We start from the raw sequence: 139236 nt of genomic DNA, 5'->3' as shown, positions 1-139236 counted from the left end.
TTCAAGCCCGCGTCGGGCTCTGTGCTAACAGCTCAGAGTTTGGAGCTGTCTTCAGATTCGGTATCTCCCTGTCTCTCTGACCCTCCCCTGCTCATGCTGTCCCCCTCTGTTTCTCAAAAATAAATAAAACATTTTGAAAAACAAAAATAAATAAGCATTAAAAAATAAATAAAAAATAAGTTTAAATTATTGACGGGGAAACGGATCGGTTCAAGGTCCTGTGCCCAGCGCGAGAGCATTGAGGGCTCTTCAGGCGTTAGTCTGGATCAGCAGCTAACCATAGAGAGCAGCCCAGGAGATTTGGGGGTGCCAGCCTTGGTCACCCCTCCGACCCTTGCCTGGCCTGCTTAGGAGTATCAGCACAATGCTACCTCCCCTCGATCTCTTTCCTTTTCTCACCATCTCTTACTGCCTTTGGGAGAAAGAAGTCGACTCCCTCACCGAGAACCTTGGTCCCCTGTCCCACGAGGAGATGACAGGCCTGGCATTTCTGGTGCTCATCTTTACACGATGCTCCCAGCAGACCCGTGGAGGCCCATCTGACTTCCCGGCTCGATTATGGGGTGTGAACCACTGGCACTGTTTGATGTGGCCCAAGTGGATGTGGGCATCTTGTCCCCACCCCCACTCCTGCCCCTGCCCTGGTGTTCTAACCCTGGTGGTGTGTATGGGGCGGGGATACGAAGAGAAGAGACGGCACAGAGCATTTTCTCAGGAGGTTGGGTTTTTATTCTACGTTATTGGTATGACAGGGGGTGGGGCCAAGACTCCGCCTCCACAATCCCCGAGGAAGAACAGTCAGCAGAATTATATACATCTAGAGACGGCTACTTAGGCTAGATCTTCTCGGGGACGCGGTGGGAAAGACACAGGCTCAGGCCACGGGGGCCAGGCCCACCTGGTTGTTCGCCCTGTCGAAGACGGCAAAGTACTGGCGGATGAAGACATCACCCAGGATCCAGAGCTCTCCGGAGGCGGTGGGGAGGTTCATGCCCTGCAGGCCGCTGACACAGCCCTGCTGGCTCTGCGGAAGAGGAGAAGGAAGCTGGAGATGGACAGGTCGCCGACTCGGCAGGGACGAGGCGCTGGGGACGGAGCCTCGAGCTGCGTGGGCCGCTGCTGCGAGGCACGCGCAAGGAGGGACGTCCTGGCTGGCGTCCGGGGCCAGAGCCGGCCTGTGTAAGCCACTCATGCTTCTATTGGTTTCCAGGGATTACTAGACATTATCCAGGGTTTCTGGCCGCGGTACAGACCCTGACATCAGCATCGGGGTGAGGGGTTTGGGGAAAACTCAGCTGCCGTGAAGGATTTTGGAGGCTCCAGTGACACAGCCTTTTCTCATTATTCTGATCCCATCCAGTGGCAGAGGAGATCAGCTGCTAGTCCTTTTCATTTACGAGGGCACCGGGCCACAACCTTGGCTGCACCCCAGAGTCACCTGGGGAGCTCTGGAAAACCCCACTGTTTAGGCCCCACCCACTACTAATGAAGCAGTGTGGAGCCTGGGGGACCGGCCCGCCCGGATATCAGCCCTTCTTGCTGTGTAGCATCGACCCACTGGGCCAAATGAGCTTTCCCCCTGGTGTCGTAACAGGCGAGGCGTGGTCCTGCGGCTCATTTCTACCAAGTAAAGGGTTTGTCACTTCACAAGCCCTGACCCTACGGAAGGTGTGGTTCTCATTTGCTCAACCCTGTTTGTACCTTTGATGTGGTTGGTCTGACTTGATCACCCTTACCACGCTCAGAGGATGGGGAAAGCTGACATCTCTAGTTTTTAGATGGGGAAACTGAGGCTGGGAGAGGTTGCAGCTGGCTTAGGCTCCGTGAGCTAGTCACTGACACCCAGGGATTGCACTCCGGTGTCTGACTAGAAACCCTCTTTTCCTGCCACCGGCCTTTGCCTCACTTTTGCCCTTTTGGGCGGGGGGGACGGGCGCTGCAACCATATTTTCATGCATGCGGCTATTTTAAATGTATTCTTTTTTCTCCAGAGGCTGTCCAGAGCTGATGTCAGCTTTCGCTTGTGGAAGCACACTTTCCCTCGTGCAAAAGCCAGGGGAGGGGGAGGGGGTGTGGCATGTGGCCACACCCTCTGCGGGCACATATAGGTGGCTGGCCCAGAGCCCCCTTACCTGCAGGATGTAGGCGCTGGGAGGCAAAGGATACTCGTAGCCATTGATGGTGAAGACGATGTCGGGCAGGTTGTTGATGGCTGAGCAGCTGATCACCATCTGGAAAGAGCAAAGGTTAGGAGGGCTTTGGTGTCTTCTGCGCGGCAGGCAGCCGCCACTTGGGTCTAGAACAGGGCCGTCTGACTCACCTGGCCGTTGGAGTTCTGGCTGGCTCCAATGTAGCTCTGGATGTTGGCAATGGCATTGGTTGGGCCAGTCAGCAGAGAGGTGCCTGTGTCAACGATGGCCTGGCAACCCCCATTGCAAGCGATGGACTCTCCGTTCATGGTAATGCTACATATGGGGGAAGACACGAGAAGGGTCCCCTGAGTCCCCAGGGGGCATATCTCCCCGAGGAGGAACCAGGTGGCCCCAGAGGGTCCCTCCTTCCATCCACTGGCCAACACGTAAAAGTCCAGCTTCTCCGTCATGCATTCAGTTACTCAAATATTGACAGAGTGCCTGCTCTGTGCTTGGCTGGGAGATGCAAAGCCAGACAGCCACATGGTTCCAGGCTGCAGGGAGCTCATGGTCTGGCTGGCAAGGTAGGTTATGATGGAGAAAGAGCTGGAAGAAGCGGACACGTGGGAGGGGAACTGCAGCATGGTCTGGGGGAGGGGGGTGGAGCCGAGCAAGGGGGGAGGCCTCTCAGGGAAGCAGACATCCAGAGGTGGTCAGCGGGGAGCATGGCAGAGATACAGAGCAGGGTCAGGAGGTAGAGGAAGTGACCGAGTTTTAGCCACTGGCTGCGGCAGGTGTAAGGCAACTGGTACGGGCCAGTCTGCCCAGGACAGTCCTGGTTTTAGTACCGCAAGCCTGGCATCCCAGGGAACTGGTCATTCTTGGGCAAACCTGTGTAGGTGGTCCCCTAGGAGGCCGGCGGGGTGATGGACAGCTGGGGAATGAGGCTGCTTGGGGGAGGGGAAGGCTCCAAAGGGGACAGTGGGAGGGAATACCCTGAAATTAGTCAGCCCCTTTGCCCTAGAGTGGGTGGAGTGAGTACCAGTTCGGGGGTCCCCTCCGTGCTGGGACCTGTGGATACGATGGCAGTAGATTGTCCTGTCTGTTAGACCGGAAGGAAAGTGGCTGTCTCATCCTTGCCACTTGTCGAGGGTGAGGAGTGGGGAGGGTCCCAGGCAGTTCGACTCCTCGAGCGAGGTGTCTTTCTTGGGATCTCTCTGGCTTGGCCAGCTCCTGCTTTCTCCTCCTGGGGTACATTTCCCTGTGCTGGCTGTTTGGCTGTTCCAGGGGGTTTCTAGAAAGCTTGGTTAACTAGGAATCTACACACAAAGGAGATCTAGGATCCTTGCCAGTGTTCTCACCTGTCCACGCTGATCTGCCAGTAACCCTCAACAGAAACAGGCACCCAGTTCAGATTTCCACTGTAGTAAGAAGAGTCGATGCCACCAAACATCACCACGCTGCCACTCTGGTCATTGCTATGGAAAGGGGTGGGGGAGGGGACAAGACAGGGATTCACCATTCATTAATTAACTGAGCATCTATCTGCTATGTGCGTTCTAAGAGCTACTGACCCTAGACCGAGTTCTTGGCAGTGCTGGAGCTGCGCTGAGGGTATATGACAGACAGGGTTTTTCTAATCCTTACACCAAGGGTAAGTGGTTGCTACTGTTATTTCCACTTTACAAGTGAGGAAACTGAGGCTCAAAGAAGTGAAGCAACTTGCTCAAGGTCCCACAGCAGGGGAATACCCAAACCAAGACTGGAGCCCAGGTCTTTCCGGTTCCGAAGTGTGTGGTTTCTACCTTCATTGCTTTGGGGACCTCAAGAGAACTGAATATAGGGGCGCCTGGGTGGCTCTGTTGGTTTAGAATCAGTTTAGCGTCTGACTCTTGGTCTTGGCTCAGGTCATGGTCTCCTGGTTTGTGAATTTGAGCTCTGAGCTGGGAGTGTGGAGTCTGCTTCGGATTCTGTCTCCCTCTCCCTCTCTCTCTACCCTTCCCCCACTCGCTCTCTCTGTCTTGCTCCCCAAATAAATAAATAAGCTTACAAAAAAAAAAATGAATGCATGACAATGTCTGCTCTTAAGGACTTGATAGTGTAGTTCATGGGTTCTCAGCCAGGGGGCAGTTTCCAATTTGCCAATGTCTGGGACATTTTTTTTGATTGTCATGATTCAGTGGTGGCCTTAAGGGGGTGCCACTGATCGCTAGCAGATAGAGGCCAGGGAAAGCGCTAAATATCCTGCAATGCACAGGACAGCCCCAACAGAAGGAATTATCTGGTCTTAAATGTCCATAGTGTGGTGATTGAGAAACCCTGATCTGGGGGAGAAATAAGAGGAAAGGAAACCCCTAAGTACCCATAAAGGCAGGCTGTGTTTAAGAGCCGACTTGAATATTCAGGGTCCAAGAGGAAAAACAGATGAATGGTTTCCTCCTGTTGTAAATTTCAGGGATCCTTGCGACCGGGACATTCTCTTTTTAAATCTCTGCAGTTTCCAGTTAGATAGGGAAGCAAAGGTGGGTGATGATAAGAAATTAACCATGAAAGAACTGGCCACAGATAAAATGGTCCCCACTCACCTAACCCCACCCCAGCTCCCTATAAACCTCTGACCATGCAACGCAATGCAGGGAGATTATACCGGAGCAGTTAACAGGTCAAGAAAAACATTGACCACGACCGATCCCCTCGAAAGAGAAGGATGTGTTGGAGGAAAGCTGAGTGTCTGGAAAACTGACGAGACTCTGATATTCTTGCATAAACCTCTGCTCAATCAAACGAACCCTTGGCTTATTCTTTACTCATTCTTAGAATACACTCAGAGCCACATCTGGAACCTAGATTTTGTTAACCAACAGAGGAAACTTGCATTCATCATTTAAAAGTTGCCTTGTTGAAGACACAAGTCCTATTTTCATTTTTGTCTTTTAAGTAGGCTCCACACCCAGTGCGGGGCCCAATGTGGGGCATGAACTCATGACCCCGAGATCGAGACTTGAGCCGAGACCAAGAGTTGGACCCGCAACTGACTGAGCCACCCAGGTGCCCCAATTTTCACTTTTTGCTGTGGAATGTTGGCCCCTGTTTTAAGTGGATGCACTTAACATGGTGGTCTGGTGGGGACCAGCTACTAGTGGGCTGGTGGTGGGAGCAAATGGCGACAGACATTTGACTGTGTAGGTCAAGGTGATAAAACTCACGCTGGTAAAGCAAGACCAGTGAAGGCAGCTCCTCAGGGAGGGCTTTGGCACCATTCTCGCCAAGATTTACCTCTTGAGAGTTAGACATCAACCTTTTGAATGCCTTGCTCACTGAGACCCTGTCCACCCCACCCAGCTCTGGACAGCCCCCTGCGGGGCCAGGTGGCCGTGACCCCCTCCCCCTGCCCAACTTACCCGCTCAGGTAGACTGAGAAGAGATCCTGGGAAACCAGACCCTCGTTCCACATGTTGTCAAAGACGGGTGTGGCCCCGGAGGCGGAGATCTGAGGGTAGGCCAGACCCAGGATGCCATCGAAGGGAGCGTAGTACAGGAAGGAGCCGGGCTCGGTCTCGCTCAGGCCGAAGATCTGGTTGGTGTCTGAGACGCCTCCGACCTGAATCAGGGGAAACCACCAAGTTTGCGGTCAGTGCGGGTTGGCTGAGCTCGGTGGGCGCCAGCCCTGGGCCCAGAGCGTCCCTGGTTCATTCTGAGTAGGACTTGGCTTCCGGTGTGGCAGGCGGGGAGGAAGGGAGTCCTGTCCCCGGGCGTGCTTATTATTCCTGTGGATGTAACCATTGCGACTGATCTCCAGATGGCCACAGTCTGGAGTGAGAATTTGCCGCGGAGCAGATGGTCACGGCGCGTGTGTGTGTGTCTGTGCATGCGCACGTACTAGCGCTCTAGCTTCTGATTGGATGCAAAGCGGACCCCAGACAAGTCAGAGCCCCTGACCCTGCTACATCTTGTGGGAGGGGCGGGGGATGTGCTTGTGAAGCTGTCCTGACTCAGGGGGGCTGCAGGTGGGGGGACGAGGAAAGGGAGGAGGTGCTGAAAGAGAACTGAGCTTTTGTGCCTTCTGCTCCTGGCCCCTACCTAGCATTCGACTTGGGGGTGCGGAGGTTGCCTTATGGCTCCGGGAAGCCACTCCCTCACCCGCTACTGCCCCACCTAGAGATGACATCTCTGCCACTTTCCCTTCCCGCATCGCCTCTCAGGTTACTTTTGTGATCACCGAGCCCCTCCCCCCCTCCCCCACCCTTGAACAAGCTGACTCTGGGGGGCGGGGTGCACTGCAGTCCCCAGGATCCCCGGAAGATGGCTCCAGGTGTGGGCAGGGTGAGGTGGCCAGCCAGCAGGGGCTCACCTGGACGGTGTCGTAGCCCAGGATGCCTGTCATGCTGCCGGTGCCATAGGCGATGGAGACTGGCTGGCTGGTGGCCTGGTAGGTGGAGGACTGCTGAGGGTTGAAGCGGTTGTGGTTGGCTGCGGGGGGGGGGGGGGCAAGAAGTAACAGTGTCAAGTTCGAAAAGCTGAGTGAGAGTCATGGGCCAAGAATGTCTTCGGTGGGGGTGGGGTGGGGTGTCTTGGTTCTGGGTGGGGCTTTGGAGGAGAAATGTAACCTTTGCCCCAGACTTTGGAGCCTAAGCATTCCCAGGTTCCACTTCTGTCTCGTTGGGCCAGTAGGGACCTGTTACTGATGGAAGGTCCCCAGCGGACCTCACGGTGCTCCCAAGGGCATCCAGGCTAACACTGAACAGAGCAGGCTCCTGGCTGTCCGAGGTGCCAAGCACTTTCAAATTCTCTCTGCTGGTGGATTGAGCTCTGTGAGGGCAGGGACCGGGCATGATTCACTCCATTGTCCCTGGGCACCCAGTGCTTGGCACCTAGTAGGTGCTCAGTAATGCCTGCCGAGTGAATCCCTGAGTGACTCTCCCAGGTTTGACAATGGACCTATTTGAAACCCCTGGGTGTTCAGGGCCCCAGGTCGGCTGGTGACCTGGCAGCCTGGGCAGGGCAGGGCCAGGCACTCACTGCAGGCAGGGCTGTTGCAGTAGACCGATGGCACCCACAGGTTGGAGGAGCCGGTGTCGAAGATGACGGTGAACTCCTGAGGGGGGGTGCCGATGCCGATGGTGCCGAAGTACTCCATCTGTCAGGGTGGGATGGAACAGCTCGCTGACCGCACTGGGGCTCCCCAGCCTGGCCTCCCCCTCCTCCTGGAAGTCTTCCCTGATTGCTCCTCTGTTACCCTCTGACTGTTCTCTTCGCACCATGAACACCCAACAATTATTGGCTGTCCCCTCGTTATTCAGCTCTTGTCTGGTATATCTGAGTCTCATAGTCCTAGAGAATGCACGTTCTCGGACAGGGGCGGACCTTTCCAGCACCCCCCCCCCCAAGTCTAGGCTGAAATGCTTTTTCATTAAATTGTTGATGGTGGGGGGTAAGCAAATCACCTCATGGTGGGCACCCCTCCAGACATCTGATTCCTAAATCTAGGTGTGTGTAGCCGGTTCAAGAAGGCACAGAGTCAGGATGGTTAATCTCGGTGGCAGCACCTTCTCCCTTCCCAGCTCTGTTCCAGCCCCGTGGGGCTTGCTGTTCTTTGATGATGACGTCAGGCTCATTCCCCTCGCAGGGCCTTTGCACTTGCTATTTCTTGTGCTGGGCACCTGTTTATTCTAGATCTTTCCTTGGCTGGCTCCTTCTCACCACTCAACTGTCACCTCTGCCAAGAGGCCCTCCCTGACCACTTTATCTAAATTTGCCCTTCCCTCCTGGTTCTCCTTCCTCTTACTCTGATTAGTTTTTCTTTGTGACTCTGGTCATTACCTGAATTATCTGAGATACTTATTTGTCTCTTATTTGTCTTTCCTACTAGAATATAAGCTCCAGGAACTTTGATTATCCACCATTGTTTCCTTACCTCCTTGCACAGAGCCTCTGGCACATAGTAGGTGCTTCATAAATATTTGCTAAGTGGGTAGGTGGACTAACTTTACCAAGCTCTTGCCAAAGGCCGGGCCCTGTGCTAAGTACTCCAAAAAAACCCCAAAACAAAACAAAACAAAACCAAACCCCAAAAACAAAAACCAACAAACCTTAAAAACCAAAAAAATTCCAAACATTACTGCATTAATTACTTGCCACAACCCCCAATGGTAGATATTAGTGGTTCTGTTTTACAGACAAGGACACTAAAGCTCACTCAGAAGTTAAAGGACTTGCCCAAGGTCACACGGCTGCTCAGGATTAAAGCCCAGCTTTGCACCAGGTCTGGCAGATTTCATAGGCTACGCCCTTAACGACAGGCAACCACGGCCCAGCGCCGTTGACGCTCGGGACACAATATCTACTAAAGGGCAGGGTGTTGCCATTGGGTCGCAGATGGAAGAGTCAGAGTGATCTTCCTGAAACTCGCATCGGATCGTGTCAGCCCTCCTGGTTAGGATGATTGAGTGGCCATTAGGATGTAGACCACTGGGGGACTCTGAGTTGACTCCAGTCTCCGACCCCTTGGTCCTCGATTGTGCCTCTTTCTCTAGCTCTCTGCTCTCCATGAACACTGACCTCCTGTCCTCAAATGCACTCTGTTCCCCACTGTCGCGAGGTCTGGCACATGCCGTCAGCCCTCTGGGACTCCCTTCTGTCCCCTGGAGACCCCCATGCTTCCTTCACTGCCTGCCCCGGCCACAGCCTCATAGCCTGAGACCCTCACTGAGCATCCCCCGGCCCGGTTGTGCTGTTCATGGTTTGCAAGGCTCCCTGACGACTGTCTGTCTCTTCCTCCTGGACCGTGACCTCCATGAGGACAGGGGCTGCGCGGGGCTTTGCTCGTTACGGCCGCCCCTGGGCCCAGCACAGACACGTAAAGACGTGCTCTGGATGTGTAAACACCAGATGAAAGGATGATATGGGGGAGAACAGCCCTGACGGTCACTTCCTGCCCTTCCCTGTGCCTCTGAGGTCCTGGGAGCAGAGCCCCAGTTTACTGCCTGCGAGTCCTGAGCGCTGGCCCGTCCTCGGAGCTGCCCGGCTGCCCGCCCCCGTACTCACATCCATGTAGTTCTCCAGGGGCTGGGCCGCTATCAGGGTGGCGTCCTCATTGGGGAAGTACTTGCTGGCTGGGTTGAAGCTGTGCGTCTTCAGGAAGTCCTTCAGGAGGCCATGCTCGATCAGGTTCTGCCTCAAGGACTTCTTCTTGACGAGGGGAACCCTGTGGCAGGACATTAGCAAATGGGCGGTTTAGAGGAGGCTGAGGAATGGGGCAGGGAGTCTGCTCGTGGGCTGCTGTGCAAGCCTTGGAAGGGCGAGGGAGCTGGCGCAAGGGAGGAGGGAGAAGCGAAGCCAGGGGGGGAGATGCTTCTCTTTTGGGCACGCCGAGGCAGGGAGGGGAGGTGGTTGCCCGGAGTCCCCCAGCCCCGTGCCCACGTCGGCAGGGCTGCCTCCCCAAGAAGGCAGAGCCAGACAAGAAGGGAGCCGGGAGCTGGTGGAGCAGAGTGGAGCCGGGTGAGGGAAGAGGGGAGGAAGAAAAATGTGAGGGGAGGAGGAAAAAAGAAGGCGACATGGCAGGCAGCAAAAGAAATAGCTGTTCTCGGTGCAGCGCGTGCCCGGACTCACTTGATGATGGTGCACTCGGAGAGCACCAGCAAGCCGAGCAACAGCAGCCACTTCATGGTTCTGGTGGGTCCCAATCTCCAGAGAAGGGTAGATCGGTGGAAGTGTGCCGCAGCAGGCAGGAGCTGGCCCTTATATACAGCCCCAGTCCTTGGGGATCAGCCTCATCACCCTCCTCGTCACCCCTTATCCCAACTCCAAACAGAAAAGTTCCTGATAAGACGGTCCCCGCCCCTGAGCTCCGTCCTGAGAAGTTTCCAGTGGAGTAGATTTCCACTGTAACCGTATCCTGCAGAGGCGATGGCCCTGCAGAGAGCAAGTTATGGAGTGGTGGCTTATTATTTCTTAAATAATGGAATTTGTTAAAACGTGACAATTTTGACAGAAGTGGTCTAACGTGCACGTAACGTGGAACAGATGTGGAGGAAGCGTGTTGCCCCCTGCTGTGCCCCCCTCCCCCACCGTGGCCCAGGGGGCTGGGGATCTCAGGGGACCGTGCCCCACTCGGCGATGGGCCGCATTCCTGTAGCTGCTACCCCCAAAACACATCCCTAAGGTCGGTGGTTCGGGACTCGGGACACATCTCTGCCCACACGTGTCCTCATGTGGGATTGTTGGGTTTCGAACTAGCCTCCGGGCCCTGCTGTGTTCTCGTTTCTCATGCAGCACAGAGGAAGAGGAGGGAGTGGGGCAAGTAGAAGAATGGGGCCTTCCTTTCCTGCAGGAAGCAAACTGGAAACAGGCTCGGTTTGTCATTGGAAGCTGGGCCCTTTGCTTTCTGCACCCCCTCTCTCCCTACTGCTCCTCTCTCATGCTCTCAAGTTGCTGGAAGCTTCTGCCGTGGAGGTCCCACCAGGGCTTGACTCTCCCAGGTGCTCCATGCGTAAAGCATGGCCAAATCAGCTACAGTAGAGCAAAGCTATCTGGGAAAATTCATACTAGCATGTGATTGGCTTCAAAGAGAATCTTCTTAGAAGATGCTTCCTGGGATGCCTGGTTAAGCGTCTGGCTCTTGATTTTGACTCAGGTCATGATTCCAGGGTCGTGGGATCAAGCCCCATGTTGGGCTCCGTGCTTAGTGTGTAGCCTGCTTAAGATTCTGTAGGTCTGTCTGTCTCTCTCCCTCAGGCCCTCCCCCTTCCCACTCCGGCTCCCTCTCTCCAAAGCAAAAAAAAAAAAAATTTTAAATAAAAATAAAAAAAGAACCGGATTACCAACCCATCAGATTTTCTACCTTGTGGGGTTTATTCAGTGGACGAAGCAGAGTGAAAACTTTGATTCAGAAATTATCGGGGAGGGACATATGAGAGAGGAAGGTTGCAAGCCCTGTCTGTGGGTCTTGTTTTGAAATCAGATGCCCTGGGCCACCCTTGGTTTTTCCAACATCAGGAGACGCAGATTCTGTGAAAGCTCCAAATGCCCCCCAGCGCCTCTGGATGATGGTGGAGGGGTGGGTGGTGTGGATCAAGGTGGTTGGTTAAGCACATCTGCATTTCACACTTACCGTTAAGACATCTATGTGGCCCAAGTGTGGATCCTTGCCTGGTATTTTCCATGTTCACCTCTGTTAGTACCTGCTTCCTCTCCTCTCCTTTTGATTCCCCTCCAGCTTGTCTCACTCTCACCTTTGGGCTGATTCTATGGGGAAACTGACAGTCCTCCGATGGTGGTCTGAGTTCTGGGAGCACCCGAATCCCGGCTCGAAGCTGCCACTCGGCGGGAGAAAGGGCGGGAGGGGGCGTGCAGGGGTGAGGGTGCTCATCAGGGCTCCCAAGGTAACCGGAGTCTTCCCCTAGTTGGTGGGTGGACGGGTGCTCATCATTATTCTTTATACTTTATGTATATGTTGTGTGTACCTGAAACCGTTCATAAATAACCTCTTAAAAAGGAAAGAAACAATGACTGAGTCTTTTTTTTTCTTTTTTCTTTTTTTAAGAACTGAGTCTTTTGCGCCTACTTTTCAACTTGGAAATGTGAGTGGGTGGCTGGGTGGTAGTGGGGAGAGTCAGGGGGCCCTCAGGACTGAGGCGTGGGGAGCGAGCCATGAAGATCGTGGTGCGTGTTTTATTCATCTTTCATTTTTCTCGATGGGTTATATGGTGCACAGAAGTGTTTAGCACGGTGTTTTCATTGACCCCAAGCAAGCTGGGCTTGGGTGAGAGCTGCTTGGGAATGAGGCTCGGAGCAGGGTCAGGATTCCATAAGTGGCCATTTTTGCCGTTCGAACCGCCATTCTGGTAATTTAGCGGCACCATCTGTGCGTTTCTCTCCCTCAGCAATTAGACGGGAGCTTAGACTTACTGACCTCTTACTTTTAGCTCACGATGTTAAGTAGTATTATGATCCCCATTTTATGGATGAGGAAACTGAGGCTCAGAGAAGTTGTGCCACTTGCCTGAGGGACACTGAGAGAGCAGGGGCTCAAATCCAGGCCTCTCTCACTTGTTTCCTGTGCCTTCAGCCTCCATCCCCTGACTGGGGTTTACTGAAGGCCATGGAGGAATTTTATGAAGAGTTCTGGATCCAGGGCCTGAGTTTGAATCCCAGCCCTGCCTCTGAACATCTGTGAGACCAGGGGCTAGTGATCCGGTCTCTCTGAGACTCAGTTTCCTCATCTGTAAAATGGGGATGATGGTCCCGCCACTTTCAGGGGATTGTAGTGAGGACTGAATGCAGAGTGCTAACCACCCACACGCTTACAGGGGCTAAAACGAAAGCCACGGTCAACCCCACGTGTTGGTGAGGGTGCTCAGCCCACCCTCGCAGGTCGGGATGCGAAATGTACGGGCCCTTTGGGAAATGGCTTAGCAGTTCCGTATAAAGTAAACACACACTTACCATTTGACCCAGCAGCCCCCCTCCTGGGTATTTCCTGAAAAGAATGAAAACCATGTGTTTTCACAAAGACCTGCACGCAGATGTTTATAACAGCTTTTTTTCATGATTGTCGAAAACCGGAAACGGCTCAGAAGTCCCTCAGCTGGTCGCTGGATACGCAGTTGGTGGTGCAGCCACATGATGGGAGAGAGCTCAGTGACAGGAACAATGAGCTGCTGGACAAACCTTACCAGCATTATGCCGAGCGAAGGCGGCCAGACTCGAAGGGCTAGCTCTGTATGATTCTTACATATACAACGTTCTGGAAAAGGCAAAAAAATAATGGCAACAGGAAACAGGTCAGAGGCCGGGAACAGGATGACTTAGGGGAGATGGAAATACTCTTCTCTCTAGATGGTACACTTGAAAAGGTATGCTTCCCTCTATGGCCACAGACGTAATGCACCTGACTTTACAGCAGGTGGCGTGTTCGGCCAGTGACAGTCACACGAGGGAGGTGGGGGGGCGTGTGTGTGAAAGGAAATTGGGTACTAGGTTCTGCCTGTGGAGGTCCCCTGGTGGGGACACGTGGCATTCATTTCAAATAAGATGTTGTAAGGGGCTCCTCCGTGGCTCAGTCAGCTAAGCGTCCACCTTTGGCTCAAGCTCATGAACTCGTGGCTCGTGAGTTTGAGCCCCATGTTGGGCTCTGCGCTGACAGCTCGGAGCCTGGAGCCTGCTTCGGATTCTGTGTCTCCCCCTCCCTCTCCCTCTGTTCCTCCCTCGCTTGCAAAAATAAATAAAGATTAAAAATATTTAAAAAATAGATTATATTAAAAAAAATAAGATGCTGTAATTCCATAAAAGGAAACACAAGCAAAAAGGATAATGCATTCTGCATCCCTACTTTCATTATGGCCCCTTGGAACAATGAGTAAAGTCTGTCACCATCTGCTTTTCTCCTCGTGATGAAGCTGGGCCACTGTGGCAAAGCTTTGAGGAGCCGAGTGAGGGCCACAAGCATTCCCCAGAGCCCCTGGCTGGTGGGCTCTTTCACGCCATCCTGGGGGTTGAGGGTGGGGTGGCCAGGTTCCATCTAGGAGGGGCAGATAGTGTCCAGGCTCTCTCCTGGGCATATGAGAGGGTTGTAGGGTTTAGCCCCCATGGGAATTTCAGACAGAGGAGAAATGTGTTTGGGAGGCAGAAGGAAAGCTCCTCAGGCAGGAGCCTGAAGGAGCCATTTACATACTTATTCAGCTCATTTTTATTATGCGCCTGCTACATGCTGGGTAGACATGTTGCAATGGCTGGGAGTATATCCTGCACAAAATGGAAACATGCCAAGCCTTTAAGGGGTTCGTGGTCAAGTCAAGAGAGGGCAGATGTTGGGGGGGGGGGCGCTGCTCTTTCCTTCCCACCTGGTAAGTCTTTGGAATGAACTCATGGGAAGCTCTTGGATTGGTGAAGATAATCGAGTCTGTCTTTCTTTCTTTCTTTCTTTCTTTCTTTCTTTCTTTCTTTCTTTCTTTCTTTCTAATGTTGATTTATTTTTGAGACAAAGAGACACAGAGCATGAGCAGGGGAGGGGCAGAGAGAGGGAGACACAGAATCCGAAGCAAGCTTCATGCTTGAGCTGTCAGCACAGAGCCTGATGCAGGGCCTGAACTCACGGATCATGAGTTCATGACCTGAGCCGAAGTTGGAAGCTTAACTGACAGCCATCCAGGTGCCCCTCAAGTCTTTCTATATTAGAGATTTTAATACTTGAGGGAGGCTGAAATTGAAGGCACCACTTCCCAGCTTATGATAGAGTCTATCATGACCCCCATTGATCCTTGCCCTCTGGTATCCATGCCCCTTGCAATCCCCTCCCTTGAATGTGTGCAGGACCTGTGACTTGCTTCTAGTCTGATCATCAGCCTGGGTCCCTCTGTGGCTGCCGGGTGGGGGGGGGGCAGGGGGAGCCAGGATACAGCAAAGCAGATGGGATGTCACTTTTATGATGACATTATGTGAGATCATCATTCTGTCTTTCCAGTAGACTCTTTGTATAGACCTTCCCTTGCTCACTCTGATGAGGCAAGGTGACCCGTGGAGGCGCCCAAAGAGTGAAGAACAGGGGGGTGGTCTCCAGTCACTAGCCAGCAAGGAACGGAGCCCCCCAGTCTGACAACCCACAAGGAACTGAATCCTGCCAACAACCTGTGAGCTGGGAAGTGGACCCTTCTCCGGTCGAAATTCAGATGAGACCACGTCCCTGGCAGACACCCTGGCCGTGGCTTTGTGAGAGACATGGAAACAGAGGACCAGCTGAGCCGAGCCTGGATGGCTGTCCCACAAAAGCCACGAGAGAACACATGTGAGCCATGTCAGGTCACTAAATTTACACTCATTTGTCACCGGCAATAGAAACTACTACAGGGTAGAAACCCACTTGAAAATTATACCAAGACCCACGTTGCCGCCTCTGCTCTTCTCCATTTGGGGCTGTTCCAGTTCCCTGCAGGGCCATTTCCTGCCCAGGCCACGTGAGCCACTGACGAGGAGGAAATTGACTACCTACGAACCTCCATCCTTACAATAAGGCTTGTGTTGGGGCGCCTGGGTGGCTTAGTCGGTTGGGCGTCCGACTTTCGCTTGGGTCATGATCTCGCAGTTCGTGGGTTCGAGCCCCGCGTTGGGCTCTGTGCTGTCAGCTCAGAGCCTGGAGCCTGTTTCAGTCTGTGACTCCCTCTCTCTCTGACTCTCCCCTGCTCACGCTGTCTCTCTCTCTCTCCTAGAAATAAATTAAAAAACATTAAAAAAAAAAACAATAAGGCTTGTGTTTCTATAGTTCTCCACGTTTCTCTCACTGCTTTGAGATACATGAGCTTTTAAAAATTATTACCCTCCCTTGCACTATCCCTACAGCCACAGTTCCGAAGGTTTAAGTGGTCAGCACAGCTTCATATAACCAATAGTGACACTATGAAGAGACCAGGGCCTGAGTCACAGAAGGCTCTTGTCTCAGGAGACCATTGCCCCGGGTCAGGCTCTGTGCACACCCCTCTCCCCCACCTGGTTCCTGCCTCTTGGTTAGAGCATAAAGTGGACCCTCTGTGATGGCCGCAGCCTCGGAAAAGTCCCCACGGGAACTCTCAGGAGGGAAAGTGGACCCCCCCCCTCCAGAACCTTCTGTTCTGCCTGAGGTCTGATCATCTGCCAGGGCCTGTCCGTGGCTGCCGGGCGGGGAGGGGAAGCCGGGTAATCAGCGTGCCACACTGGCCTGGTGGAAAGATTAGACAACGGTGTTTGCTTTGCCATTAGCCCAGCCTGGCACTTTGCTTTGAGGGGCACCAGGAACTGCATCACGAACGCCGGGCAGCCCCTGCCAAGAGCACAGGTGTTCAGAAATGTTCCGCGAACGTATCAAATCAAGCAATGGAACGAAATCTAAAGAACCCGATCGTGGTTCAGACTCAAAAGGAGCACTTAAGCATGATAAGTGTTATCGAGCTGTTGTGATAGGGCTTTGGGACGGCTATTCCCCTAGGGGCTTTCAATCTTCCGACAACGCCTGGCCACACACTGCCCCTCCCCAGTTCCAGAACCTGTGGAGTTTCTCTAGGGAAGGGCACAGGTTTTAAAATTAAGTCCATAATAGCATTTTTTTGGCCCAAGTATACAAATAGTACATGTCCCTTGCAGATTACTTAGAAGCAGACAAACATCTTAAAGCGATTTAACCCCCACCCAGAACTGTCCACCATTAATGTTGCAAATGAATCTATTTCTTTCTTACAAAATATACTGTCAGCTATGAGACAGGCTGTTTTGCAGCCTGCTTTAAAAAAAAAAACCCTAAATGTTCAAGTATTCACCAGGTGCTTTCTTGTAAGTTTACACCCTCATCGGAGAAACTTTTCTTGAAGCCTAAGGTGGCCACGGAAAGGTGCAGGTCCTAGGGAAGGGCTTGATAAAGCAAACAAACTGATGTAATCATGACCCAGAGCCAAGAAACAGAACATTACAAGTACCCGAGTTCCCTCAGGCTCCCTTCCAGATGCAAACCCTCCCCAAACACCATGTGTAATCACTGCTCTAACTTTAAACAGCAAAGATTAACTTGGCCTGTTTTTGTACTTTAGGGAAACAGCACCGTGTAACAGGCAGGCTCTGTGTCCAGCCCCTTTGCTCAAGATTTTGTTTGTAAGATTCACCCTGTATTGTGTGCAGGTGCAAATCAGCTCTTTTCTTTTAAAAAATGTATTTTTTTAAAGTTTATTTTTTGAAAGATCAAGCAGGGGAGCCGCAGAGAGAGAGGGAGACACAGAATCCAAAGCAGGCTCCAGGCTCTGAGCTGTCAGCACAGAGCCCGACGCAGGGCTCGAACCCACGAACTGTGAGATCATGACCCGAGCTGAAGTCCGATGCTTAACCGACTGAGCCACCCAGGCGCCCCCACAAATCAGCTATTTTCACTGCTGCATGTTGTGCCGTTGTGTAAATACACATTTTATTGGCCTTTTCTCTGGTTGCTGGCCATTTGGGGCAGCTTCCCTAGTGGGGTGCTTGGGTTCAATGGTGCTACCAGCATCCTGTGCATGCCTTTTGGCGAATCTATATGTGCATTTCTGTCGGGCGGGGACCCAGAGTGGACTTGCTAGGTCATAAAGAGGTTGCAGAATTTTGCGCTCCCACCGCCAGTGGGTGAGAGTCCCAGCTGCCCTGCATCCTGCCCGACACTTGGTAGGTCTGCCGTTTAATGGTAGTCACTCCAGGGGCGCCTGGGTGGCTTAGTCGGTTAAGCGTCCGACTTTCGCTTAGGTCATGATCTCACGGTTCGTGGGTTCGAGCCCCGCGTCGGGCTCTGTGCTGACAGCCAGCTCAGAGCCTGGAGCCTGTTTCAGAGTCTGTAACTCCCTCTCTCTCTGACCCTCCCCTGCTCACGCTGTCTCTCTCTCTCTCTCTCTCCTAGAAATAAATAAAAAATGTTTAAAAAAAATAAAATAAAAAATAAAATAGACCATAAACTCCACAAAGTTAGAGAGTGCCTGTTTTGTCACTCATATACTCCAANCCAGCTCAGAGCCTGGAGCCTGTTTCAGAGTCTGTAACTCCCTCTCTCTCTGACCCTCCCCTGCTCACGCTGTCTCTCTCTCTCTCTCTCCTAGAAATAAATAAAACATTTAAAAAAAAAATGGTAGTCACTCTGGTGGGCGTAAGGAGGTACTTTCTTGTGGTTTTAATGTGCATTTCCTGGTGAATAGTACCATGGAGCACCTTTTCATGTGCTTACTGGCCCCTTGCATGTCTTCTTTGAGGAAGTGCCTGCTCAAGTCTTTTGCTCATTAAAAAACATTTCGGTTGAGGGGGTCTGGGGGGCTCAGTCGGTTTAGCGACCGGCTCGTGATTTCAGCTCGGGTTGTGATCTCACGGTTCATGGGATTGAGCCCTGCCTGCAACAGGCTCTGCGCTGACAGCGTGAAGCCTGCTTGTGAGTCCCTCTCTCCTTCCCCCTCTTGTGCTCTCTCTCTCTCAAAATACATAAATAAATGTTAAAAAAAAAAAGAAAAGAAAAAGCAGGAAGTCCCTTCATTCTGGCCTTGGATGCTCCTTATCCATTAAAGAAAGTGAATTTCTAATTGTGTTTGGTTTGCAGACCTCCGAGGGCTGGCAGACAGCACATGGGAGAGAAGACTCTTGTCCCAACACGGTCCTTCTCCCTGGGGCAGGTGAGTCAAAGCCCCTTCCACCCAGACCAGACCCTGGGACAAGGAAGAAGCTCAGTGCCAGGGACAGTAAGGCATAGACGCCTGTGAGATGATGACAGTTAATGGGCATTAAGGCAGGTGCACTGTGGGAATTAAGTCTCATTTGAACAACCCTATGAGTTAGGTCCCCCTCCTCTTCCTCTCTTACTGGTAGGATGTGGAGAGGTTCAGTAACTTGCTCAAAGTTACACAGGTCACTTAGCTGGTGGAAGGGGGCAGGGCTGGGGTTCAAACCCAGGCTGTCTGGATCCTGAGCCCACACCAGTAAGCATTTACTGCTGCTTTCCCAGGAAGATGCTCACAACAGGCCCCCACCCAATTTCGAGCTTCCCTGGGGCCCAGCCGGGGTGGAGAGGGAGTTCTGCTCAGGCACGTGGAGTTGCTGACCACGGATAAGGCGACATACAGGTAGTGAGCTCTGCTCCACAGGAGGTATGCAAGCAGAAGCTAGGATACCACCCAGCCGCTGGTGCAGAATAGACATTCCATTCAGATGAATTAAGTGAACAGATACGTGAATGAGGAAGTGAGTTGCCACTGGACAGCAGGAGCCCGCTGACCTTCAGGGGCCAGGAGCACAGGGACCCTGACAGCCCCAGCTGTGTGGCCTTCGAGCAGCAAGGGCCTTGGACACCGTGGTCCAAGCTCTCGAGGACAGTCTCCTGGGATTTAGGGACATGCTCACGCGGAGTCCCGGGAGGGAAAGAGCGTGGTCCGGAGTTTCCACCCCTGCTTTGGGTACAATGCAAGGGAAGGGCTTGGGGGGAGGCAGACAGTTGGAATTGGGCAGGGCGAGGGTTAACCGGAGGCAGACAAGGAAATGTTTGGAACCTGGGGAGTGGGCTGGCAGAGGACTGGGTATTAACCAGGGTATGGAAAATTCTCGGGAACTGGAGCATAACCAAGGAGTGGCCTGAAGTCCCTCAGCGGAGATGAAGGGATTCTTAGGAAGCCCCTCTGCCCCGTCACAGCCCCTGATCCTCTACCGGGTGCGTCCCCTGAGCTGGGCCTGCCCCCGGCAGGCAGCGGAGACTCACTGGAGCTGGTGGCCTGGCGTGAACTCCTGCTGGGGACAGAGGTCAAGGTCGCTGATAATGAGTCCCGCCCCACAGGGCCCCCTCTCTTTTATCCTCCGAAATGTCTCATTACTCCTTGGCAAACACGCTTCTGGACCTGATCCTCTGTGCCTTTCCTGACCTGATTGAGGCCCTGTTCCTTCTGGCGGTGACCTGGGTCCTGGCTTCTGACCTGTGACTTTATCATGTTTGGTTATAGGGGCGGGAGCTGGGGAAATGGCCGGAGGGTATTTAAAACCCTTGACCTGGGCCTCGGGCTCCAGAGGAGAAAAGCCATTCTAGAAGGAGCTGGGGCACCGGCCACAGGGCCTGCAGCGGCTGTGCGGGGGTCCTGCCTTGGCCGGGGCGGGGGGGAGGTGCGCGGTGAGGCCGTGAATGCAAGCGGAAGCCTTTGCCCTCTTTCTACACCCTTTTATTGCTTTGCATCACCCGCCTTGGCCTGGTTCCCCAGCACCCAGATCCGCCACGAGTCCTTTGCCTGGTCCATCTCTTCATTCACCCCTTCGTCCCACGTGCTGGGCAGCAGGCCTGCCAGAGACAAATTAGCCGTGAATTTTGCCCTCATTGGATTCACATCTGAGTGGGAGGAATAAGATCTATGCTTAATCACTGAAGTAACAGGCAGAAAATGATTGTAATAGTTAACTAGAGCAGGATACTGAAAAGAGACGAGGGGCTAGAAGTCATTTAGACAAAGGAGCTCACTTCCAGGGAACATCTGGGAGTTCATCATGGAGGAGGTGGCTTTGGAGCTGTCTTTTTTGTGTGTGTGTTTATTTTTGAGAGAGAGAGAGTGAGCAGGGGAGGTACAGGGAAAGAGGGAGACACAGAATCGGAAGCAGGCTCCAGGCTCTGAGCTGTCAGCACAGAGTCCGACACAGGGCTTGAACCCACGAACCACCAGATCATGATCTGAGCCAAAGTCTGATGCTTAACTAACTGAGCCACTCAGGCAAACCTACATTTGAGCTGTCTTAGAGTAGTCTAAGGTCTGCTTCCCCTTCCCAGGGGGAATCAACTTTTTAAAAAATGTTTATTTCTATATTTTTGAGAGAGAGAGAGAGAGGGAGAGAGAGAGAACCCCAAGCAGGCTCTATGCTGTCAGTGCAGAGACTGATACAGGGCTCGATCCCATGAATCTCGAGATAGTGATCTGAGCTGAAATCAAGAGCTGGGCGTTTAACCGACTGAGCCACCCAGGCATCCAGGGGGAGTCAACTGTTTACAGGGATTTGAAACCTGCACAGAGTAGATGCTGGGTGATGGGTCAGCGCCCTGACAGACCCCCCGGAATGAGCGTTAGGTCGCTGGGAGAGGTGGAGGCGTCTTCGGAGCCGGTTGGGGGCTGGGAAGTCACCCTGCTGGTGTGCCTGCTCAGCCTGTGTGATGGGCGGTGGGGCCGCCCGCCTCTTCTCTCTGTCCTGTGCTGGCTCAGGTAAGGCACCTTCCCTTCCCCTGCAGTCTTGTGCTCTCCTGTCCCCAGCACCAAGCATCAACCTCTGCTTACATTTTGAAATCTTTTCTTTTGAAAATATTTCAAACGTACAGAAAAATTGCCAGACTCATACAGCAAGTTTCTGTATATACTTCACCTGGCTACAGCCCTTACTGACCTCTCAGCCTATTTACCTCCTCTCTCTCTCTCTCCCTACACACACGCGCGCTCTCACACACACACACACACACACACACACACAGAGCATTATTTTGCTTGAATAATTTGAGTCAGCTGCAGACATCATGACCCTTTACTCCTAAATCTTGAGTGTGTGCCTCCAGGGACGAAAGACATTTGCTTAGGTAACCACAGTACAATGATCATATTCAGGACACTTAGCAGTGACACGATACTATTCTCTGATACACAGGACGTGTTCAGATTTCATCAGCTGTCCCAAGATTGTCCCTTTCAGTGATTTTGTTTTTCCCTGACCCAGGATTCAATCCAGGATCGTGCATTAGTTTTGGTTGCCTGATCCCTTCACTCCCCTTCAGTCCGGAATGGCTGCTTAGCCTGCCTTTTGTTGTTTGTGACTTTGACAGTTTTTGAAGAGTACCGGCTGGTTTTGCAGAATGTACCTGGATTTGGGTTTGTCTGTTGTATTCTTATTTTGAGATTCAGGTTATGGTTTTTTGTGTGTTTTTGTTTGTTTTCTTTCTTTTCTTTTTTTTTTTTTTTTTTTAACCAGGAATGTCACAGGAGGTACTCTGGGTGCTAATCTGTCCCTCAATACGTGTTGGTGACTTTGGTTACTTGGTTAAGATGGCACCTGTGAGGCTCAATCGGTTAAGCCTCTGACTCATAGTTTCGGCTCCGGTCACAATCTCACAGTTTGTGGGTTTGAGCCCCGCATTGGGCTCCGCACTAGCAGTCCAGACCCTGCGTGGGATTCTCTCTCTCTCTCTCTCTCTCTCTGCCCATCACCCCCTCCCCAAAAATAAATAAATAAACTGAAAAAAAAAAAAAAAGGAGGCACCTGCCGACCAGATTGTCTACTGTGGCTCTCGAGCTGGGATGTCTAAGGTATTCTGTGGGGAGGTGCTTTGGGACTGTGTAAATATGCTCTTCCCCTTGAGACCTTCACCTGGGTTGAAGCATCCCATGAGGATTTGTGTCTGAATCAATTATTAAAGCAAGGGCTGCAAGGTGGTAATTTTCTTTTACATTTTTCAATCAGCAGTCTATGGTGAGGGATAGCCGTTCCATTTACCCTACATATTTATCTGTTTTTATTCATCGGTATGGACTCATAGATTCTTGTTTTATTCAGTGACTTATAATCTGTTATTATTCTTGTGGTTCAAGCCTCGCTGGACCTGGGTTTGGCCCCTAGGAACCCCTTTCAGCTGATGCCTGTATTCTTTTGACACATCCTAGCATTTTTTCGGTGTTTATCTATGAAATGGGCTGACTTAGTTCCCCCTCCCCCCTTTTCATATATTGACGTCTTAACCCCAGAATCCCCGAATGGGACTATTTGGAGACAGTTTCCTTAGACAGATGATTAAGATAAAATGAAGTTATATGGGTCGCCCTAATCCAACCTGACCAGTGTCCTTCTAAGAAGAGATTAGGACACAGGCACACACAGAGGAAAGACCATGTGAAGACACCAGAGGAAGGCGGCCACCTAAAAGCCATGGACAGAGGCCTCAGAACAGACCACCCTCGTGACAACACCTTGACCTCAGACTTCCGGCCTCCAGAACTGGGGGAAAATGAATTTCCGTTGTGTAAGCCGTTCAGTCCAGGAACGTGTTACAGCGGCCCAAGGAAACGGATCACAGCTGGCCAAGTCCACGCTTCTGGCTTTTGCAGAGCCCTGGATGCGGTGTTTTCTCAACGCTCGATTGACATAATGTTCACCCCCAGAATATGTAAGGAGCATCTATTCTGCTCCAGGCCCTAACTTAGGCACCGAGGAATCTATCAAGGAACAAGACAGTTCTGTGAACAAATCTCTCCTTCATGAATTTTCGCTGCAGGGAAGGTGACAGACAATCCCAAGAGGCATAGACAAATTGTGTAGTGTATGAAACGGTGACAGTGGAGAGAAGAGGGAACTGAAAGCATGCAGGGGACAAGGGCACAAGAGTGTCGGTGAGGGTTGACATTTTCTTTTATTTTTTAAATGTTGATTTATTTCTGAGAGAGAGAGCAGGGGAGGGGCAGAGAGAGAAGGAGAGAGAGGATCCAAAGCAGGCTCTGTGCTGTCAGAGCCCGATGTGGGGCTCAAACTCACTAACTGTGAGATCATGGCCTGAGCCAAAGCCTGACACTCAACCAACGGGGCCCCTCAGGAGCCGGTCTTTATGTGCCACTTTCAAACTTTTATTAACAAAACTTCCCTGGGAAAATATTTATAGCTAATAAATAATTTTTAGCTAAATATATATAGTTGGGATCTCCTTATCAAAGTCTTAGCAGGTCTAAAGGTGGGAGAGTTAGTATGACTGGGGTTTCATGTTGCCAAATAGCAATATTCAAGTAGCTGGAACCAAGCGGCAGGCAATGGGGAAGAGGAGGTGGAGAGTGTGTGCAATTCCTCTCTTGGCCACTAGGTGTCAGCACGTCACGGTCGGTTCCGGGTTGGCTTTTTCTACGGGAATGGACTTGTGGCAGTGTGCAGCCCCAGCAGAGGTATCATCTCTCTGTTGGCAGCGTTTCTCTTTCCTAGACTAATGCCTAGCTTTCCTCCCAATCTTAGTTTAAGGACAAAGCTCTAAAAAGATGGCATCAATTTACACTCTCACAAGAAGTGTTCAAGAGCTATCTTTTCCCTTTTTCTCTATATTCTCTCTCCCCAAAGGCTATACATCCCTTCCGTGTACAATCCATAGAGGATGAAGCAGGGGGTTGTGGGGGGTGGATTTTTGCTTTGAAGATCAGGATTTATGCCCCTGTTGGTGGCACAGGCTACACATACAGAGGCTCAAGGAAAGTTTGGTTCATTGAAAGACACCTTGGGGCGCCTGGGCAGCTCAGCCGGTGAAGCTTCCGACCTCGGCTCAGGTCATGATCTCATGGTTCGCGGGTTCAAGCCCTATATCGGGCTCTGTGCTGACAGCTCAGTGCCTGGACCTTGCTTCAGATGCTGTGTCTCCCTCTCTCTCTGCCCCTCCCCCATTTGTGCTCTGTGTCTCTCAAAAATAAATAAATGTTAAAAAAAAAAAGACACCAGCTCCGGCCTTGAGCTTAGGCTCATTTAGGGGAGCAAAGCCCCTTTACAGGTGATTGAAAGATCACTGATCCCGCACAGGTCTCCCACCGTGGAGGCAGCAGTGTGCGCTAGAGGGCAGCACTTACTAATTCATCTCTTCATTTATTCAGCGTGTATTTCCTGATGGCCTACTATGTGCCTGTCACTGGGAGTTGGAGCCAGAAGTTCAGAGACACCCCCCCCCCTTATCTGTACAATGGGCACAACATTCCCTGCCTTGCAGGAGGGTCATGGGGGAGACAGTGAGATAGCATATTCTTGCTCTTAATGGTGGTTTCTGTCCAACAGAGAAGTTCCATGAAGACTCACTTGGAAAATGAGTTTTACAAACTGTCCACTTGAGTCTCCATTAAGCCCATTTCTGGGTTTTTATTGTTTGTTTAAAAATAATACCGGGGCGCCTGGGTGGCTCGGTCAGTTAAGTGTCCAACTCTTGATTTGGACTCAAATCATGATCACGGGTTCATGAATTCGAGCCCCACATGGGGTTCTGTGCTGACAGTGTGGAGCCTGCTTGGGATTCTCTCTCTCACCCTCTCTCTCTGCACCTCCCCCACTCATACTCTTTCTCTCTCTCTCTCTCAAAATAAATAAATAAAATTTAAAAAATAAAAACAAGTAAAAGCAATATGAATTCTGGTCTCACTTTTTCCTCTGCATTCCCTTATGCTTTCCCTATGTGATCATAATCTTATTCCCTCGCAAAGGGTCTGGGACATAACAGTGGGCACACAGTGCATCTCACACAGATGGTAACTGCAGGGTTTGGGGCTACGTTTCAGGCTGGGGTGGCAATGCCAGCCCCTCCCCCCCAACCTTTCCCTGGCTCATGCAAGAGAAAGCCTGTCACTCCTCTGGCTTCCTACTAACACTTTGGTTGTTTTTGCCACCTGGCACTCACAGGTGGGTGTTATCATTTGTCTCTTTCTCCTTGTCGAACAGTGGGTTCCTAATCCAGCCCTTTTTAAAAAAGATGTTTATTTATTCATGAGACAGAGAGAGAGAAAGAGAGTGAGAGTGTGTGTGTGCACTCGCTAGAGTGGGGCAGAGGCAGAGAGGGAGAGAGAGAATCCCAAGCTGATATCGCGAAGCCCAGTGCAGGGCTTGATCTCATGAACCATGAGATCATGAGATCATGACCTGAGCAGAAATCAAAAGTCAGACATTTAACTGACCGACCAGACCACCCAGGTGCCCTGCTAATCCAGCCTTCTATCCCAGGGTCCCGCCACGGTGCCTGGCACATCGTAGGTGCTCAGTAAATATGTGGCAAAGGAAAAGATACCGAAAGAAGAAATGCCACTTTCTGTGCTGTTTGTCCCTTAGGAATAATGACAGTACCATGCATAGGGATAGGATGTCGTTTTCTACGTTATTACTCCTTTTGTCTGGGCCTCCCTCCCTCTGCCTTTTGATTCCTCCTGCCCTGTCTTGGGCCTCTGCCTGGGGGAGGGGGTCTCCAGGTGGCAAGAAGTGATGCCCCCACCCCCACTTCCCAAACCAAGGCAGCTCAAACCAAATGGTTTTATAGCTGTACCCCCCTGGAGGACACTCAGGATAGCAGGCTCTGGAAGGCTGAAGGCTTTGTGCACTCTAGGTCCCCTTTTACATGAGCGTCTGTCTCCCTAAAGAGGTCTTAGAGGCCAAGGGAGGGGTCCTGTTGGGCTTCTGAGGGGTGGGGAGGGCTCAGGGGTCCACGTGGGTCTGCCACTTGGGAAGCCGGACTGGAGAGGACCTCGTAGGTGGCAGAGAGTTGGTGGCTGGGGTCCTTTGCCCGCCTCGCTATAGGAGGCCCCGGTGGAAGCATCTTAGTTTAAAGGGCCTCATTCAGAACACTCCCCACCCCCCACCTGCTCCTGGCGCAGAAGGTCACTGCCAGGTCGTCCTTTGCAACCGAAAGAATAGAATCTATTTTTACTATCCTTTAACATCCCTCTGAATGAGGAGAGGGCGGATATTGGCGGCGTGCGTCGTCTTCGCTTCTGTCTAGAAACGCACCCCTGCCACTTCTTTTGGGAACCGCTCTCCGGCTGCTCAAGCTACGTGGTCCTATAAGACACTGTCAATCACACCCAGGGCACAGATGAGGCCACGTGACCAAGTCGAGCCAATCATGCCCGGGCCACAGTGATTAGTCCAGGGCTGGACACATGACCTGAGGTGGACCAATCAGAGCCTTCCCTGGTACCAGGCTGTTCTGTAAGGTTTCTTCCTTTCTGTTTGGAGACCTTAAGGCTGGGAAGTCGTGAGTCCGACCGCCCCCACCCAGGTCCTTCAGCTCAGGTTGAAGACTGAAAGAAACTTGTCAGAGGAAGAGACTCAAAGATGAAAGAAGGGAAACAGGGAGGGAGAGAAACAATGAGCTGATGGCTTTTGATTTCTTGGGTCACCGAGACCTCGACCTGCTCTGGTCCTTGAATCCTGGGGTCCCCAGTAGCCTTGCGGCTGGAGATGGGGCCCTCTCACTGGTGGTCCAGGCTGGATTCTGGAGTCCTGCTTGATTCGGATTCCTGCACACACACCCTCTCCCGCCCCCCACCCCCGACCCAAAGAGAGGCACTCGTTCATATTAGCACCGTGGAAAATGAGGTCTTTTATTCTCCACTGAGAGCAGGGCTTTGCATAGCAGAAGACACAGTTCAAGCTAGCCCCTGGGCAGGAATGCCCTGAGTGTGTGTGTGTGTGTGTGTGTGTGTGTGTGTGTGTGTGTGAGAGAGAGCATGCACGCCCACGTCTGGGGTGGGCATGGTTGCTTCCTGGAGCAGCCCCAGCATTCACACTGCCGGAGCCATGCCGATCCTGTTGTTTGCTCGATCGAAGACGGTGAAATACAACCTCAGGAAGACATCACCCAGGATCCAGGAGTCTGAGGTGAGCAAGCTGCCTCTGAGACTGTCAAAGCTGCTGAAGCAGGTGCTGTCAGGACCCTGGAAGAGACGGAAACGCTCACCAGGCAGCCCGAGCCCCCGCTTGCAGCCACCTTCAACAGCCAGAGCCTCTGCGCTGGATTCCCTTCGTCTCCTGTGAGCCAAGTGGCTCTTTGAGCAGCGGCAGAGGTGGGGTGCCCGCGCAGGAACCAGAACTGTCTGCGGTTCTCCCAGGCTGCCGGTTCTGATTCGCTCCGGCTGTTCCCTCCGCAAAGAATGCCTTTCCTTCTCCCCTCACCCCCACCGGCTCTTAAACCTGAGCTCAGCCCCTCCAGGCAGCCTTCCTAGGGACCCGAGGCGGGCCTTCTCTGGCCACTCAGGAGCATCTGCAATGACGCGGCTTGGCCTCCAGGGGGCCTTTCCTCCGGGCTGCTACCCGACGTTCCTCCAAGTCCCGGATCTGCGGACCTGCCCGGGGTTGTGGGCTCCTTACCTCCTGGATGTAGGCACTCGCTGGCACTGGGTAGTCGATGCCGTTGATGGTGAAGACGATGTCAGACAGAGTGTTGCTGGCATCGCAGTCAATTAGGTACTGTCAGAGAAAGAGAGAGAGAGAGAGAGAGAGAGAGAGGTTGGCCCAGCTGATTCTTCTACATATAGAAAGCCCGAGAGCCACCCTGCGGCAATGACCCTTCACCTCGCCGCTGTGGGACTCGTTGGCACCGATGATCTTCTGGATGTCTAGGATAACGTCAGGTGGACCAATCAGCAGCGAGGTTCCGGTATCAATAATGGCCTGGCAGCCACCATTACAAGCAATAACCTCCCCGTTCATGGAGATGCTGAGAGACAGGGGGATAAAGCAGGCTTGAGGATCACCTTGCGGGCTTCCTTCACTACCACCCTCTCCAGCACTCCTCTCCAGAACAGCCCTCAGCTCACGCCTGCCAGCTGTTGCCCTGTGTTCTGACCTACCAACCTTCTGTGACTTCCTTCAGTTCTTGAACGGACCAAACTCTCTTGTGCCTCAGGGCCTTTGCACATGCTGGCACCCCTTTCTAGAAGCACCCCCACTCCCTTTGGCTGATTCTCCTCCTCCTCCTGGTTCCAGCATCATTGTCACATTTTTAGGGGCGTCTTACTCCCACACTCAGTCAGGTCTCCTCTCTTGGTCATCTTGGCATACTTTCCCTCGTTTCGGGCATGTATCAAAGGGGTAAATCGTTATTTGTGTGACTTGTTTCCTATACATCTGCCCTGTTAGATGGTGAGCTCTGAAGGAGCAAGGTCTATCCTCAGTGCCTCCCTCGAGGGACCAGCACACAGCAGATGTCCAATATGTTTGTTGAATGAATGAATAAGTGAGTGAGGGACAATGAGAGGCCTGTATTCGGTGTGGGGCTCATGATGGGGCCCCCACAGTGAAGATGGAGGTTCTCCGGGGCAGCACGTGCTCAGAATGAGAGGAAGGGAGCCGCAGGAGGCTCTCCACCAGCCCCCAGCATGTGTGTGCAATGGCTGGGCAATGCCTGAGCTACCCTGGGGCGGGACAGGGGCTATGGAAGCTTCCAAAGGACATTTTAAGTGTTTGTCTGCTGGCATCACATAGAATCCCATCAGTCATTGCCTCCCTGTTCTCGGGCTGATTCCCAGCGTCCTGATGCTCGCTGTCAGGGCCTCTGCCCTACAGTGTGCCAGGATAGTGGGGGGGGGGGAGGGGAGAAGGGGAGGAGCTTTGTGTGATTTGCTCTCAGGCCTCCGGAATGGAGCTGGCCTCTCTCTAATGCTGGGGAGCTTCTCCCTAGCGGGACCGACCATCTTGGTTTGCTCAGGACGTCCCCTGTTTTCAAACTGACAGTCCCAAGCTCTTAGGGACCCCATTGATCCCAGGTGAAGCAGGGTAGTTGGCTGCCTGACCAGGACCCTGTTCAGATTGGTGGAGTTCTCTCGGATCCCCTTTCTACCTCAGCCTCCCCCACAGCAGGCGGGTGTAGACCTCCACCTGCTGCTTCTTCCCAGGGAGAGTTCGGCTCCCATGTCACGCGCGGGCGTCACTCGGGGCGGCCGTCATGCAGCCGGGCCTACCTGTCCATAGATAACTGCCAGTAGAGCTGTTTGGACACCGGTGCCCAGTTGAGGTCTCCGTTATAGTAGGAGTGGTCCACGCCGCCGAACATCACCACGCTGCCCTCCTCCTCCTTTCTGGGAGGGAGAGGAGGGGCTCATCATGAATGGAAATTAACCGGGGGCGGGGGGTGGGGATGCTCTTCTCAAGCTCAGCAACACCCAGGGCACTGCCTAAGGGCTCACTTGTCTACACCTCACAAAGCCCCATGGCATAGGCTCTCCTCTGCTTTCCCTTTTACAGACAGGGAGGTCGAGGCACGGGGAGGTTGAAGCCCGGCTGATGAAATGGTGAAGCTGGGTTCGAACCTGGACAACTGGCTCCGGGGCTGGCTCTGACCATCCCCCCCTGCAGACCCCCTTTAGTGATCAGAGCGCCCGGAAATGCAGTCGGAGGACGCGCTGGCCAGAGAGGTCTGGCCAGCGGTCTTTCAGAAAAGCTGAGTGTTCAGGCGCACACAGGGTGTGGCCACAGGGCCCCATGCTCGGCAAGGCCCTGCATCCCTGCCGTCCCTGTCTTGAAATTCCTAATCCTTGTCAAACAGCACGTTTGCATTTTGCACTGTTCCTGCAAGTTATGCAGCAGGTCCTGGGAGCACCCAAAAAATGTTAGTGAGGGAGGAAACTTCTCTGCCGATCCCTCTCCTTCCTTCCATAACAAGTCTTGCAGTTTCTTCCTCCAGCGTATACACCCTGACTCCTGCCCTGTTCTCCCTCTTCCCTCTACCTCCCCGGACCAAGCTGCCACCCTCTCTCTAAAGAGGCGGCTGCAGCCTCTTCCCCAGACTCCCTGCCTCCACCCCACGGCATCATTCCCAGGGTGAGCTTCCAAAAATGTACATTGGATCATGTCTCCTCCTTGCCTAACCCCCCCCCCCCCCCCCCCCCCCCCTCTCCCCTCTCTTAGAGCAAAACCCCAGGGGAGCCAAGGGGCGCCCGGGTGGCTCAGTTGGTTAAGTGTCCAACTTTGGCTCAGGTCATTCATGATCTTGAGGTTGGGGGGTTCGAGCCCTGCGTCGGGCTCTGTGCTGACAGCTCAGAGCCTGGAGCCTGCTTTGGATTTTGCATCTCCCTGTCTCTCTGCCCCTTCCCAACTTGTGCGCTCTCTCTCTCTCTCAAAAATAAAGAAATATTAAAAAAAAAAAAAAGGGGCGTCTGGGTGGCTTAGTTGGTTAAGCATCCGACTTTTGCTTAGGTCATGATCTTGCGGTTCATGGGTTCAAGCCCCACGTCGGGCTCTGTGCTGACTGCCAACTCAGAGCCTGGAGCCTGTTTCAGTCTGTGACTCCCTCTCTCTCTGACCCTCCCCTGCTCATGCTGTCTCTCTCTCTCCTAGAAATAAATAAAAAACATTAAAAAAAACCCACAACAACCAAAACCCAGGGGAGCCTGGCCCCCGCCTCTTTGCCAGAATTCCTTCCCATCCCCTCCTCCCCTGGGGCTCTGGCCACACTGGCCCCCTTGTTGGTCCTCGGGTGTCCCTCTGCCTGGAACTTGCCCCCCGGGTCTGGCCCTCTCCCATCACAGAGGTCTCAGCTCAGAGACGCCTTTGCTGTAGCCCATCTGCAACCATGCTCATCGCTGTCTGTTCTACCACCTTGTTTCGTTGCTGCCCCGGAACCAATGACTATCCGGAGGTGCCTTTTCCCTTTCTTTATGTACTTATTTCTTGGCAACCTCCTCGCCAGCCCATAGCAGGTGCTCCATCGAATGAATCTTCTCCTTTGACTGAGTCTCGTATTCCTGAGGCTCAGAGGGGTTTGGCAGCTCTGTTTTAGTTTAGGTATAGAGCTGGGGTTTGAACTCAGGCCCCTCTTGGAGTGCACAGCCTCCACCACACTCTCTGCTTCCTACACACATCTGCGGGTCAAACTCCGCCTTGGGTGGAGAAGACAGTCTGTCGACAAGGTCTTTCTCTAGTCTGGGCTTCTCCCCTGTCCCCGCCCTCCCCTAGACCCTCAAGTGGCCAGGGGACTTCAGCTTTTCCTGCTACTGAGGCCGGAGCCTGGAGATCTGCTGATGGCTTGACTACCCACCATGGGGGAGAATCCTACAGGCTGAGATCGAGTCCTGCCGTTGCGAGCACCTGCCTGGGCAACCGTATGCAAAGCTCCTCTCGGGGCCTTGGTGTCCCCATCTGTCACACGAGGTACTTGGACTGCAGGGGTCAGCCACGTTCTCTTGTCAAGGGCCAGATGATCATTACTGTAGACTTTGCAGGCCACGTGGTGTCTATTGTGACTGTTCAGCACTGCCCTTGTTGAGCAATGGCAGCCACGGACAAGGTGGAAACAAATGAGCCTGGTTGTGTGCCAATAAAACTTTATTTGCAAAAACAAGTGGCGGGCCACATACAGCCCCCAGGCCATAGTGTGCTGACCTCCGGACTAGGCTGTCTCTCAAGAAACTTTAGGATCAAGTTGTCTACGATTTTCATGTAACTCAAAGCATGTGACAGCTGATTTGGAAAAAGGCTTGTCCAGCCAGGACTTACTTGTTCAAGTAGAAGGCAAAGACCTCCTGAGAAATGAGACCCTGTTTCCACAAGTTGTCGAAGACGGGGATGGTCCCTCTGAGGCTGAGGCTGGGGTAGGCCAGGCCCAGGATGCCGTCGAAAACTGCGTATTCCATGAACCTGCCAGGCTCCTGCAGGCTCAGGCCGAACGCCTGGGCCACGTCGACGAGGCCCCCGAACTGTGGGAGAAGAGGGTGTTATGGGGGAAAGGTTTGGCACGTGGGGCCGGGCTGGGTGGATGTGGGCAGGGAGGAAAAGGGGTGGCTGTGCCCTGGGCGGACCTCGGATGGTTAGGACCCGCCAGAGCAGAGATACGGGCTCCGTTTGCGTGGCGCTGTGCATTTTAACCAACACCTGCCCCTCTGGGACATTGCGCCTTTTTCACAGGTGGGGACACTGAGACTCGAGTGGGACCAAATCGTTCCCACTTGAGGACAAAAGGAACAGAGAGGAGGGCAGACTTCTTATTGACCTTTCTGTGCTGTGACGACAGAAATGATGTGAATTCATTGCAACTCATTGTGGATTTTGTGTCCAACCAAGGGGAGAAGGCTATTATACTATGAAGCTGTCGGGGCTCCTGTGTAAATTCTGCCTGGGAAATATGCACGCACGTGTGTGTGTGTGTGTGTGTGTGTGTGTGTGTGTTCAGGTGCTTATCAGATTCTCAAAGGCCCCCAAGGGTAAGAACCCATTTCTCAGGACTCTCCCACTTCTGCAACCCCTGCTTTTTTGGCCTGGGAGCCCGGAGCACTCGGCTGCACCCAGAGCCCCCCTTTCAGTTCGCCTTCCCCCCGCCACCGCCTCCGTGTGAGCCCTGCTCTGCTTCCCAGCTCTGACACTGCTTACCAGGTGCCTGACCTTGGGAAAGGGACTCCCTCCCCCCGTGCCTCAGTTTCCCCTCTGTGTCACGGCAGTAACAGTGCCTGCCGTGTAAGGCTGGTACAGGATCAAACAAGGTATGACAAGGAACGCCCCCAGCACCGTGCCTGGCACAGTCCGAGAATATAAAAGTGGCCGGGTTTTCCCCGCCTCTCCCTGTCCCCCGCAAAACGAGCCTGGGGCTAACCAAGGGGAAAGGAGCCGCACATCCGCGCCCCTAAGCCCCTCCAGCGCGATGACCCGTTTTCTCGGTTAGCTAGTCTCGAAGTCTCTGTGCCAGCAGGGGTACTGGCCGTCTAGGGCACAGCCCCTCAGGGCAGGCAGTGGCTACCCCGGGGGACTTTGGGAAAGACAGGTGCTCCCGCCCGACCCTAAGCGAGTCCTCTGATCGCTCATCGCCCTCCCCCTGCCCCCGGCCAGCTGGCCTCAGCGCCCGGTTCCCACGTTACCCGGACGGTGTCGTAGGCGAGAAATCCTGACATCATGCCAGAGCCGTACTGGAGGTGGATGGACCGGTCCGAGACGCGGCAGGTGGAGGACCGCACAGGGTTGAAGACGTTGTGAGTAGCTGCAGACACAGGAGGCAAGCGTCCGTCAGTCTGCCAAGGACGGAGGACGGGGTGCTGGGGGCACGAGCCGGAAGGCTGCACTCACCGCAGGCAGGGCTAGAGCAGTAGATGGAGGGCACCCACAGGTCAGACGAGCCCGTGTCAAAGATGACCTTGAACTCCTGGGGGGGCGTTCCGATGCTGATGATGCCAACGTAGGCCAGCTGCAGGGGCCGGGAAGCGGGGGGTTAAGGCAGGCCGGGCTGCCCTGGTCCTCCCTGACTCCCAGGGTGCCTGCCTCCTTTGGGTGCCCCGTGTCTCCTGAAATCATCTTACACCTTACAGCCTCTCCTCAGGCCAGTGCCTCCGTTTGAAAAGCTCTTCAGTGTCCTCTGTAGCTCACTAAATCCTTTCCAGCCTTCAAGGCCGTGCTTGAGTGTTTCCTCCTCCAGGCAGCCCTCCTAGGTCACCCCAGGCCACTTTCTCTAAACTCAAGATGTATAATAGCAATACCATGCACTTGGCCCTTTAACTTGACATTCATTTACTTTTTTGTCTGTCTTCCAGGCTGGGCTACGCATCCTTGGAGAAGAGACAAGAACCTCCCACACTGGAGGCGCTCAATAAGTTTTTCACTGGTGTCATTCTAGAGATGGAACTTCCTCTGCCTGGGGAGTCAGACTTGGTTCACAGGGGGCTTCGTCATTTGATCAGACAGGACTCACCCTTCAACTATAGCTCAGTGATTTGCTTAGTTCAGAAAGAACAAAAGCCCCCAAGCCAAGGGCTGTGGTTCACAGGTGCCCAGTGACGTAGTGTTGGCACTGAAATGGATGGTTCCACTGGCCAAGCCACCTGGTCAGTGCCAGACCCGGTCACCACCAACCAAGTGTTGAGGTCATGAGTGCCTTCTCTTTTGTGAACGGGGTCCCTGTTCCCGGGCGTTTCTGTCTGTGGGAGCCCTGGCCCCGGCCTACCCCCACTCACACCTCCAGATGAGCCCCAGCACTTGGCCGGAGCTCCAGTAGGTCCCCCCACTGCACTCACATCCAGGTAGTTCCTCATGGGCACAAAATGTGTCGCCGAGTCCGGATCTGCGGAGTCATCAGACTTGTAGGCCAGGTTGTAGGGATGGCTCTCCAGGTAATCTTTCAGCTTGTCTTTCTCCCTGAGGTTTTCTCGCATGGACTTGACCCTTGTCAGAGGGATTCTGGAAGCCAGCGTGGGGGAAGAGAAACCGATGAGAGACGGCAGTGGCTTGCCCCGTGTTAGTTAAAGCTTAACTGCCACATCTTAACGCTGCCCATCAGGCTCCTGTGTATTTTCCAAGCATTTTTATGATGTCATCTCATTATCAGGACAGGCCACCCAATCCAACTGGAAGACCATGGCAAGAAACTTGGGTTTGAATACAGATTCTGTTGTGTAATATGGGGTAAGTCATATGGCCTTTCTGTGCCTCAGTTTCCCCACCTGCAAAAAGGTGGAATGATGATAATCCCCCCTACGTAGAACGTTTTGGGCGTTAAGCAAAAGGATGGCTATCATGCACCCGACTGCTAGGAGGTCTCGACAGTGGCAGCCATCTGTCATCTTACTGCGTCTCTGTCAAAGCAGCCCTGGTGGGGGAGGTGGAGTGGAAAACCTCATCATCGTTTTACAGGGAGTTTGTGACTTGGCTATGGTCACGCTGCTTGTTAGAGGCACAACTGGGCCTGCAAGGATCCTTCTTGATCTTTTTCCGGGTCTCAGCCAGAAGACAGGGGTTACGCAGGAAGTGAGGAGTTGGGGAAGAAATTAGGGAAATGAAGCGGGTAGAGAAATAAGAAAGACTCAAAATAGAAAAAAACAAAATACAGTGTTTTGCATTCACAGAGACATCCAAAGAGGCAGAGACAAATAAGAGAGACATATACATATGGAAAAGGAGAGAGAGCAGAGAGAAGACCTAGAAACAAATGCAGGAGAAATGCTATAGACAGAACCGTGCCTACAGTTGCACAGGTTGTGCACTGAGCAATCCAAGGAGCGCCATTCACATAGCTCGTATGACTGGCACCCCCTGGAGTCGTACAACCCCGCAGGCCTTCTCCAAGACACCTGGGGCTCCAAAGTGCAAATGGTAAGCTTCTGGTCAATAAAGGGAGACTTGAACTTTAAGACAGTCTGGGAATGATTAGATTCTCTTCTTTACCCATGGATGGGCAGGAGAATAAGAGGGCAAGAAAGAGCCCAGAAAGAGAGCTGATGCCACCTGACGTCCCTATACTTACGTGACTAGGCACTCTGAGAGGGCCACCAGCCCGAGGATTCCAAGCCACTTCATGCCTTCTCCTTGGGTTCTGAGCGTGCAATGGCCAGCAAGAGTTGTTTGTTATATATGCCTTCTCCTTGGGTTCTGAGCGTGCAATGGCCAGCAAGAGTTGCTTGTTATATATGCTCTGACCTGTCCCAGTTGTCCCCTTAAGGGCCACTAAGTGGACCTGATAAGAAATACAAACCTCCCGATAAGATCTTTATCCCATCAGTGTTTGTGAACAGGAGATTTAGAAAATGTACAGAATACAGAGATTTCTGGTGTAACCTCTTCCTTGGGGCTTGGCTGGAAAGAAAGAAAGAAAAAAGCCCAAACCACAAGATCTAACAAGGAGTGGAGACTCTTGCCGCTTGGAGATAAAGGTGCTGCTAATATGCGATAAAAACAAGCGCCAGGTGTTAACGCTTGACTTTTCTGATTTCTGCAGTTTCCCCAGGGGTTCTTGAGGTATGCATCGCTAGCCTCATGTGTAGAGGCGATCGCTAGGGGGTCAAATGTCACTGTGAAGACACTGAGGACAGCGCACTGGCATACAGGTGACTTGAGGTGATGGGATGGCACAGACCAAGGGCACGTAAGATGTCGCTCGGCTCCAGAGATTAGGCGAGAGCACTAGAATGATTTGCACCATTAAAAAAATTTTTTTAATGTTTATTTATTTTCGAGAGAGAGAGAAAGACAAAGCATGAGCAGCAGAGGGGCAGAGAGAGAGGGAGACACAGAATCCGAAGCAGGCTCCAGGCTCTGAGCTGTCAGCACAGAGCCTGATGCAGGGCTTGGACTTGTGAACCTCGAGATCATGACCTGAGCTGAAGTCGGACACTCAACTGACTGAGCCACCCAGGTGCCCCGGCACCATTTGAATATTAGAAAAAATGTGATGTATGCTTCCAAAAGATATTTTGTTCATAAACAAACATGTATTGAGGACCTGCCGTGTGCTGGGGTCTGGGCTGGGTGCTAGAAAGTCAAAGTCAAGTAAGACACAAGTGGTCCTTGCCTTCAGGGAGCGTGGTATCTGGGGCAGGGCTCACACACTCAAGGTCCAGGAGGTGAGGGAAATAGAAGGGCTCGACGGGGCATCCTATGCCCCACCACAAGGGGGCAGCCTCTACCCCGTTCCAACCAGCAGCTGTCATGTCTGACTGGTGATGCCAGGCCTGGCCAAGTTTTCAAGAGATGTCAGAAGCCTGGACATGTATGTGAAATCCTTATTTTCAAATGTTAGCAACTACTTTCTTTAAAAAACAACAACAACAACAACAACAAAAAACCAGACCCACAAACACAGTGTGAGCCAAACCTTAAGCGACTGTGTGCTGTAGGCGGCGCAGGTTTTTATTTCCAGCCCAGCAATGGGAGTAGAGCGCAGACCGAAGGGGTGTTCAATTCACATTGGTTAAATGAACAAGAGACCGAATGCCTCCCAGCCATGTTAGTTTTTTTTGCATTTTAAACTATTTATTCAAATTCAAGTTAGTTAACCCACCATGTAGCATTGGTTTCAGGAGTAGAACCCAGTGATTCATCACTTACATATAACACCCAGTGCTCATACCAACGAGTGCCCTCCTTAATGCCCATCACCCACTTAGCCCGCCCCGCCCCCACCCCTCCAGCAACCCTGTTTGTTCTCTGTATTTGAGAGTCTCCTTATGGTTTGCCTCCCTCTCTGTTTTTATCTTATTTTCCCTTCCCTTCCCCAATGTCCATCTGTTCAGTTTCTCTAAGTCCACATATGGGTGAAATCAGATGGTATTTGTCTTTCTCTGGCTTAATTCACTTAGCATAATACAGTCTGGTCCATCCACATTGTTGCAAATGGCAAGATTTCATTCTTTCTGATCTCTGAGTAGTACTCCAGTGTGTAGTACTCCAGTACTCCGCGAGTACTCCAGCACTCCAGTAGTACTCCAGTAGTGCTTACATCTTCTTAATCCATTCATCCATCAGTGGACATTCGGGCTCTTTCTATACCTTAGCTATTGCTGTTAGCATTGCTACAAACATTGGGGTGAACGCGCCCCTTCGAATCAGCATTTTTGTATTTTTTGGAATACCTAGCATTTGTTAAGAAAGACCAGCAGGGTCAGATCAACCAAGAAACTTACTAATAACCTCCATTTGCTGAGCACCAGACATAATTTCCCACGTGGATCCACGCCTTGAAACATTTTGCCTGCAGAGCCAAACACACAAAGAAACAATTACTTTTTAAGTTTGTCCATCAGAGAAACCAAAAAAAAAAAAAAAAAAAGCTTCAGCTTAGCCTGAAAAGAACAGGCAACTCATTAAACTGGTGGTGTTCCAGCCAAAGTGAAGGGAATGGAATTTTACAGCTGCTTCCAGGACACCAGGAGCTGGTGTTCGGTCTTCTGTGAGATCTGTCCGGGACTGACCCTTGAGTAGAACAATGGGACACTGGCCTGGTCCCCGGGCTGGGGTGGTAGATGGAGCGAGGGCATTGCATCTCACCCCTCAATTCTGCACATTGTTCAGATTTAGTTTTGGTGGCTCAGCCTTCTGGAAGGGATTTGACAGCACCTTGCAAATGACACACATATGCCCTTTTAAAATTTTTTTAATGTTTATTTATTTTTGAGAGAGAGAGAGAGACAGAGTGCGAGCAGGGGAGGGGCAGAAAGAGAGGGAGACACAGAATCCGAAGCAGGCTCCAGGTTCTGAGCTGTCAGCATGGAGCCTGAGGTGGGGCTTGAACCCATGATCCATGAGATCATGACCTGAGCCGAAGACGGACGCTTCACCGACTGAGCCACCCAGGCACCCCCACACATGCCCCTTTGTAATGTAGTGATTCTACTTCTAGGACCCTCACCCAAAGATACATTGGCAAAAAGCCTGTCAAATAATTCAAGTGAATTATTTGTGAAATGTAAAGATGGAGTTGGCTTTAGGGTACAATTCATGAATCGGGCATCGTCCAGTCCAAGCAAACGGGGGGGGGGGGGCAGGGGGAAGGGAGCCCCTGCGGAGTTGTACAAAATGCAGAGTTCTCCTACAAGTAGGTGAGGCAGGAAAATTCCCAGCAAAGGAAAAGATTCTTCCAGGCGAAGCTGCTTTCCCTTGAGGGGAAACTACTAGGTCTTATCTTGAAGATCACCTTATCTTCCTTTAGGGGATGGAGAGGGCCCATCAGAAAATTCCTGACTGATCAGTTAAGATGACATTTCTGGGAGAGGTTGAAACTACAGTTTGATTATGTATTAAGCCTCCACTGGGGACTTGGCCTAAATGATCCCTGTGATCATTTTGGGCCTGTGATTTTTAAATTTTTTTAAATGTTTATTTATTTTTGAGAGAGAGAGAGGGAGAGAGACAGAGCATGAGCAGGGAAGGGGCAGAGAAAGAGGGAGACACAGAATCTGAAGCAGGCTCCAGGCTCTGAGCTGTCAGCACAGAGCCCGAAGCGGGGTTCCAACCCACAAACTGTGAGATCGTGACCTGAGCCGAAGTTGGAAGCTTTGCCAACTGAGCCACCCAGGTGCCCCATGTGATTTTTTTTTAAAGTTAGATGTCTGCATAAGCCACATGGAGGTACTGCAATGTTATTTGGAATAGCAAAACATTAGCGGTATGTCCAAAGTGAGGGTCAAGGGGAGTGTGAATATGAGCTACAATGTAACCACACAACTGTGTATAACGCGGGTGGAAAAAAGAATCAGATGGGTGAGACCTTCGGGATATATTGTTTGTTGAAAAGAAAAAAGAGGAGGTAGAATAAAACAGTATATATAGCTTGTTGCTTTTACCTACACGTATATTGTCTATTTTAAATAAGAATTTGTGGAAAAGGAAACCCAAATCTAATAAGCATCATTACTAGTAGGGAAAGACAGGGACAGAAGTGAGATCTGTCTCGTTTTCCAGGATGGCTTTGCAACCATGTAAATGTTTTATAGAACCCACTGATCAAAAAGATGTCCCCCAAATTGAGGACAGACTGTGGCAAATGAACTCAGTGGCCCCCAAGTTGGTAACACAGCCACACAGGGTAAACTGTGACCTCAAGCTCCTTTAAAATGCAGAATTTTGACTCCACATTGACAGGGAGATATTTTCTAACATTTTTAAAAACTATTTATTTATTTATTTATTTTTAAAAATATTTTTATTTATTTCTAGGAGAGAGAGAGAGAGAGAGACAGCGTGAGCAGGGGAGGGTCAGAGAGAGAGGGAGTCACAGACTGAAACAGGCTCCAGGCTCTGAGCTGGCAGTCAGCACATAGCCCGACGCGGGGCTCGAACCCACGAACCGCGAGATCATGACCTAAGCGAAAGTCGGACGCTTAACCGACTAAGCCACCCAGGCGCCCCTAAAACTATTTATTTTTGAGAGAGAGATGGAGCGCAAGCAGGGGAGGGGCAGAGAGAGAGGGAGACACAGAATCCGAAGCAGGCTCTGGGCCCCGAGCTGTCAGCACAGAGCCCGACACGGGGCTCAAACTCCCCATCTGTGAGATCGTGACCTGAGCCGGAGTCAGACACCCAACCAGCTGAGCCCCCCAGGCGCCCCAAGGCCTTACCATCTTAAAGCTTGAATTGGAAGTCTCAGTTTGACCTAATTAATTATTTTTCTTTTTCTAACTAAATATATACAGTGGACCTGTGAATAATGTGGGGGGTTAGGGGTGCTGCGCCCCCCTCCAGGCTATTGAAAAGCCACATATAACCTCTGACTCCCCTCAAACTTCACTACAAATAGCCTACTGCTGACCAGAAGCCTTACTGGGAACGTAAGCAGCCGATTAACACATACTTTGTATGTTATCTGTATTATATCCTGTATTCTGACAACAGAATAAGCTTGAGAAGAGAAATTGTTGCTAAGAAGCTCATAAGGGAGAGAAAATACACTTACAGGCCTGCACTGCACGTATTAGAAAGGCTCTGTGTGTAAGTAGGCCTGCAGGGTTCAAACCCGTGTTATTCAATGACCAACTGTATTTCCCGGCTCTGGCGGGAAAAGTCCCTGATAGCAGAGATTGTCCTGAGGCCTGGCCTGTGGCCTCCAGATACCATTTACTACTTAGCAGAGGATCAGAGATTCTTGAAGAGATGCCTGATTCCAGGGCCAGGCCAAGAAATGCATAGGGTGAGCCTAGGATTTTCTCGAAGATCCAGAAGGTTGGTGGCCTCCAGAGATCACTGAAATCCTGTCCAAAGGCTCAGGAATCAATAGGAAGAGGCTTCCACCGGCCAAAAGGGGGACGCTTTGAGCATCACATTGACTCGATTGAAACAAACCAAGTGTACAAAAGGCCATGAGTTCCATATGATATTGTACAGCATCTAATTTGTCACCAAGAGGCATTGCTAGGGCACTGACTCGTCAGTCTGATCATTGACGGAGAAAGGGAAATAATCATTGATATTTATGCTATTTTTGTCCGAGTGAAGTAGATTTAGGGTAACTACAAATCATTGGCCAAGGAAAGGTCTTCTTTATTGAAGCATTCTAGAAATTAAATTCAGAAGGAATGGTAAAAGAAGTCGCTGCTTTGCAGCCCCTAATAAAACAATATATCTGGAGAAAAAGCATCTGTGGCTGTCGGACCATAAGAGAGGCAGAAGGCAGACGTTCGCAGTGGACTCACGAAGTTGAACGTCAGGACCCACTGATGAACCTTAGGGTGTATCCAAATGAGGCAGAGAGAGGGAAGGGGAGGTACAGTAAGAAATACATGGAGGGGCGCCTGGGTAGCTTAGTCGGTTAAGCGTCCGACTTTTGCTTAGGTCATGATCTCGCGGTTCGTGGGTTCTAGCCCCGAGTTGGGCTCTGTGCTGACTGCCAGCTCAGAGCCTGGAGCCTGTTTCAGTCTGTGACTCCCTCTCTCTCTGACCCTCCCCTGCTCACGCTGTCTCTCTCTCTCTCTATCTCCTAGAAATAAATAAAAACATTAAAAAAAAAAGAAATACGTGGAACTATCTATGAGGTATTGCAGAAAAAATATTTTATGTGAAGTCCTGATGTAACTCACCATCTTCAGGAAGTATGTAGATACACGGAGAAGGAGGCAATTATCTAAACCCAATACTTGGGTGGCACCTGGGTGACTCAGTCGGTTAAGTGTCCTTCTTCGGCTCAGGTCATGATCTCACGGGTCGTGGGTTTGAGACCGGCATTGGGCTCTGTGCTGACAGCCAGCTCGGAGCCTGGAGCCTGTTTTGGACTCTCTGTCTCCCTCTCTCTCTGACCCTCCCCTGCTCACGCTGTCTCTCTCTCTTTCAGAAATAAATAAAACATTAAAAAATTAAAAAAAATTAAACCCAATACTTGGGACTTTCTATAAGGTAAGCGACCCCTCCCACTTCCACTTTTTACACACAAAAAAGCATAGCGAGGGGAGACACTGCTATTTATTTGAAGTTTTAAGAGAAAACAACCAAATGCAGTGCATGTGTATGTCCTTTAGATCCTGATCCCGAATTCAAATCAATAAACCATTAAAAGGCACTTTGAGAGGGACACCTGGGTGGCTCGGTCAGTCAAGCGTTCGACTCTTGATTTCGACTCAGGTCATGATCTCACGGTTTGTGAGTTTAAGTCCCACATCCGGCTCTGTGCTGACAACATGGAGTCTGCTTGGGATTCTCTCTCTCCCTCTCTCTCTGCCCCTCCCACACTCAAGCTTGTGGTCTCTCTCTCAAAATAAATAAACTTAAAAAAATTATTCAAAAAAGGCATCTGGAGAGAACTAGGGAACTTCAAACACAGACTGGACATTAGATGATGTTAAAGTTATTGGTACTTTTGTTTGGGATAAAATAGCATTGTGGGTATATATATTTTAAAATTGCTTACCTCTTAGAGATGTACAATAAAGTCTTGAAGTGAAAAGGTAATCTGTGCCTTAAAATACACCAGCAAAAATGAATGAATAACCATATTTTTAAAAGTGAGGGTCTAGATAAAACAAAGATGTGCATAATTGCTATGGACTGAATTGTGTCCCCCTTCCTGCCCCCCAAATTCCCATTTTGGGGCCTAATGCCCAATATGATGGTGTTTGGAGTTGGGCTGGTTGGGGGGTAGGTTTATCATTTTATTTTATTTTTTTTTTCAAACAACTATTTAAAGTTTATTTTTATTTGAGAGAGAGAGAGAGGGCAAGCAGGGGAGGGACAGAGGGAGAGGCAGCATCTCAAACAGGCTCCAATGTAGGGCTCGAATTCATGAATCATGAGATCATGACCTGGGCTGAAGTCGAGCCACCCAGGTCCCCTGGGAGGTAGGAGGTTTAGATGAGGCTGTGAACATAGGGCCCTCGTAATGGGGTTAGTGCCTTTAAAGAGAGAGCTTTCCTCAACCCACCACCCCACCGGCCACATGTGAGGACACAGTGAGAAGGGGGCTGTCTGCAAGCCACGAAGGGGGAATGGAACTGACCGCCACCGTGATCTTGGACTTCAGCCCCCAGTCTGTGGTCTTCTCTGGTGGTGGCCTGGGCCAGGGCAGCAGCACTGTAATTCTTGACCAGAGTGATGATGGTATGTGGGGTTCATGACACGATCCTCTTTTACTTTTGTTATTTTCTGATATTTTGAGAGGTGCCTGGGTGGCTCAGCCGGTTAATCATCTGACTCTTGATTTTGGCTCTGGTCATGATCTCATGGTTTGTGAGTTCGAGCCCCATGTTGGGCTCTGCGCTGATCATGTGGAGACTGCTGGGGATTCTCTCTCTCTCTCTCTCTCTCTTCCCCTCCCCCCCCACCCCAGCTCAGGCTGTCTCTGTCTCTCTCCAAATTAATTACTTAACTTAAAAAATTAAAAACAAAAAAACCCCTTACATTTTGAGGTTTCTGCCTTTAATGCTACCCCCAGGGACCCAAGAAGAGCAGACTTGAACGGCCATCTCTGGCTGGGTCACTGGGAGCTGCTTCCCCTGCAGCTCTTCCCTTGGGAACTGTACCCCCACCCCCCACCCCGGGGCTGCCTGACCATCCAGCTTGAGGTATTGAGGAGCCATGGCCGGGCCTGGATGTGGAAGGGATGAGGGCATTTTTAGAAAAAAACCAACCTGGCATCACTCCCGCCCCCCGCCCCTGCTAGATTCATCTTCTTTAGTGCTGTCTGCCATCTGACGGGTGAAGGACAGGCCTGGGTAGGGAGGGAGCCAAGGAGTGAGGCTGGGGGTGAGGGGGGTGGAGATTTGGAAGAGGAGGAGGGCGGGGCGGGTGACAGAGAAGGGTCTGGGATGTGAATCGTACCTACTAATGATCCAGCCCCAGTGGTAAACAAGCAAGAGGTGGCATCCTGTCTGCTGGAAATCCCCCTCCAGATGTGGAGCTGATAGAGCCGTCCCCGCCACTAGGGAGCCACGGGAAAGAGAGACAGCCACAGCCAGCGGCCCCTCGATTACTCCCTAGCTGGAGGCAGCCTCTTAGACTGGACAGCAAGAGGGCAGGTCACGCAAAGCATTTAAAATATTATCTGATGTAGCTCACCTTGCTGTCATGTCTTATACCCAGAGTCCTTTATTTTTATTGGTATTTATTCCTTTAGGAAAGGTGATTCATCAGCCCAAGCTAGGTTTCTGTTGAAGAATCCATAGGCTTCCCAGTTGGTAGCATCTGCATTTTAACCACCTGATCCCGGCCCACGGGTTGCGAGTGGCAGAATGTTCCGCCGGGTAGGGCCCAAAGGTCCTGCAGCTCATGGATGGCAGTTACGTGGCCCCTGGGCTGCCACTCCCCACCTCGAGTCCAGGGCAGACACCACCCACCGGGCAGTCCTGGGCAACACGCACGCCTCAGCCACTTGTCACGCTAACCGGCGTTGTGCGTGTGGTCTGGACCGTCTGCTGTCCTTGAAAAAATCCAATCTCTTTGTCCTATAGAAGAAGACATTGGGGCTGGGGAGGGTGACTCACTAAAAAAAAAAAAAAAAAAAAAAAAAGCCAGCGAAGTGTTGGGACTCAGGCTGGGAGAGCTCTGAGCGGGGACAGCTCCGGGAACGCACAGCAGCACCTACGGGTGCCAGAGCTGATGTCTTTCCCCTTTCTTCTCAAGTCTGGCCTGCTTCTGTCCCCAGATCTGCCTCTCGGGGCAGCAGGAAGGCGATGTCAGGCGCTGGCTCTCCCAGGTGCCGGGCACAGTGGGCATAGCCCCGGCTGGAGTGGCACCAGGTGGCAGTCACAGACAGCGTGAGTTTGACAGCTCCACGGCTCCCCCTCCTTGGTCACACAACCCCGGGATAGCACGGCGCTGGCCTGAACTTAGAGCACTGGGCCATTTCTGCTCAGCCTTTGGGGACTCAGAGCCCATAGATGTCTTATTCGTTCTTTAGGGAACACAGGGCTAGGTCAGGAGGCTCAGACAAGCCTGCACTCAAGGGGCTCGTCTATGCTCACGAAGGACCTTGGGGCGCCTGGGGGGCCCAGTCGGTTGAGCACCGGACTTCCACTCAGGTCACGATCTCATGGTTCATGGGTTCGAGCCCTGCGTTCGAGTCTACGCTGACAACTTAGAGCCTGGAGCCTGTTTCAGTTTCTCTGTCTCCCTTTCTCTCTGCCCCTTCCCCTGCTTGTGCTCTGTCTCTCTCTCAAAAACAAATAAGGCATCGAGCTGCGAGTCACGTTCTAGCCACCGGTCCTCAGTGTCAGGCGCCGATGCCGGAGCCCCATGGCCATTTTTGGAGAAGGAATGGAGAAACCAGATCTGCCGAGGGCACAGCCACCTGGGGCGGCCCCGCGATCACACAGGGGAATCTTGGTCCCTATCGGTGTGCTGGAGGCTCTACCCAGGAGGACAAGCAAACCCAGAGGGTCAGAGTCACTGGTGGTGGTGGTGAGGTCCACTGTGCCCCTGAAGATAACCAGCTGATCCCCACAGCCGAGCCTGCAGCGAACTTGGCACCATCTCCCTCATCTTCCTGCCTCAGGGTGCATGCGGCCCCGGAGGTTCTGGGGAGGAGGGTGACGGCTCATTGCTGGTAACTCACAAGTGAGGCATGTGATGAGGTCATGCTGGGTGGCTTGTGGCCGAGGTGTCCCCTGGTGGGCAGTGGTATGTGGGAAGTATAGAAAGAAGACCGGGGCCGGAAAAGCAGCCATTTATTGAAGTTGGTTACGTTGGGCCTTTGTGATCGCGGTTCTGTTGTTTGGAATGTTCTTCTCCCAGCCCTTTGAATGGCTGGCTCCTTCTCCACATTCAGCCACCCCCTCTACTGTCCTTTCCTCAGCGAGACCTTCCCTGGCCACTCCAGTCTCCCAGGCAGAGAGCCTGACTCGTCCAAGGAGCCCCATAGGGCACTGGATACATTATCCCAGGTGCTTTCCATGGATGCCCTGAGGCTGAGATTGCCCCCAGTTTACAAATGAGGAAACTGAGGCTCAGAAGAGTCAGGTACTCCCTTCAGAAAATGCGGCTAGTGAGCAGTAGAGCTAAGATTTCAACCCACATCCGCCTGACTGCAAATTGCATCCAGGATCTAAAGAGATCCTTGTCACCAGAGATGGGAAATTCAGTTCAAAGAAGACTACATAAATAACCCTTGTTATTTTTTTTCCCTAATGTAATACCCCAGCTCAAATTCCGTTTAGGACTCCTAACGGAAGCTCCCAAGGTTAAGTTTTCTTTGTCTTGTCAATCTCCCACAGGTTTATTGTCTCTTTGTCTAAAAGGTATAAAAACTGCCTTGAGATTTCTTTGGATGTGACTTCATTATTGGGTTTCTGCGTGTTTATAATAAAACTTTTGGGTTTTTTCCCTCCTGTTAATCTGTCTCATGGCAACTGAGTTCTCAGTCCAGCTAGGAGATCATGAGGGTAGAGGAGAGGTTTTTCTTCCCTTCAGTTGCCTTGGGTGGAAAGTTAGGAAGGCTTCCTGGTGGAGGAACTGCATGGAGTGTCAGTGGATGAGAACATGGGCATGTGGAGCAGAGAATGTTAGTCCAAGAAGGCATCCCCGGCATCCCAAGGAACTCAAGGGATTGTCTGTCGCCTGGTGAGGGGGAATCGCAAGGGTCACAGGCCCGAGTGACACACGCTATCAGTCAGAATGGGCAGCAGCAGGGCTGCCTGGGTGGCGCGGTCAGTTATGCATCGGACTGCGGCTCGGGTCATGACCTCGCGGTTCATGAGTTCGAGCCCTGCAACCGGCTCTGTGCTGACAGCTCAGAGCCTGGAGCCTGCTTAGGATCCTGTGTCTCCCTCTCCCTCTGCCCTTTCCCTGCTCACACTCTGTCTCTCTCTCGAAAATAAATAAACATTAAAAAAATTTTTTTTACTATTAACAGAAAAAGAATGGACAGCCACAAGCAATGACCAACTGAAAAATAACGTTTCTCTCTTGCTCTTCCTGCCTGTCCACTGCAGGCCACATGATTGGAGATGTTGCCACTCTGGGGCCCAGACCGATGGAGACTCGCCATCTGCAGCGCCACCGGTTGCCATGGCGAGGACGGGTGCCAGCTTGCACACTGGCCATCACGTTTGCCAGGAGTGTCAGGTGCCGCTGCTGCTCAGATTTCATGGGCGGGAACAAGTCACATGGCTACGCTGACTTTCAAGGGACCACGGGAGTGGAATCCAGCCAGCGGGTAGAATGGAGATTAGAAAAGTCTGGAGCACAGCCCTAATGACACACGGGATGATGCGGGAGAGAAGAGCCAAGACCGGGGCCCGGTGGGCCTTGAATGCCGTGTTCAGGAGCGTGGAATTTTTAGCCCGTGCACAATGGACAGCGCTGAGTAGGTGAGCAGATGTTACTAGGCCATGGAGAATGAGGAATAAAAAGGAATGTGAGGCTGGGACACGAGAAGGCTGAAAGAGAGGAAAGAGGGGGCTGTGGGAATGGGCACGGGGCAGGGGGCATGTGGACAGGTCACAGGGAGGGGAGTGGTCCCGGACACACCCCAGGAGGGCTGTTTACCCTGGAGCATCCACACTTCTGTGAGGCGGAAGGACTGCCCTCAAATCTAGAAGGTTTTCGCAAGGGACTGGCCCTGCTCTGTGGTGGATTCTCACAGCAGAACAGGACGAAGTTTAAACTGTGGGAAGGCATGATTCACTTGAGTTTTAGAACCACTTCGGTTATCAACTTCTCGTTGTCACTTGGACTCTGCCAAGCACTTTGCACAGCAAGGAGTTTGTGTGCTATTTGGAAACATGAATTTCCTTCCTGTTCTCGCACTGAAGAAAATTCCCACCGCAGCCAGTGTTTGCACATTAATTGAGAGCACCCAGCGGTGTGGGGGGCGGGGTGCATGGAGGAGCAAGTGCCAGGATGGGAAGGAGAAAGAAGCCATCCCTGGGGGGCCTGGGGGCGCCCCCGGAGGGAAGCCCCTTCTCTTCCCGCTCAGCTCTGCAGGAAGTGGGCAGAACTTCTGATTGAGGGTGGGCGGGCGCTGAGGTCTGATGGCTGAGTGTATGGCCTTGAGAGGAGCTGGCGGACGCCCAGGGATCGGTCCTCACCCCAGGAGGGGCCCCTGTGTGACCTGCCCAGAGACAGAGGGCATTGGCATGTCGCCACACAGCTGGGGGAGCTGTGTTGTCTGGACCCCACCCCTATTTTTTTCTGACACCGCACTCGTCTGCAGAGCCCACTGGATTCCAAGGAGTGGGAGGAAGAGTGGCCTGGAAGGGAGAGAAGATTGAACTTGAGTTAGAGAAATCGAAGGATGTACCGCTGCTTACAAAATGAGAGGGAGCAGAGCAGAGTGCTTGAGAACGCAGTGCCAGAGCCGGATGGACTGGCTTCACGTCCTAGCGTGGCCTTTATGAGCTCTGTGACCTTGGACAAGTTATTTCCTCTTTCTGCGAGTCAAGTTCACCATCTTTAAAAAGGGAATAATAACAGGACCTGGTGCGTTAATATGCATGGTGCTTAGCCTGTTGGCAGGTGCTTATGTTGGTATCACATAAAGTGGGTTGTGTACTTTGGACTCAGATCCATACCTGTTTTACTGCTGTACGTGGGGAGCCCGTCTGGGATGGAGGGGTTGTCTCAGTGCAATGTCATGACGGAGGGCCCGTCTGGTTCCATCTCCGGCTTTGCAGAGGCAGAAATCACGGCCCAGAGAACAGAAAGGACTTGGCCAAGGTCACTGAGCGGCAAAGTGAATTGGAACTCAGAGGCATCGTGAGGCCCACGCCCGAGGCCTGGATCAGTCTCTCACTGGCTGTGTGATGATGGCTTTGGGGGGCGGTCCCGCCTGGGATGATGGGGCTGCTTTGGGGGCCCCCCGGGCCAAGGCTGCCTGAACCCCTTCTGGTGAGGTCTGCCTGGGGCCCTGCTGCCTGGAGGAAAGGCTGTCCTTTTTTTTTTTTTTTTTTTTTTTAAGTTTATTTATTTATTTCGAGAGGGGGCAGGCAGAGAGAGAGGGAGAGAGAGAATCCCAAGCAGGTTCCACACTGTCAGTGTGGAGCCCAATGTGGGGCCTAAACTCATGAACCGTGAGATCGTGAGTTGAGCAGAAATCAAGAGCCAGACGCTCAGGAGCTGTGTTTGACCTCCTGGGGCCTCATCGCGGCCCGTCAGGAGGCTAGTACGAGGGGCTGCGACAGGACCCCGGGGCTCGGAGATCGGGGGTGGGGGGCCCAAGCTGGAGCTGAGCCTGGCCTGTCTCCCTGAGCACTTTATTGGGAGTCTCCCAAGTCCCTGCTTCCTGCTCTTAAGAAACTGGCATGTGTGTATGTATGGGGGGGCTGGGGGGCTCAGTCAGTTAAGCGTCCGACTTCAGCTCAGGTCATGATCTCTCGGTTCGTGGGTTCAAGCCCCGCGTCTGGCTCTGTGCTGACAGCTTGGAGCCTGGAACCTGCTTCGGATTCTGTGTCTCCCTCTCTCTCTGCCCCTCCCCTGTTCACACACTCTCTCTGTCTCTCCAAAAAATAAACATTAAAAAAAAAAAAACCCTGGTATGTGAGTGAGTGTATAAGGAAGAGTGTATAAATGAATGAGTGAGTGTGTAAGTGTGTATGAATGTGTGTGTGGTGGGGGGGTGGGGATTTAAAGGCTGAGGTGACACGCATGCCTGCTGAGGGCTCTTCTCTGGTTCACCAGAATGTCTCACTTTAGAGTCTAGAAGAAGTTCTTTCCCTTGGTGGGATTCTTTTTTTTTATTTAAAAATTTTTCCTATCTATTTAGTTTGTTTATTTATTTTTGAGAGAGAGAGCATGCACACAAGTGGGGGAGGGTCAGAGAGAGAGGGAGACACAGAATCTGAAATAGGCTCCAGGCTCTGAGTTAGCTGTCAGCACAGAGCCCGACACGGGGCTCGAACCCATGAACTGTGAGATCACGACCTGAGCCGAAGTCGGATGCTCAACTGACTGAGCCCCCCAGGCACCTCCAGGCTCCCTGCCCTTGGTGGGATTCTTGATCCAATGCTGGCAAGAGCAGACGGAGGGGTGCAGAACAGGTCGACATTGTCTGAGGTTGCCTTTTCCCTGGCTTTGGCGTGCTTTTGTTTCTAGTGGCACCTGCGACTTGTCTTTAAAGGCACTATTACAGCGGCTCTGTGGGCACAGGGGGGCCCTCAGACAGCTGCGGGGGCTCCCCTGTCTTGGGCCAGGCATTTGCGAGGCGAGACTTACCTTCCAGAGTTTTCTGTGGGAGCAGGCTGGAACCTTCCTCTGTAGGACTTGGGCAGAATCACACCCAGGCTCAGCCCGGTCCCTTCCCTGTCCCGCAACCCCCCACCCCCTCCGGCCCCTCACTGGTTTCTCTGAGAAAGAAATTTCTTATACATGACACTTCATCTTCTGGGCTCCTTTGGGGGAGGCTGACCTAAGAAGACCTAAAATGATCTTCAGGGAACCCACTGAGACCCTGACTTGTTTAAGTTTCTCTTCTACGTGTTCCTGGAGCTCCCTGAGGTTTTCTCTGCCAGGTGGCTTTGCCCTTTCTTGATTTTCTGAACCCCCTGACAGACCACATGTTCTGGAGGGCAGGGATCTCACCGGACTCGTCCATGAGTCCCCGGAAAGAGATATGGTTTCTATTCTCTGTACTCTGTTGTCCAAAGAAGGCTAACACAGGGGTTGGGTATTAGGGTACAGGCGCAACTTCCATAACCAAAGCCGACATAACCAAGGCTTAAATAAAATACAATTTCATTTCTGTCTTACACGGTGACGGGGACTCAAATTCTTTCTGGCTGCTGTGCCATCCTCAACACGTGATATTTATCTCTTGCTCTTAATGTGGCTGCTCCAGCTCCTGTCATTACATCTGCATTCCAGCTAGCAGAAAGTAGACAAGGGGAAGCGGGATATGCCTTGTTTCTTAAAGGACACAGCCAGAGGCTGTAGATATTATTTCCATTCATATCTATCAGCCAAATGAAGTCACAGAAGTACTTTCAGGTGAAAGAGAGGTTGGGAAATGTACTCCTTAATCTTTTCATCTAGGTGGCCCTAGACTCGGGGTTTGATCATTGAAGGAAGGAGGAGATAGTTAACATTCCCTGGTAAGCGGTCCTGGTTCAGCGCAGATAAGCTGTTGCACTGTGAAGACACAATCCCCGGATCTCAGCGGGTCAACACAACTAAGATTTATTGCGCACTCCCATCTGATGTGGGTTAGCAGAGGGCCCTGCTCATTACAGTTGCGCCCTCTTGATGCAAGGGAAGGGGACGTGTGACAAACCGGACCCTGGTTCGTGAAGGCTTTTCCCTGGAGATGACATATTGTGCACAACGCAGTGGCCAAAGAAGATTCCCTAGTCGTGGCAAACCTGGGGTGGGAAGCCCGAGGGGGGCGGGGCAGTGTGGTCTGGCTAGAATATTTATGACGAGCAATAACGGTCACCACCCTTCATTCACGTGCCTATACTTTACTCTTCTTTGGTTCTCCCCACCCTGCTCATCAGCCTCGGCCAGTAGATACGGATTTGGAGGAGATTTTATGAGACGACATACAGTAGGCTGTTGATAAGTTGTGAAACCAAGGGCGAAAAAGAAAAAGAAAAATCCAAAAGCTATCCCTTAAAGAAAGCATGTTCCTAATCACAATTTTGCATTGACACGAGAGTGCATATATCTATTCATATATATGGTTTCTGCATACATTTAACAAAATAATAAAGGAAAGAAGTTTGTAAGATATAAATGCATCGACCAAACCCAACAGAGTAATAATAAAGGTGTGCCGTATTAATGATACCCAGATCAGGTTTAAGTCTGTGTACACATTACAAGAAGCCTAGAATAACCATTCCAAGATAAAACTTGATTTTTTTCTCCCCTCCCACTTAAACCAGTCTGGAGGTAGACCATCCAGAACTTGAATGGTTTCCATTTTTGAGGTCACCTCATGGTCCAATACAGCTGCATGAATTCCAGCCATCACATATGGAATCAAGGCAGCAGTTAAGAAGGTGGGAAGGTGAAAAGACTAACCTCCCCACTGATGCTGCTCCTTTAAAGCCCCCTTCCAAGTAATTCCTCACGGTCCTTCTGCTTGTATCACAAGGTCACCATCATAACTGGCAGCAAAAAAGGTGGGGGAATGCGGGGGGTTTTGTTGGTGTGTTTGTCTTTTCAGCTAATGGGCACATTGCTGTACAATAAAATATACTGTATTTTAATTTATTTTAGACACTTCCTTTTTTTTTTTTTAGAAGTGTATTTATCTGTTTTGAGAGAGAGAGAGAAACAGAGAGAGAGCTCAATAGGGGTAGAGAGAGAGGGGGAGAGAGAGAATCTGGCAGCCCAGAGCCTGACGCAGGGCTCGAACTCACAAACCATGAGATCATGACCTGAGCCAAAATCAAGAGTCGGACCCTTTACCAGCTGCGCCACCCAGGAGCCCCTACTCTGTTTTTAAAGGAAAATGAGAGAGGGGATAACTTTGTAGGCAGGTACCAGTCCCTGCGTGAGAGACACAGCTCCTTTCTGGGTAGTAAAGGCTGATCTGCTGAGCACTGAGTGGGAGCCAGGAGGAAGGGGACCGGGTGAGAAACCAGCTAGGCCAATTTCACTTGCAAGTTCCGGAAAAAAAAAAAAAAAAAGACAGGGTCTTCCGTGAAGATCTCCTGAAGGCTGAATTGGGGGTATGCCTACCAGACAGCAAAACTTCCTTTAAAAATTGCTTTTCCAACCACTTCCCGAACCCTTGCCCTCAGCTTCTCAAATACCTTCTTCGTTAGACCTCAAACTCTGACCCACCTGTGCCGCTTTCCTCACTTCTGTTTACACCACTTCTCCATCCAGTCGACCAGCATAATGAGATCCGAGCAGGGGGGGGCAGTGGGGGGAGCAGGCAACCCACCCTTGGTAGAAGGGGGTAGAGAGGAAACATGAGGACTATATTTTTTAAATAGTTTATTTATTTTTGAGACAGGGAGATACAGAATCTGAAGCAGGCTCCAGGCTCTGAGCTAGCTGTCAGCACAGAGCCTGACGTGGGGCTCGAACCCACGAACCCTGAGATCATGACCTGAGCCGAAATCGGACGCTTAACCAACTGAGCCACCCAGGTGCCCCCCTGAGGAATATTTTGACTTTAGTATTTTTTGTTCTTGATGCAGATCATCTGAAGGACAGATCTCGGGGAAGGGAGGTCTCCTACGTCCTCTCAAATTTCAGCCAAAAGTGTAACTTCCCGGAGGCTGGAGATGGTGTTTGTTCACCATTGTATCCGTAGTTCTATTTTTTTTTTTAACGTGTATTTAGTTTTGAGAGAGAGAGAGAGAGAGAGAGAGGGAGGGAGAGGGAGAGTGAGTGGAGGAGGGGTAGAGAGAGAGGGAGACACAATTCAAAGCAGACTCTGGGCTCCAAGCTTTCAGCCTGGAGTCCAACGCGGGGCTCAAACTCGCGAACTATGAGATCATGACCTGAGCAGAAGTCGGACGCTTCATCGACTGAGCCACCCAGGCGCCCGGGTATTTGCAGTTCTTAGCAGTGAATGTATGTGCAATGACAGAAAGGGAGAAGAATATGGAGTTGTCTTCACTTGCTCTTGCGCACTCTCTCTCTCCCTCTCTTTTGCATGTATCGGGGTCCCTCTGAAATATGAATGAAATTGGGGCATGGTATAGGGGACATACGTACCAGTGATAGAACACCGGCACCAAAAGGGGAGGGCTGGAGCCTGGGAAGTTGAAAAGAGCCAGAAGTGGAAAATAGGAGGAAACGAGGTAGGAAGAACACCCTTTTCCAGTGCCACCTGCCTCAGATGACTCGAATTTCCTGCCACGTTTTCCTCCCTCCCTCCCTCCCTCCTTTGCTCCAATTCTCCATCTTTGCTTATTCAGAAGGGCCACCCCACCCCCCACCTGGATGACTTGGCAATGACCCACTTGATGGGGAAGGTATGCAGCAGCTTGTCACCTCCCCTCAATGCCCTGGATAGAATCATTGTGTCTGTCACATTCACAGGTTATTATTGTCATTGTTTCAGGAGTTTCTAGCATTTGCAGAAAATGATGTATAAAATCGTTCCTGCCCTTCCTTACAGAAATTACTATCCGGAGGGAATGAATGGTCCATTACGGAACAATGTAGCAAATGCTAAGAAAGGAAAAAGTGTGGGGTGTTTGAAGAACATATAAGGGGGCACTTAACCCAGTCTTGGGGGTACACCAGGAGCTTTCCAGAAGCAGAGTCTAAAACCTAAAGGGCATGAGTCACAGCAAACCCAATACGAGAGTGGCTTATACAAGGTGATCTATTTCTGTCTCCCGTGGAAGTCCAAAGGTGAGCATCACCAGTGTCGTGACGCTCGGTGGTGTCAGGGCTCAGGGTCCCTGTTTTGCTGTGCCTCCAGGTATGTTCTCCATACCCTGGTCACCTCACAGCTCAAGATGGCTACTCTTGCTCCAGGCATCACATCTCTATTTCACCTGCCAACGCAGTACCAGTGAGTGAAAGTCTTGCTAAATATAAACTCAAGCTATCCATCATAGTGTTTTCTAATTATTTTTTTTACCACCTGAGTAATATATGCACAAGATTAAAAATTATATAGCACAAAAGGCTTACGACACAAAGCTAAGGTCATCTGCCTCGGTCCTCCTGACCCCTTGGAAAACTGTCAACCCAGCTATCTGACAGCCACCGTCAGGGGGAGCCACTCGACATTATGCTCAAAGTGAGATGTTTGCAAAAACCAACCATGGTATCCCTTAAGCAAGGTGGTAGCTGAGACTCTTCCTCACCGTCCCTTCTGCCCTCTAGAGTGATCACTGAGTGGTCACCTGGCCCAAGGGTCCTTAATCCATACCTGGCACCTAAAAGGTGGCAAGAAAGGGGATGCTCTACCCAACAGGGACAATGGTGATTACCATCGCCAGTCAGATCCATTCTCTCTGTAACTTGAAATCAAAGTTTTGAGACTCTCTGTCGAGAGGAATTTTGAGATCACAAAAGAAAGAACTGAGTCAAATAAGGATGGGCCCTTGGATACTGCTGTGGCTGGTGCTGCCACCGCTCCTGGACTTTACGCTGATGTGACCCAATAATCTCCACTTTGCAGATGCTGGCTTGAGTTGGATTTCTGTCACTAGCGATGGTGGTCTTCATGCCACACCTCACAGGGTTGCAAATTTTGCGTGGTACGGTTTCCTTGGTCTAAGAAGCTCTCTTCCTGGGATCTTGTTTTTACAGAGCGGCAATCATGAGCCTGCTGAGAGGCCAAACGGGGTATGGGCTTCACCCCCAGGCCTGGTTGTTGAGTACAAGGTGCCCAGGGAAGACTGCCCTAGCTAGGTAGCGTCAGGGCCTGTCTTCCAGGGTCATCAGTCTCGGGATTTTGGGTAAGTGAGGGTGTGATTCTGCTCCTTTCTTCCCTATCGGCCCTTTTCGGCCCCTTTCGGCCGCTTAGAGCAGCCAGGCCAAGGCAAAGCCCAGCAAAACAGAAGATACCTAGCCTCGGCCTCCTGAGTGCCCGCGGGAAACCCGCGCAGGCGCACTCGCGCTGCGCGGCCGGGTCTCCGCCCAGTGGGCGGTGCCCCCTCCAGGGGCGGAGCGAAGGCCTGCGGGAGGCGGGGCCGGGCGTCCGCGGCTCGCGGGAGGGGTCTCGCGAGGACGCCCGTGGGTGTGGTCCGGGGTGGCTGCCAGTGTGTGTGTTGGGGTGGGGGGGGCGGGATGGGGCGATGCCGTGGTGACTCGGGCCCGCGGGTCGCGCAGCGCGGTGCGGGATAGTGGCGTGGGCCCCGCTCCCGGCCCCGGACGTTGGAAGGGTGTCACATCCGGCGGGAGGGGGCGGGCCTGCGGTCCCCGGAAGTGTGGGCGCGGGCCGTGGTTTAACCCACGGCGGCGGTGGCGGTGGCGGCGGCGGCGGCGGCGGTGGCGGCCGGGGCAGGTGAGCGGGGCCCGGGGAAGGGCGAGGACTGGGAAAGGGGTGGCGCTGGCAGTGGCTCCCGGCGCGCCCCCGCCTGTCCGCCTCGTCCTGGCAGACGCCGGTGATTGGGCGCGAGGGGCGCGTGACTACCGCTGGCGCCCCTGCCCCTCGCAGCGGAGGGGAGGGAGGCCTGCGCCCCTGCCGCTTGAGCCCTCCCCTCCCTTCCCCCTGCAGGTGGAGCCTCTGGCTCCGCCCCACCCCTCACCGCCACCTCCACCCCCCACCCCATATTTGAGCATCTTGTTGGTCACAGTGCTAGTGACGTTGGACCCAGTTTGCCCATTATACAGATGGGAAATCAGGCCTAAGAGTGGCATCTGACTTGCCAGAGGTCACACGGGAGGCCGGTGGCAGAGTAGGGTCGCAGTGACTGGTCTGTGACTCCCTGCCTGTGCCCTTTCCCCAGCGCAGTGAAAGAACTAGGGCTTTCAGCCTTGAGTCTGTTCTTACCTTTTTTCCCAGCGTCCCTGACCAAACCCTACCCCTGGACCTGCTGGGTAGAAAGGGCATTGCTGTGTGTGTGTATTTTATACATTTTCATACCTTGTTTCTAGATTTCTATGTATCTGACTCCCTCCAGTAGTACGCGTCTGGTTCCTCTTGGGTACATAAGGCAGTGGTATGTGTGCCTCGTTCTCCTTCCCCACAGCCAATGAGGTGCTTATTTTTCCACTTTATGGATGGGAGAAGCAGTAACCCGGGGACTACGGTGTGAGCTACTGGCAGAGCTGACCCTGCACCTGGGCGTTTCAGCCCGAGACAGTCAGGACTTTCTTACTACAGGGTCCGGGCTCACCCACCCTAGGAATGTCCACTTTTAGCCCTGGAAACTTCACAGACTCCCTTCCCTTCACTTCAGCAGTGTCTCAGTGATCCTGTTGCTGACTCAGGCCTTTTCCACCCCCTTCATGGGCTCCTTGCCTCTTTTCCGGAAGTCCTGTGGCACCCAAGAGGCTGCCACCTGACCCTGAGGACCGTTGGCCTTGCAGCTGGAGGTGGCAGTGACAGAGGGATTTGGTAGGGACAGACTTTCCTGTTATGCAGGGAGCTGCGGCCCTGCCCGGGCCTGGACTTTGTGGTTCTGGATAGGAGGAAGGGCTTGGGTGAAATATTGGCCGCTGAAGTGAGTCCTTGTTCCTGGTGGTTACAGAGGCCAGAAAGGCTTTTTTCCTTGATTATCTTGGAAACTGGCTTGGTGCCTTTGGAATTTCCATTCTGTGGAACGTTTCATTTTGGACTTCTTCATTTAGGGAGCACTGGTTCTCATTTCTTGCTTGACTGCCATGTGCTCTCGGCACTGTCCTGCAGGGCTTCGTGAACGTACCGAATTCTGAGGAGACTGAAGGAGGGTAGGTGGTGATCCCATTTTACAGCTGATAAGTGACTTGTTAGAGGTGTTACATAATTTGGTCACACGGCCAGTAAGTGGCCGAGTTGGGATTTTTAACCCGATCGTCTCATTTCAAAGTTCATGTATTTGCTGGACCTGATGTCGGACACCTGGGTGGCTCCGTCAGTGAAGGATCCGAGTCTTGATCTCAGCTCAGGTCTTGATTGCAGGGTCGTGAGTTCAAGCCCTGTGTTGGGCTCCATGCTGGGCATGAAGCCTACTTCAACAACATTAAAAAAAAAAATTATCTGTGAGGCTTGTTAAAAATATAGAGCCAAACCTCTGGAGATTGTCTGCAGGGGTCCGAGGAATCTGTATTTTTAACACTTGCACTGAGTGATTCTGTAGGTCAAGTTTGGGAAGCACCTCTTTTTTTTATTATTAATTTTTTTAATGTTTATTTATTTTTGAGGTGGGGGGGAAGGGACAAAGAGAGAGGGAAACACAGAATCCAAAACAGGCTCTAGCCCAGAGCTGTCAGCACAGAAGCCGACACGGGGCTTGAACTCATGAACTGTGAGATCGTGACCTGAGCCGAAGTTGGTTGCTTCACCGACTGAGTGGGAAGCACCACCTTAACGGGCTTGTAGATTTTCTGTATTTGGGATTGAGATTATTTCTAAGGATTCTTGTTTTCCTTTCACTTACTGCCGTGAAATTTGCTAACCCGACATAGATCTGCCATTGAGAGGGCATGGGGCTAACTAGCCATGCGAATCATTTCCGGATACTTTTGGCCAGTACCAGTAGGGTTTTTCCAGGCTGACTTAATTAGGTCATTGAAGACCTTGTTTTAATCCCATTGGATCTCTGTTGTTCCAAAATTCTGTTAGTTTCTGCTCAGGGTCTGGAGTTTTCATAAGGTTCCAGCTTGTTCCTGGATCGTTACCCTATAACAGAGATCTCTGTGATGGCAATGCCTCTGAGGATTGGGGGGCTTTACAAGGCATGTTACTTCGCAGGTGCTCCCTCCACTGCATTTCTCTTTCCCTTCCCTGGTTTCTGGGAAAGACTTGAGCGAATACCAAACAGGTTTGTCGTGATTTAGCTGGTGCTGAGAGGTGGGGCCCCTGGGGCTGAGGATGGGCTGGAGAATACAGAGGAGAGACTCAACCATGATGAAGTTATCAAACAGATGGCCCAGGTCAGGTGTGCCTGGCATTGAACCATGTAAATACTTTTAGACCCACTGCTAATTCATTTCCTCCCTCCTCAGCAGGATTACAAATACTAGAAGACACAAAGTCCACACTATACTTTCTTTAGTCTCTTTCTGTCCAACAAACACTGATTTCTAACTTAATTTCTTTGTAAACAGTGGATGTACTTTGTGTGACTTGAAATGTTTTAATGTACTGAGGCTTGTTTGATGGCCCAGGATATGATCATCCGTGGCAAATGTTCTGTGAATACTTGGGAAAAACGTGCTTTCTTTGTTGAGTGGCGTGTGGTATCAGTGTCAGTTGAGTTGGTTGGTAGTGCTGTTCATAACTGCATAGTGCTTCTCTGTTTACTTGTTCTCTTGAAAAAGGGTCATTGAAACTTACAACTGTAATTGTTGATTTGTTCGTTTCTTCTTGTAGGTCTATCAGTTTTTGCTTCCTGTGATTTGAAGCTCCGTTACTAAGTACATAAACAGTTTGGAGTGTTGTTTGTTTGATGGATTGACCCTTTTAATCTCTGGTAATCTTCTTTGCTCTGAAATCTACTTTGTCTCATATTAACATTGGCAGTCCAGTTTTTTTAAAAAAAATTTGTTGGCTCGATATCCAGAATGTTTACAGAGCTACACCTCAAAATAGGAAACAAAGACAAATGACCTGCCTAAAATAGGCAAAGGGTTTGAATAGACATTTCTCCGAAGGAGATACACAAATGACCCATAAGCACATGAAGATATTCTGCATCACTAGTCATTAGGGAAATGTGAACCAAAATGACAATGAGCTGCCCCTTCACACCCATTGAGATAGCTGTTATCAAAGAACCCAGAAGTGTTGGCAACAGGATGTGGAGAAATTGGAACCCTTATTGCTGGTCGGAATGTCAAGTACACGGTTGCTGTGGAAAATTGTACGGCAACTCCTCAAAAAATTAAATATACAATCACCATACGATCCGGCCATTCCAGTCATGAGTATGCTTTAAAGAAGTATAAGCAGAGACTCAAAACAGTATGTTTGTACAGCAGTGTTCACGCCAGCATTATTCACAGTAGCCAAAATGTCCATCAACAAGTGTCCATCGACAGACGAATGGACAAACAAAATGTGGTACATACATAGAAATTATCTAGCTTTAAAAAGGAGGAAGTTTTGACACATAGTACCACATGGATGAAACTGGAAGAAATGATGCTAAATGAAACACACCCGTCACAAAAGAACAAATATCGCATGATTCCTCGTATGTAAGATTCCTAGAGTAGTTAAGTTCATAGAGACAGAAAGAATAGTGGTTGCCAGCAGCTGAGGAGGAAGAGTGGGGAATTAATGTTTAATGGGTACAGAGTTTCATTTTGGGATGATAAGAAATGTCTGGAGGTGGATGGTGGTGGTGGTAATATGATAGTGTGAGTGCCCTTAATACCACAAAACTGCACACTTAAGCTTAAAATGAGGGTGTGTGGGTGGGTCAGTTGGTTGAGTGTCTGACTTTGGCTCAGGTCATGATCTTGGAGTTCCTGGGTTCGAGCCCCACATTGGGCTCTGTGCTGACAGCTCAGAGTCTGGAGGCTCTTTCGGATTCTGTGTCTCCCTCTCTCTCTGCCCTCCCCTGCTCATGTTCTGTCTCTCTCAAAAATAAACATTAACAAAATTTTAAAAAAGGTTAAAATAGTAAATTTTATGTTGTATATGTTTTACCACAATTTAAAAATGGATAGTGTTAAAAAAAATTAGTGTTTACTTGGTGTGTTTCCTTATATCCTTTTACTTTAAAATCATTTGTGTCTTTGTATTTAAAGTGGGTTCTCTCGTGGGCAACATATAGGTAGGTTTTGCATTTTGTAAAATGCAATTTTGTAATCTCTGCCTTTTAACTGGGATGTTTAGAACAGTTACATTTAATATGATTATTAGTACAGTTGGGCTTAACTATTGCTTTGCTGTTTGTTTTCACTTTGTCCAGTATTCTTCGTTCCCATTTCTTTTTTTCTCTGGTCTCTTTGGGGTTGAGTAATTTTTATGATTTCAATTTGTTTCTCTTGCCTAGTTTATTTGCTATTCCTATTTTTTGTTTCTTAGCAGTTGCCATAAGATTCATAGTGAGTCTTTAACTTGTCACAGTCCATCATCAAATGGTTATTATACCACTTTACATATAGTATAAGAACTTCCCAATAGTATACATTTATTTCTTTCCTCCTGGACTTTGTACTGTTATCACACATTTCACTTGTACATATGTTATAAATCCCGTAATACATTATTAGTATTATTTTTAAATGTGTATATTTGAGAGGGAGAGAGAACTCATGCGCATGAGCAGGAGAGGAGCAGAGAGAGGGAGACAGAGGATACGAAGCGGGCTCTGTGCTGACAGCAGAGAGCCCACTGTGGGGCTTGAACTCAGCTGCAAGACCATGACCTGAGCTGCAGTCGGACGCTTACCCGAGCCACGTTGTTGTTATTTTGGCTGTAAACAGCCAATTATTTTGTGAAGAGATCAAAAAGAAAAAATATTTTATATTTATACTCACACGTTTATCATTTCTGGTGTTCCTCATTCCTCTGTGTAGATCCATTTTGTTTCAGATTCTTTCTCACTTTAATATTTCTTGCAGTGCTGGTCTGCAAGTGATGAATTCTTTCAGCTTTTGGATGTCTGAGAAAAACCTTTGTTACTGAAAGGTATTTTCCCTGGGTATAGGATTCTAAGTTGACATTTAATTTCAGCATTTTAAGATGTGGTTCCAGTGTCTTCCGGCTTGGCATTGTTTCATATGAATAATCTGTTGTCTTTCTGATTTATGTGCTTCCATTCCTCATGTGCCCTTTTTCCTTCTGGCAGCTTTTCTTCTATTGCTGGTTTTAAACAATTTAATTATCATATGCCTTGGTATACTTTTTTCTTCAGGTTTAAAAAGAAAAATTTTTTAAATGTTTATTTATTTTTGAGAGAGACAGACTGTGAGCTGCGGGAGGGGAGAGAGAGGGAGGCACAGAATCTGAAGCAGGCTTTGGGCTGTCAGCACAGATCCTGACGTGGGGCTTGAACTCAAAAGTTGTGAGATCACGATCTGAGCTCAACTGACTGAGCCACCCAGGTGCCCCCCCTCCCCTTAAAAATTTTCTTTTTAGCACTGGGTGTTGTATGGAAACCAACTTGACAATAAACTATTAAAACATTTTTTTTTCTTTTTAATCTTCACTTTTATTGTTCTTGGGTCAGTTGAGTTTTTTTTGATCTGTGGGTTTGTAAATTTTCTCAAATTTGGTAAGTCTTCAACGAGTTAGTTCTTCAGATAGTTTCTGTGTTCTCCTTTCTCTCTCTTCTTTGGGGACTCAAGTGACATGTATATTAGGATGCCTGACGTCCCACAGCTCTCTGATGCTTCCTTCATTTTCTCCCCCGGTCCTTTTATTTTTCTCTTTGTGCTTATTTTGGATAGTTTGCATTGTTACTTCTTCAAGTTCACCAATCCTTTGGTGTCTGCCTAATCTGTTGTTACTTATCTCAGACATCATAGTTTGCATCTCTGCAACGCAAGTTTTCCCTTTAGCTTCTTTACTATATGGAATGTGGTTGTAGCAGCCATTTTAATGTCATTTTCTGCTTATTCTGTTATCTGTATTTCTTTTTTAAAATTTTTTTTATAGTTTATTTATTTTTGATTCAGAGAGAGACAGAGCACGAGTGAGGGAGGGGTAGAGAGAGAGAGGGAGACACAGAATCTGAAACAGGCTCCAGGCTCTGAGCTAGCTGTCAGCACAGAGCCCGACGCGGGGCTCAAACCCACGAACCGTGAGATCATGACCTGAGCCGAAGTCGGAAGTTGGACACTTAACCGACTGAGCCATCCAGGCACCCCATCTGTATTTTTTTTTTAAGTTTATTTATTTCAGGAGAGAGAACGCAAGCAAGTGGGGGTGGGGCAGAGAGAGAGGGAGACACAGAATCTGAAACAGGCTCCAGGCTCTGAGCTGTCAGCACAGAGCCCGACGCGGGGCTCAAACCCACGAACCGTGAGATCATGACCTGAGCCGAAGTCGGAAGTTGGACACTTAACCGACTGAGCCATCCAGGCACCCCATCTGTATTTTTTTTTTAAGTTTATTTATTTCAGGAGAGAGAACGCAAGCAAGTGGGGGTGGGGCAGAGAAAGAGAGAGGGAGAGAGAGAGAATCCCAAGAGGGCTCTGCACCATCAGTGTGAGGCCTGATGTGGGGCTCAGTCCCACAAACCATGAGATCATGACCTGAGCCAAAATAAAGGGTCAGATGCTCAACCGACTGAGCCACCCAGGTATTTCTGAGTCTGTTTCCATTCATGGAAAAGCATTCTTGCTTCTTTGCATGTCTGGTGATTTTTGATGTCAGATGTTGAGAATTTTATCCTGTTGGGTGCTGGATATTCTTGGCATTGTTTTGGGACATTGTTAAGTTACTTGCGAACAGTTTCATCCTTTAAAGCCTTGCCTTTAATTTTGTCATGTGGGCTCAGAACAATGTTTAGACCAGGGTTAATTTTCTCCCAACTAACAAGGCAGTACCTTCTTCATGCTAGGTCTTCCACTCTGGCTGATACAGAAATTATTCTTAGCTCAACCTGAGGTCCAAGGAGCCTTCCCTCTAATCCTGATTTGCACTGTCAGCACATAGCCGAAAAATGGAGGTGGACTCTTCATAGATTTCGAGAGTTCTCCCTTGGTGAAGCTATCTTTTTCTCTGGTTTTCAGCCCCTGTAAAGTCTGTCTGCCATGACCTCCTTGGACTCTCCCGACTTCCTTTCCCCCGCCCGGGGAGACTGTTGGGCTCCAAGCCTGGCAGGCATTGCCCGGGTACTTTCTTCCTACATCATGGCCTGGAACCTCTTTCTAGGCAGTGAGCTGGGGCATTTTTCCTCCCTCTCAGAGATCACTTTCCTAAAATGCCTGATGGCCATTGTCTGAAAATCATCGTTTCGTGGATTTTGTCTGGCATTTGGCTGGTTGAGGCAGGAGAGAAATGTAGTCCCTGTTCCTCTGTGTTGGCCTAGAGCAGGTGGGTGCCCTGTCCAGTCCGCTCTCCTCGAGTGTCTTGCATGTGCTAGGCATTGACCTCGTGCTGGGATGCAGCCCTGTGGGACGCACGGGCTGTGTGGGCTGTGCCCTCGGAGAGCTCAGAGTCTGGCTGATTCCTGTATGATGAATGCTGGGTGGTACTTCTAGGACACCACGGGAGGGTGGGATGAAGTCTTTGGGGGAAGGAGCTGGCATCTGAGGGACAGACAGGCATTTTTGAGCGGGAGAAGGCAGAGGACGGAGTATTCCAGGTAGAAGGAGCCCGAGGAGTGGAGGCTGAGTGACAGAGCTGGGACTCCCTGTCATACTGGTCTTTATATAGGAGCAGAGTATCTGGGAGTCACTGGAAGCCTGTTGCTTGTCCTGGGACCTATAGGTAGAACAGAGCGTTGGGGCGGGGTGGGCCGCCCATGAGGGACTGGAGGGTGATCTAGATGAAGAGGGAGGTTTGGGATCAGTTGGTCTGGGACCTTGTATGTCAAGCCAAGGAGCACAAGATTTTGAATATAATACGAAAGCGGTGGATTGCAGGGGTATGTGGGAGAGGGCTGGTGAGGGTGGAGTCTGTTAGAGCCAGGTGGGCAGCTAGCTGCTGGGGTATGTTGGGAGAGGCTGGCTCGGAGGAGGCATTCTGCCGGAGGATGAAAATGGGTCCAGAGCCCAGTGCGGCCGCTGAGAAGGCGTTGCCTATTTGATAATGGCCTTTGCTTGTTTGATAATGACCTTCATGGATCCCTGCCTGAGTCAAGAGCAGATAGGAGGAGGCTCTGGCCTAGTTTCTCTTTCTCTGCAGCTACACTGTTTTCGTTGGCACACCTGCCTGCCTCCGGGTGGGAGGTGGGGTGGCCTAGAAGTTCATAGTGTCAGATGTCACCGGCAGGGGTCTACAGGTGCCTCACCTTCTACCAGCCTAGGATGGCCCCAGATCAGTAAGAACAGTGAGTTTCATTGTCTTGGACTTTGAATAGACGAACCTTGAGTGACCTCATACAGACTCCTGGATATGTGTCCCTGCGTGTACCTTTGCCTTGACCTCAACCTTGATCCTTCCTAAAGGGATGATTGAAGCTGCTAGCTCAGCTCGCCCCGTGCAGATTAGCAAATGCAGGGTGTGGGGAGGCCGACAGCTGCAGGCTGAGAACCTTCCTGAACCACCCAAACAGTTGGGGCAACGGAGAAAGAAATGGCATCTGGGTGTGGCTTAGCCTAGGACGCTTTTCCTTTTCACTGAGAAGGAAGAGGCTCTGCAAAGTGTCCGGGCCATGTTTTACTGTCAGGAAGTTTCAAGAATGGGGCTACTTGCCAAATAACCTGTTTCTTGGCCATCATAGTGACTGAAGCGAACTTTATTGCTGAGTTACCTCCAGCCATTGGATTTATGTTGTGCCGTTGATTGATGCTGTTCCTGGCTGGAGGAATCCTCAGTTCTCCTCCTCAGTGTCCACAGAGGGCGACAGTGGGCGCTCAGCCCTGGTGATGAAGGTCCTGGCTGTTTGTTGAGCCTGGCCCTAGAGCCGGGCATTGGACTTCCCAGGCACCGATTCATTTCCTCCTTGTAAAAGCCCTGTCTGCTAGGAGAAACCGAGGTACAGAGAGCTGAAGTAGCCTGCCCAGGCTCTCTAGCCAGTAGCGACTGAGGGCTCAGGGCTGTCTGTCTTCCAAATGTAGGCACCTGGCTTTCCCTGCAGGGCCAAGGCCCAAAGAAGGTACTGTCCCTGGTGCTGTTGGCAGACCCGGGCCCCGCGCCCTGTGTGCCCAGGCCTTGAAGTCGAACTGAAAGTTATGGTAATAACGACCGCTTAGTAAGTTTGTACCCAGAGCCGGACACTGTGTTTCATGAACATGCCCTTGACTGAGAGGCAGTGGAGTGCAGCGGTCAGGGGGACGGGCCCTAAAGCCAGGACCACCTCAGTGACCCTCAGGCTCTACCGTTTCCGTGCTGTGACACTGGTCAGGCGCGGGACTCCTTCGACCCAGGTTTTCTGGTCTGTAAAGTGAAAAGGGCCGAAGGGTACACCGCTGAGCGGCCTTTTGTGAGGTCACGTGAGCTGCTGCGTGCAGAGCGCCTGGAACGCTGGCCTGTCCCTCGGACCTCTGCACAGCGCCTGTGGTGACTGTCCTTCCTTGCGTGCTGGTGGGACAGTGCCGCTTAGGGAGGGGAATGGAGCAGCGGCAGTGAAGCCCGGGTCCCCCGTGCCTCCAAGGAGTCCCCAGCTGGACCACCCTGGCTCTGCTCTTGCCTTCCCTACGCAGGAATGTTCTTTCCTGCACCTTCCCCTTCCCGCAAATGCCTGCCTGCCCTTCAGATGTCAGCTGTCCTCTGGGAAGCGTTTCTTGCTCTTTCTCCCGCAGACTTCATCCTACTCACTCTCTCCCTGCCTCCCTCCCTGCCTTGCTGCTGAGATATCACAGCTGCAAGAGCAGTGGAGGATGAGGCCTTGGGCAGGGGTTTTCTAACTGTGTCCTGGGAAGGTGCCCTGAGGGCCCCCTTGAGGCTTCAGGGGGAGACCATCTGGGAGAGGGGAGTCCTCTCCCTTCCCCCTCCCCCTCCCCCCAGAGCATGGTCTCTGGGACCTGATCTGTGCACTGGGGGCTTGGGGGAATGTTTTAAAGAACTGCTTTGGCAAATTGGAAAACTAGGAAAGCCAGGGCACATCGAGCAAGTGGGAAAAGAGTATGGAAGTGGAGGTCCTGACAGCTGGAGGGATGGGGATGGGGGGGTGTGGGGGGGGGGATGGCGGCTCTCAGGGAAGGCAGAGGGCGCTGCAAGCAGTGCTTTCAAGGGTGAATCCAGGGGTGCCCGGACCCAAACACTGAAGCAGTGACCAGGGACAGCGTGGTGATTGGACATCAGATGTGCCTCGGGTGGCCTGGAGGATTGGGAGCGAGGGCTCGACGCTGAGGGCGTGATGGAAATGGGGGTCAGGCAGGCAGTGTGGCTTGGGGAGAGCACCCCTGGAATGTGGTCGAGAAGTGGACGTTCAGCAGGCTTGGGAGGGGTCCCTTTAGGGATGCCCTGGGTCATCCAAGGACTGTAAGTGGCCAGGGCCCCCACGCCCTGCTCTCTAGCCCCGGCTCCGTAGGTTGCCCCCTACTGATGGACACTCTCCACCCCCCACCTCCCCCACCCCCCACTTAGCCCATAGAGTGAAGGCAGTTTGCAGAAGTCTTGGGCCACTCTGGAGTGCCCCCCGCATCCAGGACAGTAAATGGGCTCATCACTCCTGGGCCTTAGGGGCCTGCCTCTGGGTAAAGGGGGAGGAATCAGATGCAGTTACTCAGTGGACCTGAGGAGCGTGTGGTTGTTCCCTAGGTATATGTAAAGATGACAGTTGTCCAAAAGCCTTGTCCTGAGAGGTTGTATATCCCTCCACCGATGTACAGGTACGCTTATATTTGAGGATCTTTGTTCATGTTGGTTTGGAGCCTGTTTCAGAAAACCACATCCCTAGCTTTTCTGGGGACTTGCCCTCCCCCCTGAGCCCAGCTGGTGTCTGGCCAGGTCCTCAGGCAGCGTTTGCCAGTAGTAAGGTGTGAGTGTGTGAATTACTGCCCCCGAAGGCCTGCTTGGTGGTGGTTCCAGCGCCTCTAGCAGTGATCTGGCTGAATTCTCTTTAAGTCCTCACAGCAACCCATGATGTGGGTAGCGTTAGCCCTGTCTCACCAGTGAGAAACAGTAGGAAAGGTGGAATAGTTTGCCCAGGCTCCTCCAGCCAGTAAAAGGTCAAGCTGGGATTTCAATCCAGGAATATTTGGCTCTTAAGCCCTAAACTGTTTCCACTTCTCTTCATGCTGTCTTAACTACTTAGCACTGGGGGGTGGGGATTGCTCCCCACCCCAACCCCAGAAATTCCTTAGAGAGAAAACTTAAGGCTCCCTTCCGGTGCTTCTGCACCAACTTTTCAAGTGGAAGGAACGGTTGGCTCGCTGGAGCTTTGGGCCCGGAGAGAAGCGCGTGATGGTTTGCTCTGTTGTTATGAACTCCCGTGGGAAGGCAGGTGCCTGAACGGGCTGCTCCTTGGGTGAGTGGCTAGAATTAGTCCAGGAAAAGAAAACTAGATCAGGTCAACAAGTGCATCCTCGTTAAGCTGCAGGAACGGGAAGGTTTCTAAGGCAACTGCAGGTGTTTTTGACACGTGGGGTGGGATGGGGCCAGGTCTCCAGAACTCAGGCTGACCGAGCTGCACAGGTTGCTATGGTAACTACTTGCTACCCTAGGTGGGGGTGGGAAATGTGCAAGAAGCCCAAGGCCTTTACGACTCTGCCGCAGTGTGATTTTGGGCTTGAAGCTAGTCAGTGTGGTCTGGTAACGGAGAGGAGGGGAGGAGGGGAGTGATTGGAACCTGTGCTTTATGTCCTAGCTGGGAGCTGGAAAGACCAGAGGCACCCTGCCCAGTCACAGCTCCATGTTCTGATTCAGTAATGGCAGTCGTTTCGCTTGACTCCATATTGAGCCCCAGGGGTGTCGAGAGGCTCCCCTAATCACCGGATTCCCCCCACGAGGCAGAATAACTACTATTTGTTCAGTGCTCGGGAGCTTGCACACCATCTCAGGGCTGGGTGCTCATCTGAGGCCCTAAACCCCCACGATAGGATTGTTGTCGTAGTGCCCATTTTCCAGATAAGGAAACTGAGGTTGAAAGACTTGATCAGGGTCACACAGATAAAGGGTTATGGAGCCAAAGCACAGACCCTGGGCATCAGTCCACATTCGGTGCTTTTCTCTGCATCCTGCTGGGGGAGAGCTGGCATTAATTGCTCAGACAGAGACAAGGGGCAGAAGAGGCACCAGGCATCTCTGAGGCTGGCACACCTTGTTCTGATCTGAACTCAGAAAATACTTCATTTTGCTTTACTTTTTTTTTTTTTTTTAAGTTTATTTATTTTGAGAGAGGGAGGAGGGGCAGAGGGCGAAGGGGAAAGAGAATCCCAAGCGGGCTTGGCACTGACAGTGCAAGGCTGGGACTCGAAAGCTGTGAGATCATGACTGGAGCTGAAACCAAGAGTCAGATGCTTAACTGCCTGAGCCACCCGGGTGCCCCTTTATTTATTTTTTTAAGTTGCTTTATTTTGAGAGAGCACATGCGTGCATGAGTGCACACATGCACAGGTGAGCAAAGGAGGGGCAGAGAGAGAGAATCCCAAGCAGGCTCCAGTCTGACAGCGTGGAGCCCGACAGGGGACTCGAACTCACGAACCGTGAGACTGTGACCTGAGCCGCAATCAGGACACCCAACCGACTTTTTTAAGTTACCCTTCTTTTTTTTTTGTAAAGGATCTGATCTCAGTTGAAACTATTTGTTTTTGAGCTAAACAGTCCTGGCAAAGATCCAGATGGAGCAAGAGCCACCAGTACATTGCCTCCCCCCTCCCCCCATTGAGGACAGACCTGGAAGGCAGCCCTGAGTTCAAACCCTTCCCAGCACCCTTCCAATCCCTCGAGACCTCCTCAGCCCCCTCCAGCCCACCCCAGGGAGCAGCGGGAAAGAGCACTTCCTCTGGCCCCGACCCCCCACCCCCCCGGGGTGTAATATAGTCGCCTCTGGGCCTCGCTATCGTCACTAGATCGTGTTCCTCTTGTTCCAGGCTTGTGAGATCGATTTAGCCAAGATACTGAGTGATGGAAAGAAGCTGAGACCGAGAGATGTAGGGCCGGTGGCGGGGACTTCGTTTCCCCTCCTGGTTGTGTGTGTACACGGGCCCCAGGGCTGCACCTGTCCCCTTGCTTCTGGTGGCTGCTCCAGCCTCGTCTGCCCCCATACTCAGTGCTTGGTGGCAAAAGGTGGGCTCCGGGATGCCCGTGAAATGCCCTTGGTGCCTCGTCCCCCTGCCCTCCCCGCTTTTCTGAGGCATCTGTCCCCCGGGCACGTAGCTCTCATGGAGGGACCTATGTTGAGGAGCCACACCCCACCCAGTGTTTTGTTTCTGTTTTTTTTTTTTTTTTACAACTTTTGAATTGGCTGCTGGGATTTAAAAATGGATAGGCGTCCCCTGGATCTGCGTTCCTGGCTTCCCCGGGAGACCTGGCGGGTCTGGCAAAGCGACGCTGCCCTCCTTCCCGCAGGAGGTGCCTGCGCTGGGCTGGCCTTTGACGCCAGTGCCTGCCTGGCCCTTGTGGGTGCCCGAGTTCATGACCTCTGGCGTAGGTGAGAGCTGCAGAGGAGACAAAGCACAACACAACAAGAACAGAAAAGTTTCCTTTTTATGAGCAAGGAACAGTGACATTTTCTCTCCTTGCAGAGGGAACGCAGATTAGCACATGCGTAGCGTCTCCCACTTTGTTCCCAGTCGCATTCCCTTTGAGTCGATGGCATCACCTCCCCCCCCAACAGCGGTGCTATCCCGCCGTACTTGTGAAGCTGTATAGCCACCCACCCGCCCGCCCCTCCAGCCGCCTCCCCCCCTTCTCCCAGCCGCGTGGGTCTGCAGCGGCTCCTTGCTGGGGCCCTGCTGTCACCTGCCCTGGGCCCTCTGGCTCCTGTCCCAACACCAGCAGCCCCCTTTCAGTGATGCCCCTCCCCCCCGCCTGGAGCTGTCCACCTTTCCCCTTCTCCCTCCCCTGGTCCCCCTCGTCCCTGCATTCACCATGATGGGCTCTCAACGCATTTGCTTTTTAAAACTGAATTGCAGGGTGCCTCGGTGGCCCGGTCAGTTAAGCATTTGACTCTTGGATTCGGCCTAGGTCATGATCTCACGGTTTCGTGAGTTCCAACCCCGCATCGGGCTCTGTGCTGACAGCGCTGAACCTGCTTAGGATTCTCTCTCTCCCCCTCTCTGCCCTTCCCCTGCTCACACTGTCTCTGACTCTCTCAAAAATAAATAGAAAGTAAATTGCGTTGAGAGGAGTTAGCATCAGTTTTATATGTTGGGGCTACGCCTGGCGCATAGTAGGAACTCAGTGTTTATTTGCACCCCTCTGCCCCCATCATCCTTCCTCCTTTAAGCTGGGGTCTTGTGCGGATCTCGGTGGGTAGTAATTGCTCCGTGAACGTTTGCTCAGGAAAGGCATGGAGGAATGAAGGAAGGCGTGATAGAGGGAAGCAGCCCTGTTCTCGGAGCTGCACATCTTGTACGTGACCGTCTGCCTGACTGACCTGTTTTCCGCCTCCCTGCTGCGGTCCATTTATTCGGAAGCCCTGCTGTGAGCTCTCAGTGTGCCAGGGTCCTTGCCAGGCCCTGGGGAGACAGGTGAATGAGCCCATCTCCCTGCCTTCAAGGAGGCTCATGTCTCCTCCCCTGGCCCCTCCTGCAGACCCCACCCGAGAAGTACCCAGCATCCTCCTGGGCAGGCTGGGCCAGCAGAAGGGGGTCTGGGTTGGGGCCCGGGGCGCGGAGGGGCATGGTGATTGTACTTGTCGGGCCCTCCAGAAGCAAAGCCCATGGACCAGGGGCCCCCAGATGACCTCCCAGTAATGTCCCCATTCTCTGCATTGTGACTTGTCCCTGGTCACAGCCACTTTGAGAAGTGCTGGTTTGGATTTTTCTGGCAGAGGGCGCCCCGGCTGCAGGGACACCTACCTGCTGGGCCTCAGCAGAATGGCCTGTTCTTCCCTCCTTTTCCAAATTATGAACCCAGAGGAGTGCTTGCTGCACTCAGCCGCACTGGGTGGCCCTGGGAATGGGGGGGTGTCTCTGTGACTTATGAAGCAGAGGCCTCGGGAGCTTGCGAGAGCAGGAGAGGCCACGATAAATCCCCACACTTGGCTGCCCAGGCCTGAGCTGTGGTTGGAGGGCAGGGCTGTGAGCCGTCTCTGTCCTGGAGGAGGGGACCCAAGATGGGCCTGCATCTCGGGCAACCTCCTAACTCAGCCGTCTTCACGGCTCTGCGGGGAAGGGCAGGGCGGTGGGGCAAGGGCGCTCGTGGTGTTAGAACCCCAGGGACGGAAGGAGACTTGGGCCTCCACTGGTTTGAGCCCCACAGCTTACAGGGCCCTGGGTAATAGCCTTACTGTTTGTTTCTGGGCTTCCTTTCGTCTCTGAAATAGGGATAATTGAGACTCGTATTTGCTTTGGTTACTGGAGTGATTATATAAGCTGATGGCAAAGTTGGCTAAGGGGTGTGATCTCAGAAGGAAGGAGCCATGCGACTGACTGGTGGGGATTGCTTACCTATTTCACAGGTAAGGAAAGTGGAGTCCCTCAGAGGGATGCGTGGCACATTTGGGTGTGGGATCCTGAGCACCCCGCATTCCGGAAGAAGTGGGGGTGTGCAGCTCTCGACACACTCCAGCAGTGCCCGTGAGGCAGCGTGAGGGCGCCGTGCACAGGGGAGGTGGGGAGTAGCAGGCCAGGGTCAGGCTCCCAGGTCAGGTGTCCCTCTTTTGTCAGCCCAGGCAAGCTACATGCCTCTCGGCCTCAGTGTCACCACCTGTGAAATGGGCATGGTGGAAGTGAGCCGGATGTTGAGTTAGAGACCCGAGAAGGTGGAGTTAGGGAAGTGCTGTGGCCCCAAGCCCACTGTGGCCGCTTCTGCCGCACACTTGCTGTGCACCAGGCCCGGACGCCGGAATATACAGCCTCCTCCTGAGAGATCATTCTCATGGAGTCAACGTGCTGTACGGTGGGGGTGTTTCATAGCTGCAATTTCTTTTCTTCTTCTTCTTTTTTTTAATGTTTATTTGTGAGAGAGAGAGAGAAGAGTGCAAGCAGGGGAGGGGCAGAGAGAGAGGGAGACACAGAATCTGAAGCAGGCTCCAGGCTCTGAGCTGTCGGCCCAGAGCCCACGCGGGGCTCGAACTGACAAACCATGAGATCATGACCCGAGCCGAAGTCAGACACCCAACTGAGCCCCACCCCAAGCACCCCAATAGCTGCAATTTCTTGAGGCATTTCAGGCGTGTGTGGGGCCTGTTCTGAGTCTGCAGTGAAATGGCACTGACATAGGGGAGTGGTCTTTTGCAGCCGCGGGGCTGAGAAGTTTCTTTTTCTGAATGTGGGGCAGTCATCTCCCAGTCGGGGAGTGGTCCAGGTAGTCCTCGCCGACAGGAGCCAGAACACTCTCCCGTCCCTGTGATCTTCCGAGTTCAGGAAGGTGCTCACGAAGGTGCCTCCCGTGGAGGGAAGCGAGGGTGACCTTAGCACCTAGGAGCACCCGGCTGGGGATGGGACGCCCCCCGCCAGGGACGGTGCTGGGAGAGCCCGGTCTCCATGGGAGAGCTGTGTGCTTCGTTCGCGGCCCACGCTGGGGAGAATTCCCGCCATCTACAAGACCGCGATTATTTGGATCACCGGGTAGATGTCACGGGGGTTTGTGTAGCAGGGACTTCAAGGCCACCCAACAGCCAGGCGTGGGGCTTTAGGTTACAGAGGAAGACTGTCACGCTCAGGGGCCGCACACCCCCGTGCTCCCCAGCTGATTTTATTTCTTGACTGGCCACCACTCTTAGCACAGCAGAGCCCCCTTTCTTGCTAAGTATCCACAGTAACTTGCCGCCAAACTCTGATGACCAGTGACATCTGTGGTGCTGTGGCCGTCCCCATCCCTTGGGAAAGCAGCAGCGGCTTCATACAGGTTGTAGCCACATCAGGCCCCTCTCTGGGCGACCCGGGAGGTGACTGGGCCACGCTGGTTTCACGGACGTCTGTCGAAAGCCCATGTTCACCGCCTGTTCGAGGGTGGACAGTCGATCCGTGGAGGTGTCCGCGATAACCTTGTGTCAGCCCCAGCGGGCAGACAGTTCAGAAGGTTATAAAATACTGGAACGTTCTACAAAGATTTGGTTTTGGTGACTCTTTTCTAATCAAAACATTTCCCTTTTTTTGGCGCGGGGGTGGGGTGGGGGGCGGGGAACGTGGTTGGTGAAGGCAAGCCCGTCGAGGAAGCCAGTCTCCTTGGGCGGGTGTCCGGTGGGTTCTGCGTCAGTGCCTCACAGCCAGGCTGGCTCCCGGTGCTCCTGGGCCTCCAGCCCGGCGCAGAGCCTCCCCCTTGACTTACCCCGCCTTGGCCCGTGTGGCGTGCGGGTGTCCTGGCCCGTGGGAGCCTGACAGTGCCGCGGGCACGCTCTGTGTGACCTCCCCGCGGGGCTGGCCAGGCCTGGACTCTGCCCGGAGAGCGGTAGCCTCCTTGTTCTGGGGGCTGCTCTTGGGACCTTGGCGGCTGCCTCTGACACTGCCTCACGTGGCCCAAGGCCACGGGGCTGCAAACCTACAGCTTCAGTCCCCTAGCGGAAGACCCCCGCGTCCCGCCTGGCCCCACCGTGCCTACATGAGCCAAGCCGTGGGCCCCAGGGAAGTGCGTTTCAGGTCCTGGCAGGCGCCCTTCCGTAGAAACAACACGTCCCCGGACTGGTGAGGCCACTGCCACTGCCCAGCTGGGCAGAGTTACTCCCCCTCTCTGAGCCTTGGTATGAGGTCGGGTGACGGCTGCACTCGCTGGGGTGATGGCGGGTGTTTCTGGAGGGCACATCACGTGCCAGGCACGGACAGAGAAAGCAAGGCACAAAGGTCACTTATAAGTGACCCGGCTTATAAGTGGCAGGGGAGGATTCACACCCAGATAGTGTGTGTCTGCAGAGTCCATTCTCCTAACTGCTAGGCCAGCAGCTCTCAAAGTGTGTTCCGGGACCCCTGGGGGCCTTTGAGACCCTCTTAGGCCACCTGTGAGGTCAGAATGGTTCTCATGATCTAAGATGTTTTCCTTTTTACTGTGTTTCTTGCATGAGTATACAGTGGGGGTTTCAGAGGGTATGTGGCATGTGATCACGTGATTGTTCTCGCTGCTAATGGAATATGGGGGCTTACATATTCTTTTTTTTTTTAATATTTATTTTTGGCAGAGCACAAGCAGGGAGGGGTAGAGAGCGGGGGGCAGAGGATCCAAAGCAGACTTTGTGCTGACAGGTTGATAGCAATGAGCCTGATGCGGGGCTCGAACTCATGAACTGCGAGATCATGACCTCTGCCAAAGTTGGACACTCAACCGACTGAGCCACCTGGGTGCCCCGTGTATTTTTGTACTTGAAAAATGTCTTCCCCAGCAACCCTGAGCAGATTTTCCATCTGGACAACCTTCTCATGTTAAAAAGCTTATGTTTAAGAAAATCATGTTACAGAAGCAGAATGTTTATAGAAGTGACTTTTCACACAGAAGAGTCCCCTTGATCCATTCAAGTGGTACACATCAATTTGCTCCTTTAAAAATTTTTTTAAAAATATTTTATTTATTTCTGAGAGAGAGAGAGAGAGGGAGAGAGAGAGGGAGGGAGAGAGAGAGAGGGAGACACAGAATCTGAAACAGGCCCCAGGCTCTGAGCTACCTGTCAGCACAGAGCCCGACGCGGGGCTCGAACCCACGGACCGTGAGATCATGACCTGAGCTGAAGTCGGACACTTACCTGACAGCCACCCAGGCACCCCTAATTTGCTCCTTTTTACTGGAGAGTAGCGCCCACTAGCGCAGCTGTGCCGCAGGTCATGTGACTTTACTAACTGGGTTGTTTCCAAGTCCAGGCTATTCCAATTAAGGCTGCTAGGAACGTTAAAAAAATTTTTTTCTCACTTTTCAGATCTAACACGGTCAGTACTAATACCTGAAATCCACGTAAGGGAAACTTCTTCGGGTTCCTCAATAAGGTTATGGGTGATAGGTGTCCTGAGACCAGAAACTGTACGTGACCTGTGGCTCGAGGCCACGCTGCCTTGTGCGGGACACGGAAGCGTGACAGCCACCGTGGGGAGTGGTCGGGGGCGGGTTACTCTGTGGGGGGGGCTCTCCTGGTGGATGCTCAGAAGCCCCCATGTGTGGGAATGCCCGGTGCACCTGCCGGGGCCGTGCCGGACATATGCGGGCCCCCAACTGTCCCTGCCAGAGCTCCCCTCGGCCCCCCGCTCTGTGCTCAGCCCCGACCCCGGAGCGGACACACACCCTGTTCTGTGTCCCAGCAAGCTGGCCGCTGCTGCTGCTGCTTGGGGGGCGAAGGTCCAGCGGGTTCCTGGCCGGATCCGGGCTGTGCTGGAGGCCTCAGTACTAAGCAGTCTCTGTGGAGTCTTTGGGCAGCACTCGCGCTGAGCCGGGCCTTGTGCTGAGCCGGCACCGTGTCTCCCTTCTCCCTGAACCTCACACCAGCCCGTTGTGCTGATGAAGAACCTGGGGCCCAGGGAGCTTCCTGCTTGTCCTGCTCGTGGGCGACTCCCCCCCCCCCCCCCCCGGCAAGATCAGGAGAGAACGCACATGCAAAAGTCACACGCTCCGGTGCCCGGTAACCTGCGGCCTCTGCTGTGACATGACTAGCCAGGAGCTGTCATCTCTCATAGAACCCGGCCCTGGATCAGCTGGATCAGCAGCCCCGGGAGAGATTCTGGATTTCTGGGCCCGCCGTGGCCTAGTGACCCAGAACTCTGCCTTTGAGACTGGAGCACCTGCGCTTTCAGAGGGTTCAGGTGCATACCAGCCCTTGGCGTTCCTTACCTCAGGGGTTGGGGGCCACCCTGAACGCTCAGGAGATAAGACAGTGCTGGTGTCCCTGTTTGGCCAGCTCTTTCTCAGTAAGGTGACCCTGTAATTTGTTGTCGAAACTACAGCACTTTTGAGCGTGAGAAGGGGGTACCACTAACAGCCATGCTCGCACATGAGGAGTAGGCCAGAACTTTGCTGGCTACTGGGAGAGTGTCCCTGTCGATCCGTTTGTTTCTCCTTTCATCTTCCTGATGACCTGGAGATGCCAGTCCCTTCCAGTGCGGATGGAGGAACTAAGAGCTGGGCGGGTCACTTCTGGCCACGCGGGTATGACCTTGGTCCTTGATTGCAAAGTGCCTCCTTGGATTAGCCGTCAGCGTCATCTCGCAATACCTGAGCACGGGGCCGGGGAGGGTGGGGGACTCCTAGTCTCGCTCTTTTGAATCTGGAATCTTCTGAAAACTAACACCACTTTTATAATGAGAAAAATGTACATTGAGGCTATAAAATGTGCTTCTAAAGAAGATAGCAGAGGATCCTGTCAGCAGAAAGGAAGAGTGTGCTGGGGGGTCTGTGCTGCCTTCTCTGGGTTTCCGGGGCTCCCTCTCGGGGCTTGGCTGTGACCCCTCTGTCACACAGAATAATAGATGTCCCTGTTGGTGCAGTGACAGAGGGGGTGGGTCGCTAAAAGCAGCTCACCCGTCCAAGCAGATGTTCCTTGTGGGCCGGTCAGTGTCCTTTGCCTTCTGATAGCCATAGGGGCCAATTTGATTAGTTTTTTTTTTTTTTTTAATATTTTTATTTATTTCTAGGAGAGAGAGAGCGTGAGCAGGGGAGGGTCAGAGAGAGAGGGAGTCACAGACTCTGAAACAGGCTCCAGGCTCTGAGCTGGCAATCAGCACAGAGCCCAACGCGGGGCTCGAACCCATGAACCGCGAGATCATGACCTAAGCGAAAGTCAGACGCTTAACCGACTAAGCCACCCAGGCGCCCCAATTTGATTAGTTTTGTGGCCGTTTTCCTCCAAGGAGGCCCTGCATGTGACAGTCTGGCTCTGTGGCACGTGGAGGGCACCGCAGGTGCAGAGGATACTTGAGGGAGGCCCACGGGTGTTGGTGCATGGGATACGACAAGCAACGGTGCCCTTGAGCCTGTGATGCCGAGGCCACTGAGTCCCCTGTGTGAAGGTTTGGGTGTATTTCTGGTTGAGACAGACGCTTAGCGGAGGGCATGCTGGCAGCGGGACTCACAGTCGGCCTCGGGCCAGTGCGCATCTGTCCCTGGCCGCCTCTCCTGCCCTGTCCTGCCCTGTGTGCCCCGTGGGCAGCCTCATCTCGTGCTGTAAGGGGTCACGGTTTGGCGGAAGAAGTGGCTTCCTGGTTTCCCTGGGGACAGGGGACGGCAGGGTGGCTGGAATGTGCTGGAAGCATCATCAGGAAACCGTGGTTTGTCTCTCCTTTCCGTTCTGTGTTCACAGGGAAGATGGAGACACTGAAAGACAAGACCTTGGAGGAGCTGGAGGAAATGCAGAATGACCTGGAGGCCATCAACCGGTTGGCCCTGGAGTCCCCTGAGGTAGAGCAAGGCTGTCCTGGGGCGCAAGGAAGAAGGAAGGCCAGCAGGTGGGACTGAGGCCCTGCTTCAGGACACCGGCCTGGGGGAAGCCTGGGCCACGTTCCTCTCCCTCTTCCGTGGCCTTCACCCTGGTTTGGATGAAGCCAGAGGAGCCCCCGAGATCGGGATCCAGTTCCTGGGCCCTCTGGGTGGGAGTTGTAGGGGGCGGTGCTAGGGCGTCCAGGGCCCCCATGTGACCTCGGGGGGACCCACCTGCCCCCAGAGTCCCCACGTTGTTGTTACAGCCTGACCCTGGAGGCGGTTTCTAAAGGTGCTGCTACTGTTTTGGAGCCGCCTCTCCCCAGGCGCCGTGTGTGGCCCTGCGTCTCCCGAGGGGCCATGCTTGGCCTGGGGTGTTGGCCTGTCTCCGGTTTGATCCTGTTTCCTCTGACACCTGGCACCTAACCATCTCCGCTCATCGGGGTCCCCATGGGACTAAACCCTTCCAGAAGTGTAGAGCTTTACACTTTGTAAAGGCCTTCCCTGCCCTCCTGTGACCTCGATCCTGCGACTTCCCTGAGAGGTCTGGTGCCTGGATGTGGCCGAGAGAGCTGCGTTTATGGCAGCCCTGCCCCGAGCGGCTGCTCTGAAGCTTCCCCCCGCCCCCCCCCCCCCCCCCCCCCAGTGCTGGGCGGAGGCACAAACACCAGCAGTGCTGAGCTCGTTTGATGAGCACTTGGAATCTATTTTTATTTTCACTGATGAACAGGTACAGATACGTTCTCCACAGAAGGGACGGCCACCCCGCCCGGCTTCTCCCTGCCTTCTGTAAGGGTGTGCAGTGAGGCCGTGTTCCCTTGCCCTTCCTCACCTGCGCTCTCACTGCCCGCCCCCCGACCTGCCCCTCTCCCCAGATGAGCAGTCTTTGGGGGGGGGTGTTGGGGATGGGGGAGGGGGCAGGGTGTGAAGAAAGGTGGGGGCACTCCATGGCACATCCTGCTGCCCTGAGCTTGCTGGGCGAGGACAGAAAGCAAAGCCTGTCTGTGTTGGCTAAGCTGCAAGCCTGCCTCTGTGGTCCGTTAGGCCATGACTGTGCCGGGGTCTGGCTCAGCTAGCATAGTGCCGGGCGTAGAGTAGGGTTTTTAAAAAAGTTTTAGAGACCGAGAGAGAGTGTGTGAGAGCAGGGGAGGGTCGGAGAGAGAGGGAGGGAGAGGGAGAGGATCCTAAGCAGGCTCCATGCCCATCCCACCACCCTGGGATCGTGAGCTGGGCCACAATCAAGAATTGAATGCTCAACTGGCAGAGCCACCCCGGCACCCCCAGCACCAAGTGCTGCTTGCCTCTGCCATGAGCGCAGGCTAGCAGGAGCCCCAAGGCCAGCTCTGGAGCACGTGGACCTTGGCCGACGCGAGCCTTCACAGAAGTATAACTAATTGGCTTCCAAGCCGGCCAGGCTGATAGGATCAAAAGCCCAAAGTGCAGGATTGCAGAAAACGTCAGCACGCACAACCTCTGGGACTGAAGGCAACTCGACCTACGTGGCTTGCAGCCAGCCCGCCCAGCCGATTGCATCATCAGAGGGGAAAACTCTTCCTGGGATCCGGGGGAAACGAAGTAGGTCAGGCTCCTCAAGCTTGCAAAAGCCCCTGGACTCGGATTCCAGCATGGTCTGTGAAACATGATTTTACACGTCGTCTCCGTCACCGCTGCCGCGCGGCCGTACACAAAGATGGGAGCTGGTTCAGCGTGGGGTGTGGACGCTGCTGGAGAAGAGAGGGCTAGTTAGCAGGTGGCCTCTGTCCACACAGCGCAGTGAATGGTGGGGGCGAGGCAGGCCGGTGAGCTCTTATGGGGGGGTGGGTACCAGAACTGTCTTACTGACCTCTTTTAAACAACAGCCAGAGGGCTTCATAGTGACCCCCTAGTGGAGGAAGATTTGGGGGAGGCTGTGGGAGAGGGGACAGAGACGCACAGGGCAAAGCGCAGGGCAGAATGACACAGCTTACATGTATTTGTTGGTTGAGACCCGGGGAAAAGGCAGTGGACACGTGACGGCCCGAGGACCTCTCTGAGGGGCAGCTGAGCAGAGGGCTTCAGGTCTCCCGCTCAGGAGCTTTCTGAGGGGCTCCAAAGAGTGTTCGTGGCTGCAGATACAAACGGCCCAGGTGTAGGGGCAGCTTGGTGTCACGGGGACACCAGAGAGACCACGGCCACGCCCCATGATCTCTAGACCCCTGTGGCTGCACTGTGGAGGGCAGACGGGTATGACATCCCTCTTCCCTGTCTGGAGCATGACAAGCAGGCTCCAGGCCTGCCCCTGAGCCCGGGTCTCAAGGCCCCGTGGAGGGTCCCTGTGGCCTGGTGGGGGACGAGTCAGTCCATCACGCGCTGAGCAGGGGGCCCTTGCTGAGCAGCGACCTGAGCCCCTTGCTGGGTGCCAAGCGCTATCTTCCAGTGCCACATGGCACTAGAGGTATACTGTCACTGCCTCGGGGTGGCAGGTCTGAGCCTCCGTCCTCGGTAAAGTGGACTCCCTTCCTCGTGGAGGGAGCTTCGTTCGGGTGAGAGCTGGTCTGGGAAAGGTCCCTGCGGCTGCGGCCTCAGCTGCTACAGTGGCAGCGAGGGACCCGGCTGAGGGCCAGAGCCCCGCTTGGCTTGGGGAAGTGCTTTCAGGGGACGACGTCCAGGGGCAAAGGCCGGCCTGGGGCTTCAGGAGGTTGCAGGTCACCCATATCGGTGGGAGCCTTCTGTTGGCTGTGAGCCTCCTCTCCGGGTCTTGTGGGACCCCTCTGTCAGCTCATCCGCAGGGCATGCCTTTGGCCTTGGAGGCAAGGACACATCTCTCCTGAGTCAGTGTCACGGTCTGGCCCTGCCTTTGTCACCTCTCAGAGCACCTTTTTTGGGGCTTCGTGCGCATCTGGCCTGTGGTTGGGCTTGGGCCACCTTCGTGCAGCTCACAGCGGGCCCCTTGCCTTTGAAGTTTGGGGAGAAGTGGTTCGGGAGTTTGCTCCCTTTCCCCCTAGAAAGCCTCGGACTTGTTCACATGAATTGGTCCACCTGCTTCCTGGAGGCCTGCGCGGCCCCCCCGGTGGGCCTGGTTCCCGCTCCCCAGTGGCCGCAGGCGAGCTGCCGACCGCCAGCGCGTTTTCCGCGTGGATCCGCCACGTAGGCTGTTGGGTGAGGTGCCTGGGTCACAGTGCTTTGCTCGAGGTCTGGACCCAGGTCCATGGGACTCTAGTCCGAGCTATTACTGACTTGTCCCATGGTGGGCGGTGAGCCCGCCGCCGTGGCGGGTGGTGGTGGTGGTGACGAGGGTTCTCACGGACCATGTCCTATTCCCTTAGGTCCAGGACCTGCAGCTGGAACGAGAGATGGCGCTGGCCACCAACCGCAGCCTGGCTGAGCGGAACCTGGAGTTCCAAGGGCCCCTGGAGATCAGCCGCTCAAACCTCTCAGACAAGTACCAGGAGCTCCGGAAGCTCGTGGAGCGGTGCCAGGAGCAGAAGGCGAAGCTGGGTAGGGGTGGCCTGGGTGGGAAGAGCTGCTGGACTAGGTCCCCGTCCTTGCCCCTGGACAGGAAGGGGCCAGCAGTGAGGGTGACCGTGCCCCCAGCCCCGTGCTAAGTGCTCTACGCATGTGGTTTTCACAGCAGCCTGTAAGTGTAGGTACCATTGTTCCTTTTTCGTAGATGAGAAGAATGAGGCTCAGAGTGAGTCAGGGACACGGCCAGGGTTACATGGCCAGGTTCGGGGTGGACCCAGACAGGCTGCATCCCGTGCTGGCGCTTGCACGTCCGCCAGCCCCGCTTCTACGTTTACAGGGCTGCTCCGGGCTCCTTGGCCCGGGATCTCCCCTTTGTGGAATGGGAGGTGCTCTCCTGGTCTGGACAGCGAAGAAGCTGGATGCCCAGAGAGTGTAGTAACTCTCCCCTAGGAGGCCCAGCAGGCTTGGCGCTCGCCGGTGGGCTCTGACGCCAACGTCCTCGCTTCCTGCTGGCATTGGCTGGCATTGGGGAGTTCATCTAGCCAAGGTCCGGGCTGGGCTTGGTGGATAGCGCTCCTCTCGCCTCAGGAAGGTGACCTCAGGGAACTGGGCCACACGGGGCTCCACAGCAGACCCCGGGGCGGTGGCTGGACCCCGGAGCACAGGGGTCACTCGGAAGGTCTTTGCCAAAACCTTAGCCTCCAGCCCCGAATCAAGAGGCACTTGGAGAACGTCGATCTTTCTGCCCTCCCTTCCAGAGAAATTTTCTTCGGCGCTGAAGCCAGAGACCTTACTAGACCTTCTGCAGATCGAAGGCATGAAGATCGAAGAAGAGTCTGAGGTAAGAGGGCCATCGTCCCCCCTCTTGCGGCGGTGGCAGCGGCTCCTGGAGCAGGAGCCCTTGGAACGAGCACCAGGTGTCTACAGAGTTGGGACGGGGCCTCTAGAAGGTGGCAGAGATGAATGACGCCATAGGTCCCGGTGGATGGGGACGACAGGAGCCTGGCCTCAGGGGCTGGAGCCGGACCCCAGGCCATGGGGCAGCGGGCAGACCCAGGTAGCAGGAGCTCCCAAGGACGGAAGCCAGGCCCCCAGCCCCTCCCTGGCGGCCCGGCCCCTCCGTTCTGCGTCCCTGGGCCATCTCTTCATCTGCGGGCGGACCGGCTCCCTCCAGTCCTTCGTGCTCTGGAGCACCAGGTCCTCCCAGCCTGGGCCCCGCCCTCGCTAGCAGCCAAGCAGCTAGGGTCCGTCCATTTATCCATCACGTATGTGCAGCAGCCACTGCAAGCCTGGCACAGCGCCAGGGGCGGGGGACAGCAGTGGCCACAGCAGCCCCTGCCCTCTGGGGCTGACCTGCTGGCGAGGGAGACCTGATACGCCAGCGAGCGCAGGTAGCTTGTGTCAGCGGTGATAAGGGCCATAAGGAGACATTCCCAAAGGGAGGCCAGAGAAGATAGGGGGTGCCCACCGAGTTGGGGGTGGGGGGAGGCGGCGCAGCTGGGGAACACGGGTGGCCTGATCCCAGGCAGGCTCCTGTCGTCACCAGACCTTTTGTCTTCTAGGCCATGGCTGAGAAGTTCCTGGAGGGCGAGGTGCCCTTGGAGACTTTCCTGGAGAACTTTTCCTCCATGAGGATGCTGTCCCACCTGCGCAGGGTGCGCGTGGAGAAGCTGCAGGATGTGATGAGGAAGCCCAGGGTTTCCCAGGAGCCGGCGGGTGATGCCCCTCCTCCACGCCCGCCGCCCCCGCCTCGCCCAGCCCCCCCGGCCACACCCCCTGTGGCCGAAGAGCCGCCACTGTCGCTAGTGCCTCCCTACCCTTTGCCCTATAGCCCGTCTCCCAGCATGCCCGTGGGCCCCACGGCCCAAGGCGCGCTCCGGCCGGCCCCCTTCCCGGTCGTGTCCCAGCCCTCCTTCTCCTATGGGGGGCCTCTAGGCCCCCCTTACCCGTCAGGCCAGCCGGGACCCCGGGCTGCAGCGGGCTACTCCTGGTCCCCACCAAGGGGCACACCTCCCCGGCCAGGCTACCCCATGGCCCCCACTGGTGCCTCTGGCCCCGGGTACCCCTTGGCGGGGAGCCGGGCCCCCAGTCCTGGCTATCCTCAACAGGCCCCCTACCTCTCGCCCGGAGGAAAACCTCCTTACCCGACACAGCCCCAGGTCCCGATCTTCCCAGGCCAGCCCCAGCCCTCCGGCGCCCCCCAGCCACCCTACCCCCCTGGACCTGCTCCCCCCTATGGGTTTCCCCCACCTCAGGGGCCTTCCTGGCCTGGGTATTAGACCCAGAGTCGGCCCTCGGCCCTTCCCTACTTCCACGTGTACCACACCCTTTGGCCCGCCCACCATTGAGATTCAAGGTTAAATTGGAAGTGGACTTGGGCTCTCCTTGTGGACCTGTGTCAGCACATGGGAGCCTTGGGGGAGCCCGGTCGGGAGCGTGCAGGCCTGGAAAGGCACCGGGCAGCGGTGACAGCCCTGCCGGTCACAGCACTTGGTGGCCTCCTGGAGGAAGGGAGCGCCTCCTTTCAGTGACCGGCTTCAGCGTTTCTGGTGCTTGCCAGGCGGGGAGCTCGTTGCCTCCCCCACGGGTGTCCGTGTGAGTGAGCAGGTGCGTGTGCTCGCAGACGTACCCTTGTGCTTGCCTCATGGACGCTGGAACCAAATGCAGTGATCTTAGTGACGTCTTAGGGGGTCTCTGGCCTCCGCTCACCCCCTCCCTCTCTCCTGGGATCTGGCACATTCACCCTGGTGCCTGCAGCGACAGTTGCAGCTCTGCATCTGTCTGGTCCATTCAGGGGTGGCCTGGAGCTAGAGTTGGATCGGGGAGGGAACAGTGAGGAAAAACACTGATTTTTAAATCACATAAAGCCATAATTGAACTCTGATAGGCTGATGTCAGATAAGCTTGTCCTCGTTGGTTTGGACGATGGCGGCAGAGCCAGAGTGGGGAGAAAGCCGGAGAGCGTGAAGGTGCACCCTGAATCTGAGGCAGCCTTGGCCAGGGGCAGTTGGGGGTGCCCCGGACTCCTTTAGGAACGCAGCAGCCCTCTTCTCTGGAGCCCTCCACTTGCCGCTGATTGTTGACGCCCACTCCATCCATCCTCTCCTTCTGCAGCAGCCCCCTCCCTCCATCTGCTGCCTCTGGTGTAACTCCCCAGTCCTGCACCCCTCCTAGGATGCACATCCGAGGATGCCCTGGCAGTGACTCCCCCAGTGGTGCTTTCTCAGCCACCGTCGCTATGTCAGAGTCCGCTCCTTTGCTCCCCTCTCGTCTTCAGAATGTAAAGGGCAGGGATTGTGACTCGGCGCCACCTGCAGCCCCCAGCCCCCTAGGGATGACAGGTGCGTTCAGTGATAACAGAGACAGTAGACCACAGGGGCGTGGTGCACAGAGTTGTTACCTTGGTTGGTCGCAGATGTGATCCAGGTCTCCAGGGTGGACCCTGGAGCTGCTATCAGCTAGGAAGTCATATGTGCCTTGAAATGTCCACTACTTGAGTACCCAGCATCTGGTGGGCCTGGGGTGCTGGGGGCCAACGAGGAAACTCGACCTTCCGGTGCCTGCCCCCCTCCCCGGCCCCCACGCACCATCATTGGGTGTTCGCGATGAGAGGCGCCATGCGCGCTGTTGGGTCCTTGCCAATTGTGCTTGCTTCTCGTAAGTTATTTATCAAGAGAAATCACTAATGGACTCTACTGGTTCGAGTGCTTCTGAACTGGATGACCGATCGCCGGTGTGTTTGTAAAATTAATTGCCATAATAAACTTCGATGGGTTACAAGTAGTGCCTTGGCTCCTCTAGTGGTTTGAGAAGTGAAGATGGGCGGCCAGGGGTGGGTGCGGAACCCTTCAGGATCACTCTCCGCTGAAAGGCCTCTTTGATCCCTGTCCGTAAAGCCTCGTCTATCTGGCTGTCCTCTCCTGAGCTGCTGGCCTCCCCTGCTCCTTAGCCCTGTGGCTAGGCTCTGCTGACCTTCCCTTTTCTCTCCTGCTCTCTGGTTTTCCATCCTTAGGTGTTCTCACACTGGGGCCTACATTTTTGCCTCTTCCTAGGCCAGAGCTTGGGCCATGCGGGGCCACAGGCCGCCATCAGGGGGCGTGCAGGGCTCAGCCTAGCGAGCCTGGCGTCGCATTCCTGCCACCTGCTGGGGGTGGGGGGGCGGGGGACAGGACCAGCAAAGATCTCTGGGCGGAGCTGCGTCAGGTTCTAAATGCATGAGGGCAGGGGCAGGGCCGAAAATGGCCACGCGCCCAGTGGTCTTCGGCCACTGCGTAACCTGCTCCCTCTCAGCCGTGAGCTCGGCTGGCTTTACCCCAGGGTTTGGAAGGGCATATTCTGCTTCAAGCAGGAAGGGCAGCGCCAGGGGAGTCAGGAGGCCAGGCTTCCAATGGGCCCTCAAGTCAGCCCTTCTGCTTTTCCTTCCCTGCAAAGTGACAAGGACAGGCTGCCTACATGTGACACACAGGGGTGCTGTGGATCGCCAGCACTGGATATTCAGCAGGGCCAAGTGACAGGCTTGTCTTGTTGGGTCCTTTCAGCAGCCCTTTGATCCCAGCTGTTAAGCCGGGGAGGAGACTGCAGGATGGGTGGGCCAGGGACCAGGAGGCCTAGCCTGGGGCGCCCGGGCAGGACCCACACCCGGTGTAACGACCCCCCACCGCAGTACCTCCTTTGTGGTACCTGAAGCGGCCTGGCCTCGAGAGTCATGCCCCTGAAAGGAGCCTGGGGAATCTAAGCCCACTTGAGAATCCCCGAGCCTGAGTCCAATTTTTATGACCTTTCCCCCTCCTGAACGCCGGTCGGTCCCGCCTTCACGACGCCAGGGGGTGCTAGAAGACAACTCGGGTTTGGAGGAAGAAGCTGAAAAACTCTGGCAACACAATCTCGTCCCTGGCTTGGCCTTGGCCCCAGAGTCGGGCAGGGTGGCGGAGGGCACAGAGGGGCTGAAGAGAGGAGGAGGCGCCATTTTCTGAGGACGGGCCTGATGGAGAGAAGCTTCAGCGGGTCGTCTGGGCACGGGAGCCCCTCTGCTCCTTGCTCTCCCTTCTCCCCAGCCCCCCCTCCTCTGCACCTTAGATCTCAAAGACACTCACCACTCACCACGCCTCTCCCCGCCCTGCATCCACATGTGAAATCACCAGGCGCCTTCCCTGCACCACAGCGGGCCTGCCCTTGCCGCAGAGCCAGCTGCCCAAGGACAACCCCCGAGTGTCACATTTAGAGCCTCAGAGTGATTCCTAGCTTTGGTGAGAGGGACACTTTGCTGAGTTAGGCGGGGCGAGGCCACTTGAAAGATGTGCTCTCGGCCAGCACGTTAGTCCCATTCAGTGCTCCCAGATCCTGGAGGCGTGACAGCCTCCCAGCTAGACTCGGTGCCATTATTCAGTGGCCTTTCCTCTCGGGTCCTCAGTTTCCTTGACTCCACTTGAGGAGAGTGCATGTGAATCATGGTGCACACTCACACGCCCCCCCCCCCCCCAAGGGTCAGGCAGGCAAGTTTAGGGCAATGGGCTGGGATGTGGGGGGACACACACAGTGAGAGCTACCCTCCCTGGCTGAGGGGTGGCCCCTGCCCTGCTCTGGCAGGCTGCTGCAAGGCAGGAGGGTGGACCCAAGGTGGCCCAGGTCGCAGTGACGGGGGGGTGGGGAGGGAGAAGGCGGGAGGGGCTGCAGCCCAGGAGCGACTCACTGGAGGGGCAGCACCAACCTTACAACCTGCGGGCTTTGTCTTCCTCTTCCTGCGGAGGCCGAAAGGTCAAGGCCAAGAGGGTTCCTATTCAACTGCCAACCCAACAGGTCTGTTTTGGAGCGCCCCACCCAAGCCTGCCACCACTTGGAACACAGTTTTCTAAAAAGACTTTTCTATTTTATACTTCAACGCAGCCCCTTGTGTGTGTTGGGGGGGGGGGTTGAGTGGGTTTTAAGCAGGCCATCGTTGTGCTGAGACCCTGCACGGTGGCCCAGCTAGGGAGTAAAGAGCTTTTATCATGAAAGGTGCTGGTAGGCGACATTAGGTGCCTCACAGTCTCTGCCCTGGAGGGGCCCGGGGCTGGGCTGCCCCCCCCCCCCCCCCCCCCCCCCCCCCCCCCCCCCCCCCCCGGCTACTTAGGCTACTTAGGCTTACGGGCTATTCTGAGCTGAAGGCGTCAAGATGCTGAGAAACTTTTGCCCCTCCCTGTACTCCAGGGAAGAATCTAAATTGGAGGTCCTTCCAGAATAAGTGTTATTGCCAGAGATAAATGTTATCCGAGCGACCCATCTGCACGGTGGGGCAAACATCTAATTACCGAACATCTGCTCTTCCTGTTGCCCCGTGACGTGCATTCGTTCGGTGAGGTCCCGGCACCCTACCCCCTTCTCCCAAGTTCGGAGCCCTCCGGGGGCCCATCTTGGGGATTTCCTCGCCTGTGTGGATTCCCGAACGTTCGCCCATTAAATCTTTCTCCCGTTGATCTGTATCATGTCAATCTGGTTCTGAGTCCAGCTCAAAGGACCTCCAGAGAGACAGGAAATCTTGCTTTCCAACAGCGCCCTCCCCCCCACCCCACGAAGGCTCTCCATTCCCTTTGGAGGATCCCTTCACCCTTGCCAAGTGTAGGGAGGTGAGTGGGTGCCTTGTCTCTGCATCCCTAGCATGGTTAGGGCCAGATCGGGGAGCTGGGCTTGGCCTCTGGGCTCTCACAGGACTCTGGGTCCTGAGCAGGGGAGGACGGGAGGCCCGGCTGGAAGGTTCTGGAACGCTAGTGTCCCCAGTTCCCCTGATTCTGTGCGCACCCCTCCCCCATATCCTTCTAGTAACTCCCTGTCGCCTTTTCAGAGTTGGCATCAGCGGCTTAGGCCGCAAAGAGCTGCTGCTCCCTGTGAACACAGTGACAGATCGTGTGCAGGAAGGGCCCAGACCCTTCTTAGGGGACTGGGCTTAGCGGGGCCCCGCACGGCCTCTGCCTTGACCAGACCTTCAGGTTCCCAGTGAGATGCCCCCATTCTCGCTCATCCTTCTTCTTGCTAAAGAAGCCCAGGTACCACAGGGTAACCTGTGTGTCTAGACGCTCTTGACTAGCAGAAACTGTTTCAGGTGAAGGAATGAAAATTATTTAACATCCAGGACCGTCCTGGCCCTGTTCTCTGACTCTCGGCTTGTTTGGGGCGCCTGGGTGGCTCAGTCGGCTAAGCGTCCGTCGTGGCTCAGGTCATGATCTCATGCTTCGTGGGTTCGAGCCCCGCATCAGGCTCTGTTCTGATGGTGCACAGCCGGCTTGGGATTCTCTCTCTCCCTTTCTCCCTGCCCGCCCCCCCCACTCGTGACTGCACACACACGCGCTCTCTCTCTCAAAAAAAGATAAACTTAAAAAAAAAAAAAAAAGAAGTTGCGGTGCCTGCATGGCTCAGTCGGTTAAACATCCAACTTCGGCTGCGGTCATGATCTCGCAGACCATGAATTTGAGCCCCACGTCGGGCTCTGTGCTGACAGCTCAGAGCCTGGAGCCTGCATCGAATTCTGTGTCTCCCTCTCTCTCTGCCCCTCTCCTGCTCATGCTATGTCTCTCTCTCTCTCTCTCAAAAATAAACATTAAAACTAAATACATAAAACAATTAAAAAAAACTAACTGTGATTGGCTGAAACCACTTTAGCTTTGAACTTTAAACCGCTGTTGGAAATAAAACTCCAAATTGGCTAGGATTTACTAGGTTCCCCTTTTGTACTGGGCAACGAGGTGGCAAGGTACCCTTTAGGCTTGGCAGCCAGCGGCCCCAGAGAAATCGTACTCTCTGTTAGGCAAGGCAGCTTGGGGGGGGGGAGGGGCAAAGGATGGCCACAGGGGGAGGGTGGTGGCAGGGCTCCCGCAGCAGGTGGCAGTGGCCCATCACACAAAGCAGCTTCGTTTCAGGTGTGAAACCCTCTGACCACAACAGCTGCACTGATGTCCCCAGAGGGGTCCAGTGGCCGGACCCTGGACAGAGGAGGCGAGGCCCTCTAGTTCTCAGGAAGTAGAAAAGCTGTTATTTACAAAGAACATATTAAAAATCCGCTAGAGACCCGAGCCCCCCACCCCCACCCCAGACAGAAGCTTCCTCATTTGTCCTCACTGGAGTCAGAATCTGAGGAGAGAGCCGATTCCCCTTCGACGCTGCTCCCCACGTGTCTGCTGGGAGGGCTCCTTCTTTCTGGGCTCTGCCTTTTAGGGCCCCCACACTCGGAGGGGCAGCCGAGCTGTTTTGGGGGTCCTCGCTGGGCCAGGCTCCCGCGGCATTCAGCGGCAGGGACGTAGGACACGTCTGAAGGCACCGTTGCCTCGGTCCCTTTTCTGGGTGGGGCAATTATTTCCAAGCGGCGAATGCAGAGTGTCCCCAGGAAACAGGTCTGGCTCTTGCTGTTCTCTGCCCGGTGCCTGGTTCTGTGGGGTGAGCAGGGAACTCGTCAGAGGAGGAACCCTCACGCCCTGGAGGTAGTTCGGGGAGGTGGGGGACAAGCCCCAAGCCTCCATCTGAAGGCAGGGACAGAGGCTTCCTGCTGGCAGCCCTAGAGGGGTGTAATTCACAGGGGCTCCCTTGCATGGCCTTCTATGGTGGGCTTTAGGAGGAGGGGTTAAGGTCGGCCATCATTCTGCTGTAATTGCCAAATCTGCGCCCATCCCCTAAATTGCAGATGTTTATTCTCTCTCTACGGGAGTCCAGATGTGCAGAGACCCCCCATCCTGGATGGGCTGCGCGGGCAGGAGGGGAGGAACGGAGGGCTGGTGCTTATCCCGGGGGCTTCTCGGGGCGCCCAGCGGGCCAGGGAGCCGGCCTCACCTTTCACAGCCTCTGAGCCCCGTGCAAATCGTAGTCACTATCGGAGGAATTATCAGGCTGGGTGGAAACGCGACGCAAGGCCCCTTCCAGAGCTGCAGGAAGAAGAGAAGCCATTTGCAGCAGGCTTTATCCCCCAGGCCACAGAGAGAGAGAGCCCAGAAGTCCGCGGGGGGTTGAGGATCACAGGGGCTTTATGAGCTTGTGGCTTGACAGTCCCGTATCTGTTTTGATCAAATCAGCCGGTGTTCACTAATGATACTGAACTCCAGGCTCCCTGGGGCCTAATTGTTAGTGCCAGTCAGGGAGCATCCGATGCAGGGCTCCTGCGGGTCTGCAGATAGCTCTGTTCTGCCCCCAAGGGATCCGAGGGGCCTCATTTACCACCGGCCCTCAAGGCCCCCCAGAGAAACAGGCCAGTTAGGTCGCAGCAGTGCTGTGGTTAATGGCGTCTCAGCTTATTCTTCTCTCTAGTTGAGTGGCTCATGGTCTTGGGGGAGGGGGGACAGTTCAGGCCCGTTATGGCTGGCTCCCTTCCATACCCTGCTGTGACGGCTGTCAAAGGGCATTCATCCCCGGAAGCCTCTGCTTACCTGCACACGAGACGTGGGAGTTCCTAGGCGGCTGACTGTATTCATTCTCCACGTGCGAGACTGTGGGGTTTTCAACCTGGGACCGGACCGTGGCCGTGTGGTTGCGATGGAAAGACACTGAGCAGATGCAGGAGACGGTGTCATTAGCCTGGCTGCTCTCTCCTCCTCCTCCCTCCCCACAGGGGCCTGGAATTTACATTTCTTGTTCCCTTTGTGTAAGGAGGGGGTAGGCACCCACAGCTTCTGTGGTGCCTCCCTCTACTTGCTTTCTTCCTGGGCAGGCTCTTGCTGGCAGGGGTCAGACTTTTAGAGCAGCTGGGGGTTGGCCAACAATCTGATTGGCAGGGTGGGCCTTCGGCCAGTCAGTTAGTCATTCATCAAACATTCACTAAGCAGGGAATTGGAACACAAATGATTGGGGCAGATTATAGACCCTCCTCTCTTGGAGCTGAGGAGCTTTGTATTGTTCAAAACAAAACAAAAACCCTTCACAACACAGAGCCTTCTTGAAGGATTTGGCCCTTGACTTGCAAAAGGGAAGGAAGAATGTGGAGTGGACAGTGGGAGGAGGGCCATAATTCCATCCGTTCGGTGGTCTGGCTGTGGCTGGGAGAGAGGATGAAGAACGAAGGTAGGGGATGGGCTAGCTGCCTCCAAATGGGTTAAAACTGGCCTTTTAAAGTTGTTCCGTGATAAAGACATTCCATGATAAAACTAGCTTGGACAACATTTCTTGTGAAAAATGCCCATTAAGGTTCTGATAAGTCCTGAAATAAAGAACCAAGTCTAATTTTGCTTAACTTCCCCAGTTCTAAACCTATGTGATCACAGAGTCCTCTTTTCGAACCACCACGTGTTAACGCCTGTTGACCACAGCCCCACCTTAGGTGAGCTTGGTGGAGATCAGGGGCCTCAAGTGGCTGGCGGCTCCTCCATCTGTGGTCAGCAGTGAACCGTGAGCCCCTGTGGACACTGGCCGGGGGCTGAGGGAGGACCGTGCCTCCGGGGACACTTACTGTTCTGGTTCATTCCTGTCGGGCCAATCCACTGGCGCTGCTTCTTCTGGCGGACTGGGCAACAGACAGGAAAGGCACATGAGAACAGGGGCTGCGTGGAGGTCGTGGGAGAGAAGGATGTGGGGGTTGGGGGATGAGGGGGGTGGAGAAGGGAGGAGGGAGGCCGCAGGTCCCACTGAAGGCAGGACTGCTGAACTTTGCCCCCCGAAGTCTTTCAGGGTCTCAGTTTTCTGACTTGCTCGGGAGGGTACCCAGACCAATCTCATGCTGAAGGACCTTGTCCAGAGGGGCCTGGTTCTCCAGGAGAAACAATCACAGGGCTTTAGAACCAGAATTAAGCCTAAGAGGGTGCTGGCGACCTGGCCAACGCTGTTCCCCTCCAGGCCGTCTCTTTTCAGCCTCTCTGATCTCCCTTCCTGCCTCTGAATAATTTTCTCCAGAGTTCTGCAAGGCAAGGACAATAGCCCCCTATATTCACAACAATCGCCCATTAGGTAGATGAACAAACTGAGGCTCAGAGAGGAAGTGGCTTATCAGCATCCAGCGCGCGGGTGGCTAGGGGGTGGAGCCAGGCCTGGAGAACCAGAGGCTGGGGGCGTGCCCCAGTATGAAGAATGGCCACGCCCTCCCAGCCTCCGCCCCGCCTCCCCCCCGTGTGCGCCAATCAGCATTCTTTACCACGTCTGGGCAGGAGAGGGGCGGGGCTGGGTGGCGAAGCTGAGGGGCCCTCCCGCCCATCCCGGCTCTTCTTAAAGGGGTTTGAAAGGGAGCGGGTTTGGGGCGCCCGCACCTACATTTCTTCACCAGTTTTCGGTAGGCATGAGGGCCGCACACGACCAGCAGCACGGCCAGGAGCACAAGGGCCAGGATGATGCTCATCACGGTGCCCGCGCCCGGGCCTGCGGGGTTTGGGTCATGGCCTGGGGGAAGCAGAGATGTCAGGGCGGTCCTGCTGGGGGCATCGGGACTGTAGGCTCAGAGAGAAGCTGCCAGCCGATTGGCGACCCCCCACCATCTGTACCCCCTCCGCCCTAGTTCCTTGGTAATTCACCAGCTTGTGCAGAAGGCAGTTATCTCCTCCCCCCTCCCCTCGAATTCTGTTACCTTCATCTGTCCCCCATCTTATCATCCAGCAATTCATCATCCAGCTATCATTTGCTACGCTTGGAATCAACTATTTAACTTTCTATCCTTTGCCTGTTGCTTATAAGTGATCACCTTGGCATCATATGCTAATAGCCATCCATCCATCCATCCATCCATCCATCCATCCATCCATCCCTCCCTCCCTCCCTCTCTTTCACGTGTTATTCTATCACCATTTCTCCCTGGTTTTTCTATGTTCCATCCCGGAAGAGTAGAAGATAGAATGAAAATTCTCTGGTTCCTTGTGGCCAGTCTCCAATGTGCCGTTCACGTTCACTGCTGTCTGAGCACCATCGCCCCTTCTTCCCCATTTGCCACCTGTCCATCCTTTCCTAGGGCGCCGGGGCCCTCTGTCTAGCGCCTGGATCCTGTCCTTCAGAAATGTGCTCACTGACTAGGTTCTAGAGAGAAACCCCACCGTGGGCCGTGGCCAACTCACATGTGACAAACACCTTCCTGCAGTAGGCTTTTTTCTCCTGAAGCTGATGGCATTGGGACAGCTTCTCCTGGGGACAGAAGAGCCCGCTGGAGGCCTCGTCGGCATCCAGCACCTGGTGGTAGCGGACGCCGCCACACTGTTGCTCCCGGCACACCTCGTCCCACCGCGCCGTGCCCTTGGGCCGGAGGCTGTCGCACAGGACTCCCCACTGCTTGCCCTGGCGCACCTCCACGGACCCCTCACACAGGCCGCTGCGTCCCACCAGGCGGCTCTGCACCTTGGGCTGGAAATCTGGAGATGGGAAGCAATGGAGGTCAGGTGGGAGGTTCGCAGGGAACTCCCTGGGCCCCTGGGCTACACGCCCGGCCACGGGGCCCCCAGGTTGCTGGCCAAGAGGTGGTCCCTGGCAGAGCCCAGCTCGTGGGTGGCTGGAACCACCTTTTTTTGTGTGTCCCTCCCTCCTTCTGGCATCTTCTGGCATTTCCCCCATCAAGCTCTTTCCCTGGCACCCGGGGCAGTGGCCAGTAGCTATCCTGAGGTGTGCGGGGACCAGCTCTTTCAGGGGAGAAGCTGGAGGAGTGGCGATGCCCACGGCAGCCACGGGAGGGAGTCGGTGTCCATGCAGGTGGAGGTAAGAGCCGAGCAGCGAGAGAGACGCCTCCCCCTGGGTCCACTTCCCTCTGGAAATCACTCTCATTTCCCTTCGGCTCCTTGGGGGAGGGGGACAGGTAGGAGCATTTTTCAGAAAGGAGAAACTGAGGCCCAGCATGGGACAGAACCCAGGAATCCTGCTGCCCAGCCTCGAGGTGTGGCTTTCATGAAAGGGCCTCGTCCTTTCAGAGAGAGACCAAATCCATTTCTGCTTGTCAGGGTGGGGCCCGGGGTCCATTGCCAGGGTCCATAGCCGAGGCCCACCTGTGCTCAGGGTCAAGTGACTTGTGATCTCACCAGCTTGGCTGGTTTCCATAGCAACATTTATCTTCGAGGCCCTAGTAAGTTTTCTATTTAGAAAAGCAATTCAAAGGCAAGACGTCTGGGTCTGTTTTGCAGGCTATAGCCCTCTGGAGGGCAGGGGTGGGGGGCGCTGAGAGCCACACGGTTTTCCCTCATCGGGCCAAGAACCCCTGGCGGGGGGACCACTGCTTCTACCTGGAGGGGCAGTGTTTCACTCATTCCCAATAGGTATCCTCCTGGGCTGGGGGTGGGGACAGGTCTGCTGGTGGGATAGGCCCGTGGTCCAGAGCAAAGCTTCCTGGGTTCCTGCACGCACACCCCTAGGACCTTGCTGAAATGCAGATCGGGTAGTAGATCTGGGGTGGGGCCTGTGCGTCTGCATTTCTAAGCAGCCCCATGAAGCCAGTGCTGCTGGTCCAGGATGGCACTTTAGGTGGCCAAGCCTTAGATAATGGGCTCTGTGACACCACTGGCGTGGAAATCCCAGCTGGTGCTCTGTGATCTTGGGCAGGACGTTTAACTTCTCTGAGCCTCAGTTTCCTCATCTGTAAAGTGGGGATAATAATAGCAGCCACCTCCTCAGGGTGTCATGAAAGTGAACGAATGTCCTGGGAACGTCCTGGCACCAAGTGAGTGCTTGGGAAGTATGACTCTTATAGTCTGGACTCCTCTGGAACCTTCCAATAATGGGAACCCACTGCCTCCCAAGACATCCTAGGATTATTCCTCATCTGACCTGTGGCCCTGGTTTTGGAGTCCCCTGGGCCTTTCTCTTTGGCCTCCTCCCCTCAGCCACACCAGATTACCCAGCCTTCTGGTGTCCTCCTTGCAGGCATCTCCCAGGAAGCTCTCTGGGGACCTGCTCTGGAATCTCTCTGCCTGCTGTGCCGCGGGGACCTCCCGCTTGTCCCCACCGCTCCACCCTCTTCTGTCTGGGATTTCCAAATCCCCTCCCGCAAGGCTGGTCCCGTCCAAGTGCTCCGTCTGCTCTGGTCCTTGGCACAAGTCACAGCTTCCGTGCTCTGCTCCACCAACCCGTGCCCCTCTCCTCCGTCCAAACCTACAAGGGGACCTTGCTTCGTCCTGGACGTCCTGCGGACCCATCACCTTCCCGGGCCGCTGCCAAGCCAGCAGTGCATTGGGCTTGTTCCGTGTTACTTTGCAGAGAGTCCCTGGGCGCTGGGTGATGAGTGGAGCCTCCCCACCCAGCCCTGTTTCCCTCCTGTTCATAGTGCCCAGCGCCCTGTGCTACATGCAGGGGTTTCCGGACACAGGCGTTGACCGACCACCTGGGGGCGCCCCGTCGGGGCCTCACCGGGTCTCACTCACCAGAACAGACGATGGCCAGAGTTTGGCCTCCCTCGCGGGGCGGGACTTTTCTGAAGCACTGCTCCAGCGAGGCGCAGCTGGCGTTGTGGATCTCCCATCGAACGGGCAAGGGCCTGCTCTGCCCCGGGTCTTGGGCCCTGGGGGTGTCGTCTTCTGGCAGACGCCTCAGGAAGGAGCCACACTGGAGGGCGTCACAGATACGGTCCTCCAGGCCCTGGGGCCAGTCCTGCGCCTCGTAGCTGATGGCTCCGCCCTGGCTGCCCCGGTAGAGCTCCACGACGCCGGCACACCGCAGGCCCCTGGGCCCTGCCACCAGCCGCAGCCTGGGAGGGGCTGCAGGGGGAGAGAGAGAGGGCAGCGGGCCTGAGCTCTTTGCCTCCAACACGTGGACCAATGAGAGACTGGCCGACAGCCGTGGGAGGTGGTGAGGCCCCAGATACCGCACAGGACACATGCAAAGCCTTTCCATGTTTGTCCGAAACTTAAATGCAACTGGCCGTCCTGTGTTTTTATTGGCTAAACGCAACCCCTGCCCCCTTTCCCCCACCCCCGGGAACCTCAGAATCCTCTTACCTGTGGGCTCCGGAGTGGTTGTGGGGGGCGGGGTCGTGGGAGGAGGTGACGTCCTGGGCGGCTCTGCAATGAGACACCCCAGTGAAGGAGAGGCGAGAGCCCTGGGGGGGAGGGCTGGAGGGTTCCCAGAGAGCCCGTGGGGTCGGGGGAATGCTGGGAGCCCCTGGCGGTTTTGAGAAAGACCTGGAACTCAGGATGTAAGTGCCACTTGCCCCATTTAGCCCGCTCGCCGCCTGGTCTCTATGCCTCCTGTGGGGCGAGGAGCACCAGCCCATTTCACAGTGGGTACAATGAAGGTCAAGAGGAGACAGTCATGTTGGCAATGGGCAGAATCCAGTTTTTGGCCTCTCCCTCCCCCTCCCCCTCCTCCTCCAGGTCCCCACTGGTGCATGTTTCTTGGGGGGGGGGTTATTGTCAGTCAGGACCCCCCTTCCACCTGCCTGCTCGGGCCCCAGATCCCAGGCCCTGGGCAGCCTCCTCGGGGCTGGTGCGCGGGCCAAGCCTACCCGTGTGGCCGGCGAGTTACCCACCCAGGCAGATGAGGCCCAGAGGGTCTCTCTGGTTTGTCTCGGCGAAGCTGCAGTTACGGAAGGACCCCACTTCTCCGTGGCAGGTGATCTGACTCCTGGGACTGTTGAAGTCAGGGAAGTGGGCAAAGGCCAAGGCCTCCCCGCAGGACAGCTGCCGGCAGAGATGTGAAGCCTTCTTGGGGTCCTCCCGGCGGTTGGGGCTCTGACCCCAGCTGCGGCTGGACACCGAGTGCCACACTTTGCTGTTCCTGGAGGCCTCCAGCTGGCCCTGGCAGTGCGAGTTGGAGCCTGTCAGTCTCAGGGTGACCTGGAGCCCTGGGGGTCAAAGAGGTGTGGGTCAGGATGCGAAGGGCCCTCCGTGGGGGACCCCTCCCGGCCTTCGCTCCACTGGGTTCCCACGCCCAGCCGGGCTGCCTGCCTGGATCCCCGGGGGCGCTGGAGGGACTTCCCAGGCACCGGGGCGGTCTCCCGAAGCCGGACCCCTGAGGACGGGGCTCAAGACCTCAGAGCCGCAGGCGCTGGGAGGGTCTCAGCAGCCATGCCCCAGCAGGATGGCCCCACTCCTGCAAATTCTGTTTCAACAGAAATAGGGCCTGGCGCCCGTTTTGATTTTTCTAACTCTTAAATCAATTTCATTAACACAATTTACACACAGCGAAATGCACTCATTTTAAGGGCCCTTGCTCCACGGAATTTGACAGATGTATGCACACATGAAACCACCCCTGTGCTTGAGATGAAGATCATTCCCGTCACCCGGAAAGTTCCCTGGGGCCCCTAGGGCAGTCCGCGTCCCTGAATCCCACCTCGGGCGACCACCGATCTGCTTTCTGTCGTGAAAGAGGAGTTTCGCCTCTTCTCAGATGGGAGTGGACTCGTAAGAGCGCATTTTTGGTTCTGCTGTTCTGTGTTTTATGTCTGGCTTCTTTTCTCTCAGTGTTTGGGGTCTCTCTGTGTCCTTACATGCCCCATGTTCGTTTTGTGTTGTGGAATGATGTCTCCCTGTGTGGCCAGGCCGCTGTCCGTGCCCCCAGCTGCCATTTGGTGGCTGTGAACCCAAAGTTGCTCGGAACCTTCCAGAACTGCTGTCTGTCTGTATGGGCCCGTGTTCTGTTTCTCTCGGGTGACTACCTAGGAGTGGAGTCATTGGATGACAGGTAGGAACATGGCTGGTGTGATTTTATAAAGCTCCGTGAGAGGGGGCCTAAGGGTGTATATTTGCTTCTGTGTAGGTTCTGAAAGGAGAGAGGAGAAAGGAATCCGCATGGCCGTCACCTGGGGTGTTAGGGTGGGGGAGGACTGGGCCGCTGGGAACCAGAACTGGAAATGAGATTCTTCACCCTAGGTCTTTTTATATTTTTAAAGTTTTAAGCCAGGAAACTATATTACCTAGCAAGATTTTTTTTTTTCCTTTTAATGTAAAAAATCTTTTCCGGGTGATTGGGAAGTGGAGATTGTTCCCTGGTTGGAAACTTCTGGTCAGGCTGCCTTTTGCTTCTGGGCTTGGGGAGCAGAAGCACAGGGCTAGCCCGGGCTTGCCAAGGTCACAAGTTAGAGACGAAGGGGGCTTGTTTCCAACACCTGACATCGGCAAGATGTTCTGAAGCTTTCCCTCCGGCGAGCAGACTAACCGAATCCCCACCAGGGAACAGGTATCCTCCCCATTTTACAGGCGGAGAAATCAGGGCTTATAGAGGACACGCCGCTTGCTAGAGCCCAGAGCTAGGATGCCGCGGTGGGGTCCCAGGTCCCCGGCAGGGCCCGCCAAGGCCCCTGCGGCCCCTTCTGGCTGCACATGACTTCACAAGAGTCTCCTGCCACGTTTCTCCCGAAATACATTCAGCACGTGATGTTATCTCAGGAAATGTGAAAGCTCGAGGTCTGGGGTGAAATGAATCTGAGAACTGCTGAGTTGAAAACCATTTAACAGTCTCTGCAGGACTTCTCAGGGGCTTTCCTGGGCCGGTACACTCAGTCAGTCTCTGGTGAGTGACACGATGTTGCCGGCTTTTGGTCCAGCGTGTTCCACGGAACCCTGTTTGGGAAACGCTAGCCTCTTATTAAAGTCCAACCTCGAAGGCAGGACATTCGAAATACTTGGGAGTCTGGTGCAGCCTTTCTCTGCAGCCGAGGCTGCAGATCTATTTGGCCAGGGAGATCTGGCAGGGCTGAGAAGGGAACAAGACTTTACAGGGTGTGTTTATGGGCCAGGATGCCTTCTGTGCCTGGTGACTGGGTTATAATGGTGATTATCACGAGGACTGGCATTTGAAAGGGGCCTTATGGCTGTGGAGGGCATCCACCTGCACATGGGCGTCTAAGTGTGTGTGTGTGCGCGTGCGTGTGCGTGTGTGTGTGTGTGTGTGTGTGTGTGTGCGCATGCGCACTGGGACTCGCGCCCTCTGTGGGATGGGGTTCACCCTGGCAGGTCCCCCTATAGCCTGATGGAAGGGCAGCCCCCGTAACCCTATGGTCCAGGCCCCCATATGCCTCTTCCTTACCTGAGCTCTCCCAGCTGCGCCCTCCCAGGCAGGAAGCGACTGCAGAAAAGAAAGACGAAGGTCAGGGAACGGAGCCTCCTTCCTGCCCCCCACCTTCCACCCTGAGTCCACGGCCGGAGCACTGGCCCCTTCTGCACCCTCCAATGTGGGGCTCAGAGGCAGGGAGTTTCATACGACACGTCAGAACCCCTGGGTCATGAAACCCATTTAGTGAGTTGCCACTATCATTTTTTTTTCCTGTTTTCAAACTTTCCTTTAAGGACGAGCATCAGTAACATTGATTTTCCTTTAGCGCACAGATCTATAAAAGTTAACACATGCGCAGATCTGTCTGATTGCCCTCCTGGTCAAGGTGACAACATTGCCATCACCCCCAGCATTTCCTCAGGTTGTCCCTTTGTGGTGCTGTGTAGGTGTGCAGCCATTTATTTTTTAAAAAATTCTGTAGTAATGCAACCATCAAATCTTTAAAAACTGAAATGGACTAGAACAGAGAATGGCCGAGAAGGTAAGGATCACTTCTTGTGCAGTCGGCTGCTACCTGAAACTGTTATGGGTGTTGCTTTCAATCTAAAAATGTTTGAACTTCAGGGGCACCTGGGTGGCCCAGTCAGTTAAGTTTCCTACTCAATTTCAGTGCAGGTCATGGTCTCACAGTTTCTGGCTTCAGTCCCCGCATGGGGTCTATGCTGATGGCATGGAGCCTGCTTGGGATTCTCTCCCTCTCTCTCTGCCCCTCCCCTGTTAGCTCTTTCTCTCTCTCAAAAGTAAAGGAAAACATTTAAAAAAATTTTAAAAATGTTTGAACTTCATAGTTGTAGAGAACCAGAGAACTGACCAGAATGGGAAACCCAGATCACATGTACTACTTTCTAGTATCCTAGGGTGGGATAGGAATGACAGCAATTTATTTTTAACAGCTCCCAGCTTCTAGCGGATGAAGTCGAAGCTCAGAGAGGGAGGGGCTGGCTCAAGGTAACGCACAAAGGGGTCAGGGCCACTGTCCCAGTGATCATGGGCCCAAGGCATCTGGCCTCCCCTCTGCCGTTCAATGGTAACATGGGCCATTGGGGAAGTCTGGCCTTCCCCCAGCCCCATCTGACTGCATAGGGGAGACAAACTGGCTCACGGCCGGACTCACAGAGCAGCCTGTGGCCAGTTCATCTGTGGCTGTGGCGGAGGTTTGCTTTGGGCCGGCACGGGGCAAAGGGCATGCTCGTGTGGCCCCAGAGCCCACCCCACCATGTGCGCCACTCAAGCTTTGTCAGGCATTAAGTAGGTATTTTGATTTCCTGACTCCTGGCCTTGCTTCTCAACTGGGAGCTGAGGCAGCTGGGTCACCACTTTGCAGAGTAAATGGTTCCATTTAAGTTGCTTTTGGAAATTATTGTCAGGTGTTAAACATGGTTTGGGGCGCCTGGGTGGCTCAGTCGATTAACCATCTGACTCTTGATTTAGGCTCAGGTCGTGATCTCACGGTCGTGAGTTTGGACCCCGCATCGGACTCACTGCTTGTCAGTGCAGAGCCTGCTTGGGATCCTCTGTCCTCCTCTCTCTGCCCCTCCTCCTCTTTCTTTCTCAAAAAAAAAAAAAAAAAAATTTTTTTTTTAAATAGGTGTGTTTAAAAAAGCCCGTTTCTGCCTGAGTGTTCTGAAGCTGGTGGTAGATTTGTAAGGGAAGACATGCCCCGGCCAGCCAGCCTCCTCCCTGCAGCCAAGACTCCTTGTAGTAAAGCCGTCATGGCACCGTGGTGCTCAAGGCTGGCATGACTGGTTGTGGAGCTGGCCGGACCTGGGGCAGGGGTGGGGAGGACCACGGGCCAGCCAGGGAGCTTTCCCGGCAGGAGGAATCCCTGTCCTGGATGCTTGTAGATAGGTAAAAGGGCTTGCCAGATAAAAGCCCTCAGCACCTCTCTCTCCCACTTGACACCATCATATTCCCAAGGTCGCCACAGTCAACATTCATTATTAACAGCAGCTAGCAATTATTGTGCACCTACTGTGTACTCAGCACTCAGGATGGTTCCTCACATATATCATTGTTAATCTCCCTCACGGCCCTGTGATGGGAGTTGTTCCAAACCCATGCCCTCCGCCACCTAGTTGTGCCTCCGAAGTGCCGGGTTTGGGGATGCAGAGATGAACGTGACCGAGACCCTGACCCCGAGGTGCTCCAACCCTCAGACATTAAATCCTCTGGGGGAAGGGGGTAGACCAGACCCTTCTTGCAGATCTCACACAGAATGCAAAATGGCTCCGCTCAGAGAACATTCTTGGGAAAGAATGAACATGAGAACTAAGTAAAATCCCTAAACGCTCTGTGGAAGAAGGGGGTCTAGGCATCCCAGGGCTTGGTCTCCCTCTGGGTGCCTGATGTTCTCAGCAGAGCAGCGTTTCCTGGCTGTCCCTCCTTCACCACCATCGCCATCACCACCGCCATCATCACCATCACCCATTACTGCCACCACCACCATCATGCTCACCATCACCAGCAACACTTACAGCGCTCACACTTCTATCCAGGCATTGGGATACATTAACCCTCTCGAACTTCACCAGAGCCTATGAGGCAGGTGCTAGTAGTTTGATCCCCATTTTATGGATGAAGAAATGGAGAAGGATTAACTTGTTAGGCATCTGATGAGGGTTGGGGCTGGTTCTCCAAGCCCGGCCATCTGTCACTGACCCTGTGCTTTTGCGTGCCAGGCCAAGCTGCCTCCCCGCCCTCCCTGCCCCGCATTGCACCCACGTCCTGCGTGCTTCGTGGCGTGCCAACCTGCTGAAAGGGAATGAACTGGGAATTCCATTCAGGTAGTGAAACATGCCATGGGGGGGCTTTTCCACGAACTTGCTCTGTGACCTTGACAAGTCACTCGGCCTCTCTGGACTTGATGCCCTCCCTGTAAAATGAGGACGTTAGACTCCACGATCCCTCCCCTTCCTCCCGGTTCAGACCCCTCTGATTTATAATCTTTAGTTCCCGATGTATCTTGGTGGCCGGGAGGGGCCAGGCAGAAGTTGACGGTGAGAGGTGTCGCTGACTTGGTGGCTTCCTGGCTGTCCAGAGACAGGTTCAAGTTTCCATTGTCCATGATATGTTTTCATTCTCTCAGCTGCTTCTCACAGGGGTCCGACCCACAGCCTCTTTCCCCCGCAGATTGGGCTCCTGTTTTCTCTGAGACCCTCTAGGGCTGCGGCTTAGCCAACCCCCGTCTGCATCCTGAGGCCCAAGGCTCGACAGCTGCAGAGGCTTCAAACAGAGGCCTGGAGCCCCCGGAAGCCATGAGGGACACGAGGCACGGACACACCGTGCTGTTTCCTAGTCCGCCCTCCCCAGCTGGGGCCAGGAACGAGAATCCTCCAAAGGCCCCTCCTCTCCCCTGCCAGCCGTCCCTCGGGGCCCCACTGTTTCAGGCTTGGAGTGGCTGAGCCCAGGCAGAGCTTAGGGCTGAGAAAGCCCAAGAAAGGCAGGTGGCCATTTCCCTCCCCCGAGCCCGCCCTTCATCTCCGCATTTACAGAGATTGAACCATCTGGACCCTGCCTGCCCAGGCGGGAGCTCAATGAGGAGTAAACGCGTTCTGGAAAGCAGCCCTGAGACTTCATACCCTCCCCCCCCTCCCCCATCCTCTTGAACCCACAGCTTTCCCGGTGATTCTTATTTTGGTTTTCGGTGCTGTAACAGCATAGGCTGCATCAGGCCGTGGGTGACTTTTATCTGCCCTGCAAGGGGCTTAATGTTTTTTCCAGCCAGTTAAAAAAAACAATTTCTTTCTGTTTTGTTTTGCTTTAAAAAAAAAGTTCCAAAGATCCAGATGTTTTTGAAAGCTAGGATGCTCTGACCACATCAGGCCGCATCGCTGCGAGCCCCGGGCAGATGAGCTCCAGTTTGCCAGCACCCCCGAGGCACCCTACTGTCACCCCGTGTCTGGAGAGCCCCAGCCTCAAACACACGATAGGTTCTGCAGCGAAACACATGAATTTTCACGCTAGGTGGGATGCGCAAGATTATAAATAGCCCTCCATTTGTTCAGGTCAGGATTTGCACCAACGGCGTCTTCCAGAAATCTACAAACATTTCTGGGGGCGGGTGTTGGAATTGCAGACGAATGTTCGTGGACCCATGTGATGGGCTCCACTTTGCGGTCCTCAGCAGTGCTGGGACTGGGCCCAGTCCAGCCGGCCCCCCGCGCACTCGCAGGCCCTGCGGGGACCCATGCATCCCCGGCTTTGCAGCCAGCACACGCGGGGAAGTGGAGGCATGACGGCCAGGTCCCTGGGAGTGGCTGGGACAGCACTGAGAGTCACAGTGACAGTGAACGCTGATGGAGCTCTGACCTCGCGCAGACCCCAGGCCAAGCTTTCTTCACGGCAGACTCCACCTCCTCTCGACAGCCTCACCGAAGGGGACTGTCATCACCCAGTTTCCTGGATCAACAAACGGATGGACTTCGTGGGGCTTGGAGGTCAGATGGTCCATAGTTTCCGTAAACAATGATTCCCTCGAATAGTCCTTAAACGTCTCACCGATTTACAGCAAACACCACGCATTGGGCTGCCTTTTGGGGGCATTCTGGATCTTCCTTTCGTCCCCTGATGAGAGGCTGACTCGGAAGGGCAGAACCCCTCCTTTCCTGAAATGACACTAATCAGCGTCATGACTAACCTGAGTCTGTATGGAGGCTTCAGGGAAACAAAGATCACAAAGGCCCCAAATTCTGTTTCTCGATCGAACCCCAGACGAAGTGGTTGGCCTTTGATTGGGAGTCTTTTTATGTGCAGAGCGCGCAGGGTCACACTGAGCTGATGCCGAGGAAGCCTGGGGGAATGGTTCCCACAGAGGTGCGGCAGCTTCGAGGCTTTCATCCTGCTCAAGGGGCCTGCGCCGTCCCACCCAGCCGATGCCAGCCTGTCGCCAGCAGAACAGTCGGCACAGTCTACACTGTGATGGCCCTCTCGCTGGTGCCCTGCTCTGTCTGACTGAATTTGCATGAATTTCATGCCACACAGGCGTCTCCATGGTGACAGTGAGAAGCACTCCATTTTGTTCAGAGCTTCGCATATCCCAGAGTTTTTTCTACCCACAGTCCCGGGAGGATGGGCCCATGCTCATTCTCATTTTCAGATCGGGAAACCGAGGTTCAGAGAGGCAGAGCGACTTGCCCAAGGTCACACGGCTTGTGGATGGTGGAGTGAGGACAAGAAATCCCATCACCATTGCTTGATAGGGCCCTATGGGAATCTACCACTGGGAGAACTGGGAGCCTGCTTACCCTGGGGGACAGATAGGGGAAACTGAGGCCAGCAAGGGAAGGGCTCAGTCTAGATGCCTCCAGGGGAGTCTGCGGTGGTACAGGGCCCTTTAAGCCCCTGCCAACCACCACTTATTCCCTACCCTGTCCCACACCATCTGTCACGGCTGTTCCCCAAGGGACAAGGGAGTCCCAGCGTCCCGGTGGGAACCAGACATAATGATGTTGATGGCAGTATGGTGACGGTGTAGCTATGGAGGAAGTGATTCAGGGCCATCACCCCTCATCTGCAGCTCAAAACCCCAAACCAGAAGTCTTCCCTGGTGCATTTTGCGGGAGGGAGTTTGCAGCCTTTCTGGGCCTCTCTTAGGGTGTGAATTCATGTTTCACTGGATGGGAACATGGGAGTGGCCCAAGACCCCGCTGGCGTGCGGCGGGCACCCAGCACATACACGGTATGACCTGCGATCTGGAAAATTCTGAATTCCCAAACGCATCTGGTGAGGCTGGGGATACGGGTGTGTAGACCTGTGAAGGTGAGGGGAACCATTCCTTCCAAGGGCCCTCATCCCGCTTCCCCTTCTACTCTGCCTGCACGGCCCCTCCCTGCCAGCCTGGGTGTCCCCCAGGCCCTTCTGCCTGGATCATCCTCCCCAGTCCCACCCAGGGTGAACCCTCACTTCCTACAAGCATTTGCCCAAATATCATCTCCTTGTGAGATCTGCTGCCCCCTCCCTGTGTAAGCACAGCGCCCCCCCCACCCCGCTGCCACTCCCAACCCCAGCCCCACCTTGCACATGACCTCCCAGCCCCCGTGCCATCATCGGTCCCCCCATCACACTCCGACTCCCAGGTTGGACCCACCGGCGGACGGATCACTATTGTTCAGTTGTGTCCCCAGCACTTAGAAGAGTGGCCAGCCTATAGTAGGTGCTCAGTAAATGCTTGCTGTCTGAATGGATGAACCAGCTTTAACAATTGCATTGTCCCTTAAGGTGGGCATGGTGGTCATCCCCATTTTTTAGATGAGAAGGCTAAGATTCTGGTGTTCACCACATTTGTGAGAGGCTGATAGAAATCAAACTCCAGTCCGAGTTACTCTGAAGTCCCACAGGCCTTCACCCACATGTGTGTGCACAGAATACATATGCACACAAGGACACACCGCATGCTTGCTTGGGTTCACACATGCACCCACACGTGTGTGTGCACACACAGGTGACCAATCGCTTTTATCAGGTGGCATTGAAGTCCCTCCTTGGTCTCTGTGGGGAAAACCCTGTGAAGTGTTGGCACTGGACAGAGTGACTGACTAGAAGGGCTAGTGACAGTCCCCTGAGCCCCCGGGTCCCTCTCTTCCCTGGGGAAGGAAGCTGGCCGCTGGCTTCTTTGTTCCCAGAACCAGCAAGGCCCTCAGCCTCTGCATCGTGGAACAGCACAGGCCGGGCAGCCCACTCGCCCACTAGGGCCCCTCTCCCCTCCCCTCGCATGGAGGCCCAGCCCCTCTGGGGCCTGTCGTGACCATGGCGCTTGCCCTTGCCAATGCCAAGGGCACGCTTCCCTCTTTTCTCTGCCTGGCTGGCTCTTTCCTGCATCCATGTGGTTGCCGAGTCTCAGCTGTTGTTGTTTCCTTCCTCATACTTAGCATGAGATTTAGAGAAATGCGTGAGTATTTGGGGCCCCCTTGCTCGGGACTGGCTTTCCCCAGTGCTCTTCCACAGAGCTGGACACACAGTAGCTCCTCCGTAAATATTTGTGGATGGAGAAGTGAAGGCGTGAATACTCTGTGTAAGGGGATGGGGGAAGGGAAAGGTTGGTGGCCAGGCTTGCGTCTGGGAAGACTGCTCCACCAGGCCCTACCCCACCTCGTTCCCTGCTGACCCCGCCCCGACAATGACGTTGGTCATTGGTACTATGGTCATCCATGCTCACTGAGCACTTACTACGCTCTAACCAACCTTCCTAGTAAAAGCTCTGCGTGCATTGATTCATCTAATCCTTATAAATCTCTACGAAACACATGCCGTGATTATTCCCATTTTGCAGAGGAGGAACCTGGAGCTGACAAAATGGTCCAAGGTCACCCAGCTGGCAGGTGGCAGAGCCCATGACTTTGCCATGCCTCCGTGCTGGCTTCTGGAGTCCTGGTGGCTGGGCCGGACCCTCAGGGCTGCCTCCACATGCCTCCCCCTGCTAGGTGAGCCCCAGCCAGGCTGGGGTTAAGGGCAGCGACGGAAAGGAACGGCTGTTGCTATTGCCCCAGGGGTAGTGCGGGCATCTTGTGCCCCAAAGGTCCCCACATCCCTGGCACAACCTTGAAGGCCAGCCAGAGACGCGGCGTCCCCAGGGGTCTGGTGGTCGGGCGTCTCTTCCTGGAATAGCTCAGAGGGTCTGCATGCTGTCTGCCCCCAGTCCCAGCGCTGGCCCTCGGTGTCCCCTGCCTTCGGTGTCCCCTGCCCTCCGTGCTCATATCTGCAAGTGGCGGTTGTGTTTTGCAGCCATTTTCTGACTTGTGGGAGTGGCTTTGGGGTGTCTGTGCCCTTCGGGTCCAGGGAGCCTCCGAGATGCCGGGAGTGCTGGGCTGGGGGTCGGCTCTGCCTCTCACTAGTGCCGTGTCCGAAGGTCGTCTCTCGGCTTTTCCGGAACTCAGTTTTCCTGACTGTAAAATTGGGGCCGTGGGCCTGCCTACCTCCAAGGCTGTTGTGAAGCTTCCAGAAGAAAATGGCTTTACAGGTCTTTTGTAAGCTGTGACCCATCGGACAATGGGCATGTTTATTATGCATCAGTTCCCACAAACACACACTGGGAACCATGAGCTCCTGGGGTTCCAGATGGTTCCGTACTCCCTCCCGGAGAAGGGGCTGCCTCTAAGTCTCCCTGACTCTGGGCCCCGCTGGGCTCGGGGGGCTGCCCCATCCAGCCAGGAGCCTGGCGCCATGACGGGATTCAGAGGGGAGGCCCATCGAGCAGGGTCCCATCCCCGTCCTCAGCTGGGAGCCTGGCCAGCCTCCCTGCCCCAGTAGGGTCAGAGATCACAGGTCAGGGACAGCTGGGGGGCTTCAGGTCCCCATGGGGACATCAGCCCTGGGGACAGAGGGGATATTGTATCTCTTGCAGTTTCACGTAGGAATAGCCATGTGAGCATGTGTACACATGCGCCATTGTCTGTGCATGGGGGATGGGGGGGAGGTAAACCTACATTTGGAGACCATGTCTGGCCTGTGAAGACACACACACACTTCTCATACACACACACGTGCAAATTTACACACACACCTCCCTGCATATACACACGTTCATACCTACTCACGCACATGTACTCAAACACCACGCACCAAGCCTGTCTGGGAGGGGCCGAGGCCCCCTGTTCAGGCAGGCAATGGTCCCCGCATCCTTTCCCTCCAACTGGGAGACCGCAACACCCTTCACTTCCCGCCTGTCCTGTGGGCAAGCATCTCTCTCGCCCCTCGGTAACCCCCAAGCCCCAGAGCAGGGGTCAGACCTCAGCCAGTTTACCCCCTGTTTTTCAGAAACGAGGAGACCACCAGCTTCCACCAACTCCCTCCCAGCAAACAGGAGGCCCCAGTCTCACCCACCCCTACCCAGCTCCTCAGAGGCCCCGGGGGGCTTCCACAGTGGCCCTGGGGGCTCAGGTTCTGAAACCCCGAGAGCGGACCCAAGCGTGTACTTGCACCCTGGCTGGCGGGCCTGGCTGGGGCTCCCCTGGGACAGAGGGTGCATGTCTGACGCATGCTTAGCTGTGTTCTCAGAGGCGGCCCCCACCCTGCCCTGGACCACGGTGCTCAGAGCATCATCAGAACTACCCAGGAGGCCATGGGTCCCCTGTCCCTGGTGCGTCCTGGTAAAAGGTGGAGGGACCCTCAAGGCTTGGGGGGGTGCAGCTGCAGAGGAAGCTCGAGCCAGGTGGGCACTGGATGACTTGATTTCTAGGCGAGAGTCTGATTTGGCACGGGTCCCACCTGGAGGGGTGCAGGAAGACCCCTGCGGTGCAAGAGCCACGCAGATTGGGAACGAGTGGTGGAGGGATGGGATGGGGGGGGGACGAGCAGGGCGGCCTCAGCCCTCCCTGATGCTCCAGAGAGGTGGCATGCGGGCCCGAGTCAGACCAGAGCGAGAACCGGCGTCCCCTTCCTTGCACCCCCGAGCCCCAGTCCCCGCTACATGCCCCAGGTGGGGTACTCACCCAGCACCCCCAGCAGGGACAGGGCGGCCAGTGGCGGTTGCTGAGACCCCATGGGCGCGGCCTCCTCCTGCCTCAGCCTCGCCAAGCTTGGCACCCGTGGGTGAAGGGTGTCTGGTCCTGGGTCTCCCTCTCAGGGAGGAGGGGTGGGGCGGGCGGGCGCAGGCAGGGGTGGGACAGGGGAGCAGGCAGGCGGTGTGGGGCCTGCGTCATCTGTGTTTGAAGTTGAACTGTCAACTTCCTCCGGGTAAAACCATCTGCCCCAGTTCGAATGGCGGCCCGGGCCCCTGGCAGCTTCCTGCCTGAGATGTGCAGGGCTGGGGCGGCGCTCCCCACGGCACCACGCTGGGCCCAGCAGCCAGCCATGCAGCCCCTCTGGGGGTCGCCACGGCATTGGGGAGCCCCGGGCCCGGGCTGCGCAGAGGGAGGAGGCCTGGCCCCACGGAGGGTAGGCGCGAGGGGGACAGAGGGGGCAGGGCCCCAGCCCCCGGGCAGGGGTGGCGCTGAAATGGCATTGAGCTGTGCTAGGTGGTGAGCAGGGGGGCTTGGGGGTCACCACACCCGTCCTCACCGCAGGCCCGAGGCCCTCAGTCTCCCCTTCCTGGGAATGAGATGGGAATTAGAGGTGAATCTCTAACAAGCACAGAAGAGAGCTGGGCTTGTGCTGGGGGGTGTGCGTGTGCGTGTGCGTGTGTGTGATCGCTAGGTCAGTACACATGATTTCCACGTTGGACTGTGGCTCCCGCAAGCGCAGGAATCAACCTTTGGCCTGTTGAGGAAGAGGCAGGGTGGCCGGGTTTCTGCAAAATGACCTGGGGGAGCTGGGGCGCAGGGGAAGGGCCGCAGCCACCCCACCCCCACCCCTACTCCGAGGGCCTGGGCCCGGTTCAGCCCCTCTGCGCTCCAGGACGGAGGTAGACCCAGACCCAGGCTCCCTGAGCCATTGCAGGAGGCTTGATGAGGTTCCGAGTCAAGAGCACAGCTGACTGTGAAGAGGTGTGAAGCGAACGTGAAGGCCTCGCGTTCACACCCTTCCCACCCTGCTCCTGCTGGGCCCCGCCTTCCCTGCACCCTCAGATAGCCTCAGCAGCTGCCCAACACCCGCCTGCACCCGCCTCGCCCCACCCCACCGTCCCGCATCCAGCGTTGCCCCATCCCCCTCGGAGGGTCTCAGGTGCCTGGGGCAAAGCCTGGGGAGCTGGGAGGTAGCAGTGCTGGCGGGGGTGGGGGGACACTGACCACCCCATGCAGGATTCCTGGGGGCCTCGTCCCCTCCTCAGAGGTGACACTGCCTTAGCATCAGCCAGCCCCCCCACCCCCCCAGGCCCTGCCCCCTGCCCTCACATCCTTCTTGTCCTGTGACTCTGGAAATCCCAGGCTTTTTTATTCATTCAGCAAAATTTTGTCCCGCGCTAACCATCAGGGATGCAGACATGAAGGGGACAGAGGTGGGCCCCACTCTGCTTACAGTCCGACGACCCCTCTGGATAAGTTTTCTCTTAAAGACTCCCTGTTTAGGAAGCTTTTATTTCGTGGGGCGCTTGGGGGGTTCAGTCGGTTGAGTGTTCCCCCTCCTTGGTTTTGGCTCAGGTCATGATCTCACAGTTCGTGAGATCGAGCCCCGAGTGGGGCTCTGCGCTGATGGCTCGGAGCCTGCTTGGGATTCTCTCTCTCCCTCTTTCTCTGCCCCTCCCCTGCTTGTGCTCACTCTCTCTCAAAAATAAAAATGAAAAAACAAAACAAAACAAAAACAAAAGAAAGCAAGCAAGCTTTTATTGGTCACACTCGGTCCACATATTCAGTGGTCCTTCACACCCTGGGTTACCACACGCAGCTTACGGAACTGCAACTTTCAAAGGGACAAGGGATTTTGCAGAGCACCTAAGTGAGCCCGGGATGTGGCCTCTTTTAGCCTTCCCAGCCATCGCAGGGAAGTGGGTGGAGTTTTCCATTTCACAGATGAGGAAACTGAGGCTTAGAAAGCGATGCACTTGGCCTCAGGAGGGCAAGATTAAGACGTGAAACCACGTCTCTCCCTCTTCAAAATCCTTGCCACTCCCCCCCACCCCCACATACCAAAAGCAAAGAAAACAAACAGAGAATGTGGCTTTTTATGTGATCCCTGAGACTTCACTATGGATAAGGCTGTGGGTTCAAATCTTTTCTGTTTGTTTTTGGAAAGTTGAAGCACCTTGGGGCCCCTGGGGCTTGGTCCCTGACCCGTCCTGGTGAAAGGACACCTCCACCCAGGCCGGTGAGTCCCCCTCCTCTTCCTTCTCTACCCTCCCTCTGGGTGCTGAACCCCCCTCGAGTGGCCCTTCCTGCCTCCCAGGCTCACAGTCCCCCATCAGACCCCAGATCCCAGGTGGGAGTTTCCTGTTCTCAGCATCGAATTTTCCATGACACAAGAGGAAGTCAGCTAAGCTAAGCGAGGTTGGGTTTTCCAAGCAGCTGGGCCGGGCGGGCTGGCGGGCGTGGTGGGTGAGGCCGAAGGGGCAGGGAGGGGAGTTAGCAGCCCCCAGGGCCTGGGTGTCAGTACCTCCTCGGCCCCTGCCAGAGAGGCGCCCGCCTGTGCCGCCTGGCCCGCACCAGGTAACCCGGGGGTGTGCGTGTGTGTGCGTGCAGTCTGTCATCCGGGCTCTGTGACTCCCCAGCGCCCCCAGGATTTGCCCTCTTGCCAGTGCAAAGGGGCCGCTGGGGTCGCCTGGGGAAGGGGGAGGGGCTGAGCACTGGGAGGCTGGAGAAGAGGAAGGAGGCCCAGAAGTGTGCCTGGTGCCTCGTAGGACCTCAGTGTTTGTTGAATGAATGAATGAACCTAGGCAATGGTTGCCAAAGACCTTGGGGATGTCCTGGTGGCCAGAGGAGATGTCTCTGCTCTGCAATGAGGGGAGCAGGCTTTGCAGAAGGATCCCCCGCACCCTGTACCAGGAAGTGCATCCCTTCCCCCCGACCTTTGCTCCCACTGTGTCAGATCATTGGTGGGGGGGGGGGGCAGGAGGAGGGAGAAAGTGATCATGATAAGATCGGATTCTGGCTCTGGATGGACAGCTGAGGGGCGTGCAGGTGGGTGGAGGGGCTCTGGCCCTGGAGGGCGCCTGCGTGCTGATGTCCCCAGACTGCCCGGTGGATGCTCAGGGCTTCAGATGGCTTACCTGTAAAACATGGGGTTAAGTGATCCTGGGGCCAGTTCTCTTGTTCTAGGACCCCCCACTCCCCGGGGGCTGTGCCAGTCTGTTCTCTGTTCTGGGACCTGAAGGGTTTGACTCTTTCTTTTGTGTGACCGGGTGTCAGGCGCTGGGTTTTTGGCCAAAGGCAGAGGGCGGAAGATTGGAGGTTATGCTGGCGAGGGGGTGTGCTGGCTCTGTGAGGTGGCTCGGTATGTGCACTTCCCCGAGTCCCAGGTAGGTGGGGCTGCCCTCGAGTGTCTGTCCAGCCTGCAGGGATGGATGAGGGCACCTTCCCCCCAAGTCTTTCCCAGCCCCTCCTGCGAGTTGAGTTTTGCTCTCTGACAATACTGGCCTCATTTCCTGGTAGTGAAATCTTGGGTATGTGACTCAAGCAAGTTACCTAGACTCCTCATCTGTAAATCATGACAGTTTGAAGAGGAAGCAGAATCATCTGGGTAAAGGGCAAAGCATAATCATGGCTCCTAGGAAGGGCTCCGGGAACCTTGATTATATTACGATGAACATTTCAGGGTGGGGAGTAGAAGGTTTGGGGGTCTGGAAGCTGACTTTCCCTTCTGACTAGGTGAGTGACCTTGGGCAATTTGGTTTCCCTATTTTGAGATTCCTTTAAAAGATGGAGCCTGGGTGGCTCAGTCAGTTAATCATCCAACTTCAGCTCAGGCATGATCTCATGGTTTGTGGGTTTGAGCCCCGCATTGGGCTCTGTGCTGACAGCTCAGAGCCTGGAGCCTGCTTCGGATTTTATGTGTGTGTCTCTCTATCTCTCCCCGACTCGTGCTCGCTCTCTCTCTTAAAAATAAATAAACATAAAAAAAAAAAAAAAGACAGTAGGGAATGATAGCTATGTTGCAGGGCTTCTAGAAGTTTCCATTATAATGATACAAAGGGTTTGCAAACTCTAGCGCAATCTTTTGAGGGTGAGGGCTGGTCAGCTGAGACCTCATCTACCCCAGCCGACCCCAGGGCCTCCTCACACTTCCTTGCTGGGGCTCTGTGCATGGGGGCCCAGAAGGTGACCTGGAATGAACTGACCTGCCCTTTCGCTCTGGCCCCTTACCCCCACTCGAGCCTGCTGCAGGCGTTCCAGTGGTGGGTGTGCAAGAGACACAGCCCCAGCCGCTGGCTCCATGGTGGGTGCCAATCACACATCTCAGGGACTCGGGGTTCATGGTTTCTCTTCTGTTGTTCCTCTAAGCAAGACTGGGCATCGTTTTGATTAAGAAAATAAGACCACTGAGTAGATAGAGGAGGACAAGTGTTAACCAAGCCCATTTTTCAGGTGAAGTAACAGAATCAGAGAGGCACGGTGAATTCCCCAAGGCACACAGCCAACTGGCAGTGAGGTTTGGACCGGGCCCCCAGGTCTCCCGGCCGGTGGGCCACCCTTTGCTAGTACAGTCTCTCTTAGATCTCGGACTGGTACTTCCCCTGCCCTTTGAGGGTTTTGCTATGTTACAGTAGACATTGTGGGGGCCCAGGAGGCTGACAGACTGGCTGTGTGTCCTGGTCTAGTGGGGCCACAACCCGACAGACAGCTGGGACAGAACACCAGAAGGGCTAGGCCCGAGGGAGCATGGAGGACGACCTATGTCCAGTCCAACCTCTGGGAAAGTCAAGGAAGGCTCCCTGGAGGGGGTGACATCCAGGCTGAGACCTGAAGGGCGAGTAGGAGTTTGCCAGTTTGGTGGTGGGATCAGGTTTTCCAGGCGGAGGGCAAAGGCCTCTGGGTCCTGTTAACACAATAACCGTGTAACTATAAGTAAGAAAGGTCTAGAAGCTGGGGCACCTGGGGGTCAGTCCCTCACTGGCTCTGTGCCTCGTGTGGATTGTCCCCCCCACCCCAGGGCTCAGTTTATCGATGAAATAAAGGGGCTGCACCAAATGGTCCCCAAGATTTCTTAAGCTGTGAGTTAAGGCTTGAGATCTTGTTTAAAGGTTGTCATTCACGAATTTAAAAAAAACGATGCAACCCTTTTCTTTTTTTTTGAAAGACAGAGTTGCAAAAGCCACAACATTAAAAAAAAACCCAAAAACCCTCACGCACGGTGTTACTTTTAGAGAACTCTCCTACACTCCTGGGACGGAAGGCGGTATACGTAAGGGTATTTAGGTCACCTAGGGATAGTGAAAATATGGAAGACGGGCTTGAGGGCATCTACGTTTTACCCAACTCCACTCTGGAATATGATACAGCCATCAAGAAAGGGGACATAGTTGGGGCGCCTGGGTGGCTTAGTCGGTTAAGCGTCCGACTTTCGCTTAGGTCATGATCTCGGGGTTCGTGGGTTCGAGCCCCGCGTCGGGCTCTGTGCTGACTGCCAGCTCAGAGCCTGGAGCCAATTTCAGAGTCTGTATCTCCCTCTCTCTCTGACCCTCCCCTGCTCACGCTGTCTCTCTCTCTCTCCTAGAAATAAANAAGATTTCTTAAGCTGTGAGTTAAGGCTTGAGATCTTGTTTAAAGGTTGTCATTCACGAATTTAAAAAAAACGATGCAACCCTTTTCTTTTTTTTTTGAAAGACAGAGTTGCAAAAGCCACAACATTAAAAAAAAAACCAAAAACCCTCACGCACGGTGTTACTTTTAGAGAACTCTCCTACACTCCTGGGACGGAAGGCGGTATACGTAAGGGTATTTCCCTCTCTCTCTGACCCTCCCCTGCTCACGCTGTCTCTCTCTCTCTCCTAGAAATAAATAAAAAATATTAAAAAAAAAAAAAAAAAAAGAAAGAAAGGGGACATAGACCAGAGTGTACTGACTCAGAGAGTCGGCCCTTCTGCTCCTGAAAAAGCTCATTTCAGCACAATCTGCATAATAAAAATACGAGCGAGTTCAATAGCTGGACAGAATGTTTCTACATTAGCAGAAAAAGGTTTTGCAGAATATTCATCAAAATAATGCACACAGAGGTCACTTGGGGATGGGATTCAGTGGAGATGGGGGAGAGGTTGGACTGGGCTTTCGTTTTCATTTTATGCACTTCCGTAGAGTTTAGCGACTTTCAAAGAATGTGTATCGTGATTTTGTGACTAATTAAAAAATAACATAAGAGGGATTTGCGGAAGAAATTTTAAAGAAAAAAAATCCCATGTATGATTATATATATATCACATATAACATTTTAATATCATTTTCCATTTTCCTTAATAATAAAAATCATGGGTGCTTATTGAGAAAAATCAGCAAGTATGACAGAGTATAAAGAAAAAATAAAACTGTCTATAATTTTACCATCCGGTATGCCACAGTTAATGTAATATAATGTAATGTATTAGAGCATATATTTATATGATTTTTTATAATTATAATAATTAGGCTTTCTTTCAAAATTAGTATATATATAGGATGAATATTTTTGTATATATAATAATATGTATGTGTGTATATATTAAGATATACACACCCAGAAAGATATATATATCAAAGATAGATATATATACATCAAAGATATATATATACACACATATATATACACCCACAAAGATATATATATATATATATATATCTTTGATATATAGGTATATATTTGTAAACTTCTTTCTCTCTTCTAGTATATTTTGAGTATCTTCCCATGTCATAGACTTATATAACATGATTTTTTGAAATGGTCTATAATAACCAATATGTAAAAGTCCCGATACTTGTTTAATCTCTATTAACTAGACATTTGTGTTGTTTACTTTTATTTAACTTTTAAAAGTAGCTATGTGATGGATATGTCCGTGTAAGCATCTTTAAAAAATATCTTTACTTCCTTTAGGTGGAATTATTTGAATCAAAGATTATGGCTAATTTATTTCTTTATTCATTTTAAAAAATGATTATTTTTTTATTTTAGAGAGAGGATGTGTGAGTGGGGGAGGTGGGTGAGGGAGAGAGAGAATCCCAAGTAGGCTCTATGCGGAGCCTGACTTGGGTTTTGATCCTACAACCCTGGGATCATGAGCTGAGCTGAAATCAAGAGTTGGCCAATCAAGCAGGTGCCCCTACGGCCATTTTATTTTATCTTATTTTTTATTTTTTTATTTTAATTTTTTTAATGTTTGTTTACTTTTGAGAGAGAGAGAGAGAGAGTACACGGGCATGTATGCACAGGGGAGAGGTAGACAGAGGTAGACAGAGGATCCAAAGCGGGCTCTGTGCTGACAGCAGAAAGCCCAATGTGGGGCTCAAACTCACGAACCCCGAGATCATGACCTGAGTGGAAGTCAGGGGCTTAACCAACTGAGCCACCCGGGTGTCCATGGCCATTTAAATACCAGAAGCCTTTTTAATATATTGAATTAGTGGGGCACCTGGATGGCTCAATGGGAAGCCCCCGACTTCCACTCAGGTCATGATCTTGGGGTTCATGAGTTTGAGCCCTGAATTGGGCTCTGTGCTGACAGCTTAGAGCTTGGAGCCTGCTTCAGATTCTGTGTCTCCCCCTCCCTCTGCCCCTCTCCCATTCATGCTTTGTCTCTCTCTCTATCAAAAATAAATAAACATAGGAAAAAAAATTTTTAATTGAATTAGTGATCTCCACTCCAGCTTAGTAAATCTGAATGCTGATCGGCTGAATTTACTTAACAAGATGCATACCCAAATAGGTAGTCAATCACTTTTGGGGTGAGGGTGGGCACTCTGGGTGCCCCCTGACAGCCCATGAATCAGGGGCCCAGGTGCATCCGGGAGGACAAATGTGAAATAACATTGACACATTTTTGATGATTTCCTGAATGTCCAGAGCTCTCCTATGGTGACTTCTGCTTATCTGCTGATCTGGGCCCATCGGTGGGAGGCTCTGAGGAGCTGGCTGGGTTGGAGAGATGAGAGACAAGGGGTTGGGTGTGGGTGCAGTCAGCCTTGGCCTCTGGAGAGACTGGTTCTGTCTGGGGGCGTAGGGAGGGTGGTAGGGTACAGCCCAGCGCCCTACATCCAGTCCGTACCCACATGGAGCCTCTACCTAGATGTGCAACCCAGCGGGTCCCCACACTTGAGAATGGATTCCATGTCCTGAGCTCTTTAAGCTCTGCTGAGGTCAAGGCCATATTGAATTGGCCCTGGGGGATGGTCTGGAAGTGAATTATTCACTGATTCTGTGTGTGATCGTAATGATGACGGTGATGGTGATGATTTGGCGATGATGCTTACCACTTACACAGTGCTAGGAGCTCTGAGTAACTCATCTTGGTTTTTACCAAATGAGTCCCCAGCCATCACGGATACGGGGGATAATTTGAGGCGGCTCACAGGTGACTATCACTATCTTAATAATTGTGTGTTTGAGGCGCCTGGGTGGCTTAGTCGGTTAAGCGTCTGGCTTTGGCTCAGGTCATGATCTCACAGTTCGTGGGTTCGAGCCCCGCGTAGGGCTCTGTGCTGATAGCTAGTTCAGAGCCTGGAGCCTGCTTCGGATTCTTTGTCTCCCTCTCTCTCTGACCCTCCCCTGCTCATGCTACCTGTCTCTCTCAGAAATAAATAAAAACATTAAAAAATTCTCTAAAAATTGTGTGTTTAGCATATGTCAATTGAATATACTAGAAAAGAGATAATTAGTATACCAGTACCATGATTTATGAGAGTGATATAACATCTAATTTTTAAATTATTTAGATAACACTGTTGAGTTTTATTTATTTATTTATTTATTTTTAAATGTTTTTTATTTATTTCTAGGAGAGAGAGAGAGAGACAGCGTGAGCAGGGGAGGGTCAGAGAGAGAGGGAGTCACAGATTGAAACAGGCTCCAGGCTCTGAGCTGGCAGTCAGCACAGAGCCCGACGCGGGGCTCGAACCCACGAACCGCGAGATCATGACCTAAGCGAAAGTCAGACGCTTAACTGACTAAGCCACCCAGGCGCCCCTGTTGAGTTGGTTTTAAAGAAAAAATATTAAGAGGTGCCTGGGTGGGTCAGTCAGTTAAGCACCTGACTTCAGCTCAGGTCATGATCTCATGGTTGATGGGTTGGAGCCCTGTGTCAGGCTCTGTGCTGACAGCTCAGAGCCTGGAGCCTGCTTCAGTTTATGTGTCTCCCTCTCTCTCTGCCCCTCTTTGGCTCATGTTCTGTCTCTCTCTCCTTCAAAAATAAACATTGGAAAAATAAAATAAAGAAAAAATATTAATACTTGGTGCTTGGATAAGGTCAGTATGAAGGTGGAATTTAAATAGTTGACATTTGGGACCATTAGAGGCAGATGCCATTATTATCCCTATTTTGCAGAGGTCAGAGTAGAAGGAGTTTAACCGGCTTAGGCTCACACAATATGCAAATGATAGAGCTTGCTCTTGGACCCAGATGTCAAATTTAGGAAAGGTTTTATTTAAATAAAGGATACACCCAGAAAAGTGCATGTATCATAAAAGTGTAGCTTCAAGGACTTTACAAACTGAACATAGCCATGTAACCAGCACCCAAACCAACAAACAGACCCCAACCAGTATCCAGGAGTCCTGCTGTTGTGCATCTTGCCAGCTCCCCACCACTTGCTCCCCAAGCCCCCACCATCCTGATTTCTATCATCACAGACTGCATTTGCCCGTTCTGGAACTTTATCTCAATGATATCACACAGCATGTACTTGTTTGTGTCTGACTTTTTTATCGTCAATATCACGCTGGGATGATTCATCCACATTATGGCGTATGTATAGTAAGTATGTGTTCTTTTTCGTTGCAGTATAGTATTCCACTGTGAGCAGCTATCGCAATTTATTGACCCATCCTACCGTGGTGGTCATTTGGGCCATGCAAAGCTCGATGCTCTGCTGCCCCCCACAGATACCTGCATGAGACACAGTGAGCAGGCCTTTCTCCGAGGAGCTAGAGACCAAGGAGGGGGTGAAACACACCAACCCACTATTACAGAGCTGGGGCTTTCCTAAGTGCAGAGTGGCCTTGAGGTGACAGGGGTGGTAAGTGGTTTGGACGATCTTAATGCTTGTCTTGTGGCATTGCACTTTATAGTGTGCTGTTCCCAGCAGCATCTCACAGCCCTGTCAGGTGGGGGCGGGGGGGGGGGGCGCATCCCATGCTGTCAGTGAGGAAATGAGGAAAGGGATGCTAATAAATGAGTGATCCCACCACCACACGAGGAAAAGGAAACAGAACTCGGATCTGAGCCCAGATGTCCTGATACTGAATCCTTGGCTCTTTGTACCTTCTTCCCGCTGCCCGGTAAATCTGGTGGGGGGCTGTGGGGGGTGTGGGAGGTGTGGGGAGGTTGGGGGCTGGTGAGGCCGTAGAGACCTGAGAAGGATTTAAAGCCAAAACAGGTCCCTGGCTTTTTGGAGTGAGAAGCTGCCTTCCTTCCAGCCTGATTTTCTTTCATTTGCAAAACTTGGGGAGGGTCCCTGCCCCCTCCCTGGGGAGGGCCGTGGTCACCGTGACCCACAACGCCCAACCGCCCTCCCAGAGCAGAGTGGTGAACTTTCACATTCATTGTCGTGGTGGATTTTATAACCACCCTGGGAGGAAGGCAGCGCACATAACATTTGCCCCATTTTTCAGAGAGGTGCAGTGACTCACCCGCAGTCACAGGCTGAGTGAGGAACCTACAGGGACCCGGGGCCCGAGGGGATACTCCCTTCCCTGCTTTACTGGGCCTTGTCCTGGAGGGGAGCCCTGCTTTTAGGACACAGCCCACACCGGGGCCTTGGGGCCTGAACACAGGGATACGGGGCCCCGGTGAGGCTGGGGGGCCATACTACAAGAAGGGTCAGGCCAGATGAGAGCCCACCTGCACCCCACCGCCTGCAGGATGGGGTTGGGGTGGAAAGCCCGGGGCGTGAGGTCACAGAGAACCTCAAGACAGAGCAGGGCACCACCCTCCCTGCTGGGGCTGGGGTCAAATGAGTGTCTAGAGCCCTTTTTTGGTCTGGGAAGCTGCACCAGGTGAAGAGCCTCTGTAAGATGAGAATAATGAAAGTCTTTTCTGGATTGGCTTGAGGATTAAATGAGGCAAATCTCAGACCAGCTCTGGGCACGGAGCACAACCTCTCCCTCCCCCTGTGCTCCTGCCCTGGCTCTTTGGAGGTGGGCAGCTCAGGATGGCACACACCCCTCCTCAATATTCCAGAAGGGGAGGTGTCCGTGAGTGTCAGGAACAGGTGGAGCCTGGCGCATGACTTGTGACCAGGAAGTGCTGCCCCGATTCTGTGATGAGGCCATTCTGCTAGATTTCCACCAGGCTGGCGCGTAAAATGGGCTTTTGCTGCATATACCCCCACCCCGCCCCATGACTGTGGGCTTGCACTGGGGGGGGGGGGCGCTTCGGGGAAGACCCTTGTCTGGGCTGCGTGCATCTCTGTGCCCCTGTGAGGTTGGTCTGATCCATGCACAGGGCTGGCCTATGCCCTTGAGGAGACAGGCACAGGGGAGGAAGGCCCGGGCTCACTGCTGAGGGTGCACGCAGGGGTGAGGCGTGGGCGGGCTGCGAGAAGGAGTGTGGGGGGCGGAAGGAAGCTGGAGCTGATCCTGCCCCCACGCTCCCCTTCAGCCAGGCCTGGGCCGTAGGCTACCTCCCTCAGGAAGCCCTCCTTGGTTCCCGCTTGGCCTGCCTCATCTCCCTCTGTCTTCTTTTCTTCTCTCAGCTCCCTTCTGACGTCCCCTCTTTGATAAAGAAAAGCTAAAAGCCTAAAATTCTGTAGTCCTGAGAGCTCATTTCTTTGCAGGCTCTGTGAAAAGCATAGGATGTATTGAGTTCTGGGTCAAATTGGAATCGTAGGATACGTGGAGACAGTGGCGTATTTAAAACGCGAAGGAACACTTTTCACAAGAGCTCAGTGTCAGCTGGGTTTCCTCCTGGTGCCTGGGCCCCTGGAGAAGGAGTCTGCATGCTGTAGGGGGGGAGTGGGGGGCATCAGAGAGCTGGGGGGCTTCCCCAGCACGTTGAGGTCCAGAATGGCGTCGGACACAGAGCTAGAAGTGGGGTCTTTCAGCCCAAGATTTTTGGGATCCTGTTGCCCGCTGAAATCTAGTGGCAAGTGCCTCTAAAGGAGGGGCCTTTGGGGCCCAGCGGAGGAACTCCCTTTGCTCTGCCCAGGGTTTAGGTGGCCCTGGGAGAGGGATGCACCGGGATGGGCAGTCAGGGCCCAAGTCAGGGCAGTCAGGGGATGAAGCTCCCTGCCCAGGCACGTTGCTGAGAGCTGCTGGGCCTCCAGCCCCATTTCTGACTCCTCCGGGGGCTGCCCCAGCCTGGGGAGATTGTCTAGAGCACCCTGAGCCCAGGCTGGGGCAAGGGTCCCCATCACGGGGTCCAGGCTTGCGTTTCCGGGTCCCACCAGCTGCTGGATGTCAGGTGCGTACATGTGCGCGTTTTTCTGGGTGGGGGCGGGGGGGGGGGGAAGGCCATACGTTTAGTCTGAGTCTTCGTGCCTCCCTTGCACCTAAAAGGTCCTAGAACTTCAAGCGCAGGACAAGCCGCGCGACACTGAAGTGTGGTTTTGTGTGTTGTTGGTTTGCTGGGTTTTGCTGCAGAGAATGTACCTTCTCCCCACTTGGTAAGCCGCCGCCCGGGGACCCGGCTCTGTGCTCTGTCCCTAGAGCAGGGCTCTGTGTGCATCAATTGTTCCGCCAGAGATTACAGCTCAGCTCGCTTGCATTTCCGTCGCCTCCCCGAGTCCTGAGCTGAGGAGCCCCTGGCATGGCTCCACAAGGCTGCCAGGGCTCCCAGGCGAAACGCACCCCGTTGCGCAGAGAAGGCCCCCCAAGGTCAAGCAGCCAGCACAGGCGCACGTGGCCAGTCGGAGACGGCATCTGGGACTTGCCGTTCTGAGTCCCGGCCCTTTCATCCCATTATTTCCCAACCTCTCAGCCTTCCATGTTGCCATGGCAACAAGAGACCAGGGATCAGCCCCCCCCTCCACCCCCCCACCCCCCCCCGGGAGTTAATATTTACTAGTCCTTTCCAGGCGTCCACTGCTCACCGCCATCCTGCAAGCCCAGATGTTGTCTCCACTTAATGGTCACTGCCGAGCGTGGATGGATAACCAGACGCCGGTCCCTGACCCCAGAGCCCCTGCATGTCCCACAAAGCCGGGCCGCTGCCGTGCATTTTTGTGACCTTGCCTTGCACCAGCACGGGCTTCTCAGCCCACTCGTTTCGAGCCAAGTGCTACATTCGGTGTCTCTGATGCACGCGGGCCCCGCAGATTCGACACGGAGCCCTGTGGTCCCTACTCTTGGTCGACAAGTCTCCCCACACTTGTCACTGTTTGGAAGGACTAGGTCCAGCTCTGGAGGAGGCAGGGAGGGGACGGCCACTCCCAGGTGCTGGGGGTGGGGCGGGAAGGCTAAGTGACAGAAAGGCGATAGATCTGTTACCAGCTGCAAGGACTGTGAAATGCACGTTCCTTTCCTATGCAGTCAAACACTCCCGCAGTGAAAAAACTCACAGGCATTTTATGGAGACCTTAGGAAATAAAAAAGGGATCATTTCTGTCTCTGTAACCTGGCGACCCCGTTCCGGGGTCCAGCCCCAGGCCCAGCATCGTGGGACCCTCCTGACTGTCCCCCAGCCCTGTGCCACCCTCCTCCTAACGCTCAAGCCCCACCCTCCCACCTGTCTCTGTCTGACTCAGTTTCCTTCCCCATTTGAGGTCAGGGAGACTGCTTTTCTTTTTTCTAACTACCTTTTTATGTGATTAGAAAAATTCCTACATTCAATACCCCTTATACAAAGACTGGAAGATGCATGAAATATACAGAAAACAACTTCCCCTTCCAGAATCCCATCACTCAGAGCCCCCCTCGGTCCCCTCCAGCAGCAGCAGCCCCCCCCCCACCAAGCCCCCATCCCAGGCTCTCATTCCTGTGCACTTGACCACCCCCAGTTTAAATCTGACCCCCTTAGCGTAGCTAAACTTATTTATTTCAGTGTTGCTCTTTGCTTTTAAAGCATTTACATTACTGTAAAGTTTGCACGCTCACTGAGGCAAATCTGAGAAGCACAGAAAGAGATTTTTTTGTTGATGTTCCTTTAGCAAAGAAAGAAAACTCATAATCTCCCCGACGTGACCACTGTTTATTTGGGTAGGTCTTTCTCATCTTTTTTGGATATTTTTAAAAGCCTACGTTTAAGGTGTATGTTTCCGCAGGCGAGGGTGTGTTACATAGAGGATTCTAGGTCCAGGTCTGTCCTGCAATAGTGTGAATAACCGTTTCTCATGTTAATAAAAGCAGTGGCTTAGATGCTCTGTTGTGTGCTCAGACTTTGGCCAGCACTTGCAGACAACAGCTCGCTTAATTTTCTCATGACCTTTTGAGGCAGGGGCTGTTGTTAATTTCAGAGGAGGAAACTAAGGTGACCTTGTCTGAGGCTGGAGAGCTGGCCCCCCACCCTGAGATCCGTGTTCTTAATCTCTTCCTCTGAGTTTTTCATAACATTTCTAGTTCTATAGAAAAGCAGCAAATGATCCTCATTAACGATTCAGAAATTTCTGAACAGCATAAAAAATATTCAGAATCCCATTGCGCTGTAATACTTATTTCTGACAGCTGTCAGCATTTGGTGACTATATAGTCCCTGTATTTTTATAACAGATATTATCCTAGCTGGCTAGTTTTGAACGATTTACAAAAAAATCTTGTAAGTTATTTCCCAAGTCATCAGACCCTCTTGAATAAAGGAAAATTTTATGATGCTTTATCAGTCCATCAAGTGGGGGTCTTTTTAAGTTTATTTATTTATTTTGAGAGAGAGAGATTGTGTGTATGTGTGAGCAGGGGAGGGCTAGAGAGAGAGAGAGGAAGAGAAACCATCCCAAGCAGGCTCCCCACGGTCAGCACAGAGCCCCATGATCGTTAGATCATGACCTGAGCTGAAGTCAAGAGTCAAACGTGTAACCGACTGAGCCACCCAGGTGTCCTGCCCCGTTGAGCAGGGGTCTCAAGTGGAAGTAATCCCTTCCTGGAAGCTGGACTTTCAGGTTGGGTTTTCTTTCTGAATTTACATATAGCCCAGAGATAACTAACTTTCTGCATAAAACTGTTCCTGTATTTCTTTTTTTTTTTTTTTTTTTTTTTAGGATATCTTCCCAGAAACTGAATTACTAGGCTGAGGGTTTTTGTCACTCCTCACTTCTATGCCAAATGATTTTACAGATGGTTACTCTTCCATTCACAACATCTGCCTTACTTCTAAATAGATAAATAATATAAAATACTACCTTTGTTTAATTTGCATTTGTTTTCTTCCTGATGAAGTTGAGTTTTTTAATGTGTTTGTTGGCCACTCGTATGTCTTCTTTTGTGAATTGTCTGAGTGCTTTGCAATCAAACTTTTTAAAAAAATGTTTTATTTATTTCTGAGAGAGAGAGAGAGAGAGTGAGCAAGGGAGGGCCAAAGAGAGAGGAAGACACAGAATCCGAAGCAGGCTCCAGGCTCTGAGCTAGCTGTCAGCACAGAGCCCAACGCGGGGCTCGAACTCACAAACCGTGAGATCACGACCTGAGCTGAAGTCAGACGCTTAACCGACTAAGCCACCCAGGTGCCCCTCCAATCAAAATTTAGTAAGGATAGAAATGGTCTATCTACAGTGTCCAAAGTAGGGCTACTAGCCAAAAGTGACTCCTGAGCACTTGAAGTGTGGCTATCTTGACTGAGAAACTGAATTTTTAATTTCATTTCATCTAAATCTAGATTTAATTTAGTTTAAGGACTTGATTTAAATAAAAATTAATTTAAATCTAAATTTAAATAACCATAGATGGTTAGTGGCTACCATATTGGATAGCACAGATCTAAGCCTTTCCCCAGTTATTTCCTGGAGTCTCAGTGGACGTTTTGTATTGATTTGTATGAGCTCTTTATATACTACGGCTATTCATCTTATATCACAGCTTTTAATCTTTTGTTGTATTTGTTGCAGATAATTTCCCCACGTTGCTACTTGACCTTTACTTTTTTTTGTTCATACTGTTTACAGAGTATCAAAATGTTAGGTCGCCAAATCTCGTGATCTTTTTCTTTTGTGGTTTCTCCCATAGCTTTAGGCTTAGAAAGTCCTCCCCCTCACAAAGGTTTGATTAAATTCTCTCATCAACTTTATTCAAGTCTTTCTGTGTTTTTTTTTTTCCTTTAGCTCTTTAATCCACCCAGAATAATTTGCTGTGTGTTATGTGGTATGGTATGTCTTAGTCATCTCCGTGCCTGGCGTAGAATATATACTTAATACACTTTATCTCAGATGGGACACTTTGGTACCTATAGGTTAGGTTGGGTGGAAGGGTAGGGAAGCAGGGTGAAATTAAACAGTGGGCAAAACACCGCTATTTAAAAACATTAAATGCTTTTAAATTATGATGTTTATGAAGATCTTAATGACGTGATAAAATGCCTCTAGTACGATGTTATTTTCTACAAAAGGTATAAAATCATAATTTACAATGTAATACCAACTATGTTTTTTAAAAGGTGGTGTATTGAAAGGAATATTACAAAATATGGATAGTAATTACTAGTGATTGTTTTCTTTCCTTTCTTTTTTTCCCCCTTTCCCCCTGCTTCTTAACATTTCTATACCAAGTGCTGACTCCAAGTACTTGAAAGACCAGAAATGTTAAATATAGCACTTGCAGAAACAATGTGCCGCTATCTGTTCCCGCTAGCTACTGCAGCCACCGTCTGCCAAGACAAAATTCACATGGTCCAGTTGAGGATGGGTGGGCTCTGGGGGGCAGTGGAGGGGTGGGGCAGGGTCCTCCCTGGCTTTCAGTTCAGGCAGGCTGGGATGAAGTCCTTTTTAACATTCATAGCATGTGAGTGTCTCAGGCAAGTGACATATAGCCCAGGGCTGTTTTCTCATCTCTAAAATAAAAATTAGGGGCACCTGGGTGGCTCAGTTGGTTAAGCGTCCAACCCTTGATCTCGGCTCAGGTCATGACTTCACAGTTGGTGAGTTTGAGCCCCCCATCGGGCTCTGTGCTGATGGCAAGGAGCCTGCTTGGGATTGTGTCTTTCCTTTTCTCTGCCCCTCCCCTGCTTGTACTTGCTTTCTCTCTCTCAAAATATATAATCTCTTTCTCTCTCTCTGTCACACACACACACAGTACACATATGTGCAAAGTCACACGTATCAATAAAACATTCAAAGAATACCAACATAAATTTTTATTTAAAAAATTTTAATATTTATATTTGAGAGAGAGATAAGAGACAGAGTGCAAGTAGGGGAGGGGCAGGGAGAGAGGGACACAGAATCTGAAGCAGGCTCCAGGCTCAGAGCTGTCAGCACAGAGAGTATCGCAGGGCTCAAACTCTTGGGCTGTGAGATCATGACCTGAGCTGAAGTCGGACACCCAACCGAGCCACCCAGGTGCCCATAAATTTGTAAAAAGCAACATTTGTGATCACCTTTATCATTTTCCATCCAAAGCCCACAGCCCATGTGTCACCAAGGCTAGCAGTTTGGTCTGAATCTTTATTCATTTGTTTATTTTCCCAAATGGGATCACAATCTACTTATGACTATAAAATTGCTCTCTTTCCCTCCGCCCCCAATAAATTGTGAGTGACTCTCCATGACAGGACATGCAGATTGTGTCATTCTTAGTAACATCTGCTCAGTCCCCTCAATCAGAACGGGCCATCGTTTCTCTCATCCTTCTCTCCATCAGCCTCTGTGTGGCCCCTGCTACAAGGGGAGCATACAAACCCATCTTTAGGCGGGTGTTGGTTATGTTTCAGGATAGATTTCCTTCCAGAGATGGACTTGCTTTGTGCACATGAACATTTATGATTTTGAAAGACAATGTCAAAGTGGTTCCTTTAAGACAGCTGAATGGGTGGATGGTCGCACATGATGACTATCAAGGTAGGGACTCCGATCGCCCCCGACTCCCTCAGCTCTGGACGCTATTGATGGTTTTAACTCTTACCACGATGATAAGTGTAAAATGTCTTATGTGGGTTTACAGTTTAATTTCTTTAATTACCAGGGAGACTGAACCCATTTTCATAGGTTTTGTGAACATTTAGATTTCTTCATTGTTTATTTATTGATTTGTATTCTTTGCCTGGTTTTCTTTCGGGTCGTCTGCCTTTTCCTGGTTGATTTATAGAAACTCTTGAATACAATGAATGTTAATTCTTTGTTTGTTACACATGTTGCAAATAGTGTGTCCCAGCCTGCTCTTTTGTTTGCAACAATTTGTTTTTATGGAATCTTAGACTATTCGTAAGTTTTAAGTTTTTATGTGGTCAGAATTCTTTTTCTTTCTCTTTATGGCATCTGGTTTTTAGATCGTGCTTAGAAAGAACTTTTTTCCACACTGAAGTTATACAAATTTTCCTCTATATTTCTTTCCAGTATTGTTGTTGTTTTGTTTTATTACACAGACACCTTCAGGCCACCTGCATTGTTTCTGAGTATGGTTTTAATTATTTAAAATCGTCTTGAAGGGTTTTACATTTTATTTTTCCCCCTGAAGGAGAGCGGTTGTTTCCACTACTATTTGAAAACTACATGGGTGCCTGGGTGGCTCAGTTGGTTAAGCGTCCGACTTCGTCTCAGGTCACGATCTCACGACCTGTGAGTTCGAACCCCGCATCAGGCTCTATGCTGACAGCTCCGAGCCTGGAACCTGATTCAGATTCTGTGTCTCCCTCTCTCTCTGCCCCTCCTCTGCTCACACTCTGTCTCTCAAAAATAAAATGAAAACATTAAACATGTCTTAAAAATTAAAAAAAGAAAACTGCACATTCCCCCCAACCGATGAGAAACACTACCATGTTACTGAATTTCCTTATAAATGTGGGTCTTTGGGGGGGGAGGGGTTCTTTCTTATTTCCCATCAATTAATCTATTTCCCAAAATGATACCCACAGTTTTGATTCCTGAAAATCTGTAGATACACATTCTCTCGATATGTGGAAGTACGTTCTTCTTCTCAAACATTTCTCATCCTTCCTCATTTTCACATACGTGTGTCAAATCTCCCATCCCTGAAAAATCCCACTAGGCTTACATTTCAGTGAATGTATGCATCGATTGAGGTAGAATTAGCATGAGTACAATGTGGCGCCTTCCCCGTCGAGGCTCTGGAGTTTGACTAAGTAAAATTTATGCGCCGGTCCTTAGGCTCTCCATCTGTAAAGAGAAGATTGGATTAGATGTGAAGCTTCCTTCATGTTCTATCACTGGAAACCGCAACAGTAAGAATATTAGTTTAGAGCCCACACCGCTACGCTGGGCACCAGGGTCCGTGAAGATGGAGGGGACAAAATCATGGTCCTCTGGGGGCTTTTCACCGAAGGGAAGGTTCAGCCTGTGCAAGAGATTATGGCCAGGAGGCAAAATTAATGTATTCTAGATTCATGGACAAAAGTCAATAAAAGAAAAAAATAAATAAACAGATGGAGAGAGCTGTAGCAGTCAACTGGTCAATCGCATCCTTGGGAATGTTTTGTCTGTGGCACAAAAGTTCACTATTTTTAGTGAAATTTCAGGCCAAAAAAAAAAAAAAAATAAAAGAAAGAACAGTGGTGCCTGTAAAGTTTCCAGACAACTACCTACCTGTCGGGGTACTTTTCTGCTTTTAGTGATCTGCCAGTTTGTGAGTGGTTGTTTTCCTCGGACATAGAGTGTGTCCAGGCTTGGACACGCACAGCTTCTCAGGACCAGATGGAATCTCAGAGACGAAAATCTTTATCGTGTTGACCAGGAAAAGTCCCAGAGAGGGGAAGGGACTCGCCCAGAGTCACACAGTTAATTGGAACCTGGAGAATTCCAGAAGGCTCTGTGGGTTTCCTTCAGGGGCCAAGGGGTGGCTTTTCTGTGTTCTTCAGCATCTCCACCATAGGTTGGGTGCGCGACTCTGTGTCTCTGTCCTGCTGGCCTGAGTGTGACCACGATCAGGCTGTGTGTGCTGGGGTATGACAGTGGGCATGACCAAAGTAGGTACCGGTGTGTTGATGATGGCTGGGGGTGGGAGGGTTGTGTCGGACTCACACTCACACTCACCAAAAGGCCATCCCGATGTCCCAAGTGGCCCATCTCCCTGACGGCACCAAGCTCTCCGGAATCTGCCTCTCTGATTCCCAACGCAGGGAAAGACCAGCTGAGTTCAATCCCTGTCCCCTTCTACCCACAGAAAGTTTAAAAGCCCCCGCCCCCAAGTCTAGACAGAGGAGCCCAGTGTCTGGTGGGTTGGATGGTGGGTGGATGCCCACAGAGAATGGGGCTTGGGCTGAATTATCCTGAACCCCTGTGGACTGTCCCTCACCCTCTAAAGGCAGGAAGCTGAGGCCCTGCTCCGTCATCGTCACCTCCCTCCTCTGGGACTGCCCCAGGTGAGGCCCCATTTTTTCCCAGAAGCTGACTCCCACTCCCCCTCCATGATGAGGTAGGTGAAGTCCTCTGGCCCCATTCCTGTAACCGGGCCTCCTGACTCCAGGTCTGGGTCCTTACTCTTCTCTCTCTCTTTAAAAAAATTTTTTTAATGTTTATTTATTTTTAAGAGACGGAGAGACAGAGTGCCAGCGGGGAAGGGGCAGAGAGAGAAGGAGATACAGAATCCGGCTCCAGGCTCCGAGCTGTCAACACAGAGCCCGACGCGGGGCTCAAACCAACCAGCCATGAGATCATGACTTGAGCCAAAGTGGGACGCTCAACAGACTGAGCCACCCAGGTGCCCCTCTTCCCTCTCTTTAAAGACAGCTTTTTTCTTCACGACATAGATGCCCTTCCAACCCTGAGAAGCTCATGAACTGAGATGTTTATTTTCAAAGCAGCAATGTCTCTGTGGGTGGCTCATTCATTCATTCATTCATACCTTCACTGAATAAGTATCCTGGGCTGGGCACCCTGCCTACAAAGTGGGTAGAACACAGTCACATTCACCAACCCTGATTTGATCTGGGTGAATGCTTTTCTGTTGCTGGTGGTAGTAGGGAGGTTGCTCAGCCTCCCCCCAGTCTGCTGGGGACAAGCCCCAGTTCTCCTCAGAGTCGGACAGCATCCCACCTGGAGGCTCTGACGTCAGAGGGGCTCTGGAGACCAGTGGGGCCTTCCATTGTCCGTGGCCTTGGGCTCGCACTTGCTTCAAACCATATTCCCTCCAACTCACGGCTGGGCTCAGGGGCCCCATGGGACCCGCAGTGCTGCCGGCCACATCTTACCCGTGACCTGCTCGGCCTGTGGTCGCCCCGGCCACGGCAAGGGTTACACTGCCCTCATGGACCAGGATGGCCCCCAGAGTCGTGTTCAGCATTTCCTAAGCGAGCTTCTGGTTGTCACCTAAGGTGGACAACTCCCTCCCCGCCCCCCCAGAGCGGCCCCCGCCACCAGCTCTGCAGGAAGTGGTTCCGTTCTCTCTGCTTCCCCGTCTTCAGTCACACACGGGGGCCTGGCGCCATGAGGGGGGGAGGAGGTGGGGGCCAGCGGGCCAGGGTCCCTGCATAGATCGCGCTGCGCCCGTGGGTGCCCAGGTCCCGCGACAGAGGCGATGCCCATGTGCTGGGCACTTGGGGGAAGCCTTTGGAGCTTTTAGTGTTTTTCCCCCCTAAAATGGATGCACTTTTCCTGTCTTATCTGCTAAGGATATTGACATATGCTAATTGTAAATTAGTCACAGAATACAGAAAAGAATTTTTAAAAAAAATAGATTACTCCTGGGCTCACTAACTAGACGCCAGCTGTTGTTGCTTCTGATATACTTCTTTCTAGACACTTTTCTGTGCATACATTCACAGATACTTTTCTAGATACATTCTAGATACTTTTCAGTGCAAATGAGAAGGGAAGAATGGGCTCTTACAGAGCATGGTTGTCTCTCCCAGTTAGGAGACTTTGATCACACTCGCTGTTTTCAGGAAGTCGCGATTTATTGTCTCACCCCCTGCTGTGGCCACTCAGCCCGTTCCCATTGTTCTGTCTGTCCAGGACTGCCCCGAGGGATACGGGATATGCCACCCTCCCCACACCCCGGTGCCCGCACAGTGTGATGTCCTCCAGCTAAATCTCCAGGTGCAAGATTTCGGGACCCCAGGGATGCACACTTAAAAGGCCAGGGTAGTGGGGCGTCTGGGGTCTCAGTGGGTTACGCGTCCAACTCTTGACTTCAGCACGGGGCATGGTCTCACGGTTTGTGAGACTGAGCTCCGCATCGGGCTCTGCGCTGACAGTGTGGCTCCTGCTTGGGATTCTGTCTCCCTCTCTCTGTCTCTCTGTCTGCCCCTCCCCCGCTTACTCTCTCTCTCTTTCTCTCTCTCAAAATAAAATAAAAATAAATAAAAAAACAAGGCCTATTTCTGGATCAGCATCTGTTTCAGGTTGGGGGGCGGGGAGCCTAGTTCCTTGATACTTTTCCAGGCCTGCACGAGCCCCTAATCCATTCTGCATCCCTGTCCCGCAAGTACCCGTCTCCTGCTTTCTGGTTGATTCATTTCTCCCCGCACCACGAGCCTCGTTGGCTTGCTGTCCTCTGTCTGCGCGGCCACCCGGCCATCATGGGGGTTTGCCGTTGCTGCTTTGGAAGGAAGCAGGGAGCAGAGACAGGGCAACCCGGTGAGGGCCAAGCTCGGTGACAGGCTGAGTGAGGGGTGGGGCGGTGGGGAGGGGGGAGGGTCCTCCTACCTTCACCAGCATGTGTTGTTAGGTCTCCTTGGCTTGAGCCCCCCGGGCTGTGCCACAGGGATGCCAGAAGCTTGCTCAGGGTCAATGTGCGGTCCGACCACCACCATGAGGACAAAGCTCTTTGTAAGTTGCAAAAGGCAGGACAGATGTGAGGGGACAGAGGCGAGGGGTGTTTGGAGGTTGAATGGGGGGGGTGTGGAGAGCCAGAGGGGCCCCCTGCCCTCTCCTCTGAGGGGACACAGGAACCTGCTAGAGACATCCTGCCCTGCGTGTGCGTAGTGAGGGCCCGGGAGGAAGGGAGAGCTTTGCTACCGAGGCTGTGGCCCCAGAGAGAGGTCGCTGTGCCTGGACCCATTTAGTCCACAACTTACCGGGTGCCTCCCATGCCTCAGTGACTGGGGGATACAGCAGTGAAAAGAAAAGCGGATCAGATGCACCCCTGCCCCCGTACCGCTAACATTCTAATCTGGGGAGACAGACAACCAGCAAAATGAGTAGAAACATTGTGTTTCAGATGGCGATTCATGTCGCGGAGGGGAGGGGGAGGGGGGCAATTTTCAGTAGGGTTGCCGGGGTGGCCACACGTAAGATGAGCGAGGGGGCATGAGGTCCTCTGGGGGAAGAGCTCTCCAGGCAGAGGGCGCAGGCAGTGCAAAGGTCCTGAGACACAAGCTGCCTAGGGTGTGATGGCAGGAAGGCCAGCAAGGTAGGAACAGTGCCCACGGGGCAGAGCAGTGGGACGTGAGACTGGAGAGGTCATGGGGCCTCATTACAGGATCCCTCGGGGTGCAGTGAGGAGAATGTGCTGAAGGGGGTAAGGGCAGGGGGCCGGGCGGGAGGTGAGACCTGATGGGGGCGTGGGCCAGGCTGGTCGCCACGGGGATAAAATGGAAGGGGTCAGGGTCGGGCTACTTGTTGAAGGTGGAAGTGGCAGGATTTCTGGGTGGCTTGCACGTGGGATGTGAGAGAAAGTGACGCCGTGGGGTTTTGGCCGGGGCTCTGGGAAGGGGGGAGGGATCCTGCTCTGAGATGGGGACTCCCAACAGTTTGCTTCAGGGACACCATCGGACACCCACATGGGGGTGCTGAGCGGGCAGCAGGAGGTCGGAATCTAGGGCCTGAGAGAGGTCCAGGCTGGGGACGTACTGTGTCATCGCTGCGGATGTGAGGGGGAGGGCAGCGGTCCTGCGAAGCCATCACCCGGTGCTCCTCTGCCCCTCAGCGATGCCTCGGAGGTGGGAGCCCGAAGTCCCACCTGGGCCCCCTCCCCCCCGTGCCCGCCAGCCACTCCTCACCCACAGCTTCTTTATTCAGGCACCTGCTGTCTGTGTGGGTTGTGGAGGGGGCTGCTATTTTGGGCTCCCTCCACTCCCACGGCTCAGAGGAAAGAGCTTCCGAGGACATCGATGCCAGCCCCAGGTTTCTCCAAACTAGGTCACCGTGGAGCCCAGCGCCTCCCTGCCCTTGGCTCCAGCCACGTCTGTCATCCATCCGAGACTCGAGTGGCCTGGCTCCCAGCAAGTGCTGTCTGGGGCCCACGCAGTCGCCTCACTGGAGCTCAGAAGGCGGGTTCAGCGGTGGGAAGGGACCTCGCATTCACTGCATTTCCACGGCCAGACTTGTTCCCCCGAAGGAGCAGGAGGGCTGCACAACCCCCCACCGCCACCCCGGCCGCCAGGACGTACATCGCAGAGTCCCTGGGCTCCTCTGTCACAGGGAGGATCCAGGCTCAGGCAAAACTGTCTTTGGCTGCTTCTTTTCATCTTTTGATCAATCATATAGCATATGGCAGGGTAGCTCGGAAACAGATGGGTGAACAGACATCTGAAAGAAAACTCACAGCGAGGCAAGACACACACACACGCACGTGTGCACACACACCCGTGTTGCCGCTGCCCAGCTCAGGATGCGGGACGTTTCCATTCCCCCGGGAAGGCTGCCGGGGGCCTCTCGCCCACAGCAGCTGGCTCCCAGCAAGAATGAAGCCCGCTCTGGCTTCTAGCACCAGCAATCAGCTCTGTGTCTTCTGGGGCTTCGAGTAAACAGCAGCAGAGCACGGACTCTCCCTGTGGCCTCTAGCTCATCCTTCTGCCTGTGACACGCAGCCATGTGCCCGAGTGCAGCCACCACCTGTGCCTTCGCATCGCTGTGTCGGGTTCCGCCTCGTGAACACCAGTTCTGTCTCACGTGGATGATTTGCTCTAAGCCACGTGAAGACCTAGATTCTGCATGTGTCTCCACTTCATATCCACATGGCCTGGCACGGAGTTCGTCCAGTAAGCGGGCGGGTTGTCATTCTCTTTGGTGGATGTCACACAGGTCTGGGCTTGAGCCACGCGCGGTGCGTGGTGGCCTCATCCGGGGACTGTTTCTCAGCCGTGTGGGGTTACCTATCGGGGACCAAGTAGTTGCTCAGGAAAACCTCTGGGGAGGTACCCAGAGTCCAGAGTCCTTGTTCCTCCCCTCGCCACTCTGTGGAGGGCACATCCTCTCCTCCGTCAGGCCCACAGCAGACCATGGACTTATTATGATCCTGGTTCTGGGGTCATGTGAGCCGCCGATGTGACCCCGTGGTCTCCACCTTTGGGGAAAAGTGTGGGGACATCCCTACATCAAGTAGCCCAAAGCAGTTCATGCTGCGGGGGTGACATGCCCAAGCCAGTGTAAGGAGACCGGCTGCTAGGGCCTTGCTGTGTGACTGTGGCCACACCAGTACCCTCTCTGGGCCTCGCTTCCCTCGCCCGTACAGTAGTCTGACCGTGTCTCATTCTGGGTTCTCTCGGGGCCCCTGTCCACTGTTGTCACACTCGGCTGAGGCGGCCTGCAGGGTGGGCCAAGCGGGACGTGTCAACTCTGTTGGTGGCTGGGGTCCAGAGCTGCTGTCCCAGAATCCTCCGGGCGGGAAGCTGTCGCTCAGTGAGGCTGTGCTGCTGATAAGACTGTGCCCCCCCCCCCCCCCCCCCCCCCCCCCCCAGCCCGGCCCTGGCCCTCGTCTTTGATGGTGAAATGTGAAATCAGGAAGCGGCTAGCTCTTGAGTGAAGTTGTATCGAAATGAATCCATCAAGGTAAATGGGATCTCGAGTTCTTTCTGTTCCGTGGTCGCTGTTTGCTGAGTGGAGACGTAAAAGATGACAGGGTGCTTTCAGTAGAAAACAGAGTGAGACGGACAGTGGGGTAAATGTGCGGTGGGACGTCAGAGCCAGGCCCTCCGTGCGGAGGAGGCTTCTCCAGCAGACCCCACACCTCCTGCCTTTATGCACCGAGGCTGGCTCTATGCAGTCCAAACATCTGAATGAAGAGGCTACATATTCCGTCTACACTGGCAGCAAATGGGCCACACACATAGGATCACACTCCAGAAAGGGGCTCTAGGGTCTCGAGACATCAGAGGTGGGATCTTCGGGAAGGGAGAGAAAGGAAGATGGAGAGCTTGACTGTTGGCTTTCCTTTGAGTCGGGGCCAGCAGGGTGTTCACGAACCAACAGGTAGCAACCATGACATCACCATGGCAACATGCCTCTTGGGTCCGTAGGTCACTTTAACAGTTCACAGCATGCCCTCCTGGACATTAACTCCACCCACCCTGAAAATATCACTGTCCCCATTTTATTTTATTTTATTTATTTTTGAGACAGAGAGAGAGAGAGCATGAGCAGGGGAGGGGCAGAGAGAGGGGGACAGAGGGTTGAAAGCGGGCTCTGCGCTGACAGCAGAGAGCCCGACACGGGACTCGAACTCTCAAACCATGAGATCATGACCTGAGCCTGAGTCGGACACTGAACCGACTGAGCCCCCCAGGCACCCCTCGTTGTCCTCATTTTATCTACCTATCTATTTATTTATTTATTTAAATTTTTTTTAAAATTTATTTCTGAGAGAGAGAGAGAGAGACAGCGTGAGCAGGGGAGGGTCACAGAGAGAGGAAGACACAGAATCTGAAGCAGGCTCCAGGCTCTGAGCTAGTTGTCAGCACAGAGCCTGACACGGGGCTCGAACCCACGAACCGTGAGATCATGACCTGAGCCGAAGTCAGACACTCAACCGACTGAGCCCCCCAGGCACCCCTCGTCATTCTCATTTTAAAGGCAAGGAAACAGACACAGAGATGTTCATTGCTGTACGCAGTGCCACTCAGCTAAGAATGGCCCAGATTTTCCCATGGGACCCCAATGCCCATCACCTTCCCGCAGCCAAGAGAAACATCCTCATCGATTCCCCAGTTCTCAAATCCCTTTCCTACCCCTTACCTGACCGCAGCGTCGCCATGTCTGCTGCTGTCTGTCTGCGGACCATGTCCGGGAACCGAGCTCATCCACAGTGTGTGTAAAATGCGGGCAGAGTCCGGCTTTCTCACTAGCAGTTCCGTGGGGCTCGGCCAGATCCCCTCCCCTCATGGGAGGTGACTTGGTGTCCTGTCCTTCGTTTGCCCCCAGCTCTGCTGACACTCTTCCCTGGTTACCTGCTGCCTCAAGTCAGAAACATAGCAAGCAGGACAGGTTTTCGGTTTTGGGAGAGAAGTTAAGTTTGCGAAGCACGCGGTTGATCCGGCCTCTGCCACTGGTTTGCTTTAGAGCCCTGAGTACAGTCACCTTATTAAATGCTGCTGTACCCTTGGACTTAGCTCCCGAGCACAGCTTCCTTATTTTCCCATTTGACTCGGAGTTATTTTGGTAGGTACCCTGTGGACCTCAGGCTTCCAGATGGGAGTATACTGCTTTCTAAATGAGACTTACATCCTGAGCCTCCAGGGAGAAGCTAGAGGAAAAGTTCTCTGCAAAGATTCTCCCCAGAGAAGTTCAGTGGAGGAGCAGAGCCTCCCTTAACACCTCTCCCGAGCCGGATCCTGCACGGGCCATGCTGGGGTCTGAATCCCCTGCCTACCTCCCTTCATATGCTCATCCAATCCCCCTCCCCATGGCCGCGGGAGTGCTCTCTGGACGACAGAAATCTGCCCTTCCCCGACTTGTTTTTTTTTTTTTTAAATTTTTAAACCTTTATTTATTCTTGAGAGAGAGAGCGATAGAGCATGAGCAGGGGAGGGGCAGAGCAAGAAGGAGACACAGAATCCAAAGCAGGCTTCAGGCTCGGGGCTTTCAGCACAGAGCCTGATGCATGGCTTGAACCCATGAACTGTGAGATCATGACTTGAGCTGAAGTCAGATGCTCCATTGACTGAGCCACCAGGCTCCCCTTAAATTTTTTTAATGTTTATTTATTTTTGAGAGAGAAAGGGGGAGAGAGAGAGTGCGCGCGTGCACAAGTGAGGGAGGGGGAGAGAGAGAGGGAGACACAATCCAAAACAGCCTCCTCAAACCCATGAACCTTGAGATCATGACCTGAGCTGAAGTCTGATGCTCAACTGACTGAGCCATCCAGGCGTCCTGCCCTCCCCCCACTTAAAACCCTTTATTTCCAGATCTTTAGCCCTTCCGCCAGCATGCAGGTAATGCCAGGCAGGGGACACACGAGGGAGTCGTGGGGGGATGCAGTGACCTGGATGGAAGAGGGTGGCCTCACCCCATCTAAGGAGAATGATCCCAACTCTGTTGAATTCTTCTCATGGAAGAATACGGGCTCTGTGGTCCCTGGTCCTGATTTCTCAACACAATCTTGGAAGTCTGGGTTTTTATGTGGAATCTCCCAATTTTCAAAGGTTGGTTTATACTTTCTTTTATTTTTAATTTTTTTAACATTTATTCATTTTTGAGAAACAGAGAGAGAGAGACAGAGTGTGAGCGGGGGAGGGGCAGAGAGAGGGAGGCATAGAATCTGAATCAGGCTCCAGGCTCTGAGCTGTCAGCACAGAGCCTGACTCGGGACTCAAACCCACCAACCGCGAGATCATGACCTGAGCTGAAGTCGGAGCCTAACTGACTGAGCCACTCAGGCGCTTTTTTTACTTTTTAAAAAGTGCCACATGGGCCACTCACAAAGCATTTCTGTGGGCCTGATCCCCACGCATCGTGACCTTTGCCTGACTGATATATGTTCGCAAGATGTTGGTGGCTCTCCCTAAAGGCCGTGTTCTTTCATCTCTGCGACTCCCCATGCCCTGACCCCTGCCCTGTTTGGCAGGCAGACCTGTCCTCATGGCAGACGTGTGACTTTGGGCCAGTCACTTAACATCTTGGTGCCTCTGTTTCCCTCCTCCATAAGGTGGGCGCTGTCACCAGGGCTTGCTGGGAAGACCGTGTGAACTGATGAATGCAGTGTGTTAGAAAGTGCTTGGCGGGTTGTAGGTGCTAAACCAGTGTCCACTGACATTGTCATTGTCATTAATGGCGCATCCTTCTCTTGGCTGTCTTGTCGGTGACATCTTGGTAGGCTCCCCAAGGGCAGACATCCCCACTGGCCTGGATCCTGTAGTACCCGTGGCCCTAGTCCTGTCCCGTCTCCCTGCGCTGATTGGCTGTGGGCCTCTCTGTCTTCCCCACGGCAAGGTCGTCCTTGAGTGGTGGGCCAGAGGCCTGATACCTCCTGATATTTCAAGCCAGGCCAGGGATGTGCTTCTTCTGGGGGCATGACAGGTGGGCTTGTCCCGCCCCTCGGTCATGTGACATCTCCCCCCCCCCCAACCCCCCAGCTCTCTCCCCTCACTGGCTGGTAGAAGCCAGGAAACAGGAAGTGAAATTGACAGACACTGACCAACTTGGTTTCACTTCAGATGTGAATGAAAGGGACTGAACCCCCCCGGGGGTGGGGGGGCTTGGGGAGTCATGGTATGTCATCGAGACTTTTTGGAATGCGTCTTTCAGTTTCAAAAGCGTGAAGCACTATTACCGTGGGTTAAGACCTTGCAGCGCCAAATGACTGTGTCCCAAACAGGACGTTGCTATCTGTGTCTGGTAAAGTACCTGGGAATTTTCTTGGCTCCCAGCTGTGGGGCCTTACGGTGATGTTATGGTCTCATACAGTAGCATCCCCAAACCTCTGAGCCCTGACTAATTCTTCTGCCCTTGAGCTGGTGTTTAAAAAAACACACACACACATGCACACACAAAAAACAAAAAAACCCTCTGTGGTCGCAACCAAGATGTGATGACAGACTCTGAGCCCCGAGAGTCTCGCCCAGCCCACTCTGGCACGTTTCAGGGATGCTGTGAAACTCGGCCGAGCTGCCTGTCATCACAGGAGGGCCAAGCGAGTGGGGGTGAGACATTCAGATCAGCCCAAGTTCTGTTTCTCGTTGCTCGTACAAACAGACGCTTGCCGGAAGTTGCCTCAGTGGGAACGAGGCGGAGCTCTGCGAGGGCCACTGTCAAGCCTTGGCCGGGAATGATGGAGTTTTTTCCATTTTCTCATTTTCCATGACTCTGATATGGTTATGACCCGGGACTTTTTCTGTGGGGGGTCCCGGCTGCGTGTTTGTGAGATGCAGGAGTTCTGGTAGGAGTTAGGTGAGGTACGGATGGGCTGAACCTGAAACTTGCCCCAGATTTGTGTTCCGTTCATCATGGCCAATTACTCACACCATGATGTGGGAAGTATGTGCTCAAGAGATGTGTGGTGTGGCCTAAAGAACATGGGATGTGGAGTCGGTCCAGATTCTTGCTCCGATTCTTCCATGGCCCTTTATCTAATTTTATTTGTGTGCTGTTGACTCCTTTTCTTTCTTTCTTTTGTTTTTAATGTTTATTTATTTTTGAGAGACAGAGCATGAGCAGGGGAAGGACAGTGAGAGAGGGAGACACAGAATCCGAAGCAGGCTCCAGGCTCCGAGCTGTCAGTGCAGAGCCCGACTCAGGGCTCGAACCCACAAACAGTGAGATCGTGACCTGAACTGAAGCCGATGCTTAATGGACTGAGCCAGCCAGGTGCCCCAGTTGGCTCCTTTTCAAAGAGGGCCCTCCCAAATTGTGTAAACTTTAGGGCCAAGAAAACCTGGGTCCACCCCTGATTTCGTGACATGAATGATGAAGAACGGATCTGTTGACTCCATGTTAGAATCTTGACCTCATGTGTAGATAAGGATCCAGCTACCGACCTATTTGTCCATCTTGTTTGTTGTTGTTATGAAAGGCATTTACTTAATATCCTGAAGGAGAACCAGACCCCTGGGGACCAGTCAGCCTGTGTCGATCATAACTACGGGTAGTCCTGGCTGGAAAATGGGAGATTGGACACGACAGTCCTGTGGCTCAGTGGTGGAGAGGATAGGAAGTGCAGAGCTTTGTTCTCCATGAAGACTTTGTCTGCTGACAGTGACTATTAACACACACGTGGCCCAGTGCAAGATCTCACAGGTAGGGTTTCGGGAGGCTGTGAGGTGGGCAGGACGGGGGTCATTATCCCCTTTTAGCAGGTGCACAAACAGACCGAAAGGGGTCAAGGAGCTCTTTCAAGGTCACACTGCCACTGAGCACCACAGCGGGATTCAAATTCATTATTAAAACTCCAAATGCAGGGCTTTCATCTGCTTCCTTGTTGCTTCTACAAGAAGCCTCACCTAGGAAAGACCAGGGTGGATT

The 139236-nt window shown here is 53.2% G+C and overlaps 4 protein-coding genes across 5 annotated transcripts; 1 reads left to right on the top strand and 3 right to left on the bottom strand.

The window, feature by feature from the left end:
- Positions 1–748: 748 nt before the first annotated feature.
- On the bottom strand, positions 749–9818 carry LOC120246189 (pepsin A). The gene is made up of 9 exons (XM_039253584.1): positions 9741–9818; positions 9177–9336; positions 7152–7269; positions 6484–6602; positions 5534–5733; positions 3494–3610; positions 2321–2465; positions 2133–2231; positions 749–1024 (listed from the first exon to the last, which is right to left on the bottom strand). Exons 1-9 carry the CDS (start codon positions 9794–9796, stop codon positions 875–877), a joined length of 1164 nt encoding a protein of 387 aa, XP_039109515.1. The 5' UTR covers positions 9797–9818; the 3' UTR covers positions 749–874.
- Positions 9819–26667: 16849 nt separating this feature from the next.
- LOC120246171 (pepsin F-like) lies at positions 26668–35458 on the bottom strand. The gene is made up of 9 exons (XM_039253541.1): positions 35314–35458; positions 34088–34250; positions 33147–33264; positions 32942–33060; positions 31590–31789; positions 29057–29173; positions 27669–27813; positions 27465–27563; positions 26668–27031 (listed from the first exon to the last, which is right to left on the bottom strand). Exons 1-9 carry the CDS (start codon positions 35364–35366, stop codon positions 26879–26881), a joined length of 1167 nt encoding a protein of 388 aa, XP_039109472.1. The 5' UTR covers positions 35367–35458; the 3' UTR covers positions 26668–26878.
- A 20001-nt stretch (positions 35459–55459) lies between these two features.
- Positions 55460–84490, top strand: VPS37C (VPS37C subunit of ESCRT-I). Of its 2 annotated transcripts, XM_039253585.1 has the most exons (5): positions 55460–55623; positions 77147–77244; positions 80568–80739; positions 81465–81547; positions 82269–84490. In XM_039253585.1, the coding sequence occupies exons 2-5, from the start codon at positions 77152–77154 to the stop codon at positions 82983–82985; spliced, it is 1065 nt and encodes a 354-aa protein (XP_039109516.1). In that variant the 5' UTR covers positions 55460–55623; positions 77147–77151; the 3' UTR covers positions 82986–84490. The 2 variants fall into 2 exon arrangements, with proteins under 2 accessions (XP_039109516.1, XP_039109517.1); XM_039253586.1 differs by lacking the exons at positions 55460–55623; positions 77147–77244 and adding an exon at positions 79154–80400.
- A 4195-nt stretch (positions 84491–88685) lies between these two features.
- CD5 (CD5 molecule) lies at positions 88686–108152 on the bottom strand. Its single transcript, XM_039253486.1, has 11 exons — positions 108031–108152; positions 98578–98616; positions 96077–96391; positions 95547–95609; positions 94974–95306; positions 92691–92981; positions 91900–92025; positions 91106–91159; positions 90090–90206; positions 89500–89591; positions 88686–89102 (listed from the first exon to the last, which is right to left on the bottom strand). Exons 1-10 carry the CDS (start codon positions 108080–108082, stop codon positions 89503–89505), a joined length of 1479 nt encoding a protein of 492 aa, XP_039109417.1. The 5' UTR covers positions 108083–108152; the 3' UTR covers positions 88686–89102; positions 89500–89502.
- Between the last annotated feature and the right edge of the window lie 31084 nt (positions 108153–139236).

This window comes from Hyaena hyaena, unplaced genomic scaffold, assembly GCF_003009895.1.
Source record: "Hyaena hyaena isolate Hyena2069 unplaced genomic scaffold, ASM300989v1 scaffold_456, whole genome shotgun sequence".
In the NCBI taxonomy this organism is placed as follows: domain Eukaryota; kingdom Metazoa; phylum Chordata; class Mammalia; order Carnivora; family Hyaenidae; genus Hyaena; species Hyaena hyaena.
Note: the sequence above shows the minus strand (reverse complement) of the source record. Positions and strands in the feature narration are given on the sequence as shown.

Coding starts and splice junctions, on each gene's coding strand:
- CD5 (XM_039253486.1), bottom strand. CDS start 108,082: ATGGGGTCTCAGCAACCGCCACTGGCCGCCCTGTCCCTGCTGGGGGTG. Junction 96,392..98,577: donor GCGCAGCTGGGAGAGCTCAG/GTAAGGAAGAGG, acceptor TTTGACCCCCAG/GGCTCCAGGTCACCCTGAGA. Junction 89,592..90,089: donor CTCCCACGTCTCGTGTGCAG/GTAAGCAGAGGC, acceptor TTCTTCCTGCAG/CTCTGGAAGGGGCCTTGCGT.
- LOC120246189 (XM_039253584.1), bottom strand. CDS start 9,796: ATGAAGTGGCTGCTGTTGCTCGGCTTGCTGGTGCTCTCCGAGTGCACC. Junction 5,734..6,483: donor TGGGCTACGACACCGTCCAG/GTGAGCCCCTGC, acceptor CCCCTGATTCAG/GTCGGAGGCGTCTCAGACAC. Junction 1,025..2,132: donor CCAGCGCCTACATCCTGCAG/GTAAGGGGGCTC, acceptor CCTCTTCCGCAG/AGCCAGCAGGGCTGTGTCAG.
- LOC120246171 (XM_039253541.1), bottom strand. CDS start 35,366: ATGAAGTGGCTTGGAATCCTCGGGCTGGTGGCCCTCTCAGAGTGCCTA. Junction 33,061..33,146: donor CTGCTCTAGCCCTGCCTGCG/GTGAGTGCAGCC, acceptor CTGTGTCTGCAG/CTACTCACAACGTCTTCAAC. Junction 27,814..29,056: donor TGGCAGTTATCTATGGACAG/GTAGGCCCGGCT, acceptor CCTGTCTCTCAG/CATCTCCATGAACGGGGAGG.
- VPS37C (XM_039253585.1), top strand. CDS start 77,152: ATGGAGACACTGAAAGACAAGACCTTGGAGGAGCTGGAGGAAATGCAG. Junction 80,740..81,464: donor GGAGCAGAAGGCGAAGCTGG/GTAGGGGTGGCC, acceptor CCTCCCTTCCAG/AGAAATTTTCTTCGGCGCTG. Junction 81,548..82,268: donor AGATCGAAGAAGAGTCTGAG/GTAAGAGGGCCA, acceptor TTTGTCTTCTAG/GCCATGGCTGAGAAGTTCCT.